Source organism: Buteo buteo, chromosome 18 (assembly GCF_964188355.1).
Source record: "Buteo buteo chromosome 18, bButBut1.hap1.1, whole genome shotgun sequence".
In the NCBI taxonomy this organism is placed as follows: Eukaryota; Metazoa; Chordata; class Aves; order Accipitriformes; family Accipitridae; genus Buteo; species Buteo buteo.
In genome coordinates this window covers 9,330,900-9,475,078 of record NC_134188.1, presented here as the reverse complement: position 1 = coordinate 9,475,078, position 144,179 = coordinate 9,330,900, and the positions used below count along the sequence as shown (strand labels likewise).

General features: G+C 44.8%; 1 protein-coding gene and 1 long non-coding RNA gene across 3 annotated transcripts; one reads left to right on the top strand and one right to left on the bottom strand.

The window, feature by feature from the left end:
- Positions 1-19,412: 19,412 nt before the first annotated feature.
- LOC142041515 (uncharacterized) lies at positions 19,413-41,161 on the bottom strand. The gene is made up of 3 exons (XR_012653489.1): positions 41,083-41,161; positions 28,884-28,960; positions 19,413-19,837 (listed from the first exon to the last, which is right to left on the bottom strand). It is a non-coding gene; the product is annotated as an uncharacterized LOC142041515 (long non-coding RNA).
- A 5,560-nt stretch (positions 41,162-46,721) lies between these two features.
- LOC142041310 (E3 ubiquitin-protein ligase rnf213-alpha-like) lies at positions 46,722-111,088 on the top strand. 2 transcript variants are annotated; one of them, XM_075049975.1, is made up of 69 exons: positions 46,722-46,814; positions 47,911-48,031; positions 49,135-49,217; positions 49,598-49,694; positions 50,172-50,284; positions 51,964-52,027; positions 52,626-52,665; positions 52,975-53,043; positions 53,155-53,331; positions 53,965-54,179; positions 54,815-55,104; positions 58,448-58,653; positions 59,535-59,708; positions 60,263-60,461; positions 61,342-61,406; positions 62,340-62,535; positions 62,914-63,033; positions 63,131-63,229; positions 63,452-63,580; positions 63,785-63,986; positions 64,770-64,949; positions 66,555-66,686; positions 67,546-68,123; positions 69,147-69,312; positions 69,508-69,725; positions 70,310-70,447; positions 70,978-71,157; positions 72,082-73,552; positions 74,363-74,556; positions 75,225-75,380; positions 76,334-79,903; positions 80,897-81,030; positions 81,172-81,267; positions 82,609-82,724; positions 84,286-84,414; positions 85,100-85,164; positions 85,622-85,766; positions 87,000-87,141; positions 87,363-87,536; positions 88,210-88,343; positions 88,554-88,711; positions 88,985-89,185; positions 90,351-90,547; positions 91,437-91,557; positions 91,965-92,065; positions 92,606-92,779; positions 93,307-93,482; positions 93,561-93,657; positions 93,740-93,854; positions 94,495-94,675; positions 95,878-96,089; positions 96,683-96,784; positions 96,987-97,202; positions 98,015-98,096; positions 98,488-98,522; positions 98,621-98,715; positions 99,092-99,242; positions 99,384-99,555; positions 99,716-99,807; positions 100,228-100,482; positions 100,695-100,827; positions 101,818-101,901; positions 102,154-102,322; positions 102,457-102,652; positions 105,423-105,500; positions 106,041-106,241; positions 106,445-106,534; positions 106,944-107,104; positions 108,478-111,088. In XM_075049975.1, the coding sequence occupies exons 2-69, from the start codon at positions 47,926-47,928 to the stop codon at positions 108,653-108,655; spliced, it is 14,985 nt and encodes a 4,994-aa protein (XP_074906076.1). In that variant the 5' UTR covers positions 46,722-46,814; positions 47,911-47,925; the 3' UTR covers positions 108,656-111,088. The 2 variants fall into 2 exon arrangements, with proteins under 2 accessions (XP_074906076.1, XP_074906077.1); XM_075049976.1 differs by lacking the exons at positions 100,695-100,827; positions 101,818-101,901; positions 102,154-102,322; ... (4 more) ...; positions 106,944-107,104; positions 108,478-111,088 and having other exon boundaries at positions 100,133-100,268.
- The last annotated feature ends 33,091 nt before the right edge of the window (positions 111,089-144,179 follow it).

Here is a 144,179-nt window from a genome sequence, read left to right as displayed (position 1 = left end):
TAAATCCTCTTCAGAGGTATTTAAAAGACATGTAGATGTGATGCTTAGGGACATGGTTTAGTGGTGGACTTGGCAGTGTTACTTTAATGGTTAGACTGGATGATCTGAAAGGTCTTTTCCAACCTAAACAATTCTATTATTTTCTTCAAAAGCCAAAGGGGTTCAAGCATATGGGGGTCTTGCCTACTGGGCCCTTGGGGAAAAATACATTTACCTGTAGAAGAGGTGTTGAAGATAGGCAGTATGACTTCTTCTGAGGAAGGAATTGGCTCAGGACAAAGCCTGAAGACTGGTGTAAATGATGTGCTTAACTTTGGAGGAGCTGACCAGATGTATTCTGTGGGAATGGGAAACAGAGCAGGCTAAGCAGACAAGCTTGAATTTGCTCTCTTCTGTAGTCTACCTTTATATTTTTAAGACAGTGGTATGTAACTCATTTTTTCAGTATGTGTTTTCCTGGCCAACCTAAAACCATGGAAGAAGTTTTATTTCTTATGTAGGCTGGGGGGCTAAATATTGCCTCTGCAGGCAGCTATAAAGAGATATTTTGATTTTATACTTGCTGTATGCTCAGGTGACATGGAAAGAGAATAGTAATATTTTACATGTAACAGAGATACGTCTTTCCCGTCACTGCTGTCTACATCAAACCATTGCTGCCTATACTCTCCTGTTCTCTGTTCGGCCTTCCGAATTATAATCTGCTGTGTTCATTAAGAGTCCATTAAAATCGATGGGCCATTAAAGCCTGCACAGTAAATCTGGCAGCAGTCAACAGATTAAATTCAAGGTCCAGCCAAACATATTAGAAACAGTTTCTTGCTGACCACAGCCACTCCAACTGAGACTTGTGTCTGAAAATGAAATACTGTAATCTCTCTGGCTGTCAGCTAGCCTGCTGTTATTTGTGCTAAGGCTTCCCCTGCTGTGAAGATAGCTATATTTACAGTGGTTATTTATGCAGCACCATATTATGTTTAGCTATTAATCATATGGTGACATACTCTTTTTTCATTTGGTTAACTGGGAGAGAACACCTCGTGTATAAAGCACAACCTTCCATTCATCTTTTCTTTTCCAACTTGAATTGCCTGGTCTTGATAAAATAAAATTAAGTTTTAGAGTTTTAAACAATTTCCTCCTACCAAGGTCTCTTCTGTGGGAAAGGGCAAATACAAAGAAAATTTCCTGCTGTTTACTACTTATACCCCATATAACCCTGCGTACACTTACAGTTGTACCTCTGTTCACAGAATCAGTTCTCCTGACACGAGCAGGAGGGCTTAAGTTATGCACCTTCAGAAGCACTTGTAAGATCTCAGCTGTAGATGATATTTGTTACTGTGTCGTTTTCACATTTTATTAATTACACTTTACTCTTCTTATGAACTAAGCTTCCTGGGTATAAGTAGAATTTCTTACAACCTCACAAATGCAATTCAAGCTGTCTAAAATTAAAGCATCCAGTTCGAGTGAGTTGACTAGGGTTTCCAGCAGTCAAAGAGAGAGAAGCCTGTGTAAATGGCAAACCATTCCGGGTTTTGGAGCAAATTTTGGTTCTGGAACTGCTATATGGCTTAGTCTAGGCAGCTAGTATTTTGAGGATGAAAGCAAGTGGAAGGAATTCCCTCCTATCTCACAGATGAATATTATTTCAGAAAATAACAGCCTGCTACACAAAACAAAATAATAACACTGTAGAGGCCTTGCTTCATTTTTATAGGACAAACTAACTCTTCACTAGATTTTTTTCTCGTTTTACATGAGCCTATTTTTAGTTCTCTCAACACTGAAGAAAACTGACTAGATGGAGATAGGGTCATAATGCTTTTTCAGTTTTAACCCAGAACTACTTATTCACCTAAAAAAAAAGAAAAATTATCTCAACTGATTTTTATTCATTTCACTGAAAACTAATGCATATAAAAGTATGGGATAGAACAGAGATAAATATGAACAAGTAGCAGCATAGTAGAGCCATAGAATAGCTTATGGCATGACTAGAAGCAATATTTGATCATTTCTGAAAAGCTATTTCTTAAATTAATCACACAGGCTTTTGGGTACAACACCTTGTTTCTGTTTGGCAAAGATGTAGGTATATCCTTATTTTATTACTCAGATCTTACCTAAAGTAATTAAAATAGACTATAAAATCAACTATCTGAACTCATGTTCAGTTAGACGGAAGCAAACAGATGAAATTGATAGTCATTTTTTCCAGGCAATTTGCAGGCTGGAACTAATTAATATAAAAATGATTACAAGAAATGTACTGTAGTATTAACCTCTAGCTTAGATTTGTTCAGGACGCTAATAAGTTATTAGTAGCTTCAGATAAGTTAACTGCTATTGTAATTTTTACGGTGACACAAATATAGCACCTTTTCTCAGTTTAATCATCTTCATTCCAATCTTTTATCCACACCCACCAGTGGGTCTCAATTGAGCAACATGCATTTTGCAGCGAAGAATAGCTATTTAATAAAGCATTCATCAGCATGCAGCTGCCAGCTGTTGTTCCAAGTCTGCACCCTGAGGTATGGCAAAGGCCTTCATCTCTCTTTAGCTTCCACAGGACATATAGATGTTCTATTATCTGGCTGATTGATCTGTAAAAGGGATAGTATTTCACTTGCAGTGCTGATAGCACCCTGACCAGTCCTGTAATGTCAATCAAATTTCTGTCATTTGGGTTTGTGAGGGTTTGTACATGGAGCCACATATATTTCAATACGTTCTCCAGGAATCCCAACATAATTTGTTCCAGGAGAAATTGCATGATTTTATTTGATTTTTTTTTCTTCCTAGGAGTGTATGAGGAGCTGCGCTTGACATTTGCATTTTGTTTTTTCAGTGTGAAGTTGTAAATTAGTCCCAGATGCCTTGCAGTTTGGACATGGAGACTCATGAACTTCTGTAAACCTTTTGATGTTCCCTGTCTGTGATTAGAAGACTATAATAAATCTATCCACAAAGAAGATGTTAAAAAGCTGAAGATGCAGCAACTTCTTAAGAAGAGCCTAATCATCTCTCTAAAAATACGGGCTTGCATCAAACAGGCAAACATTTCTTTGCTATAATTTCCCAGATTATCAGATTTTACACAGGGAGCTCTACACAGTGATATACGAATCACCCTCATTTTCTCTCACAACACCTGATGGAGACAGAAGAGAAAATGCTTTTTCACATAAGCTGGAATTAATTGCTGTATCATAATGTTGTGGTCAAAACTCTCAAGCACTGCTGGATGGATATCAGACATACCTGGGTGTAATGACTAATGATAATTTGGGAGACTATTTTTGAGACCATGTCTAGCTTTAGAGGCCTAAAAAAGGTCTTCTTTATTATCTTGTTCTGAAACAATTTCAAAACAACACCTTCAGAAAAGGCCAGAGGACAACCCAGGGAACTACAAGCCAGTCAGATTCTCTTTGGTCCCTGGAAAGGTCATGAAGCGAGTCCTCTCTGAGCACATTTGTGTAGGAAGTAGAAGAAAGTGACTGGTAGCAGTCAGCATGATTTTACCAAGAGTCAGTCATGCCTAGCCAAGCTGATTGCCTCCTATGATAAAATGACTTGCATTTTAGCATTAGGGGACAGCAGTAGATGTCATTTTCATTGAGTTTAGCAAGGCATTCAAGGTTCTTTCCCATCATATTCTTGTACCCAAGATGGGATGCTGTGGTAGGGATGGGAAAAAAGTCAGGTGGTTTATAATCTGGATGGCTGGTTGGGTTTAGAGGGTAATGGGTAATAACTCATCTCTACCTGGAGACTGGCAACAAGGGGAACACCATAGTGGTCTGTCCTGGGACCTGTCCCAGGGACCTGTTTAAAATCTTTACCAATGGGTGGGAGGAGGCAACAGAGTTCTTGGTCATGAGGTTTGCAATGACATGAAATTGAGCTACCACTTGATATGTTCAATGGCAGGGCCCAAGGGACCTGAAGGAATGGGCTGACAGGGACATCATGAAATTCAGCAATGAAAAATGCAAAGTCCTTCACTGGGATGGAAGGACCCTTTGCAACAACATGAGCTTGAGACTGCCCAAGGAGCAGCTCTGTGGGAAAGGTCCCTGGTGGGCAGCAACCATGACATAGGCCAGCAGCAAGCCCAAGCAGCAACCATGGCCAACAGCAGCCTGGGCTGTATGAACAGGGACAGAAACAGAGATCAAGGGAAGTCCTTATTCTCCTCTATTTAGCACTCATTAGACCACATCTAGACACTACATCCAGTTTTGTCCCCCTAGTAGAAAAAAACATTGATAAATGAGTGAGTTCAGGTGAGGACCCCAAGATGATAGGGAACCTGGGCTTGTTCATCCTGGAGCAGAGACAGCTTTGGGGTCACCTAACAGCAGACCCCAGTGCCTATGGAGAGGTCCTTGAGGAGATGGAGATGGGCTTTTCACAGTCGTGCAGGGAGGGAGGATGAGAAACAAAAAGAAGCTGAAACAGGAGAGGTTCAGCCTGGATATAAGGAGAAACTTCTCTCCACGAGGACAGTCAGACAGATGTGCAGGTTGTGCAGTCTTTGGAGGTTTTCAAGCCCCCACTGGATGAAGCCCTGAGCAGCCTGGTCTGACCTCAGAGCTGAGCCTGCTCTGAGCAGGAGTTTGGACCAGAAGCCTCCCGAGGTCCCTTCCAGTCTGAGCTATCCTGTCATCCTGTGACTTCATACGGGTCTTCTTTTGAGACAGAGCATGGGCCAGTGTAGCCCCTGAACTGGTCTGTCATTCTTTTCAGGCAGACCATCCTGCCATTGCCATGACAATGATCTTGGGATTTGGATAACCATTTACTGTTTCTTTTCTGTGGCTCCACTGTTTTCATGCTATGTAAGGCCAAAGCCCAAACAGAAACATTGTCAGGTAAAGGGCAGATGGGCCGTTGGGGAAAATGAATGAGCCCAAAGTCAGTCACTCAAGTGAGCAGCCAGGAACAGGCTGGGGTGGCAAGAGGAATACCTGTCCCCTGTGGCCAGGCAAATGTCCCCTGTGCATGTACTGTCTGCGTTGGGTAGGTTCCCTAAAGCCATGTTCCCTCTGTCACCACTCGGGAGCTGGTTTTTCATGGGAGTATTCCTAAGGACATAGTTTAGACTCAGGTCACTATGAACCCTTCACAATCCTCCCTAATACTTCCTTTCAAGTTATACTGTTACATTCAGGCAACAGAAAATCCTCACTTAAGGCAAATATTAAAGAGGTCCCCAGAAACTCATCTCATTTAGCTGCTTTGGGGCTTTCCTTTTTTCGCTGTACATCCATTAGGTATTAACTGAAAAAGAACCCATCACTTCCATCAGTTGAGGACAGAGTCCTTAGTACCCCATTGAGAGGTCTGTAAGGAGCAATTCTCATTGTTCAGCTGTTGTTTAATGTTTTCATTCTTTCTGTGAATGTAAAATATCTCATACTTAATTTTCAAGGACCTTTTTATTATTATGATGGCTCAAATCCTCACTAAAGTCAAAATGCCCACAGCACACTCAGGGGCTTAGAACGATAAAGGCAGATTACAGCTTTTTTTTTTTAACCCACATGTTGTGATGGTGTGCTTTGCAAGGCAGTTCACCATGTGCTACCTAGGCTGGTCTCTGCTTCCTCTAACTTTATTTACTACGTCTTATTTCAATTAGGTAGGAGGCTGGTGACCATCCGTGCTCTTTTTCCTTCACCATTGTCTCTTTTCTATACATATGTCTTTCTGCAGCAACAGCCTCTCAGAAAATATGCAATATGTGTGAATTTATCCCAGTTCTGCTGCTCTGTGTGATCACATTGACATTGGGATGGTTGTGCCAGAGTGATGCTGAAACAGGGCTGACTTTGCCAGCATGCTGGCAGTGAAGTGCAAAGTGGATGTGTCACCCCTGAGCAGATCAGTCAGGTCATTCACGTGCACAAACTCTGCTGAACTGAATTGAAAACCTCACAGATACGAAGACACTTGCTTGTGTAAATATTTGCCAGTTATGGTCTTAAGAAGTAAAGGCAGGAAGCCTTAGGGCATAACTTAGGAAATTTAAGACATACAGATTCTGAAAATGCCCTGGCTCTTTGGGAGCTTTGTTCTGATTCATCACTTTGTGTTTTGTACTTCATGTAAGAAGTGACAGCAATTTTGCACATTTATTTGGTAAAGAAATATTTTTTCCCATGACTTCTATTTGATTTGTTTGGTTTATCAGTAGCTTCCTGTAGTTAAGTGCCTAGGAGTGCATATAGCTATCCAACTGCAATCTTTCCTAAAGACACATAAAAAAGAATAATTACTTCTCTGGCCTTATAAATGATACCCCACAGTATAATATGCCTAAAGACTTTGTCTTCCGCAGCAGAAATCACAATGCATGCTCATATTTAGCATGTTTAATTTGTTATCTATCAACTCCAAAATTAGTAAGTTATTAGTAACTTTGGAGCTTCCTGAACCCTCTGGGACTCTTCCCTTTAGATATAAGCATCAGCCTCATTAATGCCATTATAATTTATTCATCACTCCCTAATGTTCTGTTAAATTCCTCTCTACTTTCAAAGTTAGAATTAAATATGTGTATGAACCATGTTCATTTCTGACTGAGTAGAGGCCCTCCAGAAACTGATGAATTTGACATTTAGTTGGTGAATGACAGTCAGTCCCTTGCAGCAAGCTCAGTTATCAGTTAGATTATGAATTTTGGAGGGTGAAAATTATTGGCTGTTTTTCTTTTTCTTTAGCATGATCTTTCACCACTGATGTCAAAGGATGTTGTGCATCTGATGTCAGTGAACTGATACCAGGAATTCATGTTATCTTTTAGTTTCAGAAACGAACCTTATTCATGGCATTGCAGGAGATGCAGTAGGTCCCATGTTGTTTGGAGTCATTAAATCTGCTCTGGCTGGTAATACAAGAGGCATGTTATTGTTCAGCCACAACTTCTTAGGCTGTATGGGAAACGTCCATTGATCCTCCAACTCCTCTGTTAAGCCAAAGATAAGAGGACATAATTAATTTTGGGCTAAAATCTACCCAAGTAATAAAGTCTTAGATTGTTCTGATTTTATTAGTGTCCTGGTTTCAGCTGGGATAGAGTTAATTATCTTCCTAGTAGCTGGTACAGGGCTAAGTTTTGAGTTCAGTATAAGAATGTTGATAACACTGATGTTTTCAGTTGTTGCTAAGTAGTGTTTAGTCTAAAGTCAAGGATTTTTCAGCTTCTCATGCCCAACCAGCAAGAAAGCTGGAGGGGCACAAGAAGTTGGCACAGGACACAGCCAGGGCACCTGACCCAAACTGGCCAACGGGGTATTCCATACCATGGGACATCACATCTAGTGTATAAACTGGGGGGAGTGGGAGTGGGGGATCGCCACTCAGGGAGTAGCTGGGTGTCGATTGGTGGGTGGTGAGCAATTGCACTGCACATCATTTGTACATTCCAATCCTTTTATTATTGTTGTTGTCATTTTATTAGTGTTATCATTATCATTATTAGTTTCTTCTTTTCTGTTCTATTAAACCATTCTTATCTCAACCCACGAGTTTCACTTCTTTTCCCGATTTTCTCCCCCATCCCACTGGGTCGGGGGAGTGAGTGAGTGGCTGCGTGGTGCTTAGCTGCTGGCTGGGGTTAAACCACGACAATTAGGAAGCACTTCTGCACACAGGCTGGCAACAGACCCTTAGCTACTGCCTGCTGAAGTCAGTGGCTCTGCTCGCCAAGGGTCGGGGAACAGCAGCGGAAACCCTGTAGAAGCCCACCTGACTGCAGTTTGGATTTCATGGCCAAACTTCACAGGGACCAGTTAATCATCCTTTTGCCCTTGTGCCTAGAGACCACATTCAGCAGGCACCTCCAATGGTGAGGAGGTGTTAGGAAGGATGAAATATGGGAAGAGCCTTGCCAGCATCCCCCTATGATCCGTCTGCCACTGCTGCAGAGAGAGCTGCCGCAATGTCGGGGGCTGTCTGCACATGCCGCTGCAGGGCAGTCACAGGTTGCAGTGCCCTGGAGGAACGAGTTTCCCCTCTGGAGACAAGGACATGCCGCCCCATGGTGAGAGGGGACTGTAAAGACGAGAGGTCTGCCATCTCTAGGGATGTCATTTCTGAAGTGCTGAAAGAAAGCAATTGTTAGCAATTTTCTGGGAGAGAAACAGCATGCAAGTTATTGATTGATTCTTATTGTCAGGTAATCTGAGTGCAAACTTTCTGCGAGGAAAGGCCAAAGTGTCAAATACATATTTCACCATTTTTGAGAACGTCTACATCAAACTGACGACAGGCAGAACTAGAGTCCCCTCTCTTCATGTAATATATGCTTCCAAAGTTCAATAGCATTGTCATATAATCCAAGTGTTTGCTTCAATCATTATTCATATCTTCTGTTAGTGCTGGAGTTGGTAAAATAATGAAAATATTATTCATAGAATATATTAGTCCCCAAATACCATGAATCTCATTGAATAAATTATTCAACTATTATTATCTCCCTCTTCCCCTTCACTCCTCCTCCCTGTCCCCAGGGATTTTCAGATGACTACCCACAAGGAGGAATAGGTGCAGATGCAGGTTTTGGCCCAAGGTGGAGATGCTGCAGCTGTCTTGTATGACCCAGGTGGATGGACATGAACATGCAAGGCACAGTGTGCGTGGCTCCTCCATTTCATTTTATGTATGGGACCCCAAAAGCTATTTTTGTACAAAAGCCAGAAATGACATCAGATGCCTAGGCATAGAGAACTGAATCACATCCTGAATAATATTTAAATAAATACACTTTCTTCAGAGGCAGATAGTGTCTGAGGTGGCCCTGGTTGTCACTCCCCAGAGACTGACGGGACAGCGACAGCTTCTGCTTGGTGTCTGCAGCTGAGCTGTGGTTTTGTTTCTTCTGGGAAGGCATCAGACAGGAGAGGAGCAGTGCTCTTCCAAATATGTTGTGTCAGTACGGGAATCCTGTGCTCTCTAATAAATGGTATTTATTCAGATAATTTTATAAGCTCAGGGCTTAATTTTAGACTATTCACAGTTATTGGTATTAAAGGTGAATTCTTCATCCCCTCCAGTGAAGGAAGCTTTAGGACAACCCTGCAGTCCCAGGTGGAAGTATCTTGGAGTTATGGGCTTCACATGTTTGCAACCAGGAAAGTACTTGCAACATTGCATGCCCTGTCTGTACCAGCTGAATTGTGGGAAAAGCTCTGAGAGCCATGTGTACCTTATGGGGTGGAGTACAGGATCTGATCAAGAGGGCACTGACCTGAAACTCCTAGTGCCAGTCTACCACAGGCCAGCTCTATGGGCAGGTCCCGGCACTGCTCCTCCTCTTCGTCTTGCCTGTCTAGGTGTCAGGAGCTTTGGGTAGATGCTTCTTCATAGCATCTTGTACAAGGTGACATACTGACAGTTGCACTGAGTTCTGCTCCCTCTCACAGCTCAAATGAAAGGCAAGACAGGAGGAGAAGATTCATTTTGCCTAAGCCTGTATGTCTACGGGGCAGGCAACTGCAACCCAGGCTCCCTTTGGATCTCAGTGGGGTTCTTACCTGATGAGAGAAATTGGAGGGCATGGGGCCTTGTTTTACCCTTTCTGAAAGGTATGGACAGGACAAATTGCATCCCTGTGGCCCCTGTTTCTCTATTGGTTGTATGGAGACCAGATCAGACACAGACACCCACTCCTGCTGTGTGGATATCAACTGTTGATCCCATAAAAACCATGGGTGTATGGCCTTGGTCATCCCAAGACCACACTGAGCCCTGTGTGTCCATGGGAGTATCTCCATACCACAGGGGACCAGGGAGCTACAGGACAGCCTGTAGCATCTCTCTTGAGGGACTAACTCCACTTAGTCAGGGCAACTGGTGATCTACCCTGCAGGCTTGGCTGTTTGCAAATGAACCATTTCACATGTTTGCCCCTGTCATTACCACTGAGAAGGAACTGTCTAAGCAAAAAGAGTCCTTATTGCTCAGCTAATAGTTTGTGTTTCTCCCGCTCTGTCTGAAGTGTGTGATAGATGACAGCTGCCCAAGAGCCTTCTCTATCTCCCTGTAATCATCACTAGGTACAAGCATCTGTTCAACACTGCAGGTGTCAGGCTTGCAGAAGCTAAGCTGCGTTGGTGGATAGGAACACCAACCTGCAGGAGTTACATGTTGCCTTTATGGTTCCCCCTGATCATTTACAATTTACTTTTCAAAGTCTGTCTATAACAAGTGATGTTCACCTCCTTTCAGCTCTTTGTAGCCTGGTCCACTCCCCTGCCCCTCGCCCAGTGAGGGGGGCATCCTCCTTATGCCATTTCACTTGGTGTGGTGAGAAGTGAGTATAACTGCTACTCACCCCGAGGCCCTGAGTGATTTATCTGAGAGGAAAATATTGATGAGACCATTTTCACCATCCAACTTGCAAAAATGTTTTTTTCCAAAGGCCTAGTTATTCATTATCCAACTGTCACAAACATTTCCATTATGCCCTTCTGCGTGTGGCTGCTCTTAGGCTTTTGTCTGTCTGTCTGCTATGGTTTCAGCCCAGCCGGTAACGAAGGACCACACAGCCGCTGGCTCACTCCTCCTGCCCAGCTCTGGTGGGGTGGGGAGGAGAATCAGAAAGGAGAAAAGAAAAAAAAAACCCGGAACCTCGAGGACTGAGAAAAGGACAATATACTGGGACAACACAAAAAGAGAAATTTCAACAACAACAATGGTACTAATAAAAGAATATACAAAAACGAGTGATGCACAGTGCAACTGCTCACCGCCAGGAACCTGATGCACATGGTATGGAATAGCTCCTTGGCTAGTTCTGGCCAGCTGTCCTGGCTGTGCCCCCTCCCAGGTTCCTGTGAAAATTAACTCTATCCCAGCTGAACCCAGGACACTGTCTCTCTCCCTTCCTCAACTCTTGGTTTGCATGGGATGCTTCAGAAACTCCCATAATTTCTAATGCTGAGCATTGGTTCAGGTTGGTGGTGGTGGGGAGAAGCAGTGTTCGCATTCAAAGACGCATAAACATGTGTTTAACTTGTAGTCTTATAAATGTCAGCTTGTAATCTGCATGTAAGTGCTTTGCAGAAATAAAGCTGTAGGACAAAAGCAAGGTGAAGTGTGAGTTATGAGGCTGTGGAGATGGTGCACCAACCCAGGTCCTCTGTAATGTGGCGTAGCCTAGCTGTTTTGCCCTAACAGGAGAGTTGTCCCAAGGGAAAAGTGAAGCCAGTCCTTCATGAGTTGCAAACCAAAGCACAGACTTTGCCTTTCAAGCTGTGATAGACTAAAATGAAATGGGCAGAAAACACTTAATAGACACAAATTCCTCTGAGTTTTCCCTCCCAGACACTGCAAGTTTTAAAAGAGCTGTTGGTGGCTGCTCTGCTGTTTAGCTGTCCATGCCCTTGCTGTCAGAGCAGTGCACAAGGACCCTACAGCTAGCAGTACCTTGTTTGCCAGCTGCACAGTGCTCTTAGCCTGAGGACTCAGGGAACGTGCAGAAACCAGGGGGAACATGTTTCTTACCTCCTTTTTAAATGACTGCTCACTTCATAGCAATCCCTGCAGCTGCTTGCAGAAGGTGCACAGGATGAGCAGTGCCAGCTCACCCAGTGGGCCTTTCAGTCATGTCCTGTCAGCACAGGGTAGAGTTTACTGAAATGCTTCTCTCAGGCACGGTGTGGGCAGAATTGCTCATCACATTCACTCATTTCAGCCAAAGAAAGGAGACAACTTGTCTGGAGATGCCTTTGGTGATGAATGTCTGCAAAGGGGGCTGTGAGCACAACCCCTGAAATGGCACCCATCTTTTTATCTCACTGAAACTCTGCATGCTTCAGTGCGTGCTTGCAAGCTTCCTTCATGCTCTGACTAAAACCTACCATGAAGCCAGTTTCAGCACACTACGGGTGCCTTTTCATAAGAAGGGAATTAGCCTTAGTAGGGTTGCAATCGGGACTAGAGGGCTGCATATGAGCCCAAAGAGGACATAAAATCCCCTGGCTGACCTGAATGGACCACCATCTGGATCATGGTTGTGAATGTAAAGCAAGCGTCTTCTCACCCACAACCTCCCATCACAGGATGAGGAGCAGAGCCCACCTGAAGCAGTGGAGCTGCAATGGTCAATATTTGTCTTCACTAGAGCTCAGCATGGGGCACACAGTGAAAAAGTTTCCCCTAGCATGGCTGCCTGTCCTGCTGTGGTGCAGATTAGGAGTGTGTTGCAAGCCTACAAGAGCTGCAAGGTCCACACCATGCTCCTCCAAGGGGACTCCCAGAGTGGTTCCTGGGAGGGAGTTGCAGGCGTGTGGTTGGTCCCATCCAGCCCTGGTGAGCTGTGATGGCTCTCTCCCTCTTGCAGCCTCACCTCAAGCTGTGCAGTATGCCCCCCGCCTGGGATCTGCCCTCATGCTGCTGGTGAATTGCCTGTGGCTCAAGGAGGTCAGCTTTACTGCCCCTGCCGAGTCCTGCGTGAGAGCTGGGGCAGCACTGGGGCAGCTTGTACCCTTTTTTTTTTCCGTAAGAGCTCCTCTATCCTCACTCAGCTCAACTGGTTTAAATCAAGTCAGGATCAAAGAAATTTTTAGATTTTTTAATGACACATAATTAACTGGTAATCGGTGAACTGTACATGCAGGATCAGTATCAGTAATATGACAGACAAACCGCAGCACTAGATGCCTATGAAATGTTAATAAACACCCACAAATTTCAAAAAAGCACTCATAACTAATCCCCCAAAGCTCTAATCTCACAGTGTGCACTGTTATGTGCACACCACCTCCTCAGAGGCCATGTGGGCCACCAGGTCTCACTCCTCTGCTGGAAGTGGGGCTCCCCTACTCTCACACCCCTCCTGCGAGATGTGGGTGCTCCCCATCACACCAGTGACAAAAGGCTCCCCAGAGCTCACACACAGGCACTCCAGGTGTGCGTTTCCACTGTGGTACTCTGTGCTGTAACCCCACCCCTCTAGAATAGAATAGAATAGAACAGAACCATTTCGGTTGGAAGGGACCTATAATGATCACCTAGTCCAACTGCCTGACCAATTCAGGGCTGACCAAAAGTTAAAACGTGTTATTAAGGGCATTGTCCAAATGCCTCTTAAACACTGACAGGCTTGGGCCATCAAACATCTCTCTAGGAAGCCTATTCTAATGTTTGACCACCCTCTTGGTAAAGAAATGGTTCCTAATGTCCAGTCTAAACCTCCCCTGGTGCAGCTTTGAACCATTCCCACGCATCCTGTCACTGGGTAGCAGGGAAAAGAGATCAGCACCTCCCTCTCTGCTTCCCCTCCTCAGGAAGCTGCAGAGAGCAATGAGGTTGTCCCTTAGCCTCCTTTTCTCCAAACTAGCCAAGCCCAAAGTCCTTAGCTACTCCTTATAGGACACTCCTTCCAGCCCTTTCACCATCTTTGTTGCCCTCCTCCAGATGCATTCAAGGACCTTCACATCCTTCTTAAATTGTGCAGCCCAGAACTGCACACAGTATTCAAGGTGAGGCCACACCAACGCTGAATACAGCAGGATAATCACCTCTTTTGACCACTGGTTATGCTGTGTTTGATGCACCCCAGGATGCAGTTTGCCAGGGCACACTGCTGACTCACATTGAGCCTGCTGTCAACCAGCACCCCCAGATCCCTTTCTGCAGGGCTGCTCTCCAGCCACTCCTCTCTCAGTTTATACTTGTGCCTGGTGCTACTCCCTCCTAGGTGCAAAATCCAGCATTTTGACTTGTTAAATTTCATCCCACTAATTATAGCCCAATGCTCCAATCTATCTAGATCCCTCTGCAAGGCAACTTGTCCCTCAAGAGAGTCAACAGCACCTCCCAGTTTGGTATCATCAGCAGACTTGCTAATGGTGCATTCAACTCCTGCATCCAAATTGTTGAGAAATATATTGAACAGAACTGGCTCTAGAATTGAACCCTGAAGAACACCGCTGCTGACCGGTTGCCAGGTGGATATAGCCCCATTCACTACAACCCTTTGAGCTCTGCCCTTCAGCCAGTTCTTCACCCAGCTGTGAACCCACTCATCCCACAGTTGGACAACTTGTCCAGAAGGATGCTGTGAGGGTCAGTATCAAAAGCCTTACTAAAATCCAGAAAAACTACATCCACTGTCTTCTCTTCATCCACTAGGCAGGTGACCTTATCATAGAAGGGTATCAAATTAGTTAAACACGACTTTCCCTTTGTGACCCCATGTTGACAACAACACTAGCCAGATGCTGGCTCCTCCTGGTGTCCAACAGGACGGCTGCTCTGCCCAGCCTTGGCAGAGGTTGGGATGCTGGTGGTACTTCTGGCAGCATCACACCAACTTTTGGCTGCTGCTGTTACCACTTCAAGGGCTCTCCCTGCTGTTACAAATTCTTATACTTCACTCTAAGCCTTCTTTTAGAATTCTCTCTGTAATTCCCTGGTCACTGTTCAATCCAGCTAGTTGCTGCTGTCTTTTTTAACATGCTCAGTTTTAGGCAAGTGAAGGCAGTTTGGGGTATTTTGTTCCCACATGCTGTATGCACTCACCTTTCTATCTTAACAGCTGTTTTTAACTGGGCCATTCTGCCAAGACCAGGTTTTGTGAGCACCTCGACAGTTCTGCCAAGGGGGATCTCTGTGGATTTGCCTGCATCACCCATTGCAGTGAAACCCTGCAGCCTGTCCTACCCTGTCCACTGGGCACTAGTCCCTGTGCCACAAAACTCTGTTTTACCTGTTCGCTGACTGCTGACCTCTGCTCTCTTCTTTGCTGTGCAAAAAGGGCTGTGTGAGCTCCTGGGGTCCCACCTGACACCTCTGTCTCCTCCCTTTCCTCCATCTCTCCTCCCTGGCATGGAGACCTACCTTCTCTCCCTCCCTTCTTCCTCCTCCCCAGACCTGAGACACCCATCATCCCTTCCTTGCCCATGGCCACATGTGCCACCCTTTCTGGGTCTTTAGGCTGTGGTCCTGCTTCTTCTCTTCCTCTTTGGGGAAAGATTCAGTCATAACCATATAAAGGTCTCTTGGGCAGGCCTGAGCTAAGTATGTACTTCTCCTGGAAGGTGCCCAAAAATACCTTCCCCTTCCGATTTACAGTCTTCCAGATTTCACAGAAAACAAGATAGAGTTTTGTCCATTTTGGCCCAGAACATCCTCTTTGAAGTTGTGGAAGAAATTTGAAACACTGTTGAAAAAGTATTCTGTCATAGTCAGACAGAGACCAGAGACTTTTGGCCAGAAAAGCACCATCAAGATTTGGCAAGCTCAGTCAGTTCCTACGGTTTCTCTTCCCTTGAACTCCCACCCTCCCTTTAGCTCCAGTTCCTTCAGACTGGGCTGATTTTCAGAGGGTGATTTTGTAGTGCGTGTGTGTGTGTGCATGTGTATGTTGTGTATGTTTGTGCATGTATTTGCTTTTCTGTAATGACTGCTGTAAATGCAGTATTAAAGAAACCAGGACTACCATTCAGTTACACACTGCTAGGCATTTGACTACAGTAACACATACGTGGTCTGCATTTCTCATCAATACTTTTTATTATGTTTTCTTAGCCTTATTCCCAACTATGTGCCTTAATATACTTTGTTCTTGTCCTGATTTTTTTTTAAGCAAATCCCCAAAAGCAAATCATAAGGATGAAATTGAGTTAGGTAGCAACAGTAAACTGAGGATATTAATAGTCCTCAACTTAGCATTTATAAGAGATCAGGATTATTTTTTGAAGTGGTACCCAGCGAATGGTCAAAACAGTTTCTTAAGTAACAGTGTTAGGAAAAAATGCTGGGTATTGCCATGTGGCTTGGTTTGTGTAAATGGGTCATGGAATGATTTTTCTGTAGGTCTCTGCAGCAAAAGGCATTTGCTACACAACCTACTGCTCCTCCTCCAGTTTCAAATCAAGCAGAAGACAATTCAAAAGACTGTTTTGGGCCTTATCCTATTTTTGGATGATATTGTACAGTTTAACACAATTTGTATTTAAAGGGGACAGATATATCTTATTTGCATAAGTGAACACTGTATGTGGCCTTCTGCAGCAGACACGTGACTAACTCCCATGTGCATCGCGACCGACTAGGTAGGCAGGCCGGCACTAGAGACTGCCGCTGCTACCTGTTAGTGTCGGTTACACTGGGTAAGTTTTGCGAAGCATGTTCACACTGCAGCTGAGCCATCCACCTACCTCTCCCTCCCTTTTAATTTCTGTCTATTTTATTGTTCTGTCTGAAAGGCCTCCAGCCCTTACTCTGGCCCCACTGCTGGAGAACTTCAGTTGCCCAGGGATGGTCTGGAGGCAGCGCAGCAGAGGCTGAGCACCACGGCGGGCATGGGCAGGCGTCAGCTCACAGGTGTTGAAGGTGCCAATGCTGTCACCCTGTCCTCAGTGGAGGTACCTGTCTGCATGGGTTCCCTCTTCCCGCAGCGGTCCCGCTGGGCACAGCCTCACACTTCAGTGCCACTTCTGCCTCAGCACCAAGGAGAAAAAAAAAAGCAGCAGTGAAACAGTCCAACTCACCCCACACCCTCCTGTGCCCTGAGCCTATGGCCCCTTTACCTTCCCTTTCCTCCTCCTTTGTTAGGGAAGGTCTTCTTCAGCTATGAGGATAGTCCGAGTGGAGTGCCGTTCCCCTCCTGGAGTAAAGCCCATTATTTCATACAGTCAGGGACAGCTCAGGCAAGAAAGAGCGTTTCAGTTGTTAATTGTTTATCCTTTCTTCCACTGCAGCAGGAAAATCCTATCAAAAGGAAGTTAATTATTTAAAAGCCTCTTCCATTTGAATTGCTCATTCAGAGCTGTTTCTTACACCTCAGTCACCCTGAGGCTTTTCCTGCTTTGAGCAAACCTGTCATAGTTTTATATTATTTACCAAATAGCGCTGCCGCTGACCACAAATTTAGTAAAGATCTACTGGAGACAAAGCAGCCACTGTATTACAATACAATTTTATTCTTCACTGACTTAAAAAATGGTGTATTGTGCTGAAGATAATCGCACAGAGGGCAATTATAGAAGCTGGGAGGATCAAACACGGTAATAGGGATATAAAAGGAAACTTGCATTCTTTATACGCTACTCCCCATGCATGTGAATGCTTCCCTTTTATCTTTCTTTTTACAGATGTTTCAAATTACATAGTAGTTACAAATTTGAAAGGATTTTTTTCACACAAAACCATCTAATCTTAGCCACTCTCCTGAGTAACATTGGAGCAGCTTCCCAAGGCTTGCAGTTAAGTTATCCATCACTGCAAACACAGGATGGTTTTGTACAAGTTATGGTGTAGTTCTTTCTGGGCTCAGGTCTTGACCCAGAGCCTTCTGCAGGGGTCAGAATAGGTGATCACAGTGGCTTCTTCTGGTTTTATTGCTTACGAAGATATAAATGATATCTTGGCAGTGTGTATGGAAGGGTTAAAAGATGGAATTTTGGTCCGTGGATGAACGCTGAGTAAGAAATAGAGAAATAAAAACATAGTCAGCACAGGGAACAGATAGTTTATTGTCTATTGTTTGAAATGCTGACCATAGGGATAAGAAAGTAGAGCAAGGTTAGGAGAGGTAGTACATGCAATAATGGAGGAATACAAGGCACCACACATAATTTTGCTTACCTTGCAAAAGTCCTGCTAGTGGTTAGAGCATAGTGGACGTGACTGAGGGATTATGGTAATTTGCTGCATGCACAGAGCCCATGAACCAATAGAAGGGATGACTATGGCACGTGCAGCGTGCCTGGCCAGCTGGCGCATGTGCCATAGGCTTCCTATGTTGCAATTGAGGCTTGTTTCAGCACACATTGGCCACGAGTGTCAACACCCATTCCTCCACATATGCATAAAATACCGGAGTTTTCCAAAGAGCAGTGGGCTGGTGTACAGCAAGGTCACCGTTGCCTCCGTGGGGACGCCCACATAAAGCTGGCACCTACCGACTGCTGGACTGGGCTCGCGGTGCAAGGCGGCGCAAGAATGTACGATGGTTCATCTTCTTCTTCACAGTCCTTGGGTCGGTATGTTAATAGTTTTTTTCGCTTTGTAAAATACCCTTAGCATAACGCATGTGTGTAGTTAATAAAAAGCTTGCTTTTTCCCTTATAGTCAGTGTGTGTGTGTTTACCTTCTTGGCAATCCTCGAAACCAGCCTAAAACAGTCAGAAAGTTGATTGACCTGAATATTACTAAAGTATTATAATCTAAATCAATAGTCAACTGACTGAGAATGCAGTCAAGATTCAGGATAATTACGCAAGTTAGTTATCATTTATAACTGCCGTAGAAGATTTGTCCTACTACCTAGGATAAAAAATCAGCGCTAGTGATTACAACACAACTTCGGGAGGTGTGAAAGAGTGGATTGGTGCCCAAGGAGTGTAAAAACACTGCGTGAGGAAAAGTGATTAATAGGCACAGGGAGAGCCTTCAGTTTAGATCTGAATCAATTCTGCTCAAAACCTGTTGGCAAGTTGGCAAGTCTGTGGAGCACACGGACTGCATTTCCTTGTAAAACTTGCATATGGAGACTTCCATGGGTGCATGTCTACGCATTACTGGAATTTGGTTCAACAGGCAGATAAGAGACAATGACAGATACTATTCTCTTGTGAGCCTCTTCAAGGAGAACTCTGTTGCAAAGGTAGTCAAGGCACTCAGTCCAAATCACCCTGAAATGAGTTTTTCCATTTGCTTCTATGGGCCAAGGCCCATTTATCATGTGCACTGAGAGCCACTGAAAGGGAGGAGGGCTGCCCCTGTTCCCTGGTCCAGAGCACGCTCACGCAGGCAAGCAGTGCTAGTGGAGAGAGGGAAGAGGAAGGTAGTAGGTGAGGTTTAAGACCCCCTAAGTCATCCTACTAAATTTATCCCTGTGTACTGCATTTGTAGTTAAATTCTTCCAAAACCAACTGTTCTGAAAAATGTTGCCATGTATTTTCTTTGCAGCTTCTACAAGACTGCTATTCTTTGTTTGTGTGAGGAGTTATAGGAAGTATTTGCTCACTATTATGCTGCTATCTGTCAGAATATTTCCCAGAATTGTTTTATACCATACCAGATAGGAGTCATCATAACAAAATGCCAATCCTGCACCTTGAACTTTTACCTTGCTTGTTTGTCAGCAAGGTTAAGCACATAACCAGAGCCTCTTCAAACTCTCATCAAATCCTGTTCTTGAGACTCACTTCCATATCCTCTGAGATGCCTAAAAACTTGAATTTGTCTCTTTTTTTTTTTTTTTTTTAGTATTCTCAATCAGGTTCAAGGATCAGCTTTTTGGAGTATCATATTGCATGAAATAGGAATGGCCAAGAAGTTTCTGTTCTGGAAGTCTCTCCTTCTGTCTCTCTCTGAAAGCAGATTCATATGTCATATATGACTATCTATAGACTTCTTAGAAAATATCATGATCAGAAAATAATATTGCAAGAGAGAGAACCTGTTGTTTCTCATACCTGTACTCCATGTAACATAGGCAAATTAATCACCTAAACAAAACAAAAATTTGAATGACATGCTAGCATTAATTTCACAAATAGGTGTCTCATGATCAATTTTGTATGATGTTTTTGTGCTTCTGATCACATGAAAAATGGATGTCCTTTATGTCTTCCATGATAAAGGACAGTATCTCTTGAAAGATCATTGAAAGATCATGACAATATGCCCATAGCAAACATGGCGTACAGCAGACACGAATACAGGATGAAGACCCTTTCCTGTGTTCAGCTTCCCTTGCACACCCTGAAGAGGATGTCCCACCAGCTGCTGTGACCCACAGTGTCTTTGCAAGCACCAGAGATGTCTTCTGTTTGGCTGATGGAATCTTCTCTTTCTCACTTCCCTGAAATAAAGTGTGTGAAAGAAAAAAAAGAGAAGAAAGGTAAAGGAAAAACCCAAACTTTCCATTTTCATTTGTCTTCTAGTGATTTATGTTGCCTTGTTTCTAATATTTCTTCCATTGCTAGGAACTGGCTCTAACTCCTTGGCTGCTTCCTGGGAGTAATGATCAAACCAGCAGACAACACTTGTACAAGAGAGAGATCTGGTGACTTCACTCACTGTAAAGGTATGTTTTTGGTGTCTTCACTCACTGTAAAGGTATGTGTTGGTCTGGATATATACTCCTATGTATCTAAGCCTCTGGGCAGAATTGAGTTTGAAGATATAAAAGTCTTTAATTATATTAATACCATCAATCATTAATTAGGAAGATGATTTTCTGTTTAAAGAGAGGGATCAGAAAACATGGCATAAGCTTTTGCCAGCTTATGATCTTCATGCAGGGTCTTTTTCAGTGTGATTTAGTTTGCAAGGTCTCTGGGGTTCTTTCATCATCACCAACTATTTTTATTTATACTGTAAACAATAAATTGTGTAAATGTCTCTTTTACTGTTATGCCACAGAAATATTGAAAATGGGTTGTGCACCAAGACCCCTTCCTGACAGCCTGATATTGCCGTTTCACTCTACTGTGTGTTGCTTCTTCATTTATACATAGGTTGTTACTTGTTTGAGACAGAGGCTTTTCATGCTTGCTTTTATACAGTACCTAACACAACGAGGCGATGGTCCTACTGAAGAAAGATGCGCTATACCATGCTCCAACTGGAAAAAGGGGCAGGATCGGTACTGCTTTGTTGGGATTTCATCTGTCTGACTTCCTAATGACTCACTTCATCAGGAAATGAGGCACTACGAATACACACACACATGTGAACCCTTGGATTAATAGAGGATGAGTTGGCAGCAAGGTATGTACCAAGGATGCTCACTGGCTCTGGATCATAGCCACTGAGCCTGATTTATTATCACTAAGCAGGGTGCCAAGAGGTGATTCTGACATACTGGGAGCTGTGGACATACAGAAGAGTGAAGAAATAGTATGAAGCATCTCAAGATATGTTGTGTGTGAATGTATTTGTGGGTTGCCTGGTATGCATTTTGGTTGCAGTAATGTATTTCTGTTGATATAAAATACTCAGGGTAGAATTGGACACTTAAAAGATTAATCTAAATGTGTTTTAAAAGAAAGCAGCAGTAGAATCACCAGGGAAAGCACTTGGTTTCTTCTTCTTCTCTGTACCACAGAAGAGTCATCTATGCACAACTGCCATAGCCTTTTCTCCCTTTGATGCTGGACTAGCAGCAGAGGAACTCCAGGGCCATGTTTCTGGAGACCACCAAAGGCCAGTTTGTGTTTAGCAGTACTTATCGGCAGTTCTCTCAGCTGTGCTTTAAAGGCCTAGGCTTTCTGGGTAGAGACCAGGATCGTGGAGACGTGATCACCCAAACTCCACAGTTATGGCTCAATCAGGCTTTGAATGGAAATGTTAGGGCACAAGATATGACCCAGAAAACAGCAGTACCTGAGACACAATAATGCTTTTTTCTATATTAGCCTCTAGCTGGAAAGCAAGGCAGGCAAATTGTTTTAGTTTAGGAGACACTTTTACAAGATCACTTGGTTGACCAGTGGTTGACCACTGTCTTCAGCCTTTCTTGGTGGATTTGTCAATATGGCAAGGCTCTTGGACTCCAGTTGTGAAAACGAGAGCCCTCAGCTAACTCAGGGCATACATTAACAGTCCAACTGATGTGTCTGTTCTGTGTTGTCTCCTATTCTGCGTTCTCTGCCCTGTGCTAAGAAATACAGACATTGATAAAGTGCCTGTGAGTGCAAAAGTAAGCTGGGAAAAAGTCATGAGAATAACAGAAACTTCTCCTTTTCTCTACCACCTTGTCCTGAAGACAAGGCAGAGGTGTTCACAAACTGCATCCTTTGGTTTGTCAATATCAGATGCAGCCATTCATCATAGGTTAAATGGAAAAAAAATACAGCCCAAAACACAAAGATCCACAGGATTTTTCTGCTGTGCTTTGTAATGCCCCACCAGTATGCTGTGCAGTTCTGCCATCTGCCCTGTAGATTGTGTCCACATGTGTCACTGTGCCCACAACAGGGCAAATGTACATCACGAGTGGTGGCACTGAAAAAGGAGGAATTAGTGCACACCTGCAACATATTCCAAGTTAGACAGGTAAACTCTGAACACAGTAAAATGTTGGTGAAAGCTGTTGATCAGTTATTTAGCAGCAATATGACTTACATGCTAAATCCATCTGGTGATTAGCATCACCCTTCATCTCAGGAAGGCAGGCTCCAGTGTATTTTTCTGACTTGATTAATAATTTATTTGGCATCTGGAAGTCACCGCAAAACAGCTTATATGGAAAGGAGGATGTAAATTGTCTGCCTCTCCCAGGCACTAGCAGGTTATTATTCACAGCTAAAATACTATTTGTAAAAAGAGCAGCTCTGGCACTCGAGTTGATTTCAGCATTCTCGAGGTGGAGGAGGCTGTGTGTGTGCTACAGATACTGTCATCTGGAAGACACGCTCTCATCACCAACTGTACCAGCCAAAAGAGGATTTTAGCATGCAAGGGAGCAGGGACTAGAAAAGGGGAGATTAATGGGAGCTTAGTGCCTCTTGAATGAAGGTTGTCATCCATGGAAGACAAGGGAAACCTTTCCAAGCTGGGACTGCAGTCACACACAGAGGGCACACTCTGCCTACCCCAAACAGGGTGTTGCTGGAGCTCAGGACAGAGCATATCAAATGCAAGAAAGTTTCTTACAGATTTTACAGCTCTACAGACCGTATATGACTGTCTTTCTGCAGGTATCACTCAGTGGTGACCTCAGTCAGGTTGTGACAGCTTCCCCAATCATCTTCCAGGAATTCATCTGCTAAAATAGCAGTATTTTAACCTACTTCTACTGCCATGCCACTTAGTCCCTGTATGATATCTGCAGTATTTCTTCTCAGAGTTGTAATTCTATTTACCAACCACAGATTCTCATGAGTTGCTAATAGCTCTTATTGTCTTATCAAGAGGCTTTTAATAGAGGAGACCACTTAATCAATTGAAAAGGGAAAGAAAACCACTAAATGTTGTGTCATATTCAAGCTACAATTTTGTTTGTTTGTTTTTCCTTTTTAAGAGATTGAAGTTGCAGTAGATGAAAAGGGGTAGCTGCTGTGCTCATTCTTGGCTTTCACAGCCACGATGTTCAAAGAGTGCCCAAGTTTATAAACCTAAATCCACAACTTGACCTACAACAGTAACAGAAACCAAATATTCTCTTCTGTTTATTTAACCCTGGCATGTGGACCGTACTCTCCTTATTGTTTACAACTTCCACGGGGCAGCATCCATTGAGTCCAATCCAGACCAGCTTTTCCCTACATCACACTATGCACATATGTAGTCCAAGATATTGAAGAACAGTTTGGGTGGGGTGGGAGGATGGGCTAGATGACCTCTCAAGTTCCCTGTGAAGACTTGGTGTGCAAGGGTGGTGGCTGGGGACAGTGCTGACCTGAATGGCAGTGTGTCCAGACACATGGCTATGTTGTGTGAAAAACTGTACCTTGCAGTGGCAGTCTTAAGGATGCGAATTACAGATGCCTAAACAAGCATCTGGACCCTAGGCAGTATCCCAGAAACAACGATGACAAAGATGGGAAAGGAAGCAGAGGGGAGATGAGCAGTGAGTTTGTGGCACAGCCAAGCAAGACTTATCAAGCAGTCTGATGGCTATTCATTTAACCATGCTGCCTCTCCTGGCTAATTTGATGGCCTGAATGAAATTGTCAGTGAGGAAAGCAGTGTGAGCATGCACAGTATGCTGTGATTAGAAAGGGCACTGCTGGGGAGAGGAGCATCAGATCAGCCGAGCAGAAGTTTTCTGTGTAGTCCCTCTGCCTTTTCTCCTGAGAGGTACTTGCCTTTTATTTCCAGCTCCTTCACTTTCAGTTCTGTAGTTGCAGCTTGCACCTCTTCTCTAAAATGTAAAATGCAGCTACTTTCAGTGCAATGGAAGCAAAGGGACCTAATGTTCCTTCTGCTCCTGGGTGGATAAAAATGCCACAGCATTGATTCTCCATTGCAGGGCGGGGACAACCTAGCTCTCAATAACGAAAAACAAATCATACAGTTATTGAAATATTTGGGATCACTGGTTTTCAAGATTTTTTCCCCAAATTCTCCCCATACAGAATATAAGTGCCCCATAGAAAAAATCACTGCTTGTTGGTGTTAGGCCATATTTGTAAGTCGGTTGTCAGTAGCTAAATCAAACCAGTGTTGGAGTGATTTAACCCTGAATACAACAGAATGTACTGGCCTTTGGCTATTCCACCCTGCTTTAAGAAAAAAAGTAATCCAAAGGTTTTTCCTAACAAATCGGAGATGATGTGGGCTTGTCCATCCCTTGCTGTAACTGTTTAGGAGCATGAATTAGAGCTGTTGTGTTCTGGAAGGGGGAATGAGGTTTCAGCAGAGGCTCCCAGAGCCATTTCACTTCGGCAGGTCTGAGAGGTGCTGGGTGAATGTGTCTTCCTTGTTGTGGAGGAAGCAAAGCAGGGCTTGGTAGCAGACCCAGGACAGTTTGGTGGCATATTCATTCTCTGTTACTCTGAGGGTGTAACTGGGGATCACAGTCAATGGCCAGGATTTGGTGTCCCTGACTCGAAGGGGTCCCATGTGCTACCTAGGGTCAGCTCATCTCCTTGTCACATTCTTGGAGTGCCATCACCTATTTTTGTTGTCCTCTCCTTAGTAACAGCATCTGGGCTGGACATAGAGGCTTCCTGCACCCTGTCCCTCCCCAGTGCACTGGCTGGGCACAGATGTGATTTAATCTCACGAAATCTCCTGCTGTATCTGAAGGGAAAAAAGGAAACAACTTTGAAAAATGGGTAACCCGCAAGGGTGCACAAATGCATTGAAGAGTGTTGTGCACCTGGCAGTGTCTGGGTGGTCAGTGGGGAAAACAGGTGGAATTTGTTTAGCTTAATACAAAAGGCACAAGGTTGAAAAACCACAGCCTGCCCCTGTTCTTTTAAGGATCCAAATTCCTTTTTTTTTTTTGGTGGCAGGAGAGCAAGAACTTAGGAAAGAAGAACAAGATTTATGTATTTAACCCCTTCAGCCTGGTGAAGGGATGAGCTGTATTCCAAAGCAGACTTTCAGAAGCTGAGAGCACAACAGTGATTGACTGCATATTAATCCACAATAAACATTTTCCAGGACGAATGGCACAGTTCAGAAGATATGAAGAGGGACAACACCCTGCAAAGCACTAGGAAGCAAGCAAGCAAGCAAGCAGATACAGCAGAAAATGCAATTATAGTAAAGCCAGCTTTGAAAAGAATGGAGACCTTACAAGCCAGGGTTACTTTAGCCTGCAGTAAGGGAAGATTAATAATGAACATAGATTGCTCAAATGAATCATATCATAATGGATGCCCTGAATGTCTTGTGATGGATGGCTAGACAGCATTTAGTGCCACTAACACTGGTGATTGAAGTGGAATACAAAGCAGGTAGGAAGGAGGTTTCGGTCAGAGAAGGGCACAGGCAGCGTCTGTCAGTAGGAGGGCAAAAGCCACCTCCTGGGGAACAGCCGTATCCTCCAACCTGTGATACAGGGGAAAAAACCAATGAAAAGGGAACAGCCATTGCTGGGACAAGGACAGCAATGTCAGGTAGTGCAGAGACTGATGGATGTGTTCAGGAGCTATCTTTATCACCTGGAGCTTCAGTGTGGATAGCGGCAGAGTTACATTGCATTAGGAGCTTGCATGAAACTGATTTTCTGCCCTGTGGTCTGCTCAATCCGAAGAGCATTTTGAATTTGCAGTTTGGGTAGAAGGCTGGGCATTTCACACTGATTCACTGTAGACAGAGATAAGACTATTAATAGGTGCTCTGTATATAATACCTTTTTCCTAATATAGCAGTGGCTCTTCAATTTACTGGCAAAGGTAGCAGAGTTTGCTAACTGGCACCTGATAAATGCCATGTCTGCTTCCCTGGGACACCCGCCAGTAAACAAATTCAGTGCAAGCTATTGAAACATTGCTAGGTGGTGAACAAATGTCATGCAGGGCTGGCTGCCTGGACCAGAGGAGCCACAGAATTTCAGAGACTGCCCCCCACTGCATGCCATTACCAGTCCCACTGGGGCCAGTTGTGTTCTTCTCTCACGTCTCTTTCCCAGGCCATGAAAAGTGTAGCTGACCCAATGGAAAAAAGTCAGAACCTGTGAAACTGGTAAGAGCTGCAAGAAAAGAAGAAGAAGAAGAAGAAGAAGAAGAAGAAGAAGAAGGAGAAGAAGAAAAGAGCATAGCAAATTGTTTCCTGCACTGACAATAGGCACAATCTGAAAAAAATGCAGAAAACCAAACAGAAAGAAAGAGTCTCATTACGCTCCTTGCTGGGTAGAAGCAATACTAATTAAAAAAGCAGTGGGAGAAGGGGCATTCCACAAAATCTCGCTGCAAAAGCATGGGCCCTTTCTTCTTTTTTTGCCAAAATTTTTATAAGTTTTCAAGTCCTGCACATCAGAAGCTGTAGGTGACAAACTCAAATAAGTTGCTAGACCCTGTCTTCTCTTCTGGGACCAATGTTTCTGCAAATGTGAAGCTAGAAATGGAGACATTCCCAGCTGCACCATGATTGCTCTTCCCCTTCTGACTGCACCATAGCCTGTTGGCAACTGTAGCCATTGCTAATGGGGAAAGCAATTTAAAAAGGGAGAGTGTATCAGCAGTCTTTGGATGCCATTCCAGTGGCAACACATAAAATGAAGCCAAGCTCACAAAGTCGGTCAGCTCACCATGGACCTCCAGCAACTGGTACCTGTGTCAGCACACCACAGGGGCAGAGGGAGAGTGGGAACAGGGAAGGAAGGAAGGAAGAAAGGAAGGAAGGAGAGGGAGGGAGGGAGGGAGGAAAGGAGGAGAGAAAAGAGCGAAGAGGAAAGTATTACTCTACTAAAGACATGGGAACTGTTTGTTATACAGTGTCATAGATACACCAGTAAGCAGCATTATTATAAGCAACCTATTGCCCTAACAGGCTCTATGATTAACAAATGTAACTGTGAAGCATCAATTCTCCGGTTAAAAACTGTCCAAGAAGTGTATGATCAAAGTCTCACTGTGGTCCTGTAATATGTGTGAAGTAAACACAGCCCTTCAAACCTATTCTTAGTCTGATGCAACCTTTCCTTCTCCAGGCACTGACTCTTTGTCATGTCTGCTGTATTGAAAGTATGAAACAAAATAGCAGGTAAAGATAAAAGAAAAAGTCTGAAAACTTTGGTCTGAAAAGCAACTCTACCAGACTATGCACTCCTATATTCAGCAGATCTGCCTCTCTGTCAGTCAGATCCTCTCTCAAGTGATTAAAACAAGCTCTCACTCACAGGAGAGCTGACACAGCCCAGAAAATGATTTACATAATGCAGAAGGAGAAGAATTTATTCATTATGTTTCTGCTGTGATTAAGACTGTAATATGAGCTGACCACTCAAATATTCTCCCCCAAACAATCGAGGTCTGAGCCTGCGCTCTCAGTTCGGGGAAGGGGCCATGGTACCTGCTTCCCTGCAAGGTACCACTGTCATGTATTCTCCGGCTGCAGGGCCAGGCCAGTGCATCCAAGCTGTAGGGTCAGGAGAGGGAGAAAAGCCATAATAAATACCTGCAATTTGGGCTTGGACATTGTAAACACAGGCAAAGCAGTAAACACTGTGAGCATCTGGCCTGGTGCACATAGTCTGGCTATTCTGAGCCCTGTATATAATTAAAGAGCACCTTTTATTTCATATACATCAGAGCTATGCAGCAGCACAGGAGCTGCTTTCCAGGTAGCACTCCAGGCCACTATCTTTTCTAGAGCAGCAAACAAGCCCATTTGCCTCAGGGGAATAGACAGTGCCTGGAGGGACAAGCATGCAGAAAACTGTCTCACCCAGATCATAAGTCTTTATTCATCTTCAGCTCTGCTTGCCAGAGCAGGTGAGTTTCATATCTTTAAAAGCCCTTTGCTTCAGTTATCTTTTATCATCCTGGATACGTTTATGTGTTTCCTTGCTCTTTCTGTGCACACTTAAATTGAATTTATTCCTGTGCTTCCTCTCTCCTTTCCTTCCACTCCTCCCCACACCTTCCCCTTCAGCAAGCTCGTCCTGAGGAGACACCCATTTTGGGGCAAACCCCTTGTCTGATTTTATGAGGATGTTTGTATGTATACACAGTCTCTGCAAGTCTTGGTGTGTTGGCATGTTCTACATGTCCTATTTTACTGATTTTTGAAGCTTAGAGCTGGGTTTCCACATCCTCTTTTGGGATCCTAATATGCAGTCTGAATTGCAAGGTTGTAAAGCTCTCTAGAGATCTCACTGAAATCTGAAATAAAGCCCCCGGGAGCATGGTCTCAGAGAATAGAATAGAATAGAATAGAATCATTTAGGTTGGAAAAGAGCTTTAAGATCATCAAGTCAAATCGTAAACCTAGCACTGCCAAGTCCACCACTAACCATGTCCCTAAGCACCACATCTACACATCTTTTAAATACCTCCAGGTATGGTGACTCAACCACTTCCCTGGGCAGCCTGTTCTAATGCTTGATAACCCTTTTGGTGAAGAAATTTTTCCTAATATCCAATCTAAACCTCCCCTGGCGCAACTTGAGGCCATTTTCCTCTTGTCCTATCACTTGTTACTTGAAAAAAAGAGACCCTCTCCCCTGAGCCTTCTTTTCTCCAGACTAAACAACCCCAGTTCCCTCAGCCGCTCCTCATCAGACTTGTGCTCCAGACCCTTCACCAGCTTCGTTGCCCTTCTCTGGACACGCTCCAGCACCTCAATGTCTTTCCTGTAGTGAGGGGCCCAAAACTGAACACAGGACTGAAGGTGCGGCCTCACCAGTGCCGAGTACAGGGGGACGATCACTGCCCCAGTCCTGCTGGCCACGTGACTTCTGGTACAAGCCAGGATGCTCAGCAGAGGTGTAACAGAAGAGATTTTACCTCAGACTCATTTCAAGGTTTGAATTGTTTCACTGTAGCTGCAAAACACGGCAGTAGGGTCTCTGTGAGCCTCCCAGCTGTAAAAAAAACAGATGATGCCTGTTAGTGTTGCTATAGAGCCAGTGTGGCATTTTAGGATTTAAAGAGATATGCAATATCTCAGACATTTTCTGCCTGCCCTAGCAAGTGATATAAGCAATGGGGTGCTGGAGCCCTTTGTCAGGGATGGGAAGGGTTAGGGGCACAATGCTCAAGAATATGCTGAACACCCCTTTGCTGGCCTTGGGTTTTGACTACAACTATTTGGTAGTACCTTATACCAAGTAAAGATGCAAAAAAGGTTCAGGAGCCAGGCTTCCTGCGGAGAGAGGTTGTGGAGGGTTGCTGAACACGTACACAAGTCCTGGCTGAACGAAGGGCTGCCTAGTTTTCGGTATCAGAGGAGACACCCGATTTCAGCTGTGGGAGAGCTGCCCAACAAGTAATTGCCTGGAAATAGAGCCTCTGTAAGCACTGTGGGGTTGTCAGACAGAAAGGAAAGAAGGGATACAAGAGATGGGAAAGGTCACTGAGTGTATGAAAAACAGTGCTGTTTTGACACACAGGATTTGCATGTCCCAGAAACTGACAATGTCTAATGAGGCAATCCAGAGGTTGAACAGGGGACCAAAGGTCTTCTTGAACTATTAATTACCAATCACTGGGGTAGAATCTTTCAGCTCCACTAAAAACATAACTGTCCTTTATTTCATATTGCAATAAGGCTGAGTTTGATACTTTTGTTGCTGAATTACTTTTTTTGGCTTTATTGCTTTTACATTGCCAAGACTTTATTTCTGTTCAGCAGCATGTACTCCTCACCTTGTTGCATGCTGTACTAATCATGCTTTTATTATGTATTTTTAGATCCTTCCCACAGTGTGCAGAGATCTGTGGGGCTTTTTTAGCCCAGAATATCAATAAAGCTTACTGCCAAAGCTCCTGGTAGAGGTACTGCATCTACTTATTCTGATCGTCCCTTGAAAAAATTAAATTGTTGCAATGTGAGTGCAGAGCAGGGTTCAAGGTCCACTGCATATGAAAATGGAATTGATTACTCCCAATGAACAGAGGCTTGCAGCTCTTAAGAACATTATACGATAAATATGTTGGCACATACTATGCATTTGGCATGCTAAGTAGTTTACTGAACTACTCCCTGCAGCATATTTTAATGAAATGCTGACGGATTTGGCATCTTATTGGATAACTGCATTCAGTGGCATTGGTCACAAATGACAGATGTTAAGGAAGGCATACAAAGTACTCCATAAGACGGCAGCTCCTCCACGACTTTCTGCTCTGTGCTGCTGCACTCTTGGAATTTATCATGGTCAGCAGTTAGAAATCAATAAGGAGCACATGGCATTCCTCCAGTTTGGCATCTAGAAACTTCTGTCTCTAAGCTCCCACAAAAAAATTGCATGCAGAGTATTTTTGCTAAAGAACTTGGCCTTATCTGCTAAAGGGATGCCATTAGCATCCCATGTTAGATGAGGTGTGAGAGAGAACAACTTGCTGATGGAAGGGCTCTGCCTCTCACTCAGGTCCTACTTTGCTGGCTGGTGCACGTGGCAATGCAGCCGAAGATGGAGGGAGCAGGGGAGCTGCAAGGACCACTCCTGACTCTAGCAGTCTCTGAGACGGGGACAACACTGGCACAGAGCCTGGGACTGGCCCTACCTCTCCACTGCTTTTCTGTCTCTTTTTTTCTGTGCCTGAGGAGAGGGTTTATTCATGACAACAGGATGAAAAAAACCTTTAATCACAGGTGGGGTTTTTTTCAACTGTAATAGTTCCACGGTGGAAGTAATCAAACTTTACAGACAGTTCTTCCTATCTTATATCCTCACCTGCTCCTAATCCTACCATTACCTGAGGTCTCTTGCTAGAATAATGTTTTTCTTAGATTCACTGCATCAAGACTATAAACAAACAAACCGATAGCACCTCACCTCTCCCAGGATCACAACTCCCTTTGAAGAAGAAAAGGCTAGAGAAGTGGCCCTGATTCATTATATTGTTGGTGCCACCCAGTGATCAAAGACTGGAAGTGGCACTGCAAAGGCACACGCTCGAGAAGTCACAGGCGACCAATACCTCTGGTGCATATTCTGCAGCCGTAACCACACTGCCAGACCTGTTGTGACCATGCACTGTCTGAAGACCAAAGTGCAGGGAAGAACCAGGAGATGAGGGTTTTTTTGAATTTCAGATGCTAATTGAGATCACTTGGCATGAAAATGCATATGGATGGGCGACAGTAACTGAAGATCTCTCAAGTTATTCTCCTCTCAGTGTGCAACTTTATGCACTGGGATGCCTGGCTGGAGCACATCCACTACACACTGAAATGTAGTGACATGTGATAAATTCACATGTGTGCCTGGCCCCATGTCTCAGGTGAAGGTCCCCATGCTGAGGATACCTTGTCACAGGGGCCCCCTGTGTGCAGGCAACATGGTGAGGAAGGAAGGAACTGGGCATCTCAGGCAGAACCTGTGAGGTATTAAGTAAGAGCCCATACATGCCAAAAAATTAACGGTTAGGTCCCATTCCCAATAACTGATGTGCCTTTCAGATGGGCTAAAATCTTTTAAAAGGACATGGTGTCTTTCTACACAGTCTTTAGTGACCACCTGTTCCATAATCAGCCAGAGATGTGCTTTAAGCAGGAGTCTTTTCCAGGCTACTTCCACCCACATCTCTCCATCCAAAGGCTCATCCTTTCTCTGATGTTTTCCTAGGTGAGAGGAGAGCAACTGTGGAAGACACCAGTTGGTGTTCCCATGTGCGTTGAGTGGGGTTTAGGACCCATATTGACAGGAAAGGCTAAAAGTTCAGAAGCCCATAGGAAATACACTTAGGACTTCTGGTATATAAGTCATGCCAATTTTGATGACTGACTTACCCTTAAATCCAGCCTGGCCTAACTCTGTGAACACTTCCATCACTTGCACATGCACTGTTACAAATTCAGGTTGAAGGAAAATGGAGACCATCACCTTGGCGATGCAGAGTGAGAGTCCTAACTTCATTCTTTCAGAAGTACAAGCAGCATATTTCACTTTTTTGGAAACATTGAGCAGGGGGAGTGTGGGGGTGCAGATAGTACAAATACTGGTTGCAAAAAAATATGTTATGTCCTCTTTATACAAAAACTGTTACTGGGTAGAGTCTAAGTCAGGCTATGAAAAACAAAGAGCATCTCCATACAAAAAGGAAGAGAAAGATGGCCTAATGATATCCTGCAACTTGCCACCAAATCAGGTGTGGATGGTACTGACAATGGTCCAAAATGGACCAGTCCCCCCTAAACGTGACCTTCTCCAGCACAACACATATTCCTATCCGAGATGGATTATATCTATTTTTGGTAGACACCTGAGCGGTTTGTCTCCTTTCTGATGTTGGCAGCATTGTGCAGGTTGCTATGCCAATTCACTTCTCTCTGAATTGAACTGAGCTACCCCCATGAGACATGCCTCGCAGACTGTGTTGAGCCTGCGAAGTTAGTTGGGCTTCAGATTTACATCCAGTGAGAAAGTGAGGCATTTCCTGCCTCAGTGTTGTTTTGACCTTGAAAGACAGCTGTAAAGCCACTCTTACAGGGATGAGTACACAGATGTCTTAGGGAAGAAGTGTCAAAGAGGGCATTGAAAGACTGCATCCTTTCCCAGGGGTACTTTGTCTGATTTTGGTGCAACCACTCTGCATTTCATCCATCAGAGAAAGGAGCCAAGCACCAGTACTGGAAACCAAAGCTGCTGATATACGGCCACAGAGCAAATGCATTATACATCCTTGTTAAGAAAGGATGAGCATAAGAAAATACCTGGGCAGTAGCAAAGGTCGAGATTTTTCTGAAAATCAGTGGAACTGCAGCTCTGAATTAGGGTGGTTCCAATATTAAGGGCTATCATTCACACCTTCTGAAGACTCCTCATACCCTTTTTCTTAGTTCTTTCATATTACTTCCTCAGTTCTGACAGATGGAGCCATCCACTGTGTTCACCTGTCCAGACAGAAGCTCCCTCTTCTCCACCTGAACATTCTGCTGCACTTCCAGGTCTTCTGGATACAGATTGTCCACTTGTCACTGACTTTGCTAAATAGTTTGCGCCTTTAGCTCCAACTTAGGCCTCTTCCTAAATACAGACCTTTTGATCAAGAATCCATAACTTTCCTTGTGACCCACAAAATCATCCCAGTAGGTTTCTTTATTTTTCAGAAGTCCTGTACTTGGATTGTCCTTGCTTGGATTTCACTGGTTGAACTGTGATCTTAAACCAGCTTCTTCCACAGACACCATGACTTCAACTTTCTCTGACGAAACTAGGCAACTCTAGTAGGATATAGTTCTTCCTCTGAGGTGTTCTTCTCTTTTTTCTGATTAGTGCTAAGAGACAATTTTCCCTGGAGGGTTTCAAGGCTCCTGGTCCCAAACATTAAGGGGATGGTATCATCTATCTCTTTAAGAATGATTTGGGGGATCTCTCATCCCAGATGCAATGTTACCCCACTGTCATTAGTTACCCTCATACGCAGTTTCAACCAAGAAGAGTAACACAGTACCTCCATGCACACCATCCAGAGTTTTGCATCGTTAGTGTTTATTGATATGAGACAGACAAGAGATGTGGGTTGGTGCACATACATATGTTTCAGAGTATCATGGTGACAGAGTCACTAGAAGAAAGTATTCCTTCTTGAGCAATCAGTTGATAACTGCTTGCCTAAAAGTATGAGGAAAGACATCTGACCTAAGAAAGGAGCATGAGAATCTCTAAGCTTACTACTGCCCACTCCCCAGATCCCAAATCTAACTATTCCCCACCTTCCTTTTCCTTTGTTCCATATGAGTCTCTGCTCTTCCAGTGGCCATCATCTGCTCCTGAACACCAGGGACTATGGCAGACCATGCTGTACAACAGCGTTTGTCTGGCCTATTGCCCTGTGTCAGGCCAGATCTCACCTTCACTCACCCCTTGTCAAAGGATTCATGCTGCTCGTATGGATCAGCTGTCCCAAGTTAGCTGCAGAGGTGAAAAACCATGTTGTGGCTTCTGGAACATTGTAACTGGTTTATTCTTGGATTGCCAGGGCACCATAAGGTCTGACCCATTCATTCACACTTTTCAGTCACACTTTGGCCATACATTCTCACTCTGTACAGTTAGCTGATATCTCTTTCCTATGCCTTCACAGAATAATCCCAGAAACAAGCATTGCTGGAGGAAGACATGGTTTTGTCGTGTGTCCACTTTGCTCTTTTAGAGGTTGTTACATAGTGGTGACAGAAATTAGAGTGGCTCTTTTAGTATGTTTTACAATTTTCACTTTTTCATTTATACTGCTTTTGACACAAGCCTGTCTCAGCAGTAACTCACTGCGCTGCCAGCTCACAGCATGTATAAGCCCCGGTTTGCAATCACAAACCCTGGACAAATGGACAGCCATGGGTTACAAGGTATGGTTTTGACTGAAATGCCTTACATGCAGTTTGTTAATGCATGGACACTGGCATAAACTCTCAGCTGCAGAGAGTCCTTTTCGAGTCCTGTTCCCCAGAAGGATGCTGGCAGCAGCATAAAGCAGCAATAAATCAATCAGCCAGCCAGTGTGTAAGTGCATTGCATAACCAGGTAAATAAACAAGTACTAGAAACAATAAAATACTGTAGCTATTTTCACCTTGTCAGGCCAAGCCATTCCAGACAATCAATAGGGAGTATAGGAAAGGTCACTGACTGCCTGAATAAATCTCATCAAAAAACAATGGCCAAACAGCAGTAGCTGCCTCTGAGAAGAGAAAGGCATGGCCTTTAACAGAATAAATGCAACATTACGCAGTGGCAGTGAACAAATATTAAGGCATAAACACTACAGACTGCAGAAAAGTAGGATATTCAAAGCATTGATCTTTTTTCTCGGTTTCTTACAGCTACAGAGGTCTCTATTCCCTTTTGACACATGGAAGAGAAGTTTTGGAGGAAAACACTTGCTGACCTAACCTGATGGATGCACTTGTAAAGTAATAGCTTTACATATGTTTTGATGTTCTGGAGAGTTTTTTAGTTAAAAAAAAAAAAAAATCTAAATACATTCAAAGCTCTAAAGGTATTGCCCAGACTAGCATATTTTTACATAGGTCAAGTACTGGTTTTAAGCCATTTCAGGAGAGATTTTGAAGTCACCAAAGACACCTTCACTGAAGCAAATCCCTCAGGAATCAAGTACTACTAAAGTCAGTCTCTTGCCCAGTGCTTAAGAAAAGTTTGGCTGACCACTTTTCCCCGGCCCAGAGATGCTGGTGCTGGCCACAACAGTCACGCACCTTGGTAGATGCACTGGGGAAGGCTAACATTAACAATAATGCTAAGAAAGCTACTACTTGCCAGCCTGTGTTCATTGAAAAGGTACAAGCTTCAGCTGTGAACCATTCATTGCTGATCTTAACCTACTGTCTGGCACAGCGGCTGTCTGCTGCTCCATGCCAGTCCAAAGCACGGAACATTTATTACCCTGCTGTGTGTTACAGTACAACCACAGTCCAGAAAATCTGCAGCTTTATGGAAAGCTCCGTGTCACTGTGGCTCTGCATGGGCCACACAAGGGCCTGCAACATGGCAGCAGGTGCTGCTATATGATCATTTACATCTTCCAAGCACCCTCCAGCAGAGTCCACAATTCTGCTTGGGTGTTTGGCAGTAGCCACCAGCTCTATGTCCATCTGTGCTGCTAAAAGCTAAAGTGATTGTCTATTAGACTCAGATGTTTGTTGACAGTTATAGACAGGGATTACAGTTTCTTTATGTCCATAAACATGCAGAGACCAGATCAGCAATCAGCCCTGCCCATTCAGTGTGCTGAACCAACAGTAGATTGGTATCTCTGAGTACTTAGAATAAAACAATTGTCATAGCTGTTTCATCTCTCTCTGTCGACATCAGCAACAAACTATTCCTCTGACAGGGTGAAGCCTTGATGAAAATCTGAGGGAAAAGGGGAACCATGCTATCCGAGCTAGGTGTCCAGGTGTCATGGTTTAACCCATAAGGCAGCTCAGCACCACACAGCTGCTCACTCACTCACTCCCCCCACAGTGGGATGGGGGAGAGAATCAGAAAGGTAAAAGTGAGAAAACTTGGGGGTTTAGATAAAGGCATTTAAACAGGTAAAGCAAAAGCCACACATGCAAGCAAAGCAAAATAAGGAATTCATTCACTACTTCCCCTTGGCAGGCAGGTGTTCAGCCATCTCCAGGAAAACAGGGCTCCATCGCATGTAACACCATAACTCCAAACTTCTCTCCCTACCTTTCTTCTTGTTCCACCAGCTTTTTTTGCTGAGCATGACATCATATGGTCTGGAATACCCCTTTGGTCAGCTAAGGTTTGCTGCCCCAGCTGCGTCATCTCCCAGCTCCATGTGCACCCCCAGCCTACTCGCTGGTGGGGCAGCGTGCAAAGAATAAAACACCTTGGTGTTGTGTAAGCATGGCTCAGCAATAACTAAAACATCCCTGTGTTATCAACACTGTTTTCATCACAAATCCAAAACATTAGCACCATACAAGATACTATGATTATATTTAACTCTATCCCAGCTAAAAGCAGCACACCAGAAGTGCTCAGTACTTTTTTTTGTTACCTTGTTAAACACCTGGGTTTTAGTAAAAAACTTATAGTAGCAATAGTCAAAGCCTTTAATGACTCTATAACTGTGAAAACATGAGTTAGTGAGGGTAAATATGGCCAAACACCTGGCTTTTATTTAGGTACCTAAATGGGATTTCCCCCCCCCCCCCCCTTTATTAGCAACATTATTTAAGTAAACAAGTAATTAACAGCAAATTACAGGAGTACACCTGCAATACATCTGAGGATAACTTGCACTAAGTGACAAATAATCTTCACAGAGACAAATTAAATTAATTGAGGTAATCAGGTATCACAGGCACAAAAAAGGGATGAGCTGGGCTGTAGTTGTTGCTTGTGACAAACACGTTCTCACCCTGTTGTCCTGTGACTGTATGTGGGACTGAGGCACAGAGAGAAGTGTTTTCAGCAATGCTCAATGAAGTGCTGATGACATTTGAATAAGGTGCCTGTATGAAACCTCTGAAGTCTTCATATGAGGAAAGCCTTGGTCCTTATTGAGTGATAAGTTGCTTGCTGTCCTTTAGCAGCAAGTGCTTGCTTGTTCTTGGCAACCTGCAGGAGGGAGAGAGCTCTATCTGTATCTGTGCAGGCTAATGCCTCCCTGCAGAAGAACTCACTGAGCCTTTGGGCTAACAAAATATTCCCCATGCCCAGTCTGAAGCATTGGGTGAAAATCATTAAAGGGGATGCACTGTTGTCTAGCCAATAGCACTGTAGGTCTAGTGGACCCTGGATAGGTCAGGACCAGGAGCTTTTTATGCCTCTCAGGAGAAGGTCACCCTGGGCTGGGAGGTTGCCATAGTAGGGTAAGACATGTTACCTGCCCAGTCATGGTGGAAGTGATGCTATCTGGTGAGTGAGCAATTTGCTGGGTGGGGGAATCTCTGTTAACATATAGAAAGTGCAACATCAGGCAACAGTCGGATCTGTTATTTGTATGTAAGCATGACTATAAACAAGGTGAGCAGGTCCTGAGCTACCTATGCACCAGCTGTGTAGCTCTGATTTACACCATCTGGAAGGACCTGAGCTGGGCAGCACCAGCAGTAACTGTACACTCTCTTCTGCAGTGAAAAGTGGTGCCAGGAGTGTACATTTGGGCAGTCACTTAAGATTAAACATGGAGAAATATTAACTGTGCTGTAAACCCCAATGACAAAAGGAAAATGTGCCCAAGTATAACAACATAAGCATAGCCCAAGTACCCTCAAAGTGACTGTCCTGGTTTCAGCTGGGATAGAGTTAACTGTCTTCCTAGTAGCTGGTACAGTGGTATGTTTTGAGTTCAGTATGTGAAGAATGTTGATAACACTGATGTTTTCAGTTGTTGCTAAGTAGTGTTTAGTCTAAAGTCAAGGATTTTTCAGCTTCTCATGCCCAACCAGCGAGAAAGCTGGAGGGGCACAAGAAGTTGGCACAGGACACAGCCAGGGCACCTGACCCAAACTGGCCAACGGGGTATTCCATACCATGGAACGTCCCACCTAGTATAGGAACTGGGGGGAGTGGGGACAGGGGATCACCACTCGGGGATTAGCTGGGTGTTGATCAGCGGGTGGTGAGCAATTGCACTGCGCATCATTTGTACATTCCAATCCTTTTATTATTACTGTTGTCATTTTATTAGTGTTATCATTATAATTATTAGTTTCTTCTTTTCTGTTCTATTAAACCGTTCTTATCTCAACCCACGAGTTTTATTTCTTTTCCTGATTTTCTCCCCTACCCCTTTGGGGGGGAGGGGGGGAGTGAGTGAGCGGCTGTGTGGTGCTTAGTTGCTGGCTGGGGTTAAACCACGACAGTCCATTTTGGCGCCCAACACAGGGCACAAAGGGTTGAGATAACGACAAACCTGACCAGAGCTTGTTAAAACAAATTTGTTATAAGCATTCATTATATTGGTCTAATAGTCGCTGGTCATTATGTTGATTTATGTGTTCTTAGAGTTTTTGCTCTGGTTTTTAAAGTTCTGTTATGTATCACCTAGCTTGCTATATGTAGTTCCTCTTCTGCTGCTTATCATCCTTGGGAGGTGGATTAAGGTTTTTGCTTCGATGTATTGTATAACACTGGTTTATGGTATGCTAAAGTCATCGGCTGTGGGATTAATCCAGTATTTGCACTCAGCATTGTCACCTTCATACTGTGGGAGCCATCTGTGGGAAACTATTCATAATTATACCATTTACCTTTCCTCCTCGGAAAGCCAGTCTATGGATGGGGTACCTTTCTTCCCCTCTCCTTTCTCCTTCCGTCCAGTTACAATGGTGTTTGAGAACTTTGGAAAATTTGAGTACTCCTGGGATGTTGGGACTAGCACGGTCCTAGCCCTACTGCTAGGAATTAGCATGCTTCTGAATGTGGTTCAGCTCTCATTTAAGGTTAAACAACTATTTAAGAAGATCACGCAGAGATCTGCCCCAAGGCTGGATAATTATGAGTGGCACAGTGTGTGGGGCAGTATGGGCAAGTACCTAGAAAAGTGGGCACCTCCAATGTTTTGGAAATTCACCCCTGAACAAGTGCAGAATCCAGAAGAACAAGTTAAATATTTGGAAAAGGTATGCTGTCACCCCGGCAGCTCCAGAGAGATACAAATCACTGCAACATGCTGGGGCCTGGCCCATGCCTATCGAGCCCTGTTCGACACCACTCAGTACCCTCAAGGGGAAGAGAAAGTCTCTGGACCTAACAACAAAACGATGAACACCGCGGTCACCCAAACTCTGGCAACAGCCACTGTGGCCCCTCCAGCCCCGGCAACAAGCATTGCAGGCACCCAGACCTTGGTGACAGGCGCTGCAACCCCTCCAGCCCCGGCAATGAGCACAGCAGCTACCCAAACCTCAGCAACGGGCACTGCGGTCCCTCCAGCCCCAGCGACGAGCACTGCTGCTACCCAAACCTTGGCGACAGACGCTGTGGTTATCCAAAACCCGGCGAGCGATACTGCAAGTGAACCAGCGGACCAACCTGCACCGGTATCTGTTGCCCCCGTGCAGAAAAAGAAATATACAAAAAAATCGGTTCGCTTAGTGAAGGATGAAAGTGAACCAGGGTCATCACGGGAACCGGAGGAAGAGGCAGAACCAGGGGTAATAACCTGGGCCCTATCCTTGAGTGAGCTGTGGGATATGCGAAAAGATTTTGGCCGCCGTATAGGTGAGCATATTATCACCTGGCTCCTCCGATGCTGGGACAATGGGGCTAATAGCTTGGAATTAGAAGGTAGGGAAGCCAAGCAGCTGGGATTGCTTGCCAGGGAAGGTGGCATTGACAAGGCAATTAGAAAAGGGACACAAGCCATCAGCCTCTGGAGGCGACTCCTGTCAAGTGTGAAGGAAAGGTACCCCTTTAAGGAAGATGTTATATGTCAATCAAGCAAGTGGACCACCATGAAAAGAGGTATCCAGTATCTGAGGGAATTAGCTGTGCTAGAGATGATTCATCATGACCCAGACAACCCACAATTACCCAAAGATCCAGACGAAGTCCAATGCACACAACCCATGTGGCGGAAGTTTGTACGGAGCGCACCATCATCCTATGCCAACACGCTGGCAATAATGACCTGGAAAGACGAAGAGGCACCGACAGTGGGTGAAGTGGCTCGCCAACTCCATCAATACAAAGAAAATCTCTCCTCCTCAAACCACAACAGTGACCTGCTCTTTGAAAAGGTATTGCTTTTTGCCACCAGAAAAAGATCATCACACAGAGACTACACCGAAAATGCCCTAAGAGAAGGAAAAGGCACATTGGTCAATGGTAAGTGCAGAGATAGAATAATTCAAATTATAATAGAGGGGAGAGAGTTTCACTGTTCTATTCTTAATATGCCAAAATGATTTAACAGAGACTTTAGTTACATTAAGGATTTAAGAGTTTATTTCTCTTTCTTAAGAAAGAAAGATTACTGATGAGATGCAGCCAGGGGAGCATGCCACACTAAGACAATAACCTTTGCTAAAATACTTGGGAGAACAGAACTACAGTTTGAACTCTGCCCATTGAAAACAAGATTAAAGGTTATTGCTCATTATAACTGCATGGTAAAAAAACAGAAGGACTTGTGTTGATATTCACAGGGCTAAAAATGGTTTGCAGAATTAGAAATTGAGATTTCTGTAAGTTTTATGGGAGTGAGGAAAAATCTACATGGCTACAGACCAAGCATGTCTCCTGGGTCTCTGTATGCACAAACAAGTAAATTGCACCCACAATTTATCAGATTAATCCCTAAACTTGGCATATGCATTTTGTTGATTTCATTCTGAATATTTTGCAAAACTTTAGGTAGTGTTGTAAGCATGATGTCAGTGAAGAATTAGGAGAGAAAATGCTGACAACAAAATAAGCTTCAGAACAAGCTATGAAAATCGCGTAGCACAGCCTGCACAAGATCTTTCAGAAACAGCACCAAAGTGTCTCTGTCTGAGCTCCTGTACTGCTTGAGAGGTGCCTTAGTGCACACATATGTACGCGGTACTGCATTACCTGCATGTGCTGTCAGTCTCTCAGAAGTGAGGTGCCAGAAACCAGATGCAGGGATGTTTAGCTCCATCTTCTAACCTTACCCAAAGGAGGCAAGAGGCTCTAGAGTTAAAATGTGTCCTCTGTGCCTAATACATAACCCTCACACAACCCATTGGTACAGCTGTGCTGTGGGACAATTGCAAACCTGTAATTTCCTCCTGCAGATGAAGCCCCTGGGACAATTTACAGTGCAAGCAGTTGCTCTGGCTTGCTTTCAGCATTTTGAATCAGATCCTGTCATTGTTTAGCACACATCCATTTTGTGCAGCACCAGGAGTACAGTGTCTGATGGCCTGAGGCAGAATTCCTAATTTGTCCAAATAACATTCAGCATAAGCTCCATATGATAATTAATCTGTGGTCATAATTTGTCCAAATAACATTCAGCATAAGCTCCATATGATAATTAATCAGTGGTCATTAAAGCAAGAGATACCTATGACATCTCTGTTGTTTATTAAAGCCTTTTCATGGCATTTTAATCACAGCATTGCCATGGCAGAATTTCCTTTTATTTAAAACAAATGTTGTGCTTTGCAAAATGTTTTAGGGTGGGTTTTTTTCAGATTCCTGAGAGTCATTCCTAATGATTCTTTCTCTGTCTTAATAGTTTAGTAAAATGATTGTGAAAGCAGCACCATGATTAAAATAGTCCCTAGATCAGGAACCTCATAAATTTCAGATGCAAATGTTTGGCTTTGTTTACGCTTTGGTACAGACATTAGGCAGCACTACTACACCAGAACATTCACTCCCCAGAAAATGCAACAGGACTAAGGCTCTCTGAAATAAGAAGAGATAAAGTAAAATAAGAAAAGAAAGGTGAGGGGACACAAAATCAACCACATCAGGGAATAAAAAAAGGAACATCAGATTTTCCAGAATTGTAAACTCATGATTTTGAATTCTACTCTTGTATCGAATCAAAAAGGATTTGATTTTTTGTGAGGAAAATGAAGGGTTATCCTGCTGCACATTTCCGTGTCTTGAACACCAGTTTCAAAAGCTTATTTTCAAGAGGCATCATGGGGACCAGATCCCCAATGATATTTAGGTATGAAACTTTGACTGAAATCACCAACAGTGAAGGGAAAGGGAGGGAAGCCGTGCAGTTGGCTGTAGTGACTCCTCAGCCCTCTCAGAGACTGATGCAAGTAAGAGGGGCCTGAGAATTGTGTTTTCTAGACACAACTCCTGACTAGTGAGGACAGGGAATCTTTAAGATGTCTGGTGTGTGGGGCAAGAACTGGGCTATTCAAGAGAGCAGTGGGTAAACTTTACAGGAAGTTTAAACAAGGTATTTTGTGTTATTTCTGTCCTGTTAAACTCTCTCAAATTTTCCTTCAGGAGGTCCTATGTTCACACAACAAAAAGTGAACACAGACATGAGTTAATACCTCTTCATTACTAAGTCAAAGCAGTTGCTTTCCATCAAGGGATAAAACGTAGCCACAAGACCAACTTTAGCTCATGACCTGTCATGGTATGCTAGTACTCTTTACCTTTCTAACATGGCATGGCAAAGCAAGATGCTAATTACAGTGGCAAGCTAAGGGGAAGATTTAGAAACATATCGAAACATATATATAATTTCTACACACGCCTTTTCACCTTTATGTTACCGAAATCCGGAATAAGACTCCTTAACAGCAGTGAGAAGTTAAGAAGCAGGCACTTCATTTATTGCAGCTCTGGGGACACGGGGGATCACTCCTCCAAAGGCGTGCCCAACTTAGTATCAAAATCCATCCGTTTTTGTAGACTTTTTCTGTCAGGTCATTGTTACATAAGCTCTCCACATAAAAATGCATACTATGCTTACTCTTAAATTTAACCTTTATAATGATTGGTCCTTTGATTATATAACCTTATCAATATTCTTATTTAAAAACAATCATTGGTCAGTTACACTTAGCTCTACTGACTGGAATCTTTGATACTCAAATTGAGATGGGAAGGGTAAGGTGGTTTTGAAGCAGCAAACTGGTGTCCATGATGGTTTCCTTAGTTTCTTGAAACAAAACATAGAAAAACCAGTAACTTCCTGGTGAGGTTTCTATGGTTATCTATTTCAAACTTTAACAATGTTAAGGTTCCTATAGTCACATATAACACAGTTCCTAAAGTTTCTATGGCTACATTTCAAACTTAACAATCGTATACATTATGCTTCATAATTTTACTTCTTAATCAAACCTAACTCTTCTATGTGGTTAAATTTTGATTTCTTTACCAGAATATTTGCAACATTTACACATTTATTTTTTTCAAGCCTCTCCTGATCTAGTTTTTCTTTCTGCACTACAGTATCTGAATTTTACAGGTTAACCATGTCTCTCACGTGCATCATACCAGCTTCAGCACTTTTTGACATTATAATAGTATTACTTTACAGCTTAAAGCTTGCACTTGGTTGCTACACAAAACCAATCCTCCTGAGTAAGCCCAAGCATTGTAAGTTTACAGAAATGCCATGTCTTCAGGAGGGATATTTTTCTAAGAAGCAAAAATCACTTTAATCTTTTCTTGGTAAAGAACTAGCTGCTGCATATATCATCCTATCCACAATTCATTCACTTACATTGAATGATATGGACCTCTCAAGCAGCTAGTTTATTCTACTTGTACTTCTGCAGAGCTGAAAACCTTTTAAGGGCTGACACCCACTAAGACCCCATTTCAAGAAACTGCTATTTCAGTCAGATAATCTGTATCTGTTGCCATACAAATCATTCCCCAGGGTATTGCTTTTGGTGGTAAGATAAAGTGGCAGCTCCTAAAAAGATCAGCAGATAAGATATCAAACTACATAATCTCTTTTAGCTCAAGGGGCTCAGACTTTTTGTAAGTAATTACTTTAGCCCATCATCAGGACTAAATAACTTTGCTACTTGAAAACCCCAGAAGAAGAGCTCCTCCTACCTGACCCATGCCACATACACACACACAAAAGGATTACTCAGGCAAGAATAATTTGAGTAAATAAAAATGACAGGCCATTCAGCTGATGTGCTCATAGGCTACTATACCTGCTACTTGCTATAGTGATATGGATTTTAACATGATAACTTGGAATATTTCCCTATTCTTAAAATTTGGTACAGTGATGAAATAACATTAATGTGATAAAGCAAATGTCAATTTAAAGTTAACAGAGACAGTACTCTCCTAGATAGTGTAGTTTATGTTACAGAACTAGGCTTTGTCTTTGTTTTTTTTGATAAGGAAACAGGCAAAATATATCCTGTAGTATCTGCTGCTCTGTTTGCAGAATCCCTTGATGCATAGAGCTTGTGTAAAATGATGTATTGTAATACTGATTTCTGTGGTTCTCAGCAGGATTTAGGGCTTTGAACACTGAAAACTCTACAGGGGAATTTGAGTTTTCCAGTGTCTTCTTTTGATGAGCTGGTTGGTTGGCTTCTTTAAAAAAAAAAAAAAGGAAAAGGAAAAGAATGAGGCTTAAATACAAGCTTTAGAATAATGTAAAACCTAAAAGGTAAACCAAGAAAGAGCTTCAATAGAGTAACACAAAAATACATTCAAAGAGAACATTATAATGCTCTCATTTTGCTTCAAGCTCAGCATTCTTCTGTTCTCACCCTTGTAGCTCTATAAAGTAGCAAATATGGAAATAAAAGTCAATGCTGGCAGCTTTTAAACTCTGTTTCTTATAAGCTGTTTTCAGTGACAGGCTGGCAGGTCCTCTGTGCTTTTCCTGAACAGTCTAGAAGATGCCTTTTCTCTGAGTTTGGCTGGCAGGTACAGCAGATCTCATTCTGGCAGAAAGTACCAGAAGCGGTGGTTGTTCTGCTGGAGGGCACTTGTGAGTCCTGGGACCAGGAGTAGGTCTCAGCAGCCAGCTCTGCATGTGCCTTTCACCACCTGTGGGCCTCGGGGCTGGGCGCTGGCCACCCCACATATGGGTGCAAAGCTCAGAAGTGCAGAGGACCTCCTCAGGCTGGGGGCAAAGCCTGAGGAGCTCAGCGTGGAGACCAGCCATCCTGACCGAGCTGTCAGCACTCTGGGGCGAAGCATGAGCTGAGCTGGGGACTGTGGCAGTTTGCTTGTTCAGTGGGGCTGGATAAGGCTGCAAGGGGGAAGATGCTCGCCAGCAACTGCTTGACAGCTCAGCATCTCTGTTGTCGTACAAGGGGGAGCAAGCGTTGCACAGTCAATGCTTGCCCACGGGCTGCAGTCCTCTTGGCCTTGTTTGCACATCTCCTTGGTTCATTGATATGTCAGTCTCTCCCTAGTTGTCTGAGACAGCAGTCTTATTGCTATGCTGAGCTTTCATCCCACTGCTCTTCGCCTTGCTCCAAACATGCTTTCTATGGGTAGGGTCCTCCTCCTGGAGAGAAGAGGTCCAGCTGCCATTATGCTCTGCTGAATTTACAAATGCCTCGTATTTAACTTGCCTGCTATTCTCCCTCAGGTCTTGACATAGTTTCTTTGTTCCAAGTCACAGAAGAGGGAATGAAGTAAACCTTGTACTGCAATGACTGGGGCATGGACTGTGGGAGGCCAAGTCTGGACAAATGTATCTTCTGTCTTTTTAGCAGGAAGCAAAGTTGAGTTTTCTGAATTCACAGAGTTGTACCTTCATATGACCAAAACCAATACTATAAAGGTCTAACTTCAATAGACACCTGGGTCCCCTGTGGAGCATCCCAGGCACTGCGTCACCCACCGTGGGTGAGGATGAGCTGGGTCACTCACTGAGCAGTCCAGGGATGTCAGTCAAGACCTCGAGGGATGTGCAGTGGAGGCCGCACGTCAGGGCTCCCTGCAGGAGCCTGAGGATTGCCCCCGAGCTGCCCCAGGGCCTGATGCCCTCCTGATGGCAGCCTTGCTGGTGGCCTTCGGCATGTTCTTCAGCTGGCACTGCTCCACCATGCTGGGCAGTGGGGCATTGAGGTCTGGCTTTTGGCCCCACGTGCAAGGACAGAAGGTCATGGCTGGAATCTAGAGCATCCATTGGGCCAGGAAGGGGCTGAGGGACCCTGGGCCATGAAGAGATCTATGGGACAAAGACACATCAAGGATATCTGGGGACTTGTGTAGAAGGACCACATGGGACATGTGGCAGGGACCTCATGATCCTGGAGACAGCCAGAGCCAGAGGGGGGTGAGGGGGAGAAAGCCGCCAGGTCCCTGGAGGCACAAAGGTATTTGCAGAGCTGAGATACCCTGAGGATCCCTGGGGCACAAGAGGGATAGGCGTGTGGGCGGGGGAATATCCGTGGGGTACGGAGCCCTGGGACCACGGGAGGATCTGTGGGACAGAGACACCAGCAGGATCACTGGGGAACCCAGGGGAATGTGGGAGGGGGGTGAGAGCCGCGGGGCTGATGCACCCCAGGACCTCTGGGGCAGGGGGAGACCTGTGGGGCTGAGGCACCCCCACACGACACCTGTGCCGGGGAAGCGCAGGGCTGCCCCACGGCATGGCAGGGCGACCACACACCCCGGCGGGGCCTCACACCACTGTGGGCCCGACCTTTTTTTCTTGCTGGAGTATTTCCTCCTCCACCCTGTGATGGGAAACAAACAGCACTCCGCTGCCTCTTGACCCTTTGCTTTCGCTTTCCACCGATTTCCACGAAATAGCAGCCGGCAGACCCAGGCGGCTATAAGAGGCAGAGACGGCCCAGCCCCATGGGGAGATGCACCCGAGGCGGCCACAGCACAAGGTAGGGGCTGGGGCAGGGTCCTGTCCCAGGGGTTTTCTCAGGTCTTTGTGGACTTTAAACCCAAGGGAAGTGGGAAGCTCTGGGGGAATGTTCCTGTGGGTGCTTTCCCCCCACAGAGTGTCCAGGGAGCCCCGCGTCTCTCCTGCGCCTTGACCCACTCTCTCCCACACGGCTTGGCCGCAGGGGTCACCATGCAGAGCCTGAGCTGCCCCCGAGCTGCTGCCTCCAGCCTCCGGTCCTGCCAGGCACCCAGTGGGGCAGAGGGAGCCTCACCGCCTGGGTGAGGGCAAGGGGAGACCGTCCCTGCCTCGGTTTCCCCCGTCCCAATTCATAACCACGCCAGAACAGGGCGCCTGGTCTCCCCGTGCACCTGAAGCAGGGACAGGAGGCTTTACAGGGCTGTTCGAAACATGCCGCTCTCACCCCTTCCTGCATTGCAGGAAAAATACTTGGTGGGAAAGGGGAAAAATTAAGTGTCTTTTGAATTGTCTTCTAATTTTGTTGTTTCAGAAGAAAAAACTTAACTGCAAGCACGGGGAAGGGATTGAGCACATTTTAATCTTTTAGAGACCAAGCTGCAGAGACAGTGGCAAGCAATGCACAGTATGGCTGAGAGCAGTATCGGGGAGGAGGAAGGGAAGGACACCAGAAAATGGGTGAAGCAGTGCACAGAGAGAGACTCCAGGACAGAAACTTCAGCTCTTTTTCTTTCGCTTTCACAAAGCAGAGCTGGACTGAGCTGAACTGCGTTTATGTGGAAAGTCCCAGTCCATAGAAGTTTCTCAAAATGTGCCCATGAAGTCACATTGCCAGGCAAGGGTGTAAAAACCACCTGATTTTTCCATGCTCCTGAGCATTCTCAGAGGTGCTGGCAAACCCCTACATGGCTGGAAGAGGGGTTTGAAACCAGTGAGGTTGTAACCACTAAATGAGGTTCTCATCCTCATTGCATGGGGCAGGGGGGGAAAGAGGGGGAGGTAAAATGACCAGACCTGGGTTTCTCAGCCTGGTGTTTGTTATCTTTTAAACTTTCCTTCAGACCTTTAGCTCTGAAGCTTCAAGTCTTGTTGCTGAAGTTTTCTCCTTGACTGTCCAGGTTTGAGCTGCTGCGATGGAGAGTGCAGAGAGCGACAGAGAGGGTGAAAGCAGAGAGAAACCTCATCCTGTGCCTCCACCTGTCCAGGAAGGCAGCAGCAACCTGCTACTTGAGAAAGGAGGTAACACAAAATGTTGTGGGTGGAAGCGATGTAAACAGCCACCAACCCATCTCCGGTGTCTCTAACCTAGCAACTTCCTCCTCTATAAAGTATGGGAAAGCCCAGTAAAACTAACTATAAAAGGGTACTTGCCTATTGAAGACTTCCAGCTCCTGTAAAGGAGGGTGAACTTTATCCTGTGTTTAAAATACCTGAACGTTATTTATAAGGAAATGTATATAAATGTGTATAAAGCTGATCTCCCATTAGTGCTACTGGAAAAAAAGGCTGCTTCACTTGGTAAAAGAAAAAAGAAGAAGATAGCAAACTGTCCAGTCTCCCTAGGCCCAAAGAAAAGCTGTCTGCAAGAAGCAGCATGTCACACTTGTGTGACAGCCAGTCTCTTACTTTCTATGCCAGGGATTTAATCAGGGAGTCTGCAGAACTAGAAGCAGAAGATGCTGCAACTTGCGCTAAAGGCTCTGTAATAACCTTTGTCTGCAGTGGGGGACAAACAACAGGGAGGAGCAGTGGGGCACAAACAATGGGGAGGAGCGGTGCTGATGTGCACATTTTTATGGTGCTGTCAGCAGGCTGGATGGCTGGCTGAGCATTACATAGCAGGCACAATCTGCTCTTACCACACGATTTTGACACAGGCAAGTTTGTTCCTGGGTGGTTTTCCTTGGAAGGGGCATAAAAATTGGCAGAATTTCAGCAGCAGGAATCAGAGCTTCCTGACTTCATAAAACTTGGTACAAGCCCTGCCCCAGATCAGTCCTTCTTGTCTTCTTTTCCATGTGCTTCTCTTTTATCCTTTTCAATGACATTTTCTTTTGCTGCACTATTGTTAACTTGTCTCTACAAAATCTAGCTAACTGGCTTGGATTAGATGTGCCAGCTTTTAGCTGGCTCATCTGAGTCCACCCACTAGTGTGGAAATCTGGGCTCTGTGACTGCTGGCCCGGCTCAGACCTTTCAGCAGATTCTAACTGGAAAAGGGGAGCATTTTAAAAGCAACTGATGCTCCTTCATCATTAGGAGCAAAGTAAGAAGGCTTAGCATCATTGTAGCAGATATGGTGAAGATAGACACTGCTCAATATATGCATTTTCTTGCACCAGGAATGGAATCTGCGGCACCGAAAAGCAACAAGCAGCAATCTCTCTGCGCAGAACATCTGACAGATACCATGCTTGCATCCCAGGTATAAGCTCTAGAACTAAACATTGAGACGGGAACCCTGTTTCTCTAGGTCCAGGGTGGTCAAGTTACATGATTTCTGAGCATCACTTAGCCAGGATCTGGAGCTGCAGGCAATCCAGGGACCCGTCCTGTAAGACCTGAGCTTCATCCTATTTGGTGTCCCACAGAGAAGCTGGCAAAATGAGTGGATGCTTGCAGGTTGTACAATACCTTAACCACAGCTGGCTGGAAAGGGGCTTATGGCAGGGAAGGGTCGCTGGGAATGACACAACCACATTCATTAGATCCTCAGAGCTGGAATTCACAGTCCTTCCCTCTGAAACCTGCTCCCCTATTATCTTGTCTGAAGAGTGTATCTTAATTTCTGAAATATTCCCAAAGGGAGGCTGTGATACCAGTTCATCTCTGGGATGGGTGAGAAGCGATCCCTCAACCGCATATAACAGCAGCTCCCCGGAGATACTGTCCACCGATTCAGGTATGTTGTAACTGGGGAATACCTTGATGAGACAGAAATGGTTAGGAAAACCCAGGCAAAAGGAAGGTCAGTATTCAATCTTGAGGAGTAGAAGGGCATTTCTACTCTCTCCTATATATTACCTTGCTGCTGCTCCCCTCACTGCCTGTGTTGCAGCACCATTAATTCACTTCCTGACTCCCAAGAAGTCAGTGTGTGAGACAAAAGATGGGGCCAGCCCTGGGATTTGTCCTTTCGAGGGAACATCCCTAAAAAGTGGCTTGGTTGAGACGCCTCCTGGATGATCTTTGCTCTACCCAGCTCTCTGACAAGTTAGTCTGCAGCTCCCTGCAGTCAGTGTCATGGACTGCAGGGCTTCCTGTGTGCCTCTCTGCTGGCCAGCTGGTGGCTTTGGGTCGTAGAGGGGAGGGTGGGCACCAGTGATGGGATCAGGTGGAAACCTTGATCTCACTTGGTGCTCACCTCCAAATGCTGTAGAGGAAGAGAAACTCCAGGCACACACGACAGGTGCAGAACTCTCAGGAGATCACTGTGCTGGGCAGAAATCACCCCCGCAGTCCGGAGATGACATCTCTGCCAGAGCTAATGAGGTGAGAGTTTTTAATTGATTATCACTGATGTCAAATGAACATAGTCAGGCCAAAAAACTTGTGACAGATGTCATGCAGAGAGAAAATCAGGCTTTACTTAGGGCACTTTCCTATTATTGGTGATTGAAACCCTTAAACTGAGATATTTAATGATAAAGAGATTTTCCTCTTCCTGTCTCACTCAAAAGGGCCCGTTAAGAAGCCTGAGTATGGTCCTTGCTTGCTTTTCCAAGGTGGTGATCCCAATAGATGCTGTGCCCCAGCACTGGGCTCTGGGAATGTTTTGGGGGTGAAAGAAGCAGAAATAAAAAGGTGGCTCTGACAGCAACACAGAGCAGCTTGTAGTCTGAAGAGATCTCCATGTGGCTGTGTCCACCCAATATCCAGTTGTTTTATGTCTTCAGGGTAGTTCTGGGAACTTTTTATTTGCCTTTGCTTTCTTTATCACCATCATCATGGCAAATGAAATCAGGTGTCTTGCTTATTTTTCTTCATCCATATAAAACAAACAAAAATGTAAAATTTGAGGTCTGACCTATTTTTTTTGCCATGGAAGAAAAACATCATGAGAAAACAGTTTGGAGAAAGCCAATTTCTGCCAAAAGGCCATTTGATTTTGTTCACATAAAAAGTAAAATCTTTGCTTGAAAGTTCAAGATTTCCCACTGAATTTGTCTTCCTTCTGCTGCTGATCAACCCCACTGCCAAACTATAAAAGTTCTGGTCTAACAGATTGTATTGATGTATTACAGTCTAGGAGCAGGGTAAAAATTCTGAGTGCAAGTACGCCTTCAAATTTCAGAACTTCTCGTGAACATTTGGGCATTACTGGATTGGGCTAAAATATCCTAAGAGCCTGGGATTTCTGTGCTACCAGTATTCCTGCTTTGAGACAAACAATATTACACCCTACACTGTTTATGTCTTTTTTTTTCCTGCTCCAGTAGGCCTTATGGCTGTGGCCAGGCCAGGAAATGCTTTGCTTTGACATGTTCTCAAATGCTGGAGTTTCTCCAAAAGCCCTTTGGCACTGATGGAGACCTGGGCTGATGCAGCACACAGCAGGGAAACTCTAATTATGGCCATTAGTACACATATTCTTCTCCTTTCTATGGCCCAGCCATCCCACCCTGGGAGGAGACCCATACCCAACAAGACCCAGCATATCAACAGCAGTCTGCTTTGTCAGTGGAGAGGGAGCATTATTTGAGTGCTGGTCCCAGTCAAGTAGGGCTATCAGAAACCCAGGACCCCTAGCATTCAAGGAAGCCAGAACACCTTCTGAGTGGGAATCACACTGCAACTGTCAAAGACCAAACTCAGTCATGGCTGAACTCCTTGGGGACCCCTGAGGACAATGGATGAGGGCTGTATTTTCCACCCCTACAACATGTTGGATAGCTTGTTCTTTTGGGTGTATGGGGTCACTAGCACGTAGTTTGCAAGGTGACACCCTGAGTTCACTTGCAGTCATGCTGAGACGCAGCTCTGCTTTTTGCACTCATAATTTGCTGTGTGCAAAGCAAAAGCCATGAAAAGAAATATTGGAAGAAAGGCTGAATGGCTTCTTCTGCTCTGCACCCTCCCTGGCCCTGTGCCTCTTGTGTCATTTGGGCTTTTGGGTTTGAATCATTGCTGGGGGTCTCTTTTTCTTTAACTTTAAAACTTTATTTTCCAAGAAAAAGATCCTGGGTCACCAGAGAAGAGACGAACCAGTGGAGCAAAGAAACTGTAACAGAAGAGGTATTGACGAAGTGTATTTTAGCATTCCCATCTCTGCTCTAATGCAAATCTGCTGCTCACTACTGTGAAGAGCAGGCCTGAGTGTGCAGGGCCTGGCTGGGAGTCAAAGGCTCCTGGCAATGCCACATGTAAATTGTTTGAATGCCTAGAGGTACTTGGCTTGCTATCATGAACTGCCCATGGAGGAGAAAGACAACTGGTAAGAGAAGCCTCAGAGCTGATTGTTCAGCGTAATTGTACGTGTTGTCCTTCCACTCATTGCCCCCATCCATAACTCCACCAATGTGGGGTGTGCTAACTATTGTCCTCAGGCTGATTCCCTGCTCCCACCCTCACCCCCAGCAGCACAGATTGCTCTATGACCCTGTCCCCAGGAAAGCTGTACCAAGCATTGGTGGAGCTTGGCAAGATAGGTGGGAGGTCACACAACAAGTGGGCTGGATTTCTTGGCTCAAAGACCCAGAGAACCATACCCAAGCTGTGAGGATTTTAACTTCAAGAGCTTCTCTCCCATTCCCAGTATGCAACTGTCTTCTAGTTTTTCTTGGCTTGGTGCATTTTCTGCTGATGTTAACCCAAGCATTCTCCTCACTTACAGATGACCATGAAAGCAAAGAAAACCTAGGACACAATAGCAGGTTTGTTGATGTGGAGAGCTAAGCTGTGGGATTTCCCATCAGACCTCAAGGAGCTTGCTGGGAAAAGAGCTGTCTTTGGGAAGAGGTGTAGCTTTAGTACTGTAAGGCTACTCCACCCTTAAACTCCTTCCTCCACCAGCACATGGAGACAGGTAGAGGCCCTCCAGGACAGGAGCTGGTCTCTTTGTAATGCCCCTTGGTCTACAGCATGCTGTCTGTGTGGGAGTTATTCACATAGTGGCTTGATGCTTCCATGTAGGCAGGTGGGACCACTGTAAATGCTTTATGGTAATCAGGATATTTGTACAGGACTGGAAGAAATGATGCAGAAAATACTCATCTGCCAGGAGCTGCAGCCAGAGGCTGGGAGAAATGCATGTGAGTGTCTGAATGCTGCCCTGAAGTCCTGAGGTGGATGAGGTGAAAATAGCAAGAGTGGTGTAAGTGGGCTTGATGTCGACATTACAGTATTTCTTTCCCTTCCAATAGCTGCCTGGAGAATCCGTATCTGTCCAATGAAAGACTTCGAACAGAAGAAACAATGACCCTAGAGTTTGTTGCTGTAATGTCAAAAAATTCCAGGTTTTCTGAAGAGTCATCCAAGATCTGTGTTGCTTTGTACAAGCAACCTGGACAATACCAGGAATTTGCTGTTCTGAAAAAAAGGTAAAAATGATACCTAAATGTAGGTTGATATCACATTTTTGGAAAACATATAGCTCACCCCACATTTAGGGTTCCAGCCTGGGCTTCAGCTCCAGACAAAGACACCTAAACTTAGGACACTGTAGGAGTTACAGTGTTAAGTCTAACTTCTGTAGGTCCTGCGTCAGATCTGCCAGATCTGCATGGAGGTCTAAAACATTACGGAGCTTCTCAAATGTCACCAGATGCCTTGCATGAGAGAATATAGAATGAATAGAGTCACCTCAGTTCTGATACAGTTGCAGCACTCAGCAGGAATATCTCTAGATATATTTCCCTTTTTTTTTGCAAGGCAGCTGCAACTTTGGCTAGAACCAGGGTTGTTCGCTAGAACCAGGGTTGTTCACTTCTTACCAGTTATTTTTATTTCTCTCCTGTCTGATTAACCTTCAAGCTCAAGTCAGAACATCAAGTATTTGTCTGCCATTATAAAGGCCAGAGGCATTTTATTGAACTTTGCATTTTGAATGTGAGTGTTGGTTGCTCATTCTTGCTGCATTAACTGATGTGTACAGCTAAAGTCCATCTGGGGTTGAACCTGATGGAAGGTCCTTATGGTGTAGTAACTAATTAACCTTCTTTATTCTATTCTAGAAAAAACATGATCATGGGCCATGCAATGATCCCCATTTCTGACCTACAGAGAGGACCAATTTTTTATAAATATGCTATCCTTAACAATGTGCTCTCAACTGACTGTGACGTGAGATTATGTGATTTAGAGCGTATTTATGGAATGGACTCCAAGAATAAAGAGAATCAATTACATCGAGTCATAAACATTCCCAAGGAAGAGATCAAAGCAGATGGTAAGTATTGTACTTTCTTCAAAGGTAGGACTGGGGTGAAGTATGACCAACAAATCCTTGCACGCAGCAGACAAATATAAACTCTCCTTTGTTTTTCTGCACAGTGGGGCACCACCTGCTTCCTACAACAAAAGCACTGTTATGTGGGGATTTTTGTACATAGGCTTATGGGGTGTTTTTTTAACACAAACAAATTCTTCATATAACACAGATGGCAAGTGTTATATATCACAAAGGAGAGTGTATAATGAAGCCTTGAATCACCTTTGCATCTACCATCAGGCTTTCACTTGCCATTCCAGAAAGGTGCAGGTGAGCTGGTGGTCCAGTGTCGGATCAGCCACCCTGTATAGATGTTTTGAATATGCCAGGATGACTCAAAAAGTAGTAGACACCTATTATTGGGGCAATTGAATCAGCCATGGGCTATGCATACCAGGCCCATCTAAAGTGCAGGTGAGATATCTAGGGCTGAATTTAAATATGCATGGTGAGTTTTGTGCGTTAGTGGCTCAGTTATGGCTCAGCTGGGCTTGACACTCATATAAAGCAATTGGTCTCATTAGCTCAGGGCCAGTTTAAAACTCATCCTTTAAAGTTTGAAGGTTCATTCACAAACACTGATTCCTCCCCAGGAACATGGACCATCTTTGAAAACATGAAGTGCTATTTTCATGGAAAAAAAACCCAAACCATCAAATACTTTTCTTCCTTCAATCCATGGTCTTCAACAATGCCCCAAAACTCAGTCAACTGTAGTATCATAGAACACCTTGCAGATGAATTTCTCCGGCCCATCAGGCTCCAGAATGGCTTTAAGAATATAGAAAGGAAACTGAAGATCTACACGGAGACCTTCAAAATCTATCTTGGGGATGCTGCAAAAGGTGAACCCTATTGTCCAGCTGATCTTACTGAGCAAGTGGTAAGTATACACCAAGCCAAAGTAGCAAGCAGCTCGCAGTTAGGCAGACCCCTGAAGAGAAATTTCTGCAGCTACCTCTAATTCCATGTAGGTTTCTGAACGACAGCCAGAGAACATCAAAAGGCTGGACCTTATATTCATTGCTTTTTCTAATTTCTGAGTTGGACCCAAAGCCTGATGAGGTCAAAGGAGGTCTTCTGTTGGAATCAGAGCCAAATGGTGTCATTTGCAGAACTAGCTTTGAGGGTGGGTCATGGAAAGACTACCTTGTTTTTGAGAATCCTGCGTGGAAAAAAAGAACTTCATATGCAGTTTCTGGCTTCAAAGCCTCATTTCAAAGTTTAAAATTAGATTCCCATTTGACTTATTTCTCAGGGGTATGAACCAAAGGTAGGGTGCAGTTTAAGGTTGCAGACACCTAAAATAAAACTAGCATACTGAAAAATAACTAGGTGCATACACGCTGAATGTCTTAGCTCCTATTGTAGGTGCTGAGAAGTAGTCAACAGAGTCACTGAAGGATTGGAGAGAGAGTCAACCATTCAGTAGGCACTGATGTTTAGTCAGAGGAACAGTTTACCAGTCCTTATCAACTGCAATGATGGATCCTCTCCGGGCTGAAATTGCTTCTTTCAGGTGTTTACTCTCCTGAGCCGAGTACTACTTTCAGTGTGAACAGGTCCACTTGAGCAAGCCCCCACTCCCCAGCTCCCTTTATTACCAGCAGAGATCCATCTGCAAGTAGTAAAGGGGAGGATGTTTGTCTTATCCTAAGCTGGACAGGTGGAATTTTGCCCTGGACACATCCATCTCTTGCCATGGATTGAGCAGGATTCCTGGAAGAAAAGTTGAAGTCAATATTTTCACTGTTCATGGAAGTGAATCCCTGTCCTGTAAATGCAATAACAAGGCAAAATCTCCATGGCTAAAGGAGACGTCTGATGTCCACTCCCATCCCAGCCTGACTTCTCTCTGAGATGGTACTAGGTCTGGCTGGGATGGAGTTAGCTTTCTTCATAGCATATGGTGCTGTGTCTTGCATTTGTGGCTAAAACAGTGTTGATAACAAATGAATGTTTTGGCTATTGCTGAACAGTGCTTGTGCAGCATCAAGGCTTCCTCTCTCCCCTGGCTCCCCACAGTGAGTATTCTGGTGGTGGACAAGAGTTTGGGAGGGGACATAGCCAAGACAGCTGACCCAGATTGACCAAAGGGATATTCCATACCATATGATGTTGTCCTCAGCAATAATAGCTCTGAGAAATGAGGAGGAATCAGGGATGTTCACAGTTATGGCATTTGTCTTCCCAAGCAACTGTTACGCGTGCTGAGGCCCTGCCACCCAAAAAGGGGCTGGACATCTGCCTGCCAATGAGAAGTAGTGTATGAATTCTTCTTTTTGCTTTGTTTATGTGCACAGCTTTTGCTTTCCCTGTTTAACTGTCTTTATCTTAGTTCATGAGTCTTCTCACCTTCCTTCTGTTTTCATCCTGGTCCACAGGAGAAGAGATTAAGTGAGAAGCCTGGTGGGTGTTTGGCTGTTGGCTGGGCTCAACCCACCAATGCTGTTTAATGAAAGCTCTGTTTGAACTGAGGTGCCACATCCACCTGGCATGGTCTGGGGCTTGCCTCAGAGGGAGTCAGCAGGGTATATCCAGAAGAGGACTGGGTACCTAGGCTACAAACATCTAGGTGGGGATGGTGCCTTACATTGTGGATGTATCCTAATAGGTCACACATAGTGGAAAGCCTAAAATACACCTGGGCTACACAGGATGCAGAGCAATGCCTTGCAATTCATCTGTAGGGAAATCCCAATGAGAGGAGTTGAGTGATAGGTGCTGCATCTCTGTTTAGTTGAAAGTTGTTTAAGTGCCTTTTGGGTTTCTCGGTCATGGAGTCATACTCCTATACTATCGGGTCACAAGTGGTGTTCCCCAGGGCTCAGTATTGGGGCCAGTTCTGTTTAATATCTTTATCAATGATCTGGATGAGGGGATCGAGTGCACCTTCAGCAAGTGTGCAGATGACACCAAGTTGGGAGGAAAGGTTGATCTGCTCGAGGGTAGGAAGGCTCTACAGAGGGATCTGGACAGGCTGGATCCATGGGCCAAGGCCAATTGTATGAGGTTCAGCAAGGCCAAGTGCCGGGTCCTGCACTTCGGTCATAACAACCCCATGCAGCACTACAGGCTTGGGGAAGAGTGGCTGGAAAGCTGCCCGGTGGAAAAGGACCTGGGGGTGTTGGTTGACAGTCGGCTGAATATGAGCCAGCAGTGTGCCCAGGTGGCCAAGAAGGCCAACAGCATCCTGGCCTGCATCAGAAATAGTGTGGCCAGCAGGAGCAGGGAGGTGGTTGTGCCCCTGTACTTGGCACTGGTGAGGCCACACCTCGAGTCCTGTGTTCAGTTTTGGGCCCCTCACTGCAGGAAAGACATGGAGGTGCTGGAGCGTGTCCAGAGAAGGGCAACGAAGCTGGTGAAGGGTCTAAAGCACAAGTCTTATGAGGAGCGGCTGAGGGAACTGGGGTTGTTTAGCCTGGAGAAAAGGAGGCTGAGGGGAGACCTTATCGCTCTCTACAACTACCTGAAAGGAGGTTGTAGTGAGGTGGGTGCTGGTCTCTTCTGTCAGGTGGCTGGAGACAGGACAAGAGAAAATGGCCTCAAGTTGTGGCAGGGGAGGTTTAGGTTGGATATTAGGAAAAATTTCTTTACTGAAAGGGTTGTCAATCATTGGAACAGGCTGCCCGGGGAAGTGCTTGAGTCACCATCCCTGGAGGTATTCAAAAAGAGCATAGACAAAGTACTCCAGAACATGGTTTAGTGGGCATGGATAATGATTGGACTCGATGATCTTGAAGGTCTTTTCCAACCTAAATGATGCTATGATTCTATGATTCTACTAAGCTAGGCCTCTGAGAGAATATCTCCACTATTCCTTTTGATTCTCTTTGATTTCCCAGCTCAGCTGGGAGACTGAAGATCTGTTTACCTATACTTCATCTGTGGTAGGGCTTGAGCATCCTAGAACGGGTGGTCAGTAGGCTCCTGCTGCCAACGTGGCTTCAGCACATAAGAACTACTTGGTAAACTTGTGACAGCAAGGAAAACATTCTCCCTGTGGTAGTGCCAGGGTAATGCGACACAATGGAAGCTAAGAAATTTGTTAGCTGTTGCAAAGACAGGAACCTGTCTTTAGGTAAGTGGTCTAACTGCAAGTCTTTTGCCTCCAAATAACGATTCTTAGCAACTTCCATGCTCCTTCCTGAATCCTTCCCAGCTCCTCAAGTAAAATTGTCTTGTCTAGCTTGGTGAAACTCGCCTTCCTTATTCTCGTTGTCCAGTTGCACAATAACATGATAAAGTTCATGGACAAGATTGTTGGATACCTGGAAGAAGAGGAGCATAAAGATGATGGGCTGCTTTTTGCCTTACACACCTCATTTTGTTATAACATCCCACTAAGCAAAGAGTTAATAATCAAGGCTGAAAAAATCTTCCATGACATTGGCCCGTTTCAAGGCAAATTCAAGCATCTGAGAGGAAAGAGGTAATTAAAAGTGTCCTCCTACTTTCTTGAGTTATAGATCCTTCTGTAGTCATTCAGTTCATTTGGGCCATTTTCTCTATGGAGCAATTATATGAAGACAGAGGTAGAATGTGATCCCCCAACACTTTTTCCCCTTCACTTCAATGCTTCCTAGCTATATTTCTGCCACTGGCTGCATAACTTGTGCAGCCTGTCCCTTCTGACAGGTCTCCAATGGAAGGAGAGCCACGGGTCTTATTTTTGGCAGGGACTGGCTTGAGATTCAGACCCTTACATTAATGCACATCTGTAGGTGTCTGGGCTTCTGTTATAATCTTTGGAGATCCAAGACTCAGCTGGGCATCAGTGTCATTTTAGATGTCATGTGCTATCTCACCAAGCCTCCTGCTGACAATTTGAAAGGATCAGTATCTCCCATAAGTTCTGGTTCATATCTGAAAACCCTGCAGGTCTGTCTTGGATGTCCCAGACATCTCAAAGAGAATTAGACACTTTTGTGTAGACCGCTGAATTGAGCCCTATATAAATGGATATATTAGACCACAAAGTCAGATTACTGTATTGTCTTATGCCGTTTTGATATAACCTATAGCATTTGTGTTATTTTTCTTTTGATTTTCCTTTGCTTCATAAAACTTATGGAGGGAGACTGTTTGGGGAAATCTGGGGTGGGATTCATTTGTTGTACATGAATGTCTGCTGATAAGGTCTCTAGAACCAAGCTCTCCCTCTCTCTCACACACCTTCATGCAGCTACATGTTGGCAAGATGAATGTCATTGGGTTGAAGGGAAAGCACACAGCTCCCACTGCCATCCTAGGAGGTGGTTATGGGAGCTCTGAGCACTAATGGAGATTTTTGGTGGTTCTCTTTCTTTTCAGCAATTACATTTCCTCTGTGAAGGAAATTTGCTTAAGTAATAAAGGCAACACCTTGTGTATTTGGCTGATTCCATTGCTGTATGCAATCACAGAGAAGATGGAGGACCCCTTTTTTCCACAAACCATTCACTTACAACACATGTCGCAGCTAAGAAATGATGAAGAGAAGCAGAGGTAGGTTTGAAAGGGACAGAGCATTCAAGGCTGGGTCAGGGAAATAAGCAGTTGTACTGTTAGAATAATTTTTCATTGCTTTTGCTTGTGGACTTCCAACCACCAGAAACTTTGTGTTTCTTCCCTGGGATGCAAGCCATTGCCTTTCTCATACATCCTACTCCTGCCCTGGGCTCTACCTAGGAGAAAAGGAGGATGTTTGAAGGTGACCTGGAGGAAGGGGAAGACTGAGCTGAGAACTGTGCAGCCTCATTCAGACAGCCTGTTAGGAGTGGCCTTAGGGAAAGAACTACCCCTAGATCCTCATTTGGGTGTTGTTTCACAGGGAGAAAGGTGGACTCACTCCAAAATATCCTCTCTGCAGACAAACTGGACAGGGAGCAAAGGCACATATATGCACTCACACAAGATGGTGTCCCCTGGACTGAAAGTCTCAAACAGAGAATTTCTTCTTTAAAAGCCTCAAAAAAAAAAAAAAAAAAAAAAAAGAAAAAGGCACAAAATGCCTCCTGATGCTTCAAAGTGCATCTGCTGTTGATGGTCTATTTTTATAGGAAAATCCTGGCAATGATAAAGATTCACAAGTCATTCATTGAAAGCTGCTCTCCACTGGCGAAGACAGTCTTGGAGATGTTGTCACTGAAGAATTTCACCAAGGACTCCATGCTGCAAATCAAGCTTCCACCTCAGCTCCTCCTGGATACTGTGTACCAACGCATTGTTAATGTCGTCTGTAAACCATCCCAAGTGCATGTAAGGCAATCAGACAATACACACAGCAATAGATCAAATTCTTGTTAGTGTTTCTTTCCTAGCTTATGTAAAGTTGTGCAACTTTGTACAGGTGAGCCAGAAAGTCTCCCTGGCTCCTGAAGAAATTTTCAACAAATCCAAAGGGGTTGAATCATAGGAACCTGGAGTGAGAGCTCAATACCCATAATTTGAGAGAACTGGCAAAAGAGAAAGGGCAAGGGGATCTCACTGTTTTTTGCCCTCGTTGAAAAATGACTAGCAAATGCTGTATCAAGTGAATTTTAATCAGAATCTTTAAGCAATTTTTATATCCTGTCTCCAAAAGTAGTAACCAAAATGAACACTGTGGGGATCAAGCAATTGGAACTTTGTTTAAAGATGGAAAGGATGAAGAAGGAAGTTAAAGTTCTAACTTGCATTTGGGGGGGTCATTATTTTTAAATTTAAATTGGACTTGTTTGTGGGAACCTACTTTCTATCATTCTCACTTATGTTTTAACTAGACTGTTGTAATATTCTCTGAGGCCCTGGAGAGGAATTCCACTTAAAATCTAATTCTTGGTGCTTCTTATAGGGTTTACCCCCAACACACTCTGATTTGTACTTGAAAAAATCTGAGCTAAGCCCTCCCACACTATCCTCTGAACTCCAGACATCTTGGATACAGCTGGCTTCTGTGGGATTTGAAGTGATTGTTTTAATAGGAGCTAGATCTGCCTTTCCATCTGGAAGCACTGGGTTGGTTTTTTTATTCAAACATTGGCAGAAAAAAATTCTCTGAAGGTTTCATACTTACCAGTTTTCATAGGAGACTGCCTCAGCTCTAGGAATGGATGTGTTTTCACAGTTGTTTTCAGTGTTTTTTTTACCCTCTATTCAGGAAATAGATTTGAATGGAGTTTTGGACAACATTGCTGAAAGGATGGCATTCTGGTTCAAGGACTTGTAAGTGGTAACCTTTTGAGTGGAGTTATACTAGGACAGCTCTGTGGAGGAGGTGGGAAGGAATGGCTAGACTTGTGGTTGAGCAGAACAAGGGAGGTTGTAGTAATTTTCTTTGTTAGTATGTATGTATGTACATATGAGGCCCCACCTGGAGTCCTGTGTTCAGCTTTTGGGCCCCCAACATAAAGACATAGACGTGTTGGAGCGAGTCCAGAGGAGGGCCATGAAGATGATCAGAGGGCTGGAGCACCTCTCCTATGAAGACAGGCTGAGAGAGTTGGGGTTGTTCAGCCTGGAGAAGAGAAGGCTCCAGGGAGACCTTATAGCAGCCTTCCAGTACCTAAAGGGGGCCTACAAGAAAGATGGAGAGGGACTTTTTACAAGGCCATGTAGTGGTAGAACAAGGGGTAATGGCTTTAAACTGAAAGACGGTAGATTTAGACTAGATGTAAGGAAGAAATTCTTTACTGTGAAGGTGGTGAGACACTGGAACAGATTGCCCAGAGAGGCTGTGGATGCCCCATCCCTGGAAGTGTTCAAGGCCAAGTTGGATGGGGCTTTGAGCAACCTGGTCTAGTGGAAGGTGTCCCTGTCCATGACAGGGATGTTGGAAGTAGGTGATTTTTAATGTCCCTTCCAACCCAAACCATTCCATGATTCTATGCCATAATCTTTTAAACCCCTCTGGGGCTGAGGAGTATCATGTGGGAAGAAGGTCCACAGGGGAATCTGTCCTGTCAGACAGTGTATATCCATCTCCTGTTGTGGGATTCAGCTCCAAATTCAGACACATAAGTGGCTCTGGTTGGCTGAGATTGCATAGTATTGTCCAGCAAATGAAGGACACTTAAGCTCAAGGTTGTGTTGACTGTTTTTTAAATGCTAGTGTTAGAATTAGCACAAGAGGTGTACAGTGCTTTTCTGTGTCCACAGGTGCCTGCCAGGGGGTACAGAGCAGCTGATGAAGCCCGCAAATAAGGAGGATATCATGCCATGTGTGGATTCAACATATGCTTTGCTTTTGTTTTCCTTAAAGCATTGGCATGCAGCGCCATTTAGCTTGATAATGTCACTGCTACGGATACTTGGCATGTTTGCTGCAAAATCAGATGTGTTGCAAGTAGATCAGGTAAAAACAACACCCGTAGCTTTCATGAAGACATGTACCCATGTCTTTTTAGCTGAGAAGGGCCAAGACTTCAGGTTTGCTTCATTCAAATGTGGCCAGCTACAGGAGTTACAGCAGAGCATGTATCTACCTTTCTCAGTTACTGATTCTAACCTTGTCAGAATTTGTGCTAGGGTGCACAAGCAGGGTTTGCATGGACAGAGCGGTGCAAACAAAGCTGGTAGCATCTCAGAGTGTGCCAGCCATTTCTCTTCTTGAAGGCCCTTGACAGTTGTGGGAAGGACTTTGTTTTCACTGTGTACACAGCAGTTAAGGATCAAAAGCTAGAGTGAAAATCTGGCTCTCCTTGCCAATTCTCTCCTTTTTTTATTTCCCAAGAATTTTCAGCAGTTTATATCAGAAAGGTACAATGAGTTCGCAGGTTACATCAAGAAGTGGCTGGAAAAATCCTTGCCCAGGCCACCCATGGAAAGTAGGCAGTTCCTGAAAAACATTGATGTGAGTAGCAAGAACCCATACAAGGGATAACCACCCACCCTGGAAGGTCTGTCTATATCTTGAGGCCCAGTTGACCAGCTTTGCTTTTCTGCCACAGGTGTGGCATCTGCTGTTCTTGTTTGAGATCCTCTGTGTGGAATGGACCCAGAAATGGCAAAGCCTGATATACAGCATGGTTGAAAGTTGGCTGGCGAAAGTAAGTTATGGTTACTTAACTTCAAGCAGGGGGGTGATGCTCAGACTTCTCCTGACCCCAGGATGCTCTTTTTTGTCCCAGTGAGTGTTTGGATGATGGGAGCTGAAGCAGCCAGCTCCTTGCTGGTGTAGAGGGGCATAACTCCTCCCCCATTGTAAGAACCCAACGATATTTTGCAAGGCTCCAGGAAGAAACTGCAGCTTAAGCATTTCCTTCCTGCAGGTAGATGGCAGAAAACTTCTGGACTTCTACTTGGAATTCATGAAGAAGGACAAGTGCTGGCATACAAATCTGGAGACCTGCTTTACAGATTGTGTCATTCAAAGTATTAGATACTTTGAGAAAAGTGAGGTACAGAGTTTCTGTCTAAATGCCACTGTCCCTTCTTGCACAGCTGGGAGTTTCTACCTCCTGCCACACCGAGCTGACCCACTTTGCTAGCTGTGCTTACTTGGCTTGCTGTGGGTTAATGGAGTGGGAGAGGACTTTTCTGTAAAGGTACAGGTTCTGCAAAGTGTATTTACAACTAAGAGGAGAAATTTCATGTCCTTACAGGAACACACATTAGCAAAAAATATTTCCAAACTCCTCAAGACAGACAGGTCAACTGTTGGGAAAGTGCTTTCTGCTGTTGTTGAGAAAATATTCTCAGACAAGATGAGAATATTGAAAGAAGTAGACAGATTAGACAGCACAAGTCCAGTTCTCGAAGAGGTGCTCAGCTCTTCTGTGACCTATGATCTCTTCTCTGCTGTCAGTAAGTTTCCCACAGAGTGGCTTTTTTTTAAATTCTTGTTTTGGAAGTGAGCTTTGATGGGTTCTGAAAGCCAAGCAACATCTAAGGCACATATCACTAAAATCACAAAGTTCAGCCATGGAGCTGGGCAAAGTTTGTGATCAAGTCCTTTCTTTTGCTAGAAGGGAATATGAGTTTTCACCAGCTCTGTTCAAAGATCTGCCAAGTTTGTTGCCAACACAAAATGGAAGAAACAATTTATTCACATACCCTGGAAAAACGATGTTTCATTTCAGAAACTAAGAAGCATCTCAATTTCTTTTTCCCATCAAAATGGTGTTTTGTTGCCCATTCATGGGAGGTGTTTCATTTCTTAAATGAAGCATATTAAAAAAAAATTATTCCCTGAAAATGAAAAAAAATAACAGAAATGCTAATTGTGAAGCACCCTAGAGGTTTGTCTCCTGCATGAAGGAGGATTATAACCAAAGCTAGGCCAGGGTCCTCTAAAGATACATTTTGGTTTTCATGTACCTGAGACAATTGAAAAATGCTATTTTACATTGACTGGGAACAAAGCAACATTTTTCCTGTATGCTGGTGTTGGCCACTTAATTGGAAAACAACCAAATCTGTACATTCCACAAACGTGGCTGTAACAGATCCCCTTTCTACTCATGGCTTGGAGGCAGGGCGCTACAAAGCTGCTAACTCTTCCTGAGGATGTATGTTAAAAAGAAATCCAGCAGGGAAACTGCTTCTTTGAAAGCACTGCTCTACCACTAGATTTCATCTATTTTACAGAAAAATCGGAGCAAAAGCTACAAAATCAGATCAATGAAAAAGCAAAAATCCTGCTTTCCCAGTTTTCCAATTTCTTCTGCTTTTTGAGGCATCGAGTTTTCTCAGGAGACATCCCCTGCAACGTACTGTCCATCATCTTGCAGCATCAAGTGACATTTCAGAATATACTGTGCATGTGCGGTAAGCTCACAGTTTCCAAATTTATTTCCCAAAACAGTAGTTTCATGTGGTGTGTTTTCCTATGCAATGGTGCAAATAGAAAATACATCTATTGGAAAGGTATCTAAAATACAGAGAAAACAAAAAATTCTCTGCAAGAGAACAAACACAAGGGCAAAAAATATAAAAGTTAAATACAGGCAATATTTTTAAGCCCTGTTAACACTATGAAGGACAGAAAACAATACTATTCCTCTGTACAAAGGATAGCAATTAAAATATTGTGGTGTTCTTATGATTTATTTGTAGAATTGTATTTGTGTTTTTAGAATCATAGAATGCTTTGGGTTGGAAGGGAACGTTAAAGATCACCTAGTCCAACCCCCTGCAATGAGTGGGGACATATTCAACTAGATCAGGTTGCTCATAGCCCCGTCCAACTTGACCTTGAATCTTTCTAGGGATGGGACATCTACCGCCTCTCTGGGCAACGTGTTCCGGTGTTTCACCACCCTCATTGTAAAAAACATCTTCCTTGTATCTAGTCTAAATCTAACCTCTTTTAGTCTAAAACCATTACTCCTTGTTCTATTGCAACAGACCCTGCTAAAAAGTCTGACCCCATCTTTCTTATAAGCCCCCTTTAAGTACTGAAAGGCTGCAATAAGGTGTCCCTGGAGCCTTCTCTTCTCCAGGATGAACAACCCCAACTCTCTCAGCCTTTCCTCACAGGAGAGGTGTTCCACCCCTCTGATCATTTTTGTGGCCCTCCTCTGGACCCACTCCACCAGGTCCATGTCTTTCCTGTGCTGAGGACCCCAGAGCTGGATGCAGTACTGCAGGTGGGGGTCTCATGAGAGCAGAATAAAGGGGGACAATCACCTCCCTTGACCTGCTGGCCATGCTGCCTTTGATGCAACCCAGGATACGGTTGGCTTTCTGGGCTGCGAGTGCACATTGCTGGCTCATGTCCAGCTTTTCATCCACCAGTACCCCAAGTCCTTCTCGGCAGGGCTGCTCTCAACCCCTTCGTCTCCCAGCCAGTATTGATACTGGGGGTTGCCCTGAGCCAGGTGCAGGACCTTGCACTTGGCCTTGTTGAACCTCATGGGCCCACTTCTCAAGCCTGTCCAGGTCCCTCTGGATGGCATCCTGTCTCTCAGATATGTCAACTGCAACACTCAAATTAGTTTAGTGGTTTTAGGGGTTTTTTTCCTGTTCCTGTTTATTCTGGTTACAGAACAACATTCAAGGACACAGGCCAGTTTCAAAATCTGCCTAAATTTTACAAAAACCTGGAAGAAATCTCTTCTAGATTCTTCTGCAATAATAAACTTCATCCATGGGTCCCAGAGTGTTTTGTCGTGTTTTTTCAGTGATCACATCAGAGTGATCAGATGTGAGTCAGAGTGACTTTGTCAGTGATCACATCAGAGTGGCTCTGGGTTGATACTGCTGCTTTTAGATCAAGTGACACGGCCTTTATGCAAATTCAAGCATGCATTTTTAAACAGCAGTAGTTATATTTCCAGTAGCTCTTCTCTCTCTCTCTCCAAATGTTTTTCTTAAAAAATTCTTTATATCTGAGGTCTGGGCATGGAGTTTTTTGTTTGTTTCTTTCCCCAGATTCCTCTGTCTCCAGCTGTATAGAAACAGTGCTGAAAGTCAGAAGGGAGGAATATGAGCAATTGGAAGAGCAGAAGAAGCAGAGATGCTCATTTCTGCATCTATGCAGCAGCATAGAGGATGTGATAAGAGGTACCATCCCATTCTATTTGAGAGGATGGGATTGCCTATGTGGTTCTTAAATGGGGAGCTGTCTCCTAAAATAAAGAGCTGGTAGCAAATCCTCCAGAAAACGGTGCTGCATGACTGTCTAGGGAGTAAGCAGGGAGCTCTTTAAGGAAAAAAGGAATTGGGAAAGTCTGGTAGAGGCTTATACATGGAAGGAGTTCAGAATAGTGGGAAAATCTGTCTCATGGGGGAAGATTAAACAGTGCCAGGTATTTCATTTTTCTAAGAGACATGTAAGGTTGGATCACCTACTTTGACAAATATTTGTAGGGGGAAAGTGCATTTCAGACAGGACAAACAATTTCAGACAAGATCTGGGACCTGAAAAGAGGAGGACAGAGCTAGCAAAAGGGAACAGAAACGTATATTTGTTGGGAAGACTCCCACAGTGAGCTCTTCCTGCTGGACAGTGGGCCATACATGTCCCAGCATTGAAGTTCTCAGATTGGGTGCAAGAATCAACAGAAGTGATTCTCCAGCTGGGGGGGGTGGCAAATGGTGGGGTAAGTCTCCTCAACCTCTATTTCAGGGCCAAGTTGTTTTCTGATAGTACAGACACTACCACAGTTTCAAGGCCATAGTTTGAAGGCTCCCTTCCTCATCATGGAGCAATTGATTTTGCCCACCATTTGTTTTGGTGCTGATCTTGGATTCAGTTTTTCCCCCAAGAACTTTGCCACAAGCAAATACACACACCCCCACCCCACCCCCCGCACACCCCTCTCTGGTGTTGCAATCAGGTTCAGAATATTTCTATGCTTAGCGGGTAAGTGTCTTTCTAGCTGGAGAAATGCACTAATGTTTTTGTTTCCACCTTGTTTAGTGGATAGAAGTGCTGTGGAGAAAAGCATCAGAAAAAGAGGAAGTTTTAAGGATCAGATGTCTGTAAGCAAATTTTCAGTGAACGGCAAGAAGGAAAGTCCTGAATTACACCTCCTTGTTAAATACAGTGACATGATGAAAAAAATTCATAACTTAGAGGAAAGTAATTATTTTCGGAGACTGTGGAAGCAAAAAGCAAAGCAAATCAAAGCCACAATCCCTGAAGAGAAAATTCTCTTAATAGAAGATGTGCAAGAAAACATTTATAAACCAGCCATTGCTGACTTTCGGAGTACCTATCTGGCCCTCAAAGACTTTTCCATCACCCTTGGGACTGTGCAGAGACATTTTGGGAAGCAGTTAGCAAATGAGAGTGAACTCACAAAGGAGTTTAAAATTATGGAGATGTGTGAAGGGAAAGGGAATGGAAAAGCTGCCTGGGTAGATGCTGCAGTGGAGAAGATTAAAAACTACCTGACCCTGTCTACAGTGGTGAACACTGCCAAGATGATTGATGAACTGCGGAAGACACTTGAGTTTAATGGAAATTTTCAGATTCTCAACGACCTAACAAAATATGTATGTAGGACACACATGGATATCTGGCTTATACTGAGTGCTCTTGTGGCTTCTGTGTTGGCAGGTGTGAATGGGGAACCTCTGCTTTTGTGTGTCTTAATTTTTAACTAAATCATACTGAACACAGTGGATGGAATTTTTCTTCTGGAATATAAATTCCACTGTTGTAGCAGTCTCTCTTTTAGCTTGGCACCTTTATGTTGGAGTAAGTGGAGTCAGAAATATGATTCAGCTCACCCTTAATCAGACTCCTGGTTGTCCACAAATGAGGTCCCAGTGCCATTAGAGATGCCCAAAGGCATCTGAGGCAACTGTGTGAGGCCAATAGATGCAGGCATCTCTGTGTGTCAGCAAACAAATTCTGCATCAAGTGATTTGGAATAGACAGGGAAGTATTATCTTTCCCAACCTCCATGGAAAGTTTCTGGCAGGATCTGGAGTTAAAAACTCCAGGAGTTAAATAACAGATCCCAACCTAATATTCTCTACCAACTCCAGCAATTCTTTATTTGCTTTCCACATGTTCTTTTTTGCAGATCTTCAAGCCTCATTGCTCCAATCCTGTAAAAGCTAAAATGTTATATTGTCATGACCTTTCTATTACAGTAGCAGTGATGGGGCACTGCATGGGTAGCTCCCAAGGAGCAGCTGGATGTTCTGTAACTTTTTGTACTTTGGATAGCTTTCCATGTTTTGGACAGGGTTCCCCAGAAATTTAAAATTGGAGCAGACCTTGTAAATTTTGTGGAAAGGTCCTTTTACTGATCAGGACTTCAGTGCAGATGTCAGACAAGTTTTATATCATGACTCTGTGCCTCTGCTGCAGGGACTTGTACTGAAATAACCAGACTGGGTTTATGAAATAGATTGGATGAGAGGAACAGAAGTTTCTGGGGAGCTAGCCCTTTGGAAAAGACCCTGAGTGGCTGACGAAACTTTGATGTGTGGGGCGGAGGCAGAGCTCACCTTCTGTCTTCTCTTACCAAGGGACACATATCAGTATGTCTTGGGGTTTTTTTGCAGGAAGAGCCAGAATTCAGGAATAAGAGACTTGATTGTATGACCCAGGACTTAATGAAGGTGAAAAATAGTTTGAGCAACCTTCCAGAAGAGATGCTGGACTTTTTGAGGGAACTTCTTGAATGCACAAGGAAAGGCTTTGTCTCCTGGATCAAAACCGTAATAAAAGGTGAGTTGTACCAGGATGTAACAGAGTCATCAGATAAGAGAGGCAATAGAAAGGGATCAGTTAGTCCTTATCTGTCACAACAGCCAGAGGCATTGCATGAATCAATTATGTGAACTCCTCAACTATGAGTCAACCATGAAACTCCTCAGCTATGTGTTTCATTTTTTGATTTTTCATTTGTCCTTTTTTTCCTAGACAAAACAGAAATCCCTGTATTTGTGGACCTGGCATCAATTTCTGCAGGTGAAAATGACATCGATATTGACAAAGTGCGGTTCTTCCGAGATGCCATGGCTGCTTCAGCACCCATTATATTTGACCTGAGCCCCACATCTGGATTTGAACAGTTCTCTGCAGCCCTGTCATTCATCAGTGAAGCCACTGCAAAAGACAAAAATCTGCCCAAGAAGCTGGTGAGTCTACAAATCCCATGTTCCAAAATTACTTGGACTTGTACTAGAAGAGTGAATTGCCAAAGTCTGGTGCCATACTCTAGGGGAGTTAAGACATCCAAGTGGGCATAGTGGATATGACATAAAACCTATGATAAATCCTTGCTGTTTGGTACTGAAGTCCAGTTGGGACACCTTAAAAGACCTTACATGCCTATATGAGGGCAAGTGGAGGAGACCCATTAGGTGTCACATGCAGAAGAAAGTGAATCCAATGCCCTGTGTTTTAGGAAAGTCTAGTCTACCACTGTCTTGCATAATCCTCTCCACAGAAACTACAACATCCTACTCAGGGTACCATTTAGCTGACACCCTTCCTCCAAATTGCCAAAGGCTGGCAGAGAACAGCAGCTTCACAAAAAACTTATTCACTGGCTTTGGCTTTCAGAAAGCTAAGATAGACGTAGATTTGCGTGCAACATCTGTACTTTGTCTCTTCAGGTGAAGCAGGCACAAGAAACCCCACTCTTACCAAAATTGTCCTTACAGAGCTGCCAACTGATTATTAGGTTTCATTCTGTTGTGTTGGGTTTTTTCTTTAACAGAGAGATTCTTGTAATAACAGAGACTGGATACAGATGGTTCATGACTCTCATGGCTCCATAGAGTGTTCCTCAATCTCTCAAGCCAGAAACATCAACAGCAGAGGGATTTTTATCATCTCAGCACCTCAGAAATGCAAGGTAATGGTTCTCCACAATTTTAAGAGTGTTTTCCCGGGGGGTCATCATCTGCCCAAAGAAATTAACATTCTTGAAATCCGTTTCCAAGGAGTATATCAGATAGCCGGTAGATCACTAGACAGATTTGAAAGCAGCACAACCTCATGTCACATTCTCCATTAAGCCTTGGTCATTTTCAAGGCAAAACAAGTTTTTTTTTGTCCCCAGGGAGGAGAGAAAGCAGTATTTTAATACAAAAAAGAACTCATGTGATCACTGAGAAAGTAAAAAAAGGAAAGGGAAAGATTGAAAATGAGAACTGCTACCCCATTGTTCAAGTAGAGTGGTGCTTGCAGCATACCCTGAAAGAGTGAGCCCTGCACAATAGAAGAGGGAAGGAATGTTCCACATCCTAAGACATGAGAAAACTTGATGTTTGGCTGTGATATGCAGGGATGTACTACTACTATTCTTGAAGACCCATTGCACGAGGATGGGGAATTACACAGAGAAAAGGCAGAGTGGGGCTGATCCTCTTACCTGCTTTCCAGGCTGCCCTGGAGGACTGTGTTTCAGTGCAACTGCTGCAGGACACCACAGAGGAAGCATCTCAGACAGATCAGAATGCTAAAGAATACAGCCTGGCTCAGCTCACAGAGCTCCAGAACAAGCTTATGTTGATCACCACAAAAACTGAGCAAGGTAGAGAGGAGGCAAACCGCTTCCTGGAGGTAAGCCACAGTGCAACAACAATATGTGCTTGGAAAACAGTGTCCATAAGGCTTGGGGTTTTTTGCTAGAATTCTTTCATGGAGACTCATCCTTGACCGTCAGCTCTGACTTTTCAGGAGCAGAGGTAGCAGACTCCCAGATCTCACGTGTAAGGCAAATTATAAATACAGCCATTCTCTTGCAAGGTGATGGTGGAGTGTGTAGAAGTCCAACTCTCTGAGGTCTTGGCCTCACCTGCATGTTAATGATGTGGATATCTCCACCTAAGCAAGCCATCTAAGCTCCTGCTGTGGTGAATGAAGAGAAACAGGAAACTCCAGGGGTGTGATGGCGGTCACCCCAATGTGGGCACCCACCACAAGCCAGATGCTTCACATACCAAAAATGCCTTTTCCTTACTTCCTATACAAGCTGTTTATTCAGAAGGTGTTTGAAGTGAGGTGTTCTCTTACATACCTGAGGAACCACCTCAACTGCATGCTGTCTGATCAATTGCAGTGCCTCATTCAGAGATGAAGAAACCTGACAAGGGCCAAATATCTCAAAGGTGGTGATTCTGAGGGTTCAATACAGCTCATCATAATCTTTAGGGGTGGGGTTTTCTTGCTACCTGAGACAATGGAGCTGTCCTTCCTCTGTGGACCTCCTTCCCCCAGTAGACATGTGCTATTTACCATGGAACCGGTATTTTTGAAGAGTAGTAGAAGTCTTCTAGGAAAACATGCACTTCTAGAGCATGTCCTTGGCCAAGGAATGTATCCTGAGAAGAAGCTATACATAAAAATTGAGCCAAATTTTTTTTTTTTTGGTTGTTTAACAGGTTTTAATAGATCTGTGGAAGAAAATGTAATGTGAGAAGTATTCGATAGTTGTTGAAAACACGTGATAATCCATTTCCCTGTTTTGTGTGTGGCATGTTACAGATCCTGGAAAAAGTTCAAATGGTTGGGAGGTTGTACCTGCAGCTTCTCAGTGTTGGAAATATCCTTTTCATAGACTGGAAGGCTGACATCTACTGCAATGCCCAACACAGAGTAAAAGTTTACACAGAATTTGGAATTGCTGGCATCCTTGTTCAGAGCACCAGACCTGTCCTGGAGGAGCTGGATGGCCTTTGCAAAGCAATGGAGCACTGCCTGGTAGAGTGGAAGAAATATCTGGAGACTCAGAGGGACACCTACTATCATCTCAACCTGTTCACTGCACACCAGCTCTTCGATTTATGTAGCAAACTGGCCGAAGCTCACAATAGTGTAATAGAGCCACAGATTCTTAATATGCTTTCTGTCATAAAGCATGATGTTAAAGCAGAAGATATTAGAAAAGCCCTGGAGCAAGCCCTCATGACACCAGTTGACCCTGTCAACACATCAACAGGAGACAAGAAGTCTGTTACATGGCATGACTATGTCATTCGTTTTCCCCAGCTCATCAAAAGCCTGGCTGAATCTGGCTATGATACATCAGTGGCAAAGGCAGCACTGCAGAGCTGCCTTCCAAACTCTGACATTACAGAGCAGAAGCTCATGAATTTTGCCTTTAAACGACACAATGACAAGGAAGAGATTGAAAATCTGAGCAAATTATATGATGAGCAGCGAGCAGCCTTCCTGCAGAAGTCAAGCAAGTTTAAAAAAAAGAACATAGATGTTGACCAGGCAACTTTTAGCACCCTTGCAAAAGATGAACTGGCCACTTCCTTTGAGAGTTTGCCATCCATCTGTGACAAGGTGAATCTGCTCTGGGACGCTTACTGTAAGAAATTCACTGGCCTTGTGTCAGACAAATACATCAGCCTGGATGTCTTCGGTGAAACACTGAAGCAATTAGCAGCTCTTGAAAAAACATGTGTCAAGAGAAGTTTACCAGTAGGCCTCGAAGCCAGCAAACCTTCTCTCATCATGTGTAAAGAAGAGGAAATGTTACTCTACATGCTCTCCATTTACAGACACACCAAGACAGCACCTCTCCCAACATATGATGAGGTCCTGGTGTGCACACCCAACACAGAGGAGGAAGAAGTGGAGCTGATTGTTAGGAGAGCTCTTTCATCTGATTCTCAAAACCAGAAAATCTACTGCTTGCTGGGTGCTGAGAAATTAGCATACAAAGTTTCCAAACAACTGGAGTCCCACTTCTTCCACTTACTGCAATCTTCTACAGTCCCTAACTATAGGTTCATTATCATTTGCAATGCCAAAGCTCACAATTCTTATGTCATCACAGCCTTTGACACCTACAAAGTTACTATCCCATGCTACTCTATGACAGAAATCCAGGCATACCTGAGCACGCATCTCAAAGTGCCTTGTGGGACAGCCCCTGTTGCTCAGGCCTTCGAAGAACCCTATCAGCAGAATGTGAAGTTCATATTTTCAGATCAAGCAGGAATGGGTAGGTGTTAGTAGTCCTACTGTGAGTCATGTCTCAAACCAGGAGGCCTTCAGAGGAATGTGGCACGCAATGAAGAGCCCTCCACTCTCCTCACATGCTTAGTTTTGGGTGGTGAATTTTAAGAAGGATTTTAGACCATGTGGAAAGAATCCAAAGGGGAATGACAATGCAGTCTAGAAAACATGATCTCCGAGGGAGCTACAGTTGTCCAATCTAAAGAGAAATAAATAATGGTGTGAGGCTCTGGGAAAGAGCTAGAAAGAAGGCTTTCTCCATGGGATAAACTAGGTCATAGGGATGGGAGTCAGTTGCCTAAATAAGCCCAGATGTCCTCTGAAAGACCATAGGCTAGCCTAGCTGGCCTCCACCTGCCATCCCAGAATGGAACAAATGTTCTGTAGGCCCTTTGCAAGCCTCAGCAGGATGTCTTATTCTTCCTACTATTTCTGAAACATTTCAAGACATGTCTCTTTAGACAGTAAGGTTTTTTGACATTTTGTAGGGCACATCTGAAGCAAGTTGGTCAGGATCCAGGCCTTCTGGCTATGTCTATATTGGTAACCTCAATGGGGCTGGAGTGGGGGCATGAGTTCTGTCTTGCAATGGGCCATACTGCTAAAATTGTGAGCACAGGTTTGGAGGATGTCCCTTGTGACTGGGATCTGGTCCCAGGTATTGTTCTAAAGAGGCTGTTGAGAGATGGCCACTCAGTTTGGAGCGAGTTCAGATGTCTGGAGAAAGACAGTCCCATGCATGTGAAAGGGCAGACTGACTCCGAGGGTGAATCTTGGCTGTCTCTTCTTTTCCTAGGGAAGTCTCTCTTCGTGGACAATACCCTCAAAAAGATCCGTGCCCAGCCGGGTGATTTACCAGTGATTCACAAAACTATTAGGCTGATGGAGTCAGAGATTGATTTCCAGTTCCTTCTGGAGGAGCTACTCTCTGTTGAGGAACTTCCGACTGAAGCTCAGCCAACTGTCTTCCATATCGATGTGTCACCAGTGGTGAGAGTCTTTGTCTTGGTGGTTGAACATGGAGTGTGCAAGACCTCATAGGCTTTTTTAGAGGAGGGTATTTTCACAACCTCTTGTGCTGGCTTATTCTCATCTACAGTAGTAGCAGCAGGTGCTTAAAAGTTAAAGTGAACAACAAGAGTTCTGGGTACAGTTTGGAAGCTCAGGTGCTAGCATTTGCCTTGTTCCATGCCCACAGGTGAGGAAGCTGTGTGAAATGGGTCCCATTTCATAAAAGCAATCTTTCCTCCTACAGTGGTATCAATCAGAGTGTAGGGCACTGAAGGATGGCTGAATTCAAACCAAGTGATCAGACATAGAACCCCCATACACAGGGAGAAGAAGGGGTGGATTCTCCATCTCACATCCAGTCTGGTACCTCTCTGGAATGAGCTGTATTTAAACAAAAGGTAGTGGGCTTAGGGCAGAGGGTGAATCCAGATGACCTAGTCCTACCTCAGAAGGCTGCAGAGCACCAAGCATCTGATCATATTAACAGTTACAGCTGTCTCAGTGTGTGATAGAATAGCAATCCAGCACAAGAACAGAAGCAAAGCTGTAGCCTGGCTGCAGGTACTACTACCTGTCATGGGTAGTGGATTAAGTATTTTTTGGTAGACATTTCTTTCACCAGTTTTCAAATGTTTCTTCCCTGTCAGGTGTCAACAGGTCTCTACCGGCTGCTGGTTGAGCTATGCATCCTAAGACACATCCAGAGTCCCAGTGGCTTAGTCTGGAAGTGCAAATCCTCTCATCTTTACTTGATTGAGTACCTGGCAAAAGGAAGAGGTCTTAGCAGAACAAGGAAACAAGAGGTATTGCTTTGGGGATAGTGTGCTCATGTCAGAGGAATAGTAAGGGAGGATGTTAACATAACTAGGTCTGCACCTGCAGTAAATCTGCCAAAATCCAAAGTCTCTTTTAAAGCTGCATGTAATTTTTGGGTCTGTCTCTCCACTGGAGTGATGGCTCATCTACGTAGAAACAAGTAGTCCCAGCATGTGTCTACTCTGGAAAGGAAATGTAAGATGCTGTGCGGGGTTTGGGGTTTTTTTCAATTCATTCCTAGTGTGACACAGACATCCCACATGTTCAAAAAATAATAGAAGTCTCCTATATGAGAAATGAAGGAGGACATTCTAAAAGAGGAAATTAGGGATGTGATGCAGAGTTAGAACATCCTGAGTGGCCTGGAGAGGGTGAATGGGGAGCAAGCATCCACCATCTCTTCCAACACAAGAACCAGGAGCATCAAACAATGTTAACAAGATCAGCTTAGAACAAATGGAAAGGGGGTGATTCTTCATGGTATGGGTCATAAACCTCTGAGGGTCCTTGCCAAAGGGTACTGTGTGTGCCCCCTTTGACAGGTTGACACAGGTGCAAGGTGAGTCTGGCCAAGTATTTGGAAAGGAAAGCCATTGTGGCTTGCTAACTAGAGAAAGCAGATGAAAATGGAGAGTAGCCTGTGCTGAAACCTGTCTGTCTGGAATATCATTTTCTGGGTGGAAATAATCATGCTTGCTGTATTCTAGCTTTTCATTGGACATCAACTCAGCACCAGGACCTTACAGGTTATGGTCATGTCAGTACATATTCATCTAGGAGCATGCATGCAGGCTTGGACAAATTTGATCTACCTATGATTTTCCCAGCTTCCTGACCTATTTCTGTGCAGAAAAAAAAGCTCTTGAACTGTAGGCAAATGCAGAAAGTTGGGCAACTGTCCTCATTGTAATCTGTGCACTCCTTATTGACTCTCTTTTAGATGTCCAGTGAAACAGAAGAAAAGTTCCTGGATCTTTTTCCTGCTGTGAAATGTGTATCACCAATGCGTGTACTTGACTTGCTGGAACACCCCAGCTCTGGTCGTCTTTCTGAAATGAAAGAGGAGCAGTTTGACCGAGACAAGTTAAAGAGTGAAGCTTTCCAGAGGTCTTACCAGTACCTCAGCAGATATAAGAGGAAGAAAGACCTTGACCGTTTCCTTTTCATCCCTGAGAGGACTGAAGGGACAGAGGAAGAGTGCCTGAAGCTCTTACTGGAGTTCTGTGGGAGACACAACCCTTCCTGGACTGAGCTTAGCAACTTCACTCATTTCCTAAACTTCCAGCTAAGCAAGTGTGAGAAATCCGTTTTCTGTAGCTCAGCAGCTGGAGAGGATTTCCAGGGGTTTAAAACATTTGTGGTAAAGTTCATGATCAGCATGTCCAAGGACTTTGCCGTGCCCTCTCTTGACATCTCTGATGAAAGTGTGCCAAGTGCAGAAAATGATGAGGAGGAAAACAGCATTATAAGACAGTACCAGCTAAGACGAAAATGGGAACAAGAGTCCCACCCCTATATAGTCTTCCATGCTGACAATGACTCCATGGAGTTCTTGGGTTTCCACATCAGCAAGAACTTGGATGCTATTGATGCCCATTCTCAAGCTGTTTTAGAAAGGAATGTTATCACACATAAATTATACCGCACTTTGAAAGCCCAGCATGTTCCTTTCAATAAGAACTTTGAAGACTTGCCAAGAACAATGCAGCTGGAGGCCCTCTGCAGAGTTTTTGGTGTGAGCTACACCCAAGATCCAGATGAATCATATCAGCTGACACTGGACAACACCATGAAGATGCTTGCCATTCACCTGCGGTTCCAGTGTGGGATCCCTGTAATCATCATGGGTGAAACAGGTTGTGGGAAGACAAAGCTTGTGCAGTTCATGTGCAGCCTGCAAAGGGCAGGCAGGGACATTCAGAACATGGTGGTGGTACGTGTGCATGGTGGCACTACCTCCAAGACCATACACAAGAAAGTTAGGCAGGCAATTGAGCTGGCACGCACCAATGAAGAAAGGCACAAAGTGGACACCGTACTCTTTTTTGATGAAGCCAACACATCAGAAGCTATCTTTGCAATCAAAGAGGTGCTGTGTGATCACAGTGTAAATGGAGAGAAGATTCTCACTGACCGTTTGAAAGTAGTAACTGCTTGCAACCCTTACAAAAGGCACACCAAGGAAACTGTAGAGAAACTTGAAAAAGCTGGCTTGGGGTACCGAGTCCGGAGTGAAGACACACTGGAGAAACTAGGCTACATTCCTTTGCGGCAGCTGGTGTATCGGGTCAAGCCCCTTCCACCTAGCTTATTGCCTCTTGTCTGGGATTTTGGACAGCTGAATGAAAAGACACAGAGCCTGTACATCAGAGAGATTGTAAAGTCCACCATGAAGAACAAGATTGCCATTGGAAATTTGGATATCTTTACCAGTGTCATTTCAGCCTCCCAGAAGTTCCTCAGGAAGAAGAAGGATGAATGCAGGGTTGCCAGTCTTCGGGATATAGAGCGCTGCATGGGCATTGCACTCTGGTTTTATAAACTAAGAGACCTGCTGTTTCCTCAGATTGATAAGAAGAAGTACAAAAAGGAACAGAAGCCAATCTTAAATGATGCACAAAGGGCCTTGGTCCTTTCAGTGGGAGCTTGCTATTATGTATCTCTGGAGAGCCGCAAAGATTACCTGGAGGAGGTCGCGAAATGCTTTTCTGTCCCTGCATCCCTGCTGCAGCAAGAGATTGAGCTTTGCCAAGAGGTATTTCTTGATAACCTCTCTATTCCTGAGGCAACAGGCCGCAATGATGCTCTGAGGGAAAACATCTTCATGTTAGTTATGTGCATGGACCTACGAGTTCCACTCTTTCTGGTTGGGAAGCCAGGAAGCTCAAAATCCCTGTCTAAAACCATTGCTGTGGATGCCATGGTGGGCAGGCTGTCCCAAAACCAGTTGTTCAAAAGATGCAAGGAGATCCAGCTGATGTCTTTTCAGTGCAGTCCCCATTCAAAGCCAGAAGGGATCATCTCCACTTTCCGACAATGTGCACAGTTCCAGAAGGGGAAGAATCTGGATGAGTTTGCATCCGTGGTCCTCCTGGATGAGATTGGCCTTGCAGAAGACTCACCAGAGATGCCACTGAAGACACTGCACCCTCTTCTTGAAGATGGTTGTGTTGATGATGAAAACCCAGAATCTTACCAAAAAGTTGGCTTTGTGGGCATTTCAAACTGGGCCCTAGACCCTGCCAAAATGAACAGGGGTCTTCTAGTATTACGGACTGACCCTAGCAAAGAAGAGCTAGTTAAAACTGCAAAGGGCATCTGTGCTGCACAGCCTCACTTTGAAAGCATTGAAGATTTGCTCCCTTTGCTGGCAGAATTCTACTGCAAGGTGCTAAAAACACAAAAGAATGAGTTCTTTGGGCTCCGTGATTTCTACAGCTTGATCAAAATGATACTGTCCTACACCCAAGACAAGAAGTGCAATTCTCAAAAGGAGATCATTATAAAGGCCATTCAGAGAAACTTTGGAGGCTCCAGTGATATTAATCCTGTCGAGCTCTTCCAAAACTGCATCAGTGAGGTGTATCTTCCCCCTGACTTGGAAACCAGCCACACACTTTGTTTGCTGAAGGAAAATATGGGCAAACAGCAGGCAGGACTCATGTCTCGATATCTCCTGCTGCTGACAACCAACCACGCAGCTTTCCACATCATCCAGATGACACAGCTTATAGATACTGAGAACTGTGAAATCATATTTGGCTCTGGTTTTCCACAGGACCAAGATTATTCCCAGGTATGCCGGTCTGTCAGCAGAGTGAAGATCTGCATGGAGACAGGCAGGCCTGTTGTTCTTTTAAATATACACAACCTTTATGAGAGCCTTTACGATGCACTCAACCAGTGCTTTGTTAGTCTGGGGGGAAATTACTATGTGGACCTGGGTCTTGGCACTCACAGAGTGAAGAGCCGTGTGAAGGATGAGTTCAGACTCATTGTGATAGAGGAGAAGAACGTAGTCTACACCCAGTTCCCCACCCCACTGCTGAACCGCCTGGAGAAGCACTGCTTGGACATGAACACCATTCTGAACCGGCAGCAGCAACAGCTGAAGCAGGACCTGCAGACCTGGGCCAGGATGTTTGTCTTCATTGACAGCAGCAAGTTCTCCAATGTTTGGTCCACCAAGCTGAACACCAAGGAACAGGATGTCTTCATCGGTTTCAGCAATGACACATCTGCAGCTGTTGCTTTGCAAAGCACTCAGAGTAGGTCCTGGGGAGACTTTGAGCCCTATGAAGAGCCAGTGTTCTCTATTGCCAAAAGGAAACTTGTTCAGGGTGCAACCCCTGACTCCATCCTGCGCCTTAAATACTCCCTTGTGGATGATGCTGAGCAGATCCAAGACTTGTACTTCCACAAGCAGAAGCACAACAGCCTTGTCAGCGTTTTGAGAGAGACACTTAACTGGCAGCCAAGGAAAGAGAGGACTGCTGGGCTCTGTCTGCAGGTATGTGTGCTTCACTGTAAAGCAGTGAGAGTGGTCTTTGTTTTCCCAATGAGGGAGGTTGCAACGCAACCTCCATTAAGCCACTGGATAATTTCCACTGTTAAACAATGATGGGCTTCTACCTGTCCTCTTTGGCTCCTGCCCCATCAGTTGTATCACACATGTGCCTGGCTTCTGCCTTGTGGTCCTCTACACTTAGGGTGGGCTCTGCTTCTCCTCTTGACCTGAATGTGGTGTATCTGCTAACAGACAGGCAGTGGGTGCCAGCTCCTAACTCTGAAGGCTCTGGAGGTTCAAGGCTAAGATAGCCAGGGCATCATTCATTGCCTGCAGACAAGTGACAAGCACCACTGGTGATGCTGTGGGGATCTCACCAAGCATCCAGCAGGACTTTAGGTGGTTCAGGCAATTCTGCAGGTCCTGGGTCATGCCCACTGCCCCTGTCATCTATTATCAGGAGTTGTCCATGCCAAAGAAAGCATCCTGATCAGTTCTCCACTGACCGTCACAGGAGCTCAGGAACCTATGTTGCATACAGATACCTAAAAGGATATCGGCTGAATCCCCAAACAGCATCTACAGTACTGGGAGCCCACAGCCTTGAGAGAGAGTCAGCCCAGTAGAGTCATGTGTGGGGACCATCGTGCTAGGTCCATAACATTGCATGGAAAGGCTCTTCCAGCCCTCAAGGTTTGAAGTGCTCATGTACATCTCCCAGCAGGATTCCTTTGGAGTCACTGCCTCACAGCATCTGAGTCATTGCTAAGGATGCATCTCAAGTCTAAATCACTTGTAGCACTAGGAATCAGGGTTCTTCTGGTTGTTAACAGTGCTCCTACACTTCTTCCCTGTAAGCAGGGCACATTTCTGTGTCTTGCCTTTAGGAAGCACTTAAAAAAGTCCATAAGGGGATCACTTCAGTTTTCCCACCTATTAGGAATGGTAATACAACAATTACGTATTTCCCTGGAATTTATTTCCCTTTCACTGCAGGTTTCTACACATGCAAGACTTCTAAATGAGAGAGATTTAGAAGAGATAAAGAAGACACTTAACCTTCAAAATAAAATCCACTGCCTCTTTCTAAGCCAGTTTGACACCGAATACACTTTCCGCCAGGAACTCAGGTGAGGAGAGATTTCCTTCTCACCTTTGTTAATTTTATAGACTGGGGTTTTGGGGAAAGAGGGCAAGGGGGGATTAGCGAGAGTGGAGAACAGAGGTGGTTTTATGAATAGAGCAATAACACACCATTTCATTGTCTGCAGGAATTTTTTTGCACAATCATCAGAAGAGAAATTGCTCCTGATCCAGTTTCACTTTGATGAGCCACAGAGCAGCAAAAGGCTTCTAGCTTGTGCCAAGTAAACATCCTTCCTTCTTTCTTCTTTCCTTCTGCATTTCTTTAGTCAGGTGCAAAGGTAAGGGAGGATGCAGTGGCCAAATAGCCATGGGATACAGCATTGGTTTTAGTGACCTGTTCAGTGGAGTCATTGGAGATGTTCTCATATATCTTTATGTGTATATCTGTGTGGGTGGGCTCATGACTATGTTCTGTAGCTTAAATTTCCAAGCCTGTCTTTGTTAAGATATTAAGATAAAACATCCCTAACATCTCAGCTTTCCTTTGTCTAAAAGAGCATCTTCTTCATTCTGGGAGCATGCTTTATACATCCTTCGCACATTAAAACCACCTTCCCCTAGCATGACTGACTTACAGCACAAGGTACTCCAAACAGGGCCTAACACCAGATGACTTTTTTCCCTTTAGTCATCAAACCAAAGCACCTAAACTGACATCTGGTGCCATTTGAGGCATCCTAGGGATCCAAGACACCTCTTAGGGCTGGCTGATAGGACACAGGACCTTCAGGAGACTTAAGCCCTTCTTGGCACAAGTGAGGGCTGAAGTCATTGACATTATATGAGGTTATGAATATTGTCTGAGTAGCATTATATGAGGTTGGTCTCAAGCCCTTGAAGTAAATTAGTGACATCCTCCCGCAGCCAGACACATCCTCTCTCAATATAGTCCCTCTTACCCCTTTCCTCACTCTCCTGCATTTCCTGTTCATATCCTCTCTTCACCATCTCAGCTAATGTGCATGTTGTCTCCTGAAATGCTTTCTTCTGGGTGGATTTATGCTTTTCTAGAGAGGGACTTGAACTTTTTTGGTCCTACTTCTAGGAAAGCTGTGCTGGGTTTTGGCCTGTTTCCCCGCAAGTCCTGGATTGGTCTGCGTTGTGGATTTTGTTGTCTAATATGTCTGTATGTTTGTGGCAGATATTGCTAATATTATTCCCGTGATTGCCAGAAGGAACATATGATTGGGCAGACACCCATACATACAACAAAACAAATTCAGATTAAAGTAAAGATTCAGTATTCAGCAGAGAGGGAAATTTGTCATGAAAGAGTTTGCTGAGGCGTGTGACTTAGTCATTGCTTGGAGAGGGTGTAGGGGAGCTATGTGGGCATGACTCTTGAAGTAGCCAGCACCAAACTGGCTCCTGGCCCAACCAGGGCTCGGCTAAGCTGACCTTCTCTTTTCCCTTTCCACCGCTGCAGCACAGGCACAGGCTCAAGCTGTTAGTCTTTCCAAAAGTTCTACCTGAGCCCTGGAAAGGCAGGGGGTGGCTTTGGGAGACTCTCTGCCCAACTGACAAAGAGAATGGACTTTTTAGACTCCCTGTCCTGATTCTAGGTACTGTATCATAGATGAGAGAAGGAAATCAACAGGCACAGGCTCATCACATGTTGTGCTGGCCACTCAAGTCCCACGAGTTCTGGGAGGCTGCGGCTACATGGCATTTGACGGTGGTAAGGCTGAAATTGCTATTTTGGATGAGGGTGAGAGTGGGAGGGAAAGGAGAGGTTATGCAAAGGCAAGAAGAATGATCCAGAGAACTACAGACCAGATAGCCTCACACTGATCCCTGGAAAGATGATGCAGGAAATAATCCTGGAAACCTTTTCCAAACACATGAAAAGCAGCAAGTCAACATGGATTTATGAATGGGAAATCAAGTCTGACCAACCTGATAGCCTTTATGATGAGATGACTGGTTTGGTGGATGAGGAGAGAATGGTGCGTGGTGTTTATCTTGACTTTAGTAAGGCTTTTGACACTGTCTCCCATAACATCCTCACTGACAAACTAATGAAGTATGCACTAGATAAATGGACAGTGAATTGGACTGACAAGTAGCTGAGCTGCTGAGCTTAGGAGGTTTTGCTCAACAGCACGAAATCCAGCTGGTGGCCAGTCATTAGTGGTGTTACCTCAAGGATCGATACTGGGGTCAGTACCGTTTAACATCCTCATTAATGACCCGGATGATAGGACAGGGTGTACCTTCAGTAAGTTTGCTGATGATACAAAACTGGGAGGAGTGATTGATACACTGGAGGGTTATGCTGCCATCCAAAGGGACCTGGACAGGCTGGACAAATGGGCTGACAGGAACCTCATGAAGTTCAACAGACAGAAGTGCAAAGTCCTGCATCTGTTGAAAGACCAGTACAGGCTGGTCACTGACCAGCTGGAAAGCAGCTTCGCAGAGAAGGACCTGGTGGTCCTGTTGGACATCAAGTTTAACATGAGCTAGCAATGCGTCCTCGTGTCAAAGGCGGCCAACATAGCCTTTATTAGGCAGAGCACTGCCAGCAGGTCGAGGAAGGTGATCCTTCCCCTCTACTCAGCACTGGTGAGGCCACACCTGATCTCCTGTGTCCATTTCTGTGCTTCCCAATATAAAAGAGACATGGACATACTGGAGCAACCCTAGTGAAGGGCCACAAAGATGATTAAGGAGTCGACTGGAGCATCTTTCATACGAGGAGAGGCTGAGAGAGCTGAGACGGTTCAGCCTAGAGAAGAGAAGGCTCGTGGGATCTTATCACTGTGTATGCATGCATGATGGGAGGGCATAAAGAATAAGGAGCCAGATGCTTTGGTGGTGTCCCATGACAGGACAAGAGGCAATGGGCACAAACTGAAATACAAGAAATTCCATTCAAACATAAGAAAAAACTTCTTTAGGTTGAAGGTGGTCAAACACCTTTTGGGTTATAGCATCATTCTCTTCCTTAGTTAATGGATAAGAATGACAGGGCATTTGTGCCCATTAGCACTGGGAAGATGGAGAGGGGGGGAACAGAATGATATAAGAGAAGCATGTCCTCCCTCAGAGCAAAAAGAAACAGGAGGTGGTAAATCTTCCATCTCTCAATATCTTATTATCCAGGCTGCTGGTACGTCAGGGCAGCCAAAGTTTATTGATTTTTCTGGATGGGTGTGGTGCACCAAGGAGAGAAGGTCAACTGTTCACAGCAGTTATGTCTGGTATTACTATTTCTGTCATGCTTACTGCCTCCCCAGGTGAATGGATGTCAATCCACTTGGATGATCTGATGCCCCCAGAAAACTTTACAGCCAATCTAGGCCATCTTGCCAAAATGACTATTGCTGAGATTTTCATGACCACTTTCCAGGAGCATCTCCCAACAGGTAACCAGCCACTTGTTTTTCACGCACTACCTGCACAGCTCCGTCCCTTCCTCTGTCCCATTTGCTCCTCCTACAGCTTTAAGTACAGCTAGATCAAGTGGTCCATGAAGGCACTGGCTCTGGGTCTCAGCAGGACTTCCTTTACTTGCTGTTTCTGAAGTCCTCACAGCATTGCATTTTTTTCCTCCTGGTCTGAAAGCTGTGACTGTAGGGTAGCAGGGTACCTAAGCTAGTCTTTCAGTTACAATAGCAAATTGGCTGTGCTGCTGTGGCATTCAGCATACAGTAGACACACTCTGATTCCCAGCAAGTCTTTCTGCCCACCTTGCCCAAATAAAACCACTAAATATTCATGATCTGGTGAGTTCAAAGCCAACTCAATACATCCTTTCCATTGTTTTCAGGATGTATGGACAAGGGGAGGAAGGAGCAGTTGGGGAGGAACTCCATTTCTTGTCCTGACACACCCACATTTCCTATGGGGTGCCAACCAAAACTGAGATCTGGTTATTGGGCAATTCTCCCCAGAGGGGACAAAGCCCAGGCTGAAATTTCTGAGATTGACAGCTTTGCAACCCTTTGTTGATTGTTGAGAGACTCCAGATGCTTCCTTTGGATAGAGGTATCTATCTTTCAGGTTTCTACATTTTTTACAAAGGAATCTTATGACTGATTGTGATTTCAGGTTCTCCAGAGGAATCTGCTGCTCTTGAAGATCCAGCCAAGTCTAGTCTTCTTCCAGAAGGAAATGTATGATTTTATTTTTTTTTCTTATTTCAGCTGCCTGACATTACACAGGGACTGGTTTAGGAAACAATAGATTTCATAGGCATTTAGGGATCCAGTTATGCTGGTCCCTGGTTCAGATAGTACATTTACCACAGGAAAAAGTAGTTGCAGGTCTCTGTGAGTCACACAGTGAGGGTGAAGTTGTCCCCACCCTATGACAGACCAGCACAAGGTCAGAGTAGGCACATTTAAGCCTTTTGTGAACTTTGACAAAGCATGAAATCTCTTTCCCCATTTCTCCATCCCTTGCCAGGGCTTTTAGCACTTCTCTGCAATGTTGGGATTGATTTACTAGGGATGGCGTGGTGAAGTAGACACATACCTGCCAGTCCATTGTGTCAAGTTAAGTAGGAATTGACAGAGCAAATGCAATGGAGTGTTAGGGAATACACTGACCTCCGGTCTTTTCCATTCACAGCTCCTCAGCATGGACTCTATGATCAAACAGAGCATCCAGAAAGCTGTGATCCAGCTGGAGGACAAGGAAGACAACAGTCGGCGTGCCACTGAGAGAATCATGATCATTCACAACTTGCTTTTCCAGGATCATAGTAGAACCACGTGTAAGTACAAACCAAGGCCCAGAGGGCTGGGCTTTTTCATTTACACATGGCTGCATCTTGCACATTGCAAACCATGGTACAGGGGGAATGAAATGAGTGGTTTAATGAACTATCCTGGTGCCGGTCTAGGCCAGCATGGGGGGAGGTCCCAAAGGAGAAAGGACTAGGTTTTCTCAGGGCCTCTTCTTCTCTCCATGCACCCCATGTTGTGTGTTCTTAGAATCTGTACTGAAATATCCAGCTTTTTGCATGACCTTTGATGGAGACCTTGGCAGAACAATCTGAGGCAGAGGTCACTTTATACCACCATGACTATTTTGGAGTCCAAAGCCACCCAACTGATTTCTACATAGAATTGATACAAATTATTTGTGCAGGTGATGTGGTGTCTTGATAGAAAACTGTAGCTTCAGCAAAATGGAAAAGGTCTGGTTTCATCAGAAACCAAGCACCAAAATCCTTGTAGGTGCATTTGGAAATTATTCTTTCCTGCATATGGAAAGACTTTGTCACTATGGTGCATGACTTGCTCTTCTTTGAACAATAGGTTCCTGTCAGGTGCCTAGGATGTTTGTTAATGACTGAAAAAGAAAAGAGACCGTGTTGCCACTTAAAAGATGTGGTGGGTCTGGAAAGTCCTTGTGGTCACATGGCAAAACCAGAATTTAATCTGTACTAAATTTTGACTGTAAGAAAATGTTCCTCAGGAAAAGGTGTTTTCTTGTGATTGCATAGTGACACCTTCATTCCTCAGCACAATGCAGGATGTATTTTGCTTGTCGTTATATCAGTACTAAAATAGAAACAATCCCATCAATTTTCTTTATATTGATACCAGTGTCATACAGATAAGAATGGGATGTTAAGCCTTCTGCAGCACTGTGACTATTCTCGTGACATACAATACTAAACATTTCTCTATATCAATATGAATATCAGAGTACTTATACACCAAAGAGCCTAATTATTTTTAAAAGACTGAGACAGAGAAGTGGATTTTCTTTCCTCCATCAAAAATGGCATGTCTTTACTAAATGTTGCCCCCAAAATCAACTCACTAGAAATAAAGAGGAAAGGGAAGAGACTAGAATATAAAGTCCCTGGATTTTATTGTGGAGGAAAACCAAGAACTTTCATGGAGGTCACTTTCTATGACTAGCTTTACTTCGACTGAAAACTTTGCTGGGAACCCCTTTCATTCAAATGTTTTCATAAACTTTTTTTTATTATTAGTTTATAGTCATTTTATGACTGTGCTGAAAAGGAGAATTTGCCACCTTCTACAAGAACGTGAGAAAATAAGCCTTGAACCAAGGGACTGGGTTTTCCGCAGAGCTGTCTCCAGTGAGTTCATCCTTGAAGACACTTCATTCAGGTACTTTTATCTGTGCAGCCCTTTCCAAATTTCTGACAGGTCTGTTTCTGAGATTGTTAAAAGAGCTGTGGTGTGTGAAGCACAATACTTAATGGGGCTCAGATATGACAACCAGGAGGGATATTGCTATCTGGTATACAGAAATAGATGTGAGTTTCTGATGAATAGAAGATTGGTCAGGTACAAGGAAGACACTTGACAGGCCATGTTATCACTTCTAGGCATGCACTCTGGATGCATTTAGAAGACATCGTGGCCAATTTATTTGCTCAAATTCTCGCAGTGGTGGATGCCAACAACAACCTGGATCATCTCTCTCCACTGTCTCCATTCTCAGAATTGTGGCTTCAGATGTTTAAAGAAGAATCCTTCTTGAGAATTAAATATACCAGCAAGTAAGAGACTTGGTGGAAAAATACAGTATGTACATTAGGAGAATAAAAACCTGCTTTCATAATGCAACCCTCTACAGAAAGAAATGGTCAAACAACAAGTCTGAAGTTACAATAAGCTCACACAACTCATAGCTTATCCATGATAAGTCCTTTGTGTTGTGACACTGGAATCAGAACTTTCCAGTTCTCTTAAACCTTCAGCAACCTAGGAACATTAGCGAGGAACTCCAGTTCCTTGGAATAGTGATTAACACATAGTAAAGTCAGAAACAATAGGTCCAGAGTTTAGAAACTTGAATTTGTGTTCCCTAAGGTCAGAGCCGATGAATCCCCCCCCCAGCATAAAATGCATTTAGTGTCCAACTATCACATTTTAATTGATCAGTCAGCTTACTCTGAACAGCAACTGTGGTCAGAGACAAGACAAATGTTGTCCAACTCAGTTGCCTTTCCCCTGCTGCAGCCTTTTTTAGCCTTCAGCTCCCAGTGACAGGAACTTTTTCTCCTCCTACCTTGTTTTCACTGCTGCTGAGTTTTTTACAAAATATCTTTCTCTTCTTTTTAACCTTTTAAGCAGAACATATACTAGTGGCAGTCAGAAATTTCTCTGTGATGCTTCAGTTCAGTACACATAGAGCATATTATGTGATTGTTTCATTCTGTGTTTTTTAAGGAAACGAGATGCTAAGATTTCTGTGTTGTCAATGACTGAAGACCCCAACACATCTGTGTTTTGCCAGTTCCCATTCAGTTGGGTTTTGAAGGCCTACCTGGAGGAGCTGTGGGAGAGAGTCTATAATATGAAAGGTAACATCAGACTTTTCAAGCAGGTATTGTTCTTCAACCCAGGGAAGCTGATCTCCAAAGTTTCCCACAATAGCCAAAGTTGTGGTAGGAGCAACCATAGCAGTTCTGTTCCCCACACAACCATAATGACTCAGAACATCTGTTGTGCACTCCTGTTTTCCTGTCAACTTCAATTTTCTGGGTACCTGGCATCTCTGTCCTTTCCTCTAGGTCATCCAAAAGTGCCTATGAAGGAACCAGCCAAATTGTTCCAAACGCTGATCAAGGATGTGTTGATGCCAGATGACCGTAATTCAGAGATGATGCAGTGTTACACAAATGACTTTCTAAGGATGACTTTTCCTGGGCAAGATCTTTCTGTCTATGAGGTAAATGGGGTTTGGTGGAGCACAGGCTTTAAATGACACTGGCTTGCGTCACAGGGCTACAGATATCTATGGTTCTAAGAACAGGGGTAAAAAAATAGCTTCTCATGTTCTGCACACTTCCCAACAACTGTTGGTGCTCAGTCTTAATTCCACCTTAAGAAAAGTTTTTTTGATGTAGAAACTTGAGTGAACTGCTTCAGCAATGCTGAATGTCATCCTCAGTCCCCTGTTGTTTGTTTGGAACAGAAATAACACCTTTTATTTTATCCACAGATTCTGTCAAAAGCTCTCCTAGTCAATGCGAAACAGCTCTGCTCTTCTGTGGGGCAGGAGATAAGTTTTTCCCCCATTTGGCTTCATATAGAATATTTCTACCTACGAGAGGAGTACCAACTCTTTGTTGACTTGGTAAAAAGTGATGAGACTGTAACAAGCGAGCTGCAAAAAATGTACGAGAAGGACCCACCAGAAACGGTGAGCAAAAGGGAACAGCTGGTGTTTCACAGAGCAAAGTGGCACAGCCTGTTTCTAACAATGGTCACTAGCAAATACTCAGTGAAAGTGTGTAAGAAAAGAGTCAAGCCTTCAGGGGATATTTCCTTGGAAGTATTTTCCAGCTTCCAGTAAGTCTTAGGGAGTTTCTGAGCTACTGATCATATCCAGCTCATTCCCTACCAAAGGACCTGTCCTTCATACTCCTCTACCCACTTTTTTAATTACATTTTTACTTTTCGGTCTTCAAAACTTCTATAATTTAATCTGCACTATGTAGAAAAATATTACACAACCTTTTTCTTGTGTTCTGGGTATTACATTGATCTCTTAGACACTCAGACCTTATAGATGATGGTCATAGTACTTACTTAACTTCTGGGGTGGGGTCCAAGTCTAGATTCAGACACTGTAGGTTACATGTCTACAGGGATGTGTCTGCATTTGCAATGGTTGTCTGATCTCCTGTGATTGCTAGTGAAAACATGAGCTACAGAGACAGTGGAGAGTGACTCACTACTGAAGGGAGAGGTGCAGTTCAGTTGCCTATAAGTAGGCATCTACTGACATTTCAGATGCTGTTTGGCCTCCAGCTCCTGCTGCAGTAGGGCATGAGTCTCCTGTAGGTCCTATGCCCTATCTGCTGGCTCTGTACAGATGTCTCAGACATCCAAAGGCATTTCAGCTGACAGCAGAGACCTACAATCGAGCAGCTGGATCACACCTAAATATCTAAGTCTTTCCAAAGAATAATTCATTCAACAATCTTAAACATCTCTCTGTGAAATGGAAGAACTGTTCTTTGGAAATACCTATTTCTCCTTCCTGAATGTCAAGGGGACTGAAGGCAACAAGTTTAGAAGCTTAGAGCTGAAAGTTTCCCTGTGGAAGGAAATCAGTAGTCTGGTTCACGTATTCAAGACCCAAGTGCAACATAGAGTTACACTATGGTACAATTATGGTTTCTGTACTGTTCTCACTTTCCTACCTAATAAATTTCTACTATGGTATTTGTTGCCATGTGCACCAAGCTAAGGTTTTCAGAGAATTCCCCATCACAGACTCCAAAGCTTTTTTATTCACCAGGGTCCAATGGGGCTAGGTCAGCTATAAAGGCTATGTTTTTCTTCTCTCTTTTCAAATACAGTTTCAGTTTGTCACTCTTGACACCTTGAACATTCTCCTGAAGAAGGTGCAGCCCACAGATAATCTTCTGTCATTTGAGGCCTGTACAGAATGGCTTAGAAGGGTCAAGTCCATTAAGCCCTGGATGGAGTGGATCAGTATGGACAATTACCAGATTCATCTTTGCCAGAAGAAAAGGGAACTCCTGAGGAGTGTGTTGTAAGTCTGACCCTTGCCAACAGCCTTATCTTTGTCTTTCAAGTAACAGGTCCTCTTTCAGACAAGCCAAAATTTTTTCCTTCAAATTGTTGGCATCTGTTTTCCAAAAGATTCTGCCAGCTCTCACCAAAAGATTTGAAAACTACAATGCTTGAAGCTTAAAAATACAGTCTGTGGAGAAGGATTGCTCATTGCCTACCCTTTTTCCCTAGAGCTCCTAATCCGGTGTTTCAATGAATTCAAAGACTTCAGACAAATATATGGGGCCATATCTCACCTCTTGCATGAGCTAGGTGTCTACACTGAGCTTAATCCATCCTTTCCTTGGGAAGCCATAGTGATTAGTTTGAGAACCTTGATCTCTGAAACTGTTGTCTCCTTCCTAATCCTTTGCTCGTTCTGTTGTCTGATTATCACAAAAACATTCGCAAAATCACCCCAAAAAGGTGCATTTTGGTCATGGTCATGCAACCCATCATTGCTTGACAATAAGACCTGTTTCCCTGAACATCTGACTGTATGCTTGATCATGCCCAGGATGCTTGCTGTAATAGAGTAGGTATCTACATAGACAAAACCCAGTAAAGATTCAATAACTCAGTTTGGTCTGGGGACACTCCAACAAGTGACGTAGACAGGACCATGCCATATTTTTCTCTCCTTGCTTAGTCTAGTTCTCCAAATCCAGCCCAGGAGTTCTTGTGTCCTCAGATCATCTCACAGTACTTGGGACCTGTCACAGAAATCTTGATTGGAAGGGATCTCAGAGGTCTGTAGGCCAGCCTCCCATTTAAAATTGCACCATTGCCAACAGTAGAGTAGGTCAGCTGTGGCTTTCTCTGGCAAGTCTTGAAGCTTTGTTCAACATCCATGTGTGTGTGCTTTCCAGACACCAGTGGACCTGCACCAACATTGTCTACATGTTCTTTGACCACCTGCTGCACAATGAGACACAAATAGATGAGAAGCTTCTGAGACTTCTTGTGAAGCAGTTCATCTTCACCTGGAATGTACGTGCTCATGTAGTGCTTGCCTGGACAATTTATAGCCTTGGAGACCAGCAGAGTTTGGAAGGAGCCTTATCTTCCAGGGATTCCTCTGATGCCAGCTTGAGGGAGGGTATAGAAATGGGAAGAGGGTGGAAACATCATCCGGTGCAAAAAACCACTGAGATTTCAGACTCATCATGAAAGCCCCACAGAATCAGAATTTTATTTAAAGGAAGGTTTCCTTGAAAGCTTAAGACATATTTCAGGCCAATTATTCCTGGCATTACATGAGGAAAGATACGTGGTGGGTCTGTTTGATTCTGGTGTTTTATTATGTAATTTTGTGGTGCTGACATCCCATATGGTTCCTCTTTCATATGCCAAGAAGATATTTCCATTGAGCTTTCACCACTCTTTCTTTCCTACAGTGCCTGACTGAAACACAAAATTTTGAGCCAGCAGAAACTTTTGAGTTGGTGACAGAAGTACTCAAGATATGCAACCAAAATGCTGACACTGTGTACCTTGTGTAAGTCCAAGCCAAAAAAAAAAAAAAAAGCTGTTCTGGGGACATTTTACATCAAAACCATTTTTCTAAGGGGTGGGGCAAGATTGTCACTAGTCAATGGGGATGAATCTCCTCAGGCCAAAGGATTTCTCCTGGAGACTCCTAATGCCCAACCTCAGAAGGCCATGGAGCAAAGTCTTTCCTATGCAGTGTTATGCCTGGCTGGTGACAGAGACAACCTGGAATTGAATGCAGTGTAATTGATGTAGGTATTCACAGTCCTAGTGAGGCTGTGAATAACACCCACCTCCCTCACCCAGCCATGCTTAGCATGATGGGCCACATCTCTTAGATGGGATGGTCCTTGGTGGAGCCACCCCCTTATTAAACTAGCAGGTGTTGCCCTTATTCTCTGCTCACCAGTAAGGCTAGTTAAAAATGACCATCCAGTTTTGATGCCCACAGCAAAAGTTGGGCATGAGAATCCCATGCCCACCCTCAGGTCTGGCACCAGTGTAAAATCAGTCCTGAGTTGTGTCTTCCTTTGGTGGCATCTTTCAGGAAGGGTGTGAAGGACTGCAAGAGCTGTCTACTGGAGATCACTGACCCAGCAGAGCTGCCCTGTGGCCACATTTTCTGCTCACAGTGCATCTGTGAGTGGAGAAGCAAGCAGTGTAAGATCTGCAAGGCTAACTTCCCGGAGGACTACACACCCACAGCTACAGCGGCCACAAGGTATCCTGTAACTAGTAAAACAACTGGTTTTGTTGTTTCAGTCTCTATCACTTTGTATAAAATACTGGAATAGTTACCAGAGCAGAGGCTACACAAGTGGTATTAACACGTGATCTCCGTGGAAATGTCAGTATCTACCATGTGTAGCAAACTCTTGCTGGTGAAAGGATCCATGGGAAGTGATCTGGGGTCAGTTCCAGCACTTCTACCTCCATCTCAACAGGCAGTCTATCCAGGCATACATCCTACATGAGAGTCCATTTGTCTTTGTTCTCTAGCTATCTTGAGTGGAGATAGGAGAGAGGAGAGTACAGGGAAGAAGAAAGTTTGTCCTTGGTATTCAAGAAAAAAATGCTATAATGGGTTTTCTGGGGGTTAACTCCCCTCACTATTTAAAAAGCTTATTTATTCCCCACAGTCTAGGTGTACCTGGTCTCCTGGTTGCATTCAGAGAAGCAGAAAACAGAAGTTGTTTCTTTGCTTTGTTGGATTTTGATGGTAGATCTTGATTTTATTCCTCCTTACAGGGAAGCTGTTGCATGTCATAACAAATTCAGGAGGAAATGTAACTCCTTCTTTGTGGAGTTTGTTACCACCTGTATCTTGGGAGACAGAGGCACACCATCCCCAGAAGTCATCACTCGGCTGATCCAATTTGTGGCCTGCAAGCCATCCAGCCCTGAGCACCAGGCAGTAAAAAGGGGTAAGAGCCTAATTTCACTGGGACCCTGACCTGATCTTGTACTGAAAAAAAATAATGAATGTCATCCTTCATTTTTAGTGTGCAAGTCAAAAAGTGAGCTGTCACCCTTTGAAGAGTGCATGGACACCAGCCCAACAATCAAGTCCTCCCTCTTAAAACTGCTCCTGCGACACGGGTTAGCATGAGCTAGCTCCTAGCCTGATCACTGACCCACATGGGCTACATGGATGCTCACATCCTGTCTTTTTTTGCCATAGGTTCAACAACATAAAGGTTCACCTGGAAACATACCTTTCTGAGATGGAGGAAAAGATAACCATCAACAAAAGCAACTGGAACCATTTCTACTTCATGGTGGTGCATTGTCTGGAGGTAAGTGCAAATATCTTGAGGTGTTCCTGGAATTCACACTCAAGCTAACATTCATTTCCTGTCCTGCCCTTTGCAGATCACACTCTTCGTCTCTCTTTCCCCCCACTGGCTCCTGAGGGTGTCTGGAACAGGCTGCTGACCTGCCTTGCTTATATGCCTAAGCATAGTCTGGAAGAATCCAGGCCTGAGTTAATAAGGTCCAATGTACAGTCTGAATTTTGGAGCTGGAGCTCCTGGAGTCCAGGGGTGCCCATGGCCTGATTTGTAAGCCATGAGAGCCTCCCTTGAGCACAGCTGGTACTCTGAGCAGAACTGTCCCTGGTCTCTGGTCCACTTTGAGCCGGTACACCACAGATATGCACAAGCACATCTGTTCAACATGTGATTCTCCACCAAGTGAATCAAGAAAGGAGGCAGTCCTGTCCTGCCAGAGAAGCAGAGTTGGGGCTACCCTCAAAGGTGGTGAAAAACAGTACACCTGCAAAGCAGGTCATTGCTGGGGACTTGAAATTCACAGGTTACAACATCACAGCAGAAATGAGCTCTGCACCTGGTGAAAAGGCTTAGGAATGAAGAGGGGACTATCCAGAATCTACGGCAGCTTTGGACTCAACGTTCCCTCTGTCTTTCTGTTGAACAGGATTTTATGTATCCTTCGCAAGATGATGTCAACCAGCTTGCTGAAAGCTGCCTCTCTACTGCAGACCTTTCTGCTTTCTGCTCACCCAAGGCCTCAAAAATTGACACCCTCCAGTTCATAGCCCGTCTCCGGTTCTCCATCAGCCACGTGGCCACTGTGCTTGGCAGACAGGTCCTCTGTGGTGAGTTATTCTGCTAGCTGCAGAGAGCATGAGAGTTGTGTTTCCTCATAAGCAGGTTTAGAACAAGGCAAACATTCACTATTATAGGACGTTTCTGAAGGAAAAAAAAAAAAGGAAAAAAAAAAGAAGGAAAAAAAAGATGAAGTTTTGTCTAAATTTAGGGGGTTTAACAGATGAATTTTCAAGAGGTGATTCAGGATCAGAAGGGCTAATTTATTTCCTTTAAATCCACATAATTTTTAACCCTCTTATTCTGACATTATAAAACTATTTTTTGCCAAGATTGAAACTGAATGGGGTTAAAGTAGCTAAATTTTGTATATAAATAGGTTGCATCCAAAGATGTGTATGTTGCACCCAAAATGTATATATTACCTAGAACTTGTTGGTTTCCTCTGAAACCATTTTCATTTTTCTGGATTATTTTCTCAGTATTGAAATATCCAGGGTTTGTTCAGAGTTGAAAGAAACTTACCTGAATATTGGCATTTCCCCTGAATAAATAGTTCACCACACTTAAGGAGTGGTGTGCAGCCGTGTATAATAATTTAAGTGTATACAGGTAGGTGCATGTGCTGGCACTCTGTTCTCCCATTAGTTTGTTGAGAATGACAGGCAGAGTCAGTGGAGTTCACAATGAACACGTGTGAGTCTCCTGGTTGAGAAGCGGATGTATTGCATTTTAGACTCTGTTGAGTCACTTTCTTACATCTTTGTCAGCTTTGAAGAGTGTCCAAGTAAAGTCTGAGTGACAAGACCAACAGAATCTTACCTCAACCCATATAATCAACGGAGATACAGGAGACCCTTTATAAGGTCAAGATGTAAAATAGGCCAGATAATTCCCACTTCTCTCAGCTACCTAGGACGGAGCCATGAAATTGCTCTCTACCTTCTGGACAGCCTTTGAGAGCTTTCCTCTCTGATTTAAGATAGATGCTAGAGAAGATTACCCAACCAAGATCCTGTAAGGACCAAAAATGGGAAAACAGTGGGCAATTCAGTCCCCATATTCACTGCCTAGTATTCAACTTCCCTGCATGCTATAAGTATTAAGAAGCCCAGGATACTATGGTTGCAGGCCATATTTCTACTCTTGGGGGAAAAGCGTTACCGAAACGTGAGCAGGTGGTGTGTTTGCAAAAAGGATCTATGATATACGACTGCATGGGAATGTGTCTAATAAGAAATCTCACTGGTAGCTGCAGATCCAAACATACTGTCTCCTGGTGGGAACAAGCAAGAGGAGCAAGACCTGGTGAATGCAATGAAGAAGCTGGTGGCAAATGCACAGACACCATGGCCTCAAATATTCCTCATTAGAAATCTCTATAACAACTATGGGTTCATCCCAATGCAGAAGATTCTTCAGGCAGAAAAATGGATTTTACCCAGAGGGGTTGAAAATTCACGGGTGAGCATCTTCTAAAAGCCCATCTACAGGTCACTGAAGTTGTGCCTCTAAAGCACACAGATGCACCCATGCTTTTCTTTGCAGCCAGCTCTGAGGGTGTACAGCTGGCTAACTGGAGCCCTGCTTGTTGAAATACATCTTGTATTGTAGCCTGTGTGCCTTATTAGAGCCGATGGGATAGGAAACACCCAACTTAAGTAACAAAAATTTCTTCTTGGGAGCTTTCTTCCAGTCTGGGGAGAGACATAAGCTCCTCTAGAGAACAATTCATCCCTATACCTGCTTAGCATGTGACTGTTCCCCTGGAGGGACCTATTTTTGTATTTGGAAGATTGCAGAAATGAAACCATTGCACAGTAAAATTCAGGCAGAACAGATTTCAGAGCCCATATCTCTACAGCACCCCAAGCTTGCCCCCATGATAAAAATACAAATTTTAAAAGATGCAAAACCAGTTTGTAATATTCACAACACAAAAATAGCATGATCATTTGTGAGGGGTCTATCTGAATGCTTCAGTGGACTTGAGATAGCCTTCTACATGCTGGTGGCATCTTCATTACCATAACGTAACTTCCATCTGTGTTTCACAGCATATGGGTGCCTGCTCAAATATAACACTGATGCTTTCGGTGCTGGACAGAGCAGAAAATCAAATAAAGAACAAAAATCCCAAGGAAGCCCAGAGACTGATTGTGAGTATCCATTGTATCTCCTACAGAAGATTTCTATGGGGTGTTTGTAGAAAGCTATGAGAATTTCCTCCTGAGTTGGAGGCAAAAGGATTATCACATTTATATAAACCACCACTTTTGAAGCCTACCAGTGGGCCCCTCATCTAGAGGTGTCTTATGGGTCTCCTTAGATTCCATCTGGTTTGTTCAATTTCTTTCCTAGCCTGTCATAAGACAAATGGAAAACATCCTCCAAACAGCATTGCTCCCTGAAGAGCCTCTGGAAAACAAGATGAAGAAGATCGTGGATGCTCTGTGCAGACACAAAAACAAGGTCTTGATGGAGGTGGTGTTTCACACTGCACTTACTCTGGCCCTATCCCAAAGTCCTCTCACTCAGCTTTTCAGAAATATCTGCTTTAAGCCTCATGTGGTGAAGGTAAGTCAAGATGTAGGGATACAGATACTTCTCTTCATGACAATACTGTCGAGGTGGGACCTGCTTTTACACAATCAGCTCTGTCAGCTTACAGCCAGATTTGGTTTGGGTCAGTTTGCAGCTTTCTGGGTTGTTGCAAACACCATATGGAGCCTTCTAGTTCTTCTGCTTCCTTCCGGACAGTCCACTGAGAGCAAACTGAGACTGTCCATCACTATCTGTATTGAAAGTGGAAGATGCAGCCTGCTGAAGATGCCCGTCTCTTTCCAGTAAGTCTAAGGGAGCCTGAGGGCCTGCCAAGTGTTAGTTGTTGACTGAGCTTATACGGCTCAAATCCTAACCCAAACTTCTTCACTCTGACCACAAATATGCCAGCTGTCAGGTAAAGATAAACTTTTTACTAGACTAGGCCCTCCCTTGCATCTATGATGCATAAATTGTTCCTGTTATTTGAGAAGTGCAGAAAGCAATTGAGACGTGCATTTTCCATCTCTTGGCTGTGAAGACAATGGCAGCTTCCAGATCCTGCTCCTTCCCTCTGAATCCTCAGTTTGGTAGGCAGATACCAAAGAAGTGATGAAGATGCTAACTTGGGCATCGCTGTTCTTGTAAGCCCAGCCATCCTCAATGCATCTCCAGTTGATGTAATGCTGTGTCCCTTGGTCTATGTCTCAGCCAAGCTTTCACGTACCCATTTGCACCTAATGTGTTTATCTCAAGAACTGTTATTTCTCCAGTAGATGAGAAGCAAACTAGGAAAATGGTTACATAGTTCCTCAAATCCTTCTTTACACCTGTGTTTCCTTTCTAAGGGGTCCTACCTTCCCACCATGCCTGGAGACCTGCTTTTTGACCAGAAGAACTGGAAAATTGGTCAATATGATACACCTTGGAGTAAGTGCTGGGGAAATTTTACCTCAGTCCAGCCCAGCTGCTCCTATATGGATGGCAGACACAGGGAACTTGCTATAAATGTGCCCTGCAACAGACTGGCCAGAGGATGGAGGGAAAGGGGGAACAGGTGGATGGAGGGAAGGGTGGCTTTCTTTAAGGCTACCTCTGTGCTTCTCTTGAGTACTTTACCAATCTCCTTTTGGCTGCAGCAACCCCAGGTCCATTTATGGCAAACTCTGTGAGACCAGATCCCAACAGATGGGAAGAAGGTCTTACTTGAAAAAAGTCTGGACTGTTGCCCTCCTAGTGAAATCTGGCTGTGCTTGTATCATGGAAGATTTTGTAACTGGGAGATAATCAACTGATTAATCTAATTCCCTTTCATACACAGCTTGTCAGTGTGGCACATACTGGATCGTCACCAATGTAAGTGTCTTTTGGCTTTTTGTGATGCTGAAGGTCTTCTGTATGCTGTTAGGTTTTCTGCCCTACATCTTACACTGCTGTTATTTCTTTACCTACAGTGTGGGCGTCCCGGGGAAGTCAAACAATGCCCATGTGGTGCCAAAGTTGGAGGAATTAATCACAAACCTGAGAGAGGTTTTGTGAAGAAGGAAATGTAAGTTGATGCTCCCTGCCCTACAGCCGAAGATTGATGAACAGGCCTGTGGCCACTTGACCCTCTCTCCATTCTCTGGGCACAGGAGAAACACTGTAGCTGGGTAAAACAGGGTCTTTGTGACCCAGGGTCCAATTGCAGGAGGAAATCTTGGACATACCTACTGGGGGGAACAGAAATGAAAGAAAGCATAAGTGGCATGAAACAGCTGGAAAGGGCATTTCTTCAGCAGCAGTTCACCCCTTCCAAAAGTTTCATCTCACCCCAAGTTCACATTTGTTCTGACCCAGTGATGGCCAAGCCTCTGTCAATCTTAACTTACATGAGAGGAGCCCAGTCATTGAGAGTGTAAATTGAATTACATTCCTTATCACAGCACAGAGGATAAAACAGGAAAAGGATACATCCTTGGGAGCCCTTCAATACGGACAATTGAATTGGAGAGAGACCTGTCGCCTGCCTCTGTCTGTCTTGCAAGAGCTCTGCTGCATTCATCCATGCTGCTGGGAATCTATACAGATAAACAGGTGAGACAGCTCCTACTCCTTTTCTCTCCCTTACCTCCTGTCTGTCTGAAGCCTGCAGCTTCCACATGATGAATAACTTCTGCCCTACCCTGGGACTAAGCTTTCTTCAGAGCTAAATTAAGAAACCACCCTGTCTTCCAGGCAATTCTGAGTCTGATGGCAGAGAAGCCAAAGGATGTGGCAAAATTCTTTTGGGACCACCTTGAAAAAGACATTGAATGCCTGGCAGAGGCACTTAGCAGAAACACAGAGGATGCCACAGTGACTGTCCATCTGTTTCTCCAGCACTTGAACAACTGTACAACAGCTGAAGGTACAATCCATGCATAGGGAGGGTACCAGCAGGCTTACAACACGTTGGTTTTCACACAGCCGCTGGAAGTGGTGGTTCTCATCCCATGAGTGCAGCTGTTCTGCACAGACTCCAGTGTCTACTGGGTGAGGGTCCTTATTTTGCTTTGCATTTCCTACAGGACAAAACACGGCCTTGAATATTTTGCTTAGGCAAGAAGACCGAAGACAGTGGGAAACCTGCTTTAAAACCCTGACTCAGCCATTCTTCCAGGTATGCAAGGGACTGGTCACTGTGTTTCCAGGTATCCCACGTACAAACTACCACTTTGCTAGGGATCAAGTGCAGAGCCCACATGGGCTCTGGTGAATACCCAGATACATCCAATGAACTGGGACATTCCCACATACAATAAACAGGTTTATCACCTCTTTTTTAAGATACTTTTTCTATGCTGATGCAAATCCCCATTACAAAAAATGGCTCTATGCCTTGGAGGGCAAGAAAATTCCCTGTTGATTTCTTCTTAGGTAATTTTGTTCTTGTCCCAGCTTCATTCTTCAACAGGAAGTTTTTACTGTCTCTTCCCTTTCTTCAGAGCCACCACTGTCTTCCCTCATGAGAAGACTTGTAAGTCCTCCCAAACTCTTTTGTAACAAAAGGCAGCTCCTAACAACCCTTCGAATTCTGCAGGCCTTGGAGCAGAGCCTTACTTCTGTCAAGCAGCAGAGGATGAGAGATCCTCAGGGCTCCAACCTGCTCCTACAAATAGCTTATGGCCAGATGACTCCTTTCAAAGACCAGCCAAACCTTGGACTGATTGGCCTGTCCTACATGTGGAGATTTGAACAGAAGACATCCATCCAGACTTTGATGCACCTCCTTCAGCAAGAACACAGAGAGGGTGAAGGAAACCCCTACCCTGTTCTTCTGGAGCTCATGTCTAAGGTTTGCTGTAGAATCATTCCTCCTCCTTCAAAGCAGATACAGGCACCATGTGGATTCACCATTGTTGGTGTCAGTGGGGCACCAAGGTGACTCATTTCCCTGTATTTCCCAGTACAGTGCCCTTCTCCTGAATACCACACAATGCCAGACACAATCCTGGTTCCTCAGATAAGTGCAAGGATAGCAAAGTCATGCTGAATTTTCCCTTCCAGCTCCAAAACATCCAGCATGTCCAACACCTGCCTGACATTTTCAGCCTGCAGAAAGCTCTGATCCACTTCTTCCAGAACAGCCATGGAGGGGAAATGTACTCAGTACAACAGTTTCTAGACCAACATGGTTCAGGTATGACACGGACCTATTCCTATCCCAGTAAACTGGCCTCTACCACTCCTCAACACCCACATACTCTGCTCTAATGTTACAGCAGGACCTGTGATTTCTGTTGCAAGCTGTGAGGGAGCAGAAAACACAAGACTGCTCCATGAGGGAAGATGAGCCAAGAGCTAAGGGTGACCATAGCAGTGAGTAGGGTGCAGTCCCACAGTATTGGGGCAAGGCAAAGGTAGTGATAGAGCCAGTTTCTGTCAACAGACAAGGGATCACACCACCAGGGAAGGTAATAAGACCAGGAGGAGTTTAGGAAGTCCAGTCAATAAGTTATGAGAGCAGGACACAGGGCTGCTTACAACTCAGGCACTGTCCTGAGCTTTCATGTGTCTCCTGGGCCCATGGGGAAGGGGCGAGGCAGAGCCCCCAGGTCAGGCTGCTCAGAGCTATTAAGGCCCTATTAGTGCCCTCAGGGCCCTGACACAAGTTCACAGTGGTGACTTTTTCAGTCATCTCCATCTTTATGGCCATCTTTGGGGTTTGGGAGAGAGGGTAGAGATCTCTGAGACACTGGAATGACCTCTGAAACATTGGAATGGGTCTTGAGCAGATTGCCTCCCACCCTCAGAGTAGGTATACCCAGCAGGACTTGAGAAGCTTGTAGAGACTTTTCCTGATGTTTCACCCATGAATGGGCAATGTACACAGGACAGGTTTTTAAGACTGTAAGCAGGTGTATTAGCATGGTGCATGTGAGCTGGAATTCGGCACCTGGCTTTCTTAATGCCAGATATGGTATAATATGGGTTAGAAAAAAATTAACTCTGGTTAAGCTTGGAGCCACAGCTGTGAATGGCAACTAAGGCCCAGCCTAACACACTTTACTGAGCAGTTGCACACCCTGAGATATATCTTTCAAGGAGACAAAAATAAATCTTTTTCAATTCCTTTTTCTTGGGAGCATGCATTGACACTGCTGTTTTTCTCCCCTCTCTGTGCCTGAAGAGGACCAGCGTTCAGCTTTCTGCCGAGCTATAAGGACGATCCAGAAAGTCTGGAGCAATATCAGGATGAAACCACTATGCTCAGGTATTTTAACTTCCCAGGTATTGTTACTTCCCTTTCCTAAGCCATTGATGAAGGCTAGAACCCATGCCAGTTGCTGAGCTTGCTTTGTTTTGACCCTCTAGCTGAAAACAAATTAAAAACCCTTCCAAAAATTCAAAACCTAATATAAAAAAAACTCAAAAAGGTTTTAACAAAGGTTAGTCAGTTTTCCCCTTGGGAGAATTCTTCCTAACACCACATGAGGCAGAAGAGAAACCCTCCATTTTGTTACAGATGTCAGAGTCCCCCTGGACCTGTTGCAAAAGGACATCAATGCCAACACTGCTGTCCTGAAACTCCTCCCAACTCCACTTTCTATTGGTTACCTTGTGACGAGGCTTCTCATACAGCTCCAGAACAGTTGTGTGGACACAGCTACACGGATCACAAACGAACAGCAACGGTACATTGCAAACCATCCCTCTGGAGCAAATCAGGACTCGTCTAAGAGCTGCACGTGTCACTGATTGCAAAGTGGGATGAGGTAAGAAGCAAGCTGCTATCCTCAACAGCAAAGGGTAACTTCTTCTTTCCCAGGATCATCTCTGCAGAAGAAGTGAAACCATCTTCAGTGCTGAAGATAACTGAGAATGATCTGATCACTGCGACACTGGCCAACTCCCAGTATGTGATAGAGGAAGACGGCACCAAGACAACCCATTTTGACTTCCAGACACTGCAGCGGCAAGTGATCCAACGTTTTATCAGTGGGAGACCTATCATCAAAGTTCAGGTGAGCTTAGCATGATGCATTTTCGGCACAAGCCAAGTTGCAGTCCTCCAGGCCAGCAGAGGATGTAGGATTTTACTTCCAGCACCTGGTACTCACCTCTCCAGAGCTGGAGGAAATACAAATGGGGTGTGTGTGCGTTTGGCAGCCCACCACTCTGCATCTGTCTGCATTCCTTGGATTGCAACAGTTGTGTCGTCAAAAAACACACTGTGCTCGGCAAACCTTGGTGGTGTGAATGGCAATGTGCACCTTTCTGTTCAAAGCCTGCAGGGGAAGTTGGCCTGGATTTTTCTTATAACCAAGAAGGAGTCAGACACTATCTAAAAAGACTCGAGAGTTGAGTTCCTGGGCATAGTATAGGGCTGGGGTCTAACGTGGGTCCATATTGGAGAAGCCAGACTTCTGCTGTGGTATTCATCCTCACTTACATTAGCCTTTGGCTTTCCTCCAGAAGGTCTCAGGGGACCAGGTTTGCAAACGGTTATTCACATCTGAAAAGGCAGGCCAGAGGTACATACCTCAAAAATTAAGTCTTGCAGGACAGCAAGGAACTTAGGTAACTAAGTCCCTTCAGCCCCTTTAAAACTTCCCATAACCCTCAGATGGTTATGTAAACTTCAGCTGGGGTTCTCCTATGACTGCTGGTTGTCCCAGCTATTTCCTATGTCAGAGGAAGGGCCTACTGGGTGTTTGGAGTTGTGAAATGTGAAAATCTGGCCACAAGAGAGTGGGGAAAAAGGGGTTCAAGGGCATTATAACATGGCTGTCATGTAGTGATTCAGGTCCACATGCTTGTCCTACAGTAGTAGAGTAGGATAAGGAAAGAAACTGACACACAGTCACAGAGAAACTGAAAGAGTTTGGCTGGAGGCACCTCTGAATGTTTCTGGTCCAACTGTTTTCTCCAAGTAAGGATAACTTCAAAGCAAGAGCAGATTGCTCAGGCTGTTGTACAGTTGAATTTTGGAAATCTCCAAGGATAGACATTCACCATCTCTCTGCTCCTCTGATGTTTTAGCACCTTCACCGTGAAAATGTTTTCTGCATGCTTAAGTAGGAGATCCCTGGCTGCCCCTTGTCATTATTGCTTTCACTGCGATCCCTCTTTTAGTAGTGGAAGAGCAATTAGATTCTTCCCACAGAGTTCTCTTTTACAGGGTGAACAATCCCCTGCATCCTGTTCTGCAGCCCCTCAGTCATCTTGTTGGTCTCTGCTGGACTCACTTCAATTCGATTCATCAATGTCTCTTGTACTGAGGAACCACAAATTGGACACAGTACTCAAATGTAATGTCATAAATGTTGAATAGATGGAAAGAATCACTTCCCCCAAGCTGCTGGCTACACTCCTACTAATGTAGCCTGGTGTGCACATGGCCTTTTTCACCGTAAGAGCACACTGCTGACTCCTGTTCAACCTGTCTACCAGGACACACAGGTCTTTTCTGCAAAGCTGCTCCAAGCTGCTCTGCTCTCAGCCTATGCTGTTGCATATGATTGTTCCATCCCAGATGCAGGATTTTGCATTTGCCTTTGTTGAACTTCATGAGGTTCCTGTTGGCCCATTTCTCCAGCATGTTGAGACCCCTCTGAATGGCAGCCATGCCCTCTAGCATATCAGCTCTTTTCCCCAATTTGGTATCATCCACAAACTTGCTGAGATGTCATGTCACTTGTTGCTGAAGTATCTTAACAACATCAGCCAGCTCCCTCAGCACCATTGGATGTGTTCTGCCTGGTCCCATGGACCTGTCTCTATCCAGCTATACTGGGTCTGGCTGAGATGGAGTTAATTTTCATCGTAGCAGCTCATATGGTGCTGTGTTTTAGATTTGTGACCAAAACAGTGTTGATAACACACTAATGTTTCAGCTATCACTGAACAGTGTTTGCACAGCATCAAAGGTCTTCTCCATTTCTCATTCTGCTCCCCCCAGTGAATAGATTGGGGATGTGCAGGAGGCTGGGACAGGACACAGTCAGGCAGATGGCCCAAACTAACCAAAGAGGTATTCCAAGCCATATAACATCATGCTCAGCAATAAAATGGGGAAGAAGGTGTTTTAGGGAGGTTAGTCACCTTTTGCTCGGGAAGTGGCTGGGCATTGGTCTACCCATGGGAGGTGGTGAGTGATTGCCTTTGCATCACTCATTTTGTTTTCTCACTTTTATTCTTCCTTTCCTCTTTCGCCATCCCACTGAGGGTAAGGAGGGGAGGGAAGTGAGTGAGCTTAGCTGCCAAAACAGCAACTTATCTCAGTGGTCCCTAATTTGGTGCTCCGTTTTTTTGTGACATGCCTTTAAACTTTGCCAGTAAACACAGAGGACTGAAAGCACACCTTTACAATAAAGAGTGAGGCAAAGAAAGCACCAAATATCTCAATAAGTATCTTTTCCATGTCTCTTTGTCAGCAGGTCCCCTTCCTTGTTGAGCAGTGGGCCCAGTTTTCATTTGGTCTTCCTTTTGCTACTGATGTACTGATATAGGAGCCCTTCTTGTTGGCCTTCACACCCCTCAGTAGTTTCAACCCCAGATGAGCTTTGTCTTTCCTATCTCCACCCATGCATGCCTAGGCAATGTCTTTATATTCCACTTGGGTAGCTCCTCCCTGCTTCTGCCTTCCCTGTACCTCCTCTACTAGGCTGTCATTGCTACTGGCCCTGCAACCAAGACATGGGTGACTGTGTCCTACTGCATGGTCATGGGTTTCCCGTTTGGCCTGTACCAAGTGATACTTTCTGTCTTCATAGCCACTCATTTGCTTTCCAGACGGCTCCATCCTTTACACTGAACAGCATGAAGACCCTGCAGCACACAAAAACAAAAGTGAGAGAACAGCTGCAACAGGTACGAAAAGAGCTTACCATCCTTTTTCTATCCAAGCTTTCTTCTGCCTTGTAATGCTTATTAATAAGCCACCCCAGGGGACAGAGAGCTCAACAGAGAATACGGCACCCGCAGGATGTGTAAAAAGGTCCAAGTCCAAATCAGGCAGGTGGCTGGAGCCTCACAAGGAACCAATTTTCTTTGCTGGCTCTAAAGTGAATCTAGGCAACTCACTCAGTTGGACTCACCTATAAAAGTGTCTAAACCGGGGGATATGGTGACCACAGCATGCCATTCACTGGCATGGTGGATCAGCACAGGTGGCAGCTGTAGGGTTATTGCTCCTGCTTGCAACTAGACTGGGGAACCCATGTCCTTGTAGTGTCTCTGTCTTTCCCATGTAGACCCTGCACGTCACCCGCATATCTTTAGCTCTCCCTCTGATAAGAGGACAGAACTGGTGCCAGAGATTATACAGTCATTTTGCTGTGCATGCACACTTGCAGGACCCAGACCTCATGTGTCAGGGTCACAGTCTGGCTGTATTTCTCCTATTGATAGGAATCACTAAGTGTGAACCAGCTGAAACGGATCATGGCAGAAGCCCGATCAGTGAATGCTATTTCCCAGACGCTTGCCACCTTGAAAGTGGCTGCTGAGTTCCTGGCTGTGACTGGTGGGGACCCAGAGCGCCAGTTGTCTGAGTATGTAAAAAATGAGCTGAAGATGGATGCAGGTGTGGAACAGTTCAGAGACTTGCCGGTAAGAAAGGTGCTTTCCTTGTACTAAATGGGAAACTGGCTGAACATTTCCATCCCTCATATCCTCCCCTAAGGATTAAGACATCACCTTTTAAGTCACACACTCTTTTGTGAGCTAACCCAGAACATGGCCAACTCAGCCATGGCCTTTCTGAAGAGCAGGAACTGGCTGACTGATTGCCCATCTGTTTTCTCCTCCTCTAGGTGGTACCAAACACTCAACTGAAGCACATCCTGTCTCTGTGGCAGACATTGTCAGCAAAGAGATCTGTGCTGCTGGTGCAGATGAATCAGGTGAGGGAGACAGCCCGGTTCACAAAACTGTCTACAAGAGCTAGGGGAAGAGAGAAACTTCTTGACAAAGTTGATTTTCTGTGGAAAACTTTGGAATTTTTTAGGGAAAAAATAGGAAAATTTTGTGATTTTAATATCTTACCATTCAGCAAGAGCCAAGCAATATTAATCTACTTAAGTCACATAAGACCCTTGGAAAAGGGCCATCCACAAGATTTTGTGCTAGAAGCAGTGGTGCTTTCTGGCATGGGTCACACCAGCAGCTGGTGCTGTGGTCTCTGGTGGGCCTGGCATAACAGCCAGGAACAAAGAGGGTCCCAGTTCTACCTCTTCTATCAAATGTAGCCCCCAGACAGTCTTTGTGGGGAGTCCCACGCTGTCCTCTTGCTGATGTTGTTTGTCATTGCAGAATCCCTTCTGCCTGGTTTCTGAGCGGTACCACGAGGAGTTGAGTGCAGAGCAGGAGAAGGCTCTGACTACTGCACTCTGCACAGTTAACCTGGATTTGTTCCTCATTGAGCTCCACGAGATGATCATTGTGCCTCTGGATAGCTTTGATCCACAGTGGGGGTAAGAGCATATTTTTCCTGGTTTGTTCCAGGGGTAGATGCCAACTCTTTAGACCCAGATGGAAGGGTTCTTGAAGTCCCTTTTAAGGTGGGCTCTTGAAGATTGCTGGAGAGAAGGGCCATGCCTTCCAAAAGTGGGAGTTACTGTGGCTGTGATAAGCATCATCGAGGTTTTTTTTGTGGTGCCCAGGTAAAGAGAAGTGGGAGCAAAATACAGCAGAAACCCCAGCACCTTTCATCTGGCATGTCATGGGGAAGCAAGAGAACCACTAGAAATCATACCATCATGGAGACTTAGGTTGGGAGGGCCCTCTGGAGGTCTCTAGTCCCCCCTTTTCGTTCAAGCAGGTCTGACTTCAAAGCTACAGCAGACTGTTCAAGTTGTGTTCTGACTATCTCCAAGGGTAGTGCCACCACCACTCTGCATTGTCCCAGGGCTGCACCACCCGTGTGGAGAATATTTTTTTCATTATGTTTATTCAAGATTTCCACTGTTGCATCTTGTGCTTGTTAATTCTTGTCTTTTCACTGGGCACTCCAAGAAGAGTCCAGCTTCATCTTCTTGACACTCTCCCACTGCATAGTTAAAGATGCATTTGGACTTCCCCCTTACCTTCTCTGCTGAAGGCTGAGTAACCCAGTTCTCTACCTTCTCTTCATATGTCCCGTGCTCCAGATCTCTAATCATACTGGTCATGCTCCACTGAACTCACTCCAAAAGGTCAATGTTTTTCTTGTACCAGCAGCACAAAATCGGATGCAATCTTCCAGATGTGATTTCACAAATGCCAACAGTGGAGAAAAATCACTTAACCAGCTGGCTACATTCTTGTTAATACAGTTCCATATGTGTCTGGCCTTTGGAAAAAAAAAAAAAAGGATCATGTAAGGGAACAGAAAAGGTGCCCCCTATACAGGACCAATGAGAAACCCCAATGTGCCAATGTGAGGATATGGGCACACCACCTCCCCTTCCCTCTTTCTTGCATGAGAAAGGTCTCCTAATGCCACAGTGACAGCATGACAGACCCCATGAAGGAGGGAGCTGGGGATATATAGAGTTGAGTACAGGTAAGTTCAGCAAGCTGTGTTATACCTGAGATGGGAGAGGTAGTCAGTGAAGCCGAGAGCTCAGCTTTGAGGAGGCCACAACCTCTGTTTGGGTGCTGTTGACGATGTTGACCAACAGTTGCCCACATTGTTGTCTGATACCACCAGAGATGCCCCAGAGAATACTGCCTGGCTTCCAGCTGCAAGGCCATCTCAGGCGTGCCAGCACAGAGTGTCATTGACTGCCAGTATTGCCTGCCAAAGGTCAGGGCATTTGGATACCCAGCAGACCAGACACTTAAAATTATGATCTGTCACCCACAGGCTAAAGGAAACTTTCATATCCTTCCTGGAAGACAGGCAAGATGATGCCTCCATTGCAAACCTGACAGGCACTTTGAGTCCAGACCTACTACTGAAGGATGTTGTTTCCATCTGGAAGACAGCTGTGAGGATCAGCAAACTTCATAGCCCTGCTTACATCCAGGAGAGACCAACCTAACTCTTGCTTAGTCCCCCAGGAATTAACTTACCTGCAGCTTCTCCAACCCACTTATCAGCACCCTGAGTGCTTTAATTGCCCTGACCAACCTCACCAAGGCTTTTCACCCATGCACCCACTGTCCACTGGTCCAGGAGCTCCACTTAAGCTCAGCCCTGGGCCTTCTGTCCCTGCCTAAGCTATGTTGTAGGTGCATTGGTGTCCAACCCTGTGCCCTGACAATCCTGATTTGCTCACTAGCCTTCCTGCTTTGACCTTGGACCTGTCTCATCACCTCACCTTGTTTGATGATCACTGGGCAGTCAATAAAATCTGTCGCTGCCCAGGTTCTGTGGGACTGTGCCTGGTCGATGGGGACACTCTCCTGCCTTTTCTGGGGTCACCCTCTGCTCCCAGCTCATTTTCATGTGTGGAACAGCCCCACGCCTGCTGCTCCCTGACAAAAAATCTCCCCACCAACCATTCAGTTCTTTGCCAAGTTATTGCATCTAAGTTTCAGAGCAGGTTACCAAAAAACAATCAACTGGAAAGGGGGAGGGAAAGGGAACCTCATTTAATGCTTAGTACAGTATTTGTGCTCTTTTCCTAATAGCTGTGATAGCATATTCAAGGCAGCAAAAGCAATGTAAGCAAAAATACGCCTAGAAATAAAAGTAAAAGCAAGAAACAGAGCAGCTGCGGCTCTGCGGCATGGATGAGCAGTGGTACTTCCACAATAAAGACACACTTCACAACTGCAGTGAAAACCCATTTTATATCCATATTTGGGGACTTTGCACCTTGAGAGAGATTATAAGTCACGCCTTCAGTTGGCCCAGATCAGGTCTTCAGTTTTGGTCATCCTGACATAGAAGTACATGCTGTACTTCCTTACTGGTCCCAACTTTGTTTTCTTTGGTATCCTCCAAATCAATCCTAGTTCCCAAGATTGAATTCCTCTGGTGATGAGTGATTGACTATTGGTGAGTAATTTATAGCCCTGGGCCTTCAAATATAACATTGTGCCTGTATTTTCAAGGCCTCTGCTCTCATCCCATGCCTGTACTCCACTGCATTTTTATTCTAGGGTCATACGTACTTTATCCTGCATATAGTAACTACTTGTTACTAGTGTTAGTCACTATATATATGTGTGTGTGTGTGTGTATATATATACACACACACAAAAATATACATGTATATGTGCATACGTATACATGCATGCATTTATATATACACACATACATGCACATGTATAAATATATATACACACGTGCACACACAAAAACTATTGTAATGGTAGAACACACAGTTATACAGCACTAAAGCTCAGACAAGTTTAGGTGCTATAAGCTTGTGGAGAAAGGAAGGAAGAGATGGATCCTTCTGGCGCTGGTGCAAAGCAAAACCTGGGCATCCCCCTTTCCGCAGCTGAGCAGCAAGAAGTAGAACAACTGGCTCATCTTCTTCCACGTAGCCAGTGGAGGATGACACAGGAGGTGAGCCAGGCTTTTGCGGGAATAAACCAGCTGGGCTCACCCACAGTGATGTGTTCTTGGAGCAGCTCTGTGGAGACTTGGATGTGGGGTCTGCCACAGGGCTGGGGGTTAAGAGCCAGAGGCCCTGATGGATCACCAGGCTTCAAAACTGGCCAAGACCTCTGGTGGGAACCGGGACCATGCTGAAAACTGTTCCAATACAGAGATAGGATGTGAGAACAAAATGCACAAATATTGTTGCTGTGGTATGCAAACTCTGTGCTTGAGATGAGAAACTGCTTTTGCTTAATTAAACTTAGGTAGGTGAGTAAGGCTAAAGTAAGGTAATTCTGCCCCCAAAAGTATAAAATGTAAATCAGATGCTACCACTGTGGACCATGCAGTCAGGAGGGAGTCTTGCAGCATAAGACATCCTTCATCTAAAGAATTGTATCAGTAATCCCGTAATAGGCCTAAAATGCCCAAGTAACAGTGTCAGAAACGTTGAATTTGGGTATGAATGTTACACAGTTGAGACCAATGAGTAATTAAGGATTGTTTACTTGGGAGGACTCCGAAGGGCAAAAAAGAGGTGCAAAGGAGTCAAAAATGTGGGTTCAGGAAAAGGAAAAAAATGGGCTTACCAGGCTTGTCCACAAGACTTGGTGTGGGAAGGGGCAGCAAAGATGCATAAACTTATAAGGAAGGTTAGACTTGGTACCTTAATACTAAGTGCAGGAGGAAAGGCAATAGAATTGCAGCTTAAAAAGTGCTTGATTTATAAGATTTCTTTGTAGTAATATAATTATGATCAGTACTAATACTAGTAATAAGCAATAGAACTGTCACTCTGTATTACTTGCAGTGGCATAATTGTTAATTATGCTACTAAAAAGTGGTGTGTTTATAAGGTAGTTAAGGTGTTACAAGCTTTTTAGAGGTGTGTTTTTCTTAATTAATAAACATCATTACTATCTCAGTCCACTACCTCTCAAGCCTCCAATTGAAAGGAGAAGAGTTGGACTTGGGGCATAGCTGCTTTCCACCCTTGGGAAGAACAGGAGACAAGGAGAGGCGATTTAGACACACGGTGGACCTTCCTTCGGTGAAAAGGGGCTTTTAATAGGGGTAGGGAGCTGTAAACCCTTCACATGGGGCTTCTAAGGCCCTGTGGCCAGACATACTCATGGCACAGCAGAGAGAGCGGGGGTGACAGCAGCTGCTTAGCACAGTTAAAGGGATGTAATGGGGAGAGATGATGTCTCCATTTGTGGAAGAGGGAACAGTGCTGTGGTAGGGCCATACCTGCCCCTCTGCTGTTTCCTTCAACACAAAGATAAAACTCTACGTCCAGATTTGGATTGGAGAGCACGTGGGGTGGATAAGCCAGCATGTTTGGACTGCAGTGGTCCCCAGACAGTGGCCTTGGTGTTTGGCCAGTCATTTCCTCCTCCACTTGAATGGGAAACTCCTTTTCCATTCCCTCCCAGCACAAGGTCTCCCACATTGGTCAGATTTTCCTTGGATGAACCCTGGTAAAGACAAAGACTGACCATACCATGTAATGTTGCCCAGACAGCTAGCTGATGGGATCTCCATCCTTGGAGTCATTGAACGTTCAGTTGGCCATGGCCGATGCCAGCCACACTCAGCTGCTGGAGGCCATCAGTGAAACCTGGGATGGGGCTGAGTTCTTCAGCTTCATCCATCCATCCATCCATAGGTTCATGAGGAGCTGACACAGAGCCCTAAAGTCCCACAGGTATTGCAGGATACTGGTCAAGGTGTGCCAGGACAGGCTGACAGTTCGGGAAATGGCTGAGCCTTTGCCACCACCTATTTCAAGGCCTTTCTTTGCAGCCAGGTATGGGTTGAGGAGAAGGAGGAAGAAGAGGGAAGGGTGGAAATTTATATCTTCTGTCAGAATTCACCCAAGAGGAATCTAAATTCTTCCAATCTCGCCCTAGACAGACAAGTTTGGTTTTACTAATACATCAAAACTTCCGCTTTTCGCTTTGTAGCACATTCCAAGCAAAACATAAAGCCATAAATCACAGAGCAGTGGGATGATTGATTTAACTTAATAAAGGGAGATGGTAGGAGGAGAAAGTAAATCATACAGATGGGCTTGATTTGTGGCTACAAAAGCCACGTGCCAGCCTACATACACAGACAAAACATACAACTTAAGAGTTCTCTCTGCCCCACTACAACTCAGCCCTGTTACTTACTGCACTCCTATAATCCCCGCTGCTCAAACATCCTGCTGATACACACCAATGACTGCCAGTTCTTTTGCTCAGAAGAAACCTTTTTGTTCTCTGCAGGAGTGAAAAATCTTGATGACATTCCTAGTGTTCACTGGTACATGTCTCTGCTCGGTGTGTTACAGCTTGCACGGTGGACCACAGCACCCATCCTAAAACTGATGTTGCTGGAATCAGGAAGGAGACATGGCAGTCCTGGAGACCTGGTATCAGCAGCCTCCATTTGTTCACATGAGCTGAGCGGGGGATCACCACAGTTCCCTGACCTGCGGCTGCTGCACTGTCTCCAGCAGCAGCTGGGGATGCAAACCTCTATCTGCAATCCCAGTCCTCACGTCCTTACCCCGCACCTGAGGCCCCAAAGCCCAGCTCTGACACAGCTCTCATGGCTGTGTGGCTGTGGCTCAGGCTGCTGCAGGTGTTGCACAGTTGTCAGGAGAAGCCAGCAGACATCTGTAGAGCAGAGCCAGGAAAGGACACAAGGTGACACCACAGGCACAAAGGTAGGGCAGTTGAGATGGCATTGCTACCAGCTCAAGGGTTCATGAGAAAAAACCCATCATGGGAAAGTATAAAACCCTCAAGAAGCAAAGAGGAAGATGAAATAGGGAGACTCGGCGCCATTGAGGTTGCAACCTGGGGCTGCAGAGATCAACTCTTCTCCCCTGAGGTGGTGCCCGTGCAGCCAGCAAAGGCGCTGGGGTGCCGTATGGGGGTGGTGGGCTCCCTGTGCTCAGCTCGGTAGCTTAAGCCCCAGCTATCCTGTGTGTGTTAGCTAGCAAATACTAGCTTTGTTCTTTGGAGCTGTGTGTGTCCTGCTTGCAGCACCTCCTTGCATGTGCAAGGAGTGCCCAAAAAATGACCCGGGGAGGGGAGGCTTGCATCTCACTGGGGCTCCTGTACTAAGCGCTGCAACCTAGATACAAACAAGACTGCTCGCAGGGGGAAGGACAGACTCTCCCATCCACAGCAAAGTTTAGGATCTGGGTCATGCAGCATGAGCCCAGCCATGGCAGCTGGTGAACTGCATGGGCGAAAGTGCTGCAGGGGAGGCAGGAAAAGCATTTACAGTCTGCCAGGAGGGCAGTAAAGTCAACACTTCAGGTTGCTGGCTATGGGCTTTGTGGAAAGTTGCAGCTACATTGACTAGTCTAGTAAAAGTGATAAAGGGAAGGCTTAGAGAGAAAATTGCATGTCTAGAAAAGAGAAAGATGGATTTAAAATAAGAGACTGAATTGCTGAAGGAATTGAGGCAGAAACGCATGTGCCTCTGCAGCAGAAAACCTGCCATCTGCACCAGTGGGGGAGTGAGACCAGGCAGGATGCGATGGACAGCTTACAAGAGCTAATGCAGCAGAAAATTGAGATCAGGATCCAGATCAGCAGCGAGCACCTGTGAAGACAATGGCAAGAGAGACTCAGCATCGTGGATCTGATGCTTCGGTTTGCCAGAGGATGACTGAGTCTTTGGAAGAGCTGTGCAGCAGCAGGCTGTGGCTGCAGCCCTCCGAGAGGGATTCCTGGGGGGAGATATTGACCCCTGGGCCAGGGAGGGGGCTGAGTGGTCTGATCCCAGGCCGGCTCATGCGGAGCCACCAGGTTACTCCCCTCCCCTCTGACCGCTCCTCGGCAAAGCGCTGGACCCTGACCCTCCTCATGTCCCTGGTCACTGCTGGCGCACAGCTGCTGCTGAAGGGATGCAGGAGCCAATTTCAGCCAGACCCACGTCAGAGCCTGGAACAAGCCAGAGCTGTATGACAGCTGCTAGGACCCTGTGTAGATACTGCTGCACAGGGGTGGTGGGATTTGCAGGAGCCCCAGGAAGAGCAATGAGTGATCGTAACCCCACCACAGCACCATCCAACCTTGTCCCAGTGTCAGCAGCACTGGGGGAAGAAGCTGGGGGAGAACACCATAGCCCGCTGTGGACAACTGCGGAGGCACGGCTGCAGTCCTTAACCATGGTGCAGTTGCTCAGTTTGGAAGAAGAGAAAGCTGAGGAAGGACCAGAGGGGTTTTTTTAAATCAAGAAAGCAGGTACTGAATACAAGATCAGATTTCATGCAGGAGGGACCAAGACAGCAACCTAATGCTGAGGTTCAAAATTAAACCTGCAATGATGGATGGATTGGTACCAGCTGCTAGGGCAATTACTGAACCTGTAAATCAACAGCATTTGACTCAGCTCTAGCTTAAGAGGAAAGCCATTCAGGCAGAACAATTTTACCGGGCACAGATAAATATAAAATGTAAAGAGAAAGAAGAGGGTCCGTGAAACAGTCCAAGCAGTAACATTTGCCACTAATTGTTTGCTCCATAGAAAACAAGGTTAATGGAGAAAAGCCAGTATTTCATAGTTGAGGCAAAGGCCAGTGATTTTGCTGGAGTACTGGAAACAGAGATGGAAAGGAGAATTTCAGCAGGTCATGGAGCTGAGGACTGAAAGAGAAAATATAAATGCCAGGAGAGTGGCACCCTTTAGTGCCTTTTAAGAAAAACAAGTTGAATTAACTAAACCACAAGAGCTGGAAAAGGAACAAGTGGTAAAGCCTGACCCAGACAGACCTGATTCTGCACAGTAAGGATGCCCACCTCCTCAAAACCTCCAGCTGCTCCTGCCCAGATCTGTCCATGCTTTACAGGGGGCAACCAGCAACTAGAGCGCTGATCACAACAAAGTGAATACACATAGTCACAAAATGCTAACAGGTGCAGGACCCTCAGCTGGGTCAATGCAAGAGCCTCTTGGGGGGGCCCAGAGAGCCACCAAGGAAAGCAGCCATGACCTATACTGGACATGAAGTAGAAACACAGATTTTAGGACTGTTTCATGGTCAGGTTGGGCAGCCAGTGCTTTAGGGATCCTAATGCTCCAGCAACCTGCGCTGTGTGTCTAATGGTAAATGTGGAGAAGTTCTTGGAAAACAGCCAAGCTTCAGTTACACCTTCTGTAGATGGTATTTTGATCCATGGACCCTCTTGTGCAGCCATAAAAGCAAATAAAGAGATAGCGCTGCAGGTAACAGAGGAAACTGGCTTTCAGTTTAGGTGACCAAAGACCCAACTGGTACAGTGGGAACTTAAAGACCTGGGCATAATTTTAGCTCAAGAGGACAGGTTGCTGATAAACAACAGGTATAGAGCTCATTGAAGCACATACACACATGGCCAAACATATCAGAATTATGGGTCTTGCAAGGAATATTTAACTTTCCAGAAGTTTTATTCCAATATTAGCAGGCAACAGCCGGATGCTGACCATGTCCCTCAAGGAGAAGAGATGGTGGCCATGAGGCCCAGACCAGGCAGGGGCACCAAGGCGGCTGAAGGAAGATTTTGCTCAGGCTCCTGCACTGGCATACCCCAGCATAGAAGGCCTGTTACATGTTCAGTGACCCATCACTGACAAGGTAGGGGTAGTCTTGACGCAAAAGGAAAAACTATGTGCAGGGCAAGAGCTCTGACAGCCCTGCAGCCAGCTCTCGCACCATGCAGAGGAGCATGCACGGGTCAGGGGACATGGGGAAGTCACCCCTGGCACAGACCTAGCAAATGCACAGAGCTGGGAACGCTTGAAACGGCAGGTAGTAACCACAGCTAATACTGCAGACGCCAGCCTTAACGAGAAGAAAGGCAGAAAACACTGGGAAGAGGAAAGGTTTTTGCACCTCTATCAAATATGAGGATCTGAACATGAAAATACCAGGAAGAAAACTTCGCTGTTAAATCCAGACTCAGCCTTAAAAAAAAACGGAGGGAAGAAAAATCACTAATACTGTTTACTGATGGATCCAGTTAGGGTAAATATGAGGAACCTGAAAGAGGATTTGCAGCTATTTGGATAAGCACAAAAACGTATATAAAAATGGAAGTATGCCTCCATTCAGCTCCAGCAGCTGAAACTTGGGCTGCTAAAGAAATGTTACAAAATGAGAACTGAGAGAAACTACTTGCTATTTTCATACATTTGCCAAGCTATTGCTGTCTGGACACCAACATGGGAAAACAAAGGGTCATAGTCAGGAGATGGCAAGCTAATACTACATGTTGCCCTCTGGGAACAAGTGGCCCAAACCCTAAGGAAAAGAAATGGTGATAAACAAGCAATGCATGTGTAAGCCCACCAAAAGTCAGACAGAAAGAGGGGACTGAGATAACAAAGTGGATGCACTAGCAAAGGCTGCAGCCCTAAGAGCCGTGGGGTACACAGAGACACAGAGCTAGAGCAGCTGCTCCAAAATGGAACAATGTTTTAGGAGTCAAGCAATGATCTCACATAAAAGGACATTCCCAAAGCTCTGACTCAGTGGGAAGAGCAAACTGAACATCAAAGGAAGCCTTGAGAAAGACAGCCAGTAGCACAGGAAAAGACTGGGATGAAAAACTTCCAGTCATTCTAATGGTGTAAGTTCTGTCCCTGTCGTACATGGATCTTCTTCTCACATGGCAGTGACTGGCCAAGAAATAAGATACCTCAGTCATAGTGCATTGATAGTGAAGTACCAGATGAATATCAGCTAAAAGTATTAAGTATTAAATAGCTACATATTCAAATAAAACAAATTGTAAAAGCAAACAAAAAAAAAATCAAGATAGCTATCCAGCTAGGTTGCAACTTAAAAAAAAAAAAAAGGCAAAAAAAAAAGCAGGGGACTTGGAAAGCCCCAAAACCACAGAGTGTAACGCAGGAGGGCAGGCTGTGTGCCAGCACTTCAGTGAAACCCCACAGGGGCTTTCCAGGAAAGGGCAAGGTCCAGTTCTAACAGTGGAAATTGTCAGCCCTACAGTGTAGCACACAGAAATACCATAACAAAGAGCAAATCCATCTTGGAAGAAGAGATTTCATCAATCATAGTTCAAGTTTTGGGAAAATGCACTCAAAAATATAATAACTATCTTGATGGTTTTTGTTTGATTGTGTTATAGGGTGGTCCAAGAACTCGAAGCAAAGCAGCTCAACTTAATTGATACTACTGTTGACTCCAGTAAATCCTGTCAAGCAGGTGTGTAAGTATGGAAAGAATCTAGGACAGGTAAGTAGTAAATAATAAAATACTATGATTGAATTAGGACAGAAGTAACATTCTCAGATTGTACAGATAGCTATTAGATGAAATTTATACCTGTCTAGTAACCAGGGCTTAACCAAGGCAATATACATAATGGTTCAAATGCAGATGGTTAACTGAAAAACTTAATTGGTAACTGATAAACTTAAACCTTAATCAGTTTTAAATCAAAATCTCTTTTAGAGGGAAAGAAGAAAGGTAAAGACACCAATTTTTAATAGTATTGAACACCCTAGCCACCTATTTTTAATAATATTGAACACCCTAGCCATTAAAGATCTCTCTTTCTGTCCAAGCTGCAACAAAGCATTAAGAAGCAATGTTAAAAGATCTCTGCAGTAAGACTGACTGTGCCTAGAAAACACAAGGATTTCAGTTGCTGTTGTTCTGCTGCCATACAATGTCACCCTGGCATTACTGCTTGCTTATTTATGCCAAATATAAAGAAAATTTGTTTACTAGTGGAAGAAGATGGAACTGATGGATATCAAGCAAATAGAGAACAAAAGCAATCAAAAGATCACAGAGAAATAGTGCCTTGTGGGCTGGAATATTAGCTCATAAATTAGAATAAGATATTTGCTTTGCTGCATGAATGAACTTACAATAGAATAACTCGCTCTATGGATGATCAGTTCTGGTGCCATCCCCTGTCATTACAAGCTACTGGAGTTTATATAGATTACTGACGTTTGCATAGATTATAACAATGTGAGACAAATATATTTTATATATCTTCTAGAAAATACATAAATGCGAACATTGCTGTCACTGAAGAGCAAGTATTAAATATCAGTGAAACCCACTTTTATATGTCGAAGTTGTTATGCAGTATAATGTTTTGCGATATGTACACTTTGATTTGTATATGTTCAAGCTGGAGAGAAGGAGTCACAGCTGATGTCTTCACATTGTTAGCACTAAGCTTGCACTGTCAGGTAAAGAAACACTGTCAGGTTTTGTAAACACCCTCCAAACAGCTAACGCAACTTTCAGCTCCATCATCCACCATGCCACAGTTCCTCGAACACTGCAGCAGCCACTTGTACCTCCAGCTCGCTGCGGAGAGCACCACATAACAGCATGGCTCCAGACCTGGGAGCAGAGCAGCATCACGCCCCACACAGACGAGGGAGGGGGGCAAGGCTGGACCTGTGGAGACCCTTATCCCAGCCAGTGGCTGCAGCCCATTAGGCAGAAGTGCCAGGGGAGGCTTAGCCTGGTACCAAGCCCTAATACTACGTGTGGGGATGGCATCCACGATCAAATGATAGCAGGTGGTGATGGCATCCATGATCAAATGGAATCGGGCCATGGATGCTGGGAGCTGCAACCTCTGTCCGCAGCCCCAGCTGTCATCTCCTCACCGCACCCCCGGACCAACCGCCTGTACCTGTGGCCCCAAAGCCCAGCTCTGATACAGTCCTTCTGGTTGCATAGCCACAGCTCCGGCTGCTGTGGCCATGGCAGTCATCAGGAGAAGCCGTGAGACATCCACAGAGCAGAGCCAGGCAAGGACACAAGGGTGACACCACAGACAGAGGCGGGGTGTTAACACGGCATCACTACCAGCTCAAAGGTTAGGGGGAAAACCCCAACATGGAAATGCATGGAGCTGCGTACGTCCTGCTCGCAGCCTCTCTTTGCATGTGCCAAACGCTGCCCAAACAGGGTGAGCTGGAGGGATAGTAACAGCAGCCAGCAGAAGTGACAGCCAGGCTGAGGTCACTCTCATTGAAGCCCAGGTCCCCTGTCCTTCATGGCACAGTAGATCTGGACTTGAGAGTGTGCTGCTGGAGGAAACCCTTACACCTCAATTCAGCCTTGACTTGCACTGGCCTTTGAACCTGCAGAGAAAAAGAGAGGTTACAGATTTTGTTTGAATTGGGAGATAATTCTGGAATTTTTTTTTGAGAATACAAAAGCTTCCAAAAGATGTGCCATTTCTGCCTCTACACACGGTGTTCACTTTGCCTCTGTTCAGCATAATCTCTTTGAACATGTATAAGGGTATGTATCTTGGAATATACGAAGGTGTGTTATACGTATCCTGCTGCACCATGAAGAAAAGACACTATCCCGTTACCATGGTGTTCATCTACACAATAGTGGCCAGTAGCCAATATTTTAGCAGGTTCAGACAGCCCTTTCCTGTGTCTGGGAACTATCCACAGAAGTCATTTTTAACCTGTGACTTAATGGGAAGGGTTTAAAAGCCCTGAGACTTCCCCTGGTCTTCTCTGCACTGTTGGGAAGCTGTTCACAGCTGCTCTCACCCTGCCAAAGGCTGTCCTGTCTTGAGCCTGGTCTTCTACTTTCCTCTTCAGTACGGTGTGTGAACTTTTTCTTGTATCTAACTGAGGTAAAAAAAGTCTGTGCAAGGTTTGTGCTTTGATCTTTCTGGATGTCCAGGATTTCAGACCTTCTAGCCATGGTGGATGCATAGCCTGAGGGTAGTGCCTGAGAATTCACAGCCCAGGAGAAGCAAACAGGGATCACACAGACCTGGCAGGGCACGCTCCCGTGCTCTCTGCTCCCTGCCCAGCATGATGCACGGCTAGAAGGAAATCAAAGGAGTTTGAAGATGGCCATTTCAGGAACCTTGGAAAGGTTTTTCACTCTGCGCAAATTTATTTCTGTAATGGTAGCTCCAGAGGTCTCGGAGTTGCTCTGTGAACCCCAGAAGTGCAGAGGTAGAGACAGCCCCTGCCCGCAACAGTCTATGGTGTAAGTAGACAAGACAAATTACAGATGACAAGAAGGAAATGTGATTATCCAAATTCTGCAGAAGGGGAATTGAAGCTATTTAGATACACACAGGGCAAAATTTTTTAAAGGCACAGGTAGGATCCAGCACTCAAATTCTAACTGGTGGTCAAGTGCCTGATCCAGTACATGGTCCAAAATGCTTCCCTGAAATGACTTGCTCAAGGTCACAAAGAAAGTTTGTGACAGTACTAGGTACCTGTCCCCAAGCTCCTGAGTCATGGCACTTTAATCACAAGGCCACCCTCCCTTCTGGAGAACCGCCTTTCTGCACCGCACTTGCATTCACCTAAGCACAAATCATTTGTATGCGTATTCTCAGAACACCATTAAAAAGGCGAGTGAATACCAAAGCAAAAGCACAATTTTTGTTTGAGCTAACACTGACAAATACTTCTTTGCAGAATTTGCCAAGCTCTACTACTGATTAAAAATAATTAAATTATAACATTCATTTCACATTTATCCTGCTATGGTTGCTGGAGTGTTTTTAAGTGGGCAAACTTCCCTGTGATCATGTCATTTGGTTCTCATAGTGCTGCAGGCTGAACAAGGGTATAAATATGCAAAGGCTGCTCCATTTCGCTGTTGCATGGATACTAAGCAGATGGATAGATTAACAAAACTCCTTCTTAGAAAGCGAGTGCCCTTGTCAACACAGACTGCACCCATCTGGCTCAGTTCTGCACCCGGCTTGGGGAAAAAGATGAAGTTCATATTTAAGCCCTATCCCATTTTTCTGAACACAGTGGTAGCAGTAACAGCTTGGTGCGCTATTTCTCTTTCTGCAATAGCACATTCCGAATCCCAGACGATCCCCTCTGGAGCACAGAAAGACACTCTGCCACCACTTGCCTCCATCCCCCTTCTACAAAAAATGGGTACAGCCAACCCATGCACCATGTCACCACCACAGACCACATCTGCGGTGGGGTGGCTGGGCCGAGACTGCACCATCCAGTCACCTTGTGAGGGTCCGGCGGTCTCTCCCACAAGGCGCTGAAGGCATTGCTGGCCCAGGCATCCACCATCCCTGTTCAAACAGTGGGACCAGACCTTCCCCTAAATCCCCACTGCCCAAAGCACCCATCCACGAACTGCAGCAGAGACCAGGACTCAGTGCTCAGACCAGTGCCTCACTGGCAAGTGGCTGGAGGTGGTGTGGGTCATGTCTCCCCACTGCTGAACTGAGTCAGTGCCTGTGTGAGCAGCAGGACCACTGTGTCCCAGTATCCGGCATTTCCCTCTCAATCCCAGCCACCTGGGCTGGGTTCTCTGGTGTCTGATAAGGCAGGACCTCCTTGGTTTTTCCCCTCCATAAGAAACCAAGCTTCTCCAGCTATTTTCACTCAATACATGCTGACATTTCATATTATTTGATTATTTGATACATCTACCTTCCTGTCCAGCATGGTTGAAACTGGATCCAAAAGTTACTAGGGGGAGAAGAACAGAGAGAGAGCAATGACATGATCCCATAAACCTCACTTTGAGAGGAAATTAAGCCAAGAAACAGTGAATAGCCTGTCTGAAGAGACAGCCAAGAACAGGCATAGTCCCGGTGTGGATCCACTGGCCTTGTCTCCTACACCAATCCTCCTCTCACCATCCTGTGTGAAAACAAGCACAGTACAATGACCCCAAAAGAAAAGCCAAATGCATTCTGAGAAGACAGAAATTTGGCCAAGATGGATGGAGAAGAATTTTTCTGATTACAGACCCCACTCTAATGCAGGTCACAGCTCTGAAGGAGTGACCAGGACAAGCATCCTGTGGGAGCTGTGCTGGCAGGAATGAGAGCAGGGGGTGCTCCCATGGCCAGCTCAGCTCCAGGATTCAGGCACTGCCTCCCCAGGAATCAGCAGGAACTCAGGGCAGGTACCCAGCTCAGTTTCAGCTCTAAGCACACACTCCATGGTCTGGGTGTCTTCATCGGCATCCCCCATCCTGCAGATCTGACTGAGAAGGACTTAATGAAGCATGTTCACAAAACTGTGAAGTCCAAGCAAAGGAGTGAGCATAAAGGTTTTTTTCCATCAAGGCCAACTGCCACGTTTGGGGAAAAAAAAGAAACCAACCTTTTTGTGCAGTTCTCACTTCCAATGAAAAATAAAAAAAAAAAAAAAAAAAAAAAAGCTTCAGCTTTGAATGTTAATTTATTATTTTTTATATCCACTCATTTGGTATCTTTCCTTGCCTACATGTAAAGTCCTTGTTCTTAACTTGCAGAGCACTTGCTGATGCCCTACAGACAGGCAGAGCTCCAGGACCCCCAGCTCTGAAATGCTGTGTTCAACTATGCAGATGCTTCTGCTCTTACAAGGAAAAGGAGAGCTGCACCTGGGAGCTGGCTTGTCTGAAACCTGCCAGCAACAATCAAAATCACTCCAAGGCAGGTAATTAATTATGGCTCATTCCCAAAGGCAGGGCATCATTATCATATTCTAGAGCCCCTGAGTTACAATTGTCCCTTAATCACCTTTTCTGTGGAAGATGTGGGGAATTTGTGCGGAATAAGCACTTTCTTTCAGCAACTATTGGCCTCAGTTTAAAGCGATGAATGCTCAAATCACTGGTATTGAGCTGTTTATGAACAGACAGAAAGGCGCAAGAGACATTACAGTAATAAATATTCAGCAGGTGCCTGGAGAATAAGAATATAAATATGCAAAATTGCTCTGCTTCATGGGTATATTAGAAGGCATGGGGGAGTGCAAATCCTGTTCTTTATATTGCTTCTGAGGGGATTTCTTTTTTTTAATTCAGTAATTTTGTTTCTTCTCAAGCTTTTATTTCAGCAGCGCACAGAGGATGCAGGACCATGGCCTGTGTGGCAGCGGGTCCGGAGCCGCAGCTGGCACTGGGAGCCACGTACCAGCTGCCATCTCGCACCAGCTCCTTCCCCAGCCCCCTTCTTGGGGGCTGCTCTGCCCCAGGGGGCACACAGAGGGATGCTGGGGTGGGCACATGTCACCCCAAGGAAAAGCCAGCCGCTGGAGACAGGGCAGAGCTAGCGGGGCTGAGGGGTCTGGTGTGGTCCTGCCTTAATACTTAGTGTGGTCTCACATCTGGGCATCTGCCGTGTCCCACATCACATAAATCTCTGTAAAGCTCATCCTTTTCTTCCCAGGCATTAATAATGTGGAAACTACTGAAGGGCAAATGTGCTTTTAGTGAGCCGGGAGTGCCACGGCTGTGTAATGCTGCTGCAGTCAGCTACAGACGTGATCTTCCTCTTGGGATTTCTTTTCCCTCTCACCACCTCACATATCTCAGTTATGCAGAATAAGCACAAGGGTGCCTTTTTCTGATGTCTCTATAAATTTAAGCATATGCAGCTATTCCAAACCATGCTGTGAAATGGGGGGGGTGGGGGGAAGGGGAGCAGCAAACCCCATACCCACTGTGGGCACAGGGGAGAAGAGCAGGACTGAGCAGGGCATCCTGACCTGTGCAACATGGCCCCGGTCTGTTGCTATTCACTCTCATCTCTTTGCACTGATAGCTGTTCGGTCACTGCACCCTCAAAAAGCCATATGTAACCTTGAACCCCTGCCAGGGGACAAAATCAGTGGCAGGATCACTTCTCCAGCAGGGAGGAGAGACAAACAATGTCATCCCCACTTTGTGCTCTCAAGTCCAACTGATTTCAGAAGTTAACTAAGACTTTCCTCTACATGCTGCTCATGCTAACAGAAGGCACTAACTGACCTTGCAGTTTTTCTTCAGAAATTCAACTATTACTCACTTTAAGTGTTCCTGGAACATGCGCTTGCTGTCTTTCTGGAAATTTGTAGATCTTTTTCTTGCTTGTATGGAATAGGGCTGCTGCTACGAACTCTGCAGAACCGGGAAATATCCATTATGTGCTTCTCCCTCAAATCCAAAATGTTTCATTTCTGCCCTGCATGGGGTCAGTTTTGTGATCAGCAAATACATTTCTCTACTTCTTAAGATAGAGTTTTAAGAATGTAGTCAATGTGCAAAGCTCTAATTTGACAGCCAGAGCCTGCAGTGTAGTCTTTCTTTTCTTTTCCAAAGCTGTCAGAAAATGCCCTGTAATTCCAAGGAAGGGAGATGACCCCAGTAACCTTTGAAATGTGACCGTGCTGCAGACAGATGTGTCAGTACTTTAGACACGTAAGTGCTCAGTTTTATGAGGCTAATGCCAGTAATATGATTCCCAAAAGACCATGTATCACCAAAGGAGAATTTTGTTGTTTTAAAATGCAGACATAGAGAAAAATTAGAGTCACAGAATAATTTAGACTGCAATGGACCTCTGCTGGTCATATAGTCCAGTGTCCACTCAAAGCAGAGACAACTTCAAAATAATATTAGATGGCTTGGAGCTTTCAGAGTTTGCTTTTTTCAGTGAGTAATTCTTGTCTCTTCCGACCTCTGACCCTGAAATTGCTATTCCACATCTTGCCTAAAACCTCTGCAGGCACAGGAACACTGCACAGGCCTCTGGACTTTAGCACTCTCCCTTCTCTCCATCTGCAGCATCTGCATTGGCACACCTCAACAATTTCAGTTTCTCCTGTCTGTCTTCCTCTCCTTTTCCTTCTCCCTTTCTTCTGCATGCTTTCTGGTGACTAGGGTTTGCTTAAAAACCTGAGCAAGATACTGTCTGAGGCTGGGGGGAGTAGGGAGTAGCACTAGAAAGCCACCAGGGCCAAAAAAAAAAAAAAAAAAAAAGGTGTAACTGTGGAGAATTATTTATATTGCCTATTACCCCAGGCCAGTTTGAATGATGGATTAAAATTCCCATCCTTTCCCTGAGGATATGGGATACAGGGAGCAGTGAGCCCTGCAGCAGGCTGGGGAGCAATGCTTACGCTGAGGCTATTAGCTGGGTTTGAGGCCACGAAGCGCCCGGGACCGGACCGCAGCATCCCCGGGCCGGACCGCAGCATCCCCGGGCCAACGGCGTGTGCGGGCGCTGCCGCAGCGGTACCTGTCCTCCACCCCCGGCTGTGAGAAAGGATGCGCTAGGACGGGAGCTCCTCCGGCAGTCAGTAATACTCACACAGCCCGCTAGACGGTGCCGTCCTAAAAGCTGAAAAAAAACCTGTTAGACGCCAAATCTGCTTTTGCTGCGAGATGCCCTGCACATGCTGAGCAGCGGGAACAACGCCCGGGGCCGCGGGAGGACCAACCTTGCCGCCCCTTTGCCCGGAGATCCCCACCCGAGCACCCACCCGTGAGACCTGCCCACCTGCAGGCACCACTGCAGAAATGCCCCTGCTTCCACCCCAGCAGGCCCAGGGATCCCGGGGTGCCCCGGCAGCAATGATGGTCCTGTGCAACAGCATGTGGGTGCTGCGGCTGCAGCCAGATGCATGCACTCTTACAGAGTGCCAAATACATGCAAAAAAATAACCACATGAGCAAAATTTCCAAGGAAGTGCTGATGTATTTCCTTGCCTGGCTGCACCCACGTGCCACAGGCACGAACATACCCTGTCCCAAAGCCAGCAGAGCACAATCCCCTTGGATGGTGTGGAGGTCAGCTCCGAATGCAGCCCAGCCCTTGACCCAGGGGAAGCCAGCACCAGCAGTGTGAGGAGATACCCACCCTGTCCATCCCGCTACACAACTCCTGGCATCTTATCCCATCCCTCCCTCAACTGGTGAAATCAAGGGCTCTCGCTCCCTCCTCACACAGGGTCTGGCTCCAGGGCAGGGAAAGGGTTTCACATCATCCTGGCAGCACATCAGAGCTGCAAGCACATGAAACGTGGTTATCAACCACTTCATGCCAGGTATTTCCCACTTCGCACCAAACAAGATGTAACACAACCTTGGCCCAGGTGAAGACCCTCTGCACCCTTCTCCCTGAGCTAGGCTGTTTGGAGAGGCTGTGTTTCCCAGGATTTATCATATCTCTTCCTCAATGGCAAGCGGCTGTGCCACTGCCACGAGGCATCCCAGGAGATGCACTGCCCTGGTAAGGCGTCACTTAGCCAGAGAGCACACCTGAGAAGGAAAATGGAAGGGTTAGTCACCCAAATTGCTACTCCCATGAGGCACAGGTAATTTCTAGACCCTCAGAAGATGCGCCATCATCACTGCCAGGAAAACGTCCCAGAGCAGGAATTAGGGAGCCAGCACACAGCAGCATTATCTTGGAAATGTTGCAGTTGACTCATTGGGTTATTTCTTTTTGCTCGTATTTGGCACTTGAAGAAAATATATACCATTCACACAAATCTTAATCAAGTTACATTAAATTTTCATGCTTTTATGTGGTGTAAAGGTCCTTTCTTGCATTTTTGTAAGTGTGCAATTCACAGGAATAACTGCTGTGCTCTGTACCACACACCCATCCCAGTTACAGCGACTTACCCTGTTGTCCAAAACTCCTAGGTTTTTGGTTGGTTGGTTGGGTTGGTTTTTAACATGGCACAAGCAAACAGTAGTGGAAACACAGTGACCCAATGAGTTAGAACATGAGGTTTTGTCTCTGTACCAGATCTTCACATTAATTTCTAGAGAAAACCCCCTTTTATGGCTCTTCCAGTCCAGATTACAGCATCACCCCATGTCTAAGGAGGAGCCAGCACAGCCCGCAGCTTTTGCTCAGACAAGGCACAGCCACTTAACACGATCTCCAGAAGGGGCCATGAAAAACTCGTGTTTCCTGACTTCAGCCAATATGTTCCTCTTGCTTTCCCACTCTTTCCTTCCAATTTTCCTTGGTCTTGGAGCAGCCACACCCAGGATACTCCAAGCTGCTGTGTGAACCAACCCTACAAGAAATGGCATTACTGTGGTGAGCACAGGGCACACAGCTCTCAAGGCAGAGGAGGAAGAAAAACTTTTTGCTCAGCCAAGGAGCTATCAGTTCACATCACCTTAGACAGACGATTCAAAATGAACTTGGGTCTTACCCTGAGTTGTGCTGTAGCTAGTGAGCTCAAAGGTTGTATATAGGAAACCCCTATTAGCAGCCCCCAAAACTGCTTTTCAGGGAAACATTTGGAAAATTGGGTCATACTCACTAACAATCTGGTGATGACCAACACTGCGCTGTTGCAAATGAAGTGTTCACCAAAAGCAGTTCAGCCAGTGCTACTGACAGGTCCAAATGGAAGATCAGGGCCTGAGGCTTTGTCTAAACTCAAAACTTTCTGTAATTTAATGGAATTCAGTTAAGAAACCAAATTAATTAAACCAGTGCATAACCCTGAGCAGGCCATCTTAATCTGCTGTGCCTTAAGGCTTGTTTACAGACAGTTTTATGCTGCATTGACCATTCCTGTATAGCTTCTTTATATCAGTGTAACTCATCTGAGGAGAGACCTCATTATATCACACCAGGGGATGCCCTGATTTAGCTAGAGTGATTTCCAAACAGAGTTAATGAAAACACCACAGGCATTGTGTGTGTGAATTCAAACAACTACCCATTTGATTTAAGCTAAACTAGGTTTAGACAAAGTTAAGCTGTCCCTACAATATTTCACTTTCTCCAGCTGAGAAACAAATGGTCTCATTAGTAAGTGAGACTGTAGGACGATATGTGCGTTAGCTCTAGGCTGCCATGAGTAGGCTCCCAACACCGCTAGCACATTAGCTTAAGCTGTCATCAGCGCAGCGTGATTACAGCACAAACGTACTGAGAACAAGGCCAATTCTGCATGTCTCCTTATTTTAAATCATCCACATACTCACCTCAAACCACTTGCAGTTCATTGGTCAACGACATTATTGTCAAGCAGCAGGACCTCTTATCGTTCTTCCCCTGGGGCATCACTCCACCTTTACATGCTAACAGCCGTAAGCCACTACATCCAGCACAACCAGGTAGGAAGATTAATGCAGAACCATGTCTGCTTTAATGAATTCAGCCTCTCCCAGAGTGGGCACAAGCTAAATGTGCCTGGTCTTGGCACCAAAGCTATGAGATGGTCTTCTTAACTGCTGCATGACTGCATGCCCAATGATAGACACCACCCCAGAGAGAGGCCTGCCTACAGTGAAGGGCTGCATAGCTCTGTTGCTACTGGAGAAATCTGAAACCACATAAAATCAGTGTCTATGGAATAGTTTGTTGACTTCTGTTGATTTGACTTGACTACCAGAGATCAGGCCTTTGCTTCTGGCTCTGCCACCAGCTCTCTGTATGGCCCTAGTCCCCTTCTGTGACTTGGCTCCTCTTCTGCCTTTTTGTCTCCTCTTCTGCCTTTTTGTCTCCTCTTCTGCCTTTTATCTCTCCTGTATATGGAAGTCACAGGTGTTTTGAGGCAGGAACATACACTTCATCCTCGGAGGTTTTCAAGCAACAACTGGATGAAGCCCTGAACAGCCTGGTCTGACCTCAGAGCTGACCTGCTGTGAGCAGAAGGTCGGACCAGAGGGCTCGTGAGGTCCCTTCCAGCCTGAGCTACCCTGTGGTGCTGTGATTCACAGCAAATAGCACATGGAGTTGGTGTGGTGTTGGGAGAAAGAGGATGGAAAAAGGCTTCAAAGAACAAATATTTTTGGTTGTAAGATCATCCCTACTACAAAAAATACCTTCTGCATTCTTAAATATATAGAATTCATCAAACTAAATGGAAAAGTCTATCAGGACATTCAACAGGGTATTTATCTCACAGAGTGCTTTGGGGAGCAATAGTAAATGAACAACAAATTCTGTCTTCTGGGAGTTCAAGCCAAAACTTTCATCCTTGTCTGTTAAAGTTCAAACTTACTTGTCTGTACAAAGACAGAAAAATGAAACTACAGCTACTTCAGCTAAGTGCAGATTAGGCCATGAAAGTTTGAAATTAGACCGAAATAAATGAAACCATCACAACACAATCAATTCATTTCCTCTGAAGAATCAGAAGAATAGTATCAGTAACCATAGCAACACTGAAATGTAAGTATCATTTTTAGCTTCATGATGTAGGCTGCACAAAATAAGACAACACATTTTGAAAGTTTTCGTCACAACCTACTTCAATTTTTCATGGGTTTATTTTAGTAACAAAACATCTATCTAGGGTTTTTGTAATCATTCTTAAAATTTTCACTGAGAGATGATTGGTTTGCATTCATTGTAGCTCGCAGTGAGGAAGTCAGTGGAGCCTGAGCTCTTCTGCCTCCCACTGCAGCCTCCTCAGCACCAAGGAGATAACTCCAGTCCCCCGCCCTCATCATCTCTGGACCTGCAGCAGAGTTTAAAATCCCTGTTTCAACCTGTGGAAGAGGCCCAAACAGTATTTCTGAGCACCACATCCCCAGCCAGACCAACGGGTCCCAAGTACCCAAATCAGTGGCTTCCTGCCACTCCTCCCTCAGCGGGAGGACAGCCTGAGTTCATGCATGAGCGCTTGTCCTGTGGGCCCTGAGGCCGATCAGACCTGAGTGCCCGGGGCCTCTGCACCATAGTGCCCGTAGTGGCTGGGGCATGACTGGCCCTGCCCAGCACAGCACCCACCTGAGAGGAGCCCTCACAGCGGGATGCTCATCGCAGCAACATCTAAACCCCATGTACACCAACACGTTGGACGCGCTGTCTCTGGGAGATCAGCGTGGGCCTTGGGAGACATCAGGGCCCAGGCATCCTTCGTTCAAAGGGGCAGAGGCCAGCAGAGAAGGTTGCAGCACAGACCTCCGTCTTGAGCAGAGCTGCAGAGGTGATGGTGCTCTACAGCTCCAGAGGATGTCCTGTAGGGCACCTTCCTGTCCTGAGATATGGGACATACCAATGCATGCTTGTTATTGAGATCCCCAGCCAGGTCAACTTTTAGAATTATTGTATTTGCCTTGAGTCTAAATAGAAGCAAAATAATTTATCAGCAGTCCTGGCTAACCAGGGAGGTCCCGGTTGAATGGAAGTTAGCAAATGTGACACCCATCTACAAGAAGGGCTGGAAGAGGATCCAGGGAACTACAGGCCTGTCAGTCTGACCTTGGTGCCGGGGAAGGTTATGGAGCACATCGTTTTGAGTACCATCATGCAGCACGTACAGGACAACCAGGTGATCAGGCCCAGTCAGCATGGGTTTATGAAAGCCAAGTCCTGCTTGACTAACCTGATCTCCTTCTGTGGCAAGGTGACTCACTTAACGGATGAGGGAAAGGCTGTGGATGTTGTCTACCAGGACTTTAGTAAAGCCTTTGACACTGTTTCCCACAACATTCTCCTGGAGAAATTGGCTGCTCATGGCTTGGATGAGTCTATGATTTGCTGAGTTAAAAACGATGGCCAGGCCCAAAGATTTGTGGTGAATGGAGTTAAATCCAGTTGGTGGCCAGTCACAAGTGATGTTCTCCTGGGCTCAGTATTGGGGCCAGTTCTGTTTAATATCTTTATCAATGATCTGGATGAGGGGATCAAGTGCACCCTCAGTAAGTTTGCAGACAGCACCAAGTTGGGCAGGAATGTTGGTCTGCTTGAGGGTAGGAAGGATCTACAGAGGGATCTGGACAGGCTGGATTGATGGGCCAAAGCCAACTGTATGAGGTTCAACAAGGCCAAGTGCCGGATCCTGCACTTCAGTCACAGCAACCCCATGCAGCACTACAGGCTTGGGGAAGAGTGGCTGGAAAGCTGCCTGGAGGAAAAGGACCTGGGGGTCTTGGTCAACAGCTGCCTAAATATGACCCAGCAGTGTGCCCAGGTGGCCAAGAAGGCCAATGGCGTCCTGGCTTGTACCACAAATAGTGTGGCCAGTACGAGCAGGGAGGTGATCGTCCCCCTGTACTGGGCACTGGTGAGGCTGCACCTTGAGTCCTGTGTTCAGTTTTGGGCCCCTCACTGCAGGAAAGACATGGAGGTGCTGGAGTGTGTCCAGAGAAGGGCAACCGAGCTGGTGAAGGGTCTGGAGTACAAGTCTTGTGAGGAGCGGCTGAGGGAACTGGGGTTGTTTAGTCTGGAGAAAAGGAGGCTAAGGGGAGACCTTATCGCTCTCTACAACTACCTGAAAGCGTGTTGTAGCGAGGTGGGGGTCAGTCTCTTCTCCCAAGTAACAAGTGATAGGATGAGAGGAAACGGCCTCAAGTTGCACCAGCGGAGGTTTTAGATTGGATATTAGGAAAAATTTCTTCACCGAAAGGGTTGTCAATCATAGGAACAGGCTGCCCAGGGAAGTTGTTGAGTCACCATCCCCGGAGGTATGTAAAAAACCTGTAGATGTGGTGCTTAGGGACATGGTTTAGTAGTGGACTTGGCAGTGCCAGGTTTACGGTTGGACTCGATGATCTTAAAGGTCTTCTCCAACCTAAATGACTCTATGATTCTATGAAAAGAGTTTCTTTTTTCAAAATAAAAGCCTCTTTAATCAGTAAATTAGCCAAATACATTAAAAAAAAAAAAAAAAAAAGGAATGAAGTAAAGTTTTTAGACAGCAGAGAAGAAACACCAGTCTTCACAGTGCAGAATCACTTTCACCAAAAGATTGGACTGGACTGAAACTGGAAAAGAAGAAACTGAATGAAATTCTGCGAGGTCCTGACATGTTACTGCTTTTATGCAACTAAGAGACATTTGTTTCCTCACACATCACTCAAGAAGGAAATGCTATTAAATGAAAGTACAGCTATGACCTTCCCCAAAATATTTATCTGATACTTCCCTACCTCCAGCAAGAGATTTAATAACTCCCACAGAGGATTCAAAAGTCTTTGCAATACCTCTATATCCATGGCTTCATTTTTTCCCCATCTTTTAATGAGTTATTAATCCATGAGCAAATGTGTTCCTTGATCCTTGGCAACTTACTATCTTTGAGAGCCTTTAGTGATGGATCTTCCTGAAAGCTTTCTGGAAACCCAAGTACATGAACCAGATTGCCTTAGCTCTGTGCTCACTGCCTCTTAGCTACAAACTGTACAGAAGACCTGCTCATCCTTCCCAAGTCGATGTTTGTCCCTGAATCTGCTGATCCTCCTTGTTACTGTAGTTCCCTTCAGTTTGCTGAGGGTAGCCCATGGATCTCTGACTCCACCTGTAGAATCCAGGTGGAAAATCACAGCCACATTTGTCAGCTTCTCTGTCACTGGGGCAGCTTTAATCAACAGGACATTCATAACAACTTACTATTTAGCAACTTCAAAATGGCCTTTAAATTCTTTCACAAAGACTAAGCAGCTTCCACTGGTTTAAGCACCACGTTGTAAAATTTTCTCTACTAATTTTAGAGTAGATGAAGCCCTGAGCAGCCTGGTCTGACCTCAGGCCTGACCCTGCTATGAGCAGGAGGTTAGACCAGAGAACTCCCAAGGTCCTTCCCAGCCTGAGCTGTGATCCTGTGATCTTGTGGTGGTCTGGTTTAGGAGTGATCCTCCAACATTCATGCCCTTAGGAACACCAACCTCCTTCGCTAAAACAAACAACACAAATAATTCATGTTCTTCTTCTGTTATAGACCCATACTCTTTCAGAACTTCTTTAGCAGTTTGAGTGTTTATAGACTCCGGTAGGTTTCTTGCTTCATGTGTGTTTAAGAAAGGATATCTTCATTTTTATGCCTTAAGCTCTGTGTTTCTTTTTGGCCTGCTTTACCATGATTTTTTATTTTGCTTCCCAGAGTTAATGTCTATTTCTACTTTTCTTTTTCACTAAGTTCAGTTTTTTAAGGATGGCCTTACCCCACTTTTGAACCACAGTAGTTTGATGGTGGCATTTTTTGGTGGTCTTCCTACAGATGCTAGTGAGCGGTATCATGCATTTGCTCAAGTCTCTGATATTTTCAGACAATTCTTATGTCACCTATGAATAATTCACCATTTTGTCTGTTTCTTTACAAATATATTTATATTGTTGTTTGTTGGTTTTTTTTAAATTGAACATTGCAGCTTTGACAGTAATATTTTAAAACCAGGCCAGATTCAGTGGAGAGCTGCTGCTCCACCTGTCTTTTCCCTGACTAGCTCCTCTATGGTGCAGTCTAAAAATGTATTCCCAGCATCATGTTGCAATCACAGTGCAGGTACTTAATTTATATGAAGAAACTCATGTATCTCATTCTTACTAGGTTTTCTGCATTTGTCATCTCTCTGATTTCTATTAGTATCTTACAGTCATTGTCTCCATCCATGTTGGTCTGAAGTATAGTCTTAACACTGCATTTTTGCTGTTTAGGTCTGGAATTTTTACCTATGGTGACTGTGTTTTGAGTCACACATTTAACCTATTTATCTGATTTGACTGCACATCTTCTTTAACACATAGCACCACTGTCAGTGGGCAGCCACTCTTTTTTTTTTTGTAATATTTTTTTCCTAGGTGTTACAATATCCCAATTATTATTGGTTTTTTCCTTTCCAGTTCTGAGGTGTCTGCTATGTCAACTTCCAAATTTAAAAGCAAACATACCTGTTCCCTGATTTCAGCTTTTAGACTTCTAGCATTTCAATAGAAGCACATGCCCCTTGATACAGTTACCTCTGTGTGTGTGTGTGTGTGTGCATGCACACACGCATGCATCTTGTTTAAATAGGACTTTTTTCTTCAGGCTGATCTTCACTGTTTCTCTTCTGAGTTATCAGTCTCTACACTACCACTCATCTGAAGATGTAGAGTTTTTCATTCCTTGACCTCAGAAGACATGCTTGAGGACATTCTGGAGAAAAGGAGGCTGAGGAGAGAACTTATTACCCTCTCTACAACTACCTAGGAGCATTTCAGCAAAGACAGTCACGGGAAAAGGCAAACCACCATGCAGCTACTCCCTACAAGTCTCTGTAGAGGTCTACAAGATCTCCCACTGTTGCTTACAGCTGGCATCACAAATCCAGTTATCTACATGCTTGACAACCAAAGTATCTTCCATTTTAACTCGCCTCTTCCTATCCATGGGGAGAAATTCCCCATGGCACTCCCAAAGGGAGTATCTCCAGTGCAAGTGGGTACAGAGTGTCCTCAATGGGCAGAAGGGCTCTACCAACAGGATAATTTCCCCCTCTGACAGCTTGCTGCCTTTCTGCCATTAAACTCTTTTCTCCTGCCGCAGCCTCGGTCTGCTGGCCTAGAAGTGAGATTTTTCTATTATTTGCCTCAAATTCTTGATGATGAAACTTTTTCTCTATTCCCAGATTCAGTTTTTCATTGAAATAGTTTTCTTTTTTCCCCTTAGCCTCACTAGAGAGCAGTTTGTACTGAACTGAGTCCTTTTTTTCCCAAATGGAAGACTTCTCGCCTCTGATAAACTAGGATCCCCCATGGGGATTTGAATCTGCAGTATAATGAAAGTCAAACTATATCAATTACATATTATCCTACAGAAGACTGTTCATGTACCTGAACAAAGAGAATATGACAAAGCCCTGGAAGTGTTTATCAGATTTGAGAGATTGTATAACAGCGAGAGGTCGTGAACAGTGGGTAGCATTTATATGTGCCCTGTGAATCATAAGCTTCTTCAAATTAGGGTTTAACACTGGAAAGATATCCCCAAAGTACCGTCTGCTTGTCTTCAGAAGCAGTGAAGGAGCATTCTTCAAACAGATAGCTACAGACCCTGTTATTTCACCAAAGAAATGACAGGGGAGAGAAGGGAAGAGGCACAATTACTGTAAGGCATTGTGGAAATGAGTAGAAAAAACATATAGAATCATAGAATTATAGAATAGTTGGGGTTGGAAAGGACCTTTAAAGGTCATCTAGTCCAACCCTCCTGCAATGAGCAGAGACATCTTCAACTAGATCAGGTTGCTCAAAGCCCCGTCCAACTTGACCTTGAATCTTTCTAGGGATGGGACATCTACCACCTATCTGGGCAACGTGTTCCAGTGTTTCACCACCCTCATTGTAAACAATTTCTTCCTTATATCTAGTCTGAATCTACCCTTTTTTAGTCTAAAACCATTAGTCCTTGTTCTATTGCAACAGACCCTGCTAAAAAGTCTGACCCCATCTTTCTTATAAGCCCCCTTTAAGTACTGAAAGGCTGCAATAAGGTGTCCCTGGAGCCTTCTCTTCTCCAGGATGAACAACCCCAACTCTCTCAGCCTTTCCTCACAGGAGAGGTGTTCCACCCCTCTGATCATTTTTGTGGCCCTCCTCTGGACCCACTCCACCAGGTCCATGTCTTTCCTGTGCTGAGGACCCCAGAGCTGGATGCAGTACTGCAGGTGGGGGTCTCATGAGAGCAGAATAAAGGGGGACAATCACCTCCCTTGACCTGCTGGCCATGCTGCCTTTGATGCAGCCCAGGCTATGGCTGGCTTTCTGGGCTGCGAGCACACATTGCCAGCTCATGTCCAGCTTTTCATCCACCAGTACCCCAAGTCCTTCTCGGCAGGGCTGCTCTCAATCCCTTCATCCCCCAGCCAGTATTGATACCAGGGCTTGCCCTGACCCAGGTGCAGGACCTTGCACTTGGCCTCTTTAAACTTCATGGGCCTACTTCTCAAGCTTGTCCAGGTCCCTCTGGATGGCATCCTGTTCCTCAGGTGTATCAACCACACCACTCAGCTTGGTGTCATCTGTAAACTTTCTGATGGTGCACTCAATCCCACTATGTCATTGATGAAGATACTAAACAGCATTGGTCCCAGTATGGACCCCTGAGGGATGCCACTTGTCACCAATCTCCATCTGGACATTGAGCCATTGACCACTACCGTCTGGATGCAACCATCCAACCAATGCCTCATCCATCAAACAGTCCACCCATCAAATCCATATCTCTCCAATTTAGAGAGAAGGATGTTGTGGGGGATGGTGTCAAAGGCCTTACAGAAGTCCAGATAGATGACATTCGTAGCTCTTCCCCTGTCCACTGACGTAGCCACTCCATCATAGAAGGCCACTAGGTTAGTCAGGCAGAACTTGCACTTGGTGAAGCCATGCTGGCTGTCTCGAATCACCTCCCTGTCCCCCATGTGCCTTAGCATAGCTTCTAGGAGGATCTGTTCCATGATCTTCCCAGGCACAGAGGTGAGGCTGACAGGTTGGTAGTTCCCAGAGTCCTCCTTTCTGCCCTTTTTAAAATGGGTGCAATGTTTCCCTTCAGTCACCAGGGACTTCACCTGACTGCCATGACTTTTCAAATATCATGGAGAGTGGCTTGGCAAGTCCATCAGCCAATTCCCTCAGGATCCTGGGATGCATCTCATCAGGTCCCATAGACTTACATATGTTCAAGTTCCTCAGGTGGTCACGAACCTGATCGTCTCTTGCAGTGGGAGGGACTTTGCTCCCCCAGTCCCCATCTTGCGGTCCATCCACTCGAGAGGTGTGGGAAGAGAGATTGCCAGTGAAGACTGAGGCAAAAAATGTTCTTGAGTACCTCAGCCTTCTCTGCGTCTGTTGTTACCAGTTTGCCAGTCTGGACCTAACAGGCAGATAGACACATTATCTTGTCAAGATGCTGCCAGGATGTGTTGAGTTTGGGAAGTTCATCCCCACGAATGAAGTCTCTGATAACAAAAAAGCTGCAGGAATGTCTCTGGTGGGTGCCTGCTAGTGGAGCAACGCCGGGGTTTGTGCTTGCATGCCAGTGTGGGACATCAGGCTCAGAGGGATGCTTTGCACTGAATTCAGCAGCTAGAGCCTGGCTCCTAATCAGCCAGTACAAAAGGTATGCCTACAAACAACTAACTGTCTCTTTGCAGTATCGGCTCCTTTGTGATTAAAAAAAAAAAAGAAAAGAAAAGAAAAGAAAAGAAAAAAAGAAAGTTTCCATCATTACAAATAGAAAATTGCTGAAAATTATATGGGAACAGCAATTACACTCACTGTGGCCCTAAGCAGGGAGGAAAGTTGTTTCATTTTTCTCCAGAAACTCCTGTCTACCATTTTGGGGCAATGTTGAAGCACTGGACTGGTTTGATCAAAGCCGTCCTATGGTGTCAACTTGCTAAAAATTCATGAAGTGTAAGGGACTGAAACCTGTCACAAAGTATGCTGTAATGGTATGTTTTTAAAGATGTTGACTATATTCTTTCTATCAGCACTTGAGAATAGGCATCTCTTCTAATTGCTTAGCAGCTGTCAGTTCAATGCTTAAAACATGATTTAATTCAGTGAGTCAATGAATCAATTCCTGCACACATGCTTCCAAGGGATGTGCTCATAGCAATGTCTGGCAAACCATTTCTGTGACGTCTTCATTCACACCAGGATGCAAATTCCACAACTAAGCTGAAACTTTATGTCAACTTAAGTGATGCACTCTGAGTAACAGCAGACAAATCCACTAAGTCATCTCTTAATCTCTTAATATTCATATCTCTTCCACTGAATCTCGTTGTGCATTTTCTGATCTCAATGCGAAGCATTTGGGATCAATGTCCACATTTAAAGAGCAGTCACTGATTCTGGTGACCTCAGTATCTGAGGGCCAACTTGAGAAACTGGACCTGAAACTGGATACAAGACCTGATTTGCAGATGCCACAGAGCCTCCTGTTCCAAAAATCAGACAGACAAATTATTCTTGATTTTTCTGATGGAAGACTAATCCAAGAGTAGCTGTTTCTGGCTGACTGTTCCTGCATTGTCACTTTCATTCCATGATAGGTTACAGGGCAGTGGGAAAAAGCAGGAAAGCTCAAGAAGAGAGGGTGGCCTGCTTTTACCTACCAGCCCATAAAGTCTCTCAAAATCTTCCAAATGTCAGCAACCCTTTCAATCTCTGTTCACTCAGGAGACAACAGAGTCCCTTCATACCTGCAGGCAAGAACATTGCTACATCTGCCCTCCCCACTAAGCTGTTCTGCACTAAGAAGGCCCATCAGCCATCACCTCAGGTATGCAAGGGAATGGCATATAATGGAATGCTGCAGCTTTCAGTGTTAGAGGAGTAGTGGCTATCTACAGGCTTTGAGGCAGGCAGCAAGCTGGCCAAGTCCTGAGCTGTCTGAGGCTGACCTATAATCAAAGGAGAAAAAAGCACTCCCACCAAAAACTGTGCCTGGCATCGGACAGGCAAAGTACCCATCAGCTACTAGCAGCAGCAGGGAAAGAAAAAGATGCATTGAAAAGAAGCAGTGTCTGATGGAGCTCTCAGATTTACCCATCAAAATAAGAAGACTAATAATAGGCTATATGTCTTTCCAAATACAGGTACTTCTGTTTAAGAGATACTATTTGGAGTCATAGGTGATGGGTTTCTTCTTCCTTAAGCCCTGGTTATGAGATTATATCATAAGCAGCCTTAATCAACTTAATATCACAACTCTATTCTCTGAACTTGGTAACACATAGTTTGTGAAGATGAGGCCCCTGCTGCTTCTGTTTTGAGATATTCAGACTTCTTAACACGGCATTTGGAAAACTGAAATTTTGTTGTTGATCATAAGTGCAAAATTATGTCACTACAATTGGCATGTGAGGGGGAAATGGGCAGAAGATATTGCAAGCATATCTATCAAAAGGGAGATCATTCCCTGCCATAGGTAGAATTTTACATATTCATTGGAAAGGAGTTGAGAAATAGTTCTGCAATGAAAGACTTCTTGGCACCAGATAAAAGGGACAAATACATAAACAAACCTTGAAATCCCAAGTACGTATATTTAAATTCTTACTGGTGTTGCTTGCCAGAGCCAAATTTAATATTCAAGGTCAAAAGAAAACTTGCACAGAAAATCTCTATCTAAGTCAAGATTGCTCATTAATCTGATTGATAGAAAAAGTAGCACAGGAAGTAAGAAGCATGCCTTTTTCCTCCTAAACATAAGATCAGTACATTTAGCAGTCAATGTTTCTGGAGTTTTAATTCAACTGAATGAAAGGAATTGACCTTTAGAGGTTGGGAGTTGGAACATTTGTCAAATCCAGCAATTTTAGACAAGGTGTCAAGGTGTGTACTTAAGAAATAAGATGTCCCAAATGATTTCTCAGCTTTGAAAGGTACTGGCCAAGATTTTCATTTTAGTATTTGATCATTCCAAAGACTCCTAAAATGCTTTGTAACCATAATGAAATGTAGGGCACAGTTGGTAACAATTGCCCATTTCTTAGTACTTCTGTTATTTTTTTCCTATTTCAAACAATGACCCTGGATTTGTAAAGGGAACCCAAAGTGGAAAATTAAGGTTCTTGATGCCATCAGAAAGAAGCTATAGGCTCATATAACTGAAAACCAAGGTCCTTTTAGGAGATTCAAACCTCACTCTAAAATCTCAAAAATCAGAGGTGATAATCAAAATACAATCCATTACATATGATTCATTGGACTGGAAAATAAATGTTAAAATCACACTTACAGAAAAGTTAGTACCAGATAGAAGAAAAAAATTGTAAGCTTTCTGCATTTGGCAATCTGTTTTCACTATTAAACAGTCTCCAGAGGTGCTGAAGTCCAAACTAGCCTCTCCACTAGCACCTTTAAAACTAAGACCATTTTATTTAAAGTCCTGGAATAAAAGATATTGATACAAGTAATGAAGTACAATTAAGGCAAATGCAGAAAGAGTAGCAGTGATTGGTAACGATATGCGCAGTGGTACTTGTCAGTCTTGAGGTCTGCTGCAGATGAAATGAGTAAGATAATAGGCTGAGTACCATGCTAAACTATGCAGAAATTAGTAACCAGAGCAGCATTAGTTATTTAGTGCACAGATAGAAAGGCATGTAATTTTAAATGATCTCTCCAGGTCTTTCAATTCATTAACACAATTTTAAATGTCAGGCTTATTACTGAAGCCTCAATTTTACTGACAATAGGCCTTTACTTAAAATCACAGCAGATGCAGCAATTTTCTAAGTACAGAGCAAAACGCTCCAGAGCTGTTGCAAATGTTCCTACAGATTTCAGGCTTTGGAGGTATTCATGTCACATAACTTCAGCTGTCTAGAAGTTAGGTATCCAGCCTCAGTTAATGATTAAGTTCCCTCTTTAGTCAATGGGGGAAGTGAATCACCCTTTGAAATGTCTTTCTCTGCCTCTCTGGCCATTGACGGAGGGTATTTCATAAGCTTAGCTTTGACCTTACTTCTAGGTGACTGAAGTTAGGTGAAGTGAAGTCTGCCTGCCATGACTTCAATGCTCCACAGGTACAGACCCCACAGAGGGGCTCTGAGAGGTGTGGAGAAATAGCCTGGGTGACATTGCACCCTGGTGGCATTGATTTCTCCAGCATGTTTGCAGTATTTGAGGGGAGTCTGCCACTAATCACTCAGCAGTTTGGGGTACCTCAGTCTCCTATATTTGGCACTTCACATAATACCATGTTGCCAACACTGACTGTATTGACACTAACCAGTACATGTGCAAAAAACAGATGGAATTAACTGCATAATGGAAATACTTGATTTAGAAATAACTCTTTGTTAGAAGAAGCCAAGTTTCAGAGTTAATAACATAGAGGGAATTCAGCCTAGTGACGTAGATGAGATACATAATCAGTGAAGTTGTGTTGATCAAAACAGCGCTTTAATAACGTCTACTTTTTAAACACTGTCACAAACAAATCAATGGATGTCAGTCAATTTATCATTCTCTGTGGTTAGAGATTAGTTCCTGGGAAATGACTGCAATATCTTAGCAAGATTACACAGTATTAAATAATTATTCAATGTGAAGTAATGCTTTTCACCAGCATTGCCAATAACCCTGAACGTTGTTTTGCCTAAGTAAAGGATAAAAGTTCTGGTCCATAATTCCATTATTTTTCCCTCCTTTGTTCAAATGTGAGGGCATACTCTGCAGTCATAACAGGGTTCATCTAGTGAAAGTGCCTTCTGGGTTTACCAGCCAATGCCTCTGTCTCAAGGTATGGTTACCTAAGGAGATAAGGGTAGTTAACCCTGGGTAGTGAGCAGATGCAGAGTAACCATGTACATTTAGGCATGTACTTAGAGATGTCTACATGTGAGTTAGGCACCTAGGGCCCACTGTGGTCAGTGGAGATATAGGACTCAGTCCAGATAGGTGTTGAGTGCCATCTGACATGTCTGGTCTCCAGCTGCTACTACAGAGGGCATTAGTCTCCTATAGGTCCTGTGACACATGCACCAGCCCACATGGGTGTCTTGGATACTCAAGGACATCTTGATCACCACTAGGCACTGTATTGGGTTTGTGTGGAGTGGGTTTGGTAGCGGGGGAGGGGCTGCAGGGGTGGCTCCTGTGAGAAGCTGCTAGAAGCTTCCCCAGCTCCAAGTCAGACTCACCACTGGCCAAGGCCAAACCGATCAGCGATGGTGGTAGCGCCTCTGAGATAACACATTTAAGAAGGGAAAACCTGCAGTGGAGATGGGATTCAGATGTGAGAGAAAACCCTATGCAGACACCAAGGCCAGTGAAGAAGGAGGGGGAGGAGGTGCGCCGGAGGAGGGGATGCCCCTGCAGCCTGTGGTGAGATGGCAGGCTGTCCCCCTGCAGCCCACGGAGGTCCACAGGGGAGCAGTTGCCCACCTGCAGCCCATGGAGGACCCCATGCTGGAGCAGGTGGATGCCCCCGAAGATGACCAGGACTCCATGGGAAAGCCTGTGCTGGAGCAGTCTGTGCCTGAAGGACTGCAGCCCGTGGGAAGGATCCATGCTGGAGAAGTTTGTGGAGAACTGTCTCCTGTAGGAGGGACCCCACGCTGGAGCAGGGGAAGAGTGAGGAGTCCTGCCCCTGAGGAGGAAGGAGCGGCAGAGACAACCTGTGATGAACTGACCACAACCCCCATTCCCCATCCACCTGCACTGCTGGAGGGGAGAGGAGGTAGAGAAAATCAGGAGTGAAGTTGTGCCCAGGAAGAAGATGGGGGAGGAAGGTGTTTTAAGATTGGGGTTTACTTCTCATTATCCTACTCTGATTTGATTGGTAATAAATTAAATTGATGTTGGTTTTCTTTCCCCAGGTCAAGTCTGGTTTTTGCCCGTGACCATAATTGATGAGTAATCTCTCCCTGTCCTTGTTTCGACCCACAAGCTTTTCTTTATATTTTCTCCTCCCCATCCCACCGTGGGGGAGGAGTGAGCAAGCGGCTGCATGGTCCTTTGTTGCTGGCTGGGCTTAAACCACTACAGGCACCTACGTGCAGACAACTGGATTGAATCCTGAGGAAGTACAGCTAGCAGACCCCAAAGAACAATTCAGTTCACCCTGACACATTTACCTACTTCTTGACTCAGTTTTCCATACACGAGGGTTTAGTGCTGTTTGGGATGCCACGAGACACCCAAGACGTCCACGCATAGCTGGCAGACACCCCCATGACCTCCAAGGAGCCACGGCCTGCTGGAGGCCAGGCAGCTTAAATGACATTATGTGCAGGCACCCAACCAGGCCTGCAGGTCTCTAGTGCCTGGCTGCTGAGCAGCTTCCTCCACCCCAGGGATGTCTCAGCTGCGATGCCATTACCCGCAATAGGTTCCTCAGCACTAGAGCTCTCGGTCCCCTACATTTCGGTTTTGTAATTTCAAACCGAGTCCTGCCCTGAATGCTGGACAATTATGTCTTGTCTCTTACTATCTTGCTGAAGAAGCTGGAGTGGCCTCTCCAGAGTTTTATTTCTCAAGGTCTTAGCAATACTCATGGGTCCAAAAGGCCTGGAAAAATTCTCTTTTCCACTCTTCTCACAGGTGCAGGGAATGCCAGGAGACATTGATAGTGCCTGCAGCTGTCACACAGAGGACTCTGAGGTAAACTTTCCCTGGTGTCACCTCTCCTCCTCTGACCTACCCTCCTTTCCCACAGTGCATTAATCGGATCAGCCTTCACTACCCTGTCCCAGTCCCACCTGAAAGGCATCTGCCTTTTACTCCACATGCTGCAAAATCAGGGTGCAGAGGAGGAACAGCAAAATACAAGGAGGGAAGGGACAGCATGTTGAGGAGTTGTTTGAGAGATTGATGACTCTGCTAAATATATTCTTGTGGTAATCCCACTACATGTAATAAACTGCAGAGACAAACTCACCCCAAAGCCCAGGGGCTCTCATAAATTGTCTCCTATGGGGCTAACCCAAAGGCTATGGAAATCAATGCATCTCCTTCCCGTGACTTCAATGATCTTAAAATGACCTTGGCATAATTTCTTCTGCTTCCTGTCTTTTCTTCTCTATTTTCCCTCTGCTGCAAAGTTTTACAGCCTTAAATATGCTGTGAATTATGGCAACCAGCTACAGAAATCTGATTCTTTCAGGAGTCTGTATTATGTTCTGCCAGATAATCCATCTGTGCAAATCAGCCTGAAAACAGGAATTTAGCCCTGCTGAAATTAAGCTGAGAGACAACAGAAAGAAACTACCATTTGAAATGTAGATCTGCTACTGAATTTTAAAAAGATGTGGCCGTGAGCTCAGTTAATCTGTTCCACTTGTGACACTCTCCTATAAATAATACCATTTTCTCTGGGTTCACATGTCTTCATAAATCTATTGCAAGTGGACTGTGTCAAATTTTAGCTACAAATGCTAAAACTCTTTATCCATCTATCGAACAGCCCCAAGTGCCTCTTTTTCTTGTTATTTTGAACTTAGGGTGGCTGGACCAGGCTTATACCTGAGTAACACGCTAAGTCACTTGCCACATCCCTCCTACCATGGAGGACACGCCAGTTGATGCATCCAGCCACAATGCATCCAGCTAATTTGTATTATCCAGACAATCAAGAGGCATAATAATGGCTTTGAATGAGTACAGCTGGAGACTTTGTTATGAATTAGCCAAACCAAGATGAAAAGTGCTTCCCTTCTTTCCCAACCTCCTGTGTTGAAACACGTTTCAACAAAGACAACAAAAACAGAAACAGCAAAAAAACCCCAACAAAATCAGAAAAAACATTTCTGTTTTTCCTTAGCATAATGGATATACTTCCATACTTCCATAATTCCCATTTACAGACACACATATACAGAAAGAAAGATGAAGCACTGCTCAGGAAAGGGTACAGTTAGAGAGAAGCACAGGATGAAGAGAAGCCAAACTCATGCAAAAAGACATAAATCATCCTGGGTGTGAATAAACCAGAGGTGAGCCGGCAGGAAAGCTGTGGAAGATATTTACAACTGGCTCAGGGCAGATGAGGCCTCAGCTGACCCCTGCCCAACCCCATCGTCCTTATTGGAGAAACATGTTTCA

What these genes read in the sequence shown, in the direction of transcription:
- LOC142041310 (XM_075049975.1), top strand. Translation starts at nt 47,926, where the DNA reads ATGGAGAGTGCAGAGAGCGACAGAGAGGGTGAAAGCAGAGAGAAACCT. An exon ending in CTACATGGCATTTGACGGTG is followed by an intron (nt 82,725 to 84,285) that starts GTAAGGCTGAAA and finishes CTGCCTCCCCAG; the next exon opens with GTGAATGGATGTCAATCCAC. An exon ending in TCTAGACCAACATGGTTCAG is followed by an intron (nt 100,828 to 101,817) that starts GTATGACACGGA and finishes CTGTGCCTGAAG; the next exon opens with AGGACCAGCGTTCAGCTTTC.